This window comes from Malus domestica, chromosome 11 (assembly GCF_042453785.1).
Source record: "Malus domestica chromosome 11, GDT2T_hap1".
NCBI lineage: Eukaryota > Viridiplantae > Streptophyta > Magnoliopsida > Rosales > Rosaceae > Malus > Malus domestica.
This window is the reverse complement of record NC_091671.1, coordinates 17,060,314-17,180,253: the sequence shown is the minus strand read 5'-3', so window position 1 is coordinate 17,180,253 and position 119,940 is coordinate 17,060,314. Positions and strand designations below refer to the sequence as shown.

At 37.6% G+C, this 119,940-nt stretch overlaps 6 protein-coding genes and 1 long non-coding RNA gene across 10 annotated transcripts; 4 read left to right on the top strand and 3 right to left on the bottom strand.

The window, feature by feature from the left end:
* Positions 1-4,919: 4,919 nt before the first annotated feature.
* LOC139189458 (uncharacterized) lies at positions 4,920-7,987 on the bottom strand. The gene is made up of 4 exons (XM_070808414.1): positions 7,403-7,987; positions 7,115-7,321; positions 6,233-6,445; positions 4,920-5,486 (listed from the first exon to the last, which is right to left on the bottom strand). Exons 1-4 carry the CDS (start codon positions 7,985-7,987, stop codon positions 4,920-4,922), a joined length of 1,572 nt encoding a protein of 523 aa, XP_070664515.1.
* Positions 7,988-13,878: 5,891 nt separating this feature from the next.
* On the top strand, positions 13,879-19,981 carry LOC103414701 (rho GTPase-activating protein 5-like). The gene is made up of 5 exons (XM_008353068.4): positions 13,879-14,633; positions 15,311-15,431; positions 15,599-15,718; positions 18,413-18,643; positions 19,170-19,981. Exons 1-5 carry the CDS (start codon positions 14,209-14,211, stop codon positions 19,752-19,754), a joined length of 1,482 nt encoding a protein of 493 aa, XP_008351290.1. The 5' UTR covers positions 13,879-14,208; the 3' UTR covers positions 19,755-19,981.
* A 7,812-nt stretch (positions 19,982-27,793) lies between these two features.
* On the top strand, positions 27,794-28,768 carry LOC103414702 (protein FAF-like, chloroplastic). Its single transcript, XM_008353069.4, has one exon. It carries the CDS (start codon positions 27,794-27,796, stop codon positions 28,766-28,768), a length of 975 nt encoding a protein of 324 aa, XP_008351291.1.
* Positions 28,769-57,961: 29,193 nt separating this feature from the next.
* LOC103453363 (N-carbamoylputrescine amidase) lies at positions 57,962-62,070 on the bottom strand. Its single transcript, XM_029088658.2, has 11 exons — positions 61,922-62,070; positions 61,768-61,802; positions 61,514-61,595; positions 60,438-60,486; positions 59,814-59,905; positions 59,512-59,537; positions 59,386-59,433; positions 59,263-59,296; positions 58,866-59,032; positions 58,445-58,541; positions 57,962-58,331 (listed from the first exon to the last, which is right to left on the bottom strand). Exons 3-11 carry the CDS (start codon positions 61,548-61,550, stop codon positions 58,156-58,158), a joined length of 726 nt encoding a protein of 241 aa, XP_028944491.2. The 5' UTR covers positions 61,551-61,595; positions 61,768-61,802; positions 61,922-62,070; the 3' UTR covers positions 57,962-58,155.
* A 1,427-nt stretch (positions 62,071-63,497) lies between these two features.
* On the top strand, positions 63,498-71,044 carry LOC139189697 (uncharacterized). The gene is made up of 4 exons (XR_011573551.1): positions 63,498-63,961; positions 64,581-64,639; positions 66,240-66,309; positions 70,755-71,044. It is a non-coding gene; the product is annotated as an uncharacterized lncRNA (long non-coding RNA).
* A 103-nt stretch (positions 71,045-71,147) lies between these two features.
* Positions 71,148-75,650, bottom strand: LOC103453364 (uncharacterized protein At2g27730, mitochondrial-like). Of its 4 annotated transcripts, none has more exons than XM_070808826.1 (5): positions 75,421-75,591; positions 75,257-75,329; positions 74,347-74,466; positions 72,203-72,266; positions 71,148-71,771 (listed from the first exon to the last, which is right to left on the bottom strand). In XM_070808826.1, exons 3-5 carry the CDS (start codon positions 74,358-74,360, stop codon positions 71,562-71,564), a joined length of 288 nt encoding a protein of 95 aa, XP_070664927.1. In that variant the 5' UTR covers positions 74,361-74,466; positions 75,257-75,329; positions 75,421-75,591; the 3' UTR covers positions 71,148-71,561. The 4 variants fall into 4 exon arrangements, with proteins under 4 accessions (XP_070664927.1, XP_008391132.1, XP_008391131.1 ...); XM_008392910.4 differs by having other exon boundaries at positions 72,203-72,241; XM_008392909.4 differs by lacking the exon at positions 75,257-75,329 and having other exon boundaries at positions 72,203-72,241; positions 75,421-75,650.
* Positions 75,651-78,921: 3,271 nt separating this feature from the next.
* Positions 78,922-81,557, top strand: LOC103453368 (small ribosomal subunit protein eS25-like). The gene is made up of 4 exons (XM_008392912.4): positions 78,922-79,153; positions 79,289-79,363; positions 79,528-79,662; positions 81,197-81,557. The coding sequence occupies exons 1-4, from the start codon at positions 79,151-79,153 to the stop codon at positions 81,308-81,310; spliced, it is 327 nt and encodes a 108-aa protein (XP_008391134.1). The 5' UTR covers positions 78,922-79,150; the 3' UTR covers positions 81,311-81,557.
* The last annotated feature ends 38,383 nt before the right edge of the window (positions 81,558-119,940 follow it).

The window sequence follows — 119,940 nt, the reverse complement described above, 5'->3', positions numbered from 1 at the left end:
AACTTTTTTCTTATTTTTCTAGGGGAGAGGATCCTCTCCGAATCCAAACCCTCTGTATCCTCCGGATCCTTCTTCTTAAAAGGCCGAGTCGATGTCGTGGCTTTCCTGGAGTCGATGTCGTGCTTCCTCAACGTTGGCATTATGCCTCCTCAGCGCTAGTTACTGGCAACGTCGACGTAATAGTTGTCGACGATTGTGGTTCTATAAAATTGAGCGTGTAGAAGCTTATCTATAAACAAACAAAAAAAAAGTGAAGAAGAAGATGCAAAATTGAAGAAGAAGGATTGTTGAAGAAGAAAGATTGATGAAGAAAAAGAAGCATGAGCAAAATTGCAGAAAAGAAAGAGAAGGAGGATCCGGAGGGTTTGGGTCCGGAGAGGATCCTCTCCCTTTTTCTAGAATCATCTTCCTCTATAATCTCTTCTTTCATTTTTTTTTGCTCCGCCTCTCCCTCCCCATTCCCCCTTTCTCCCATTTTTGTCCCTCATTTTCTTTATACCAGTCTTCCTCCTCTCCATTTTTTTCTTCAATTTTACTTCTGTACTAGTGTCCCTTCTCCCATCCCTCCCTTTGTATTTATTTTTCCATTTTCTTTAGATTTGGTACTTTTATTTTGTAGGCAAATCATAGTTGTGCAAGAAAAATTACTCAACTTCACTGCACCCGATGCTAAAGTTTTCAATCTTGCACCAATCTTTTGCACGAAATTTCCTTATACTATGTTTCCAACCTAACCTTTTGCACCCAAAACTTTTTAATTTCAAAATCCCAGGTCACCATCTTGAGCAACGATGATGTCGGCAGAAGAATCTGGGTCATCGCCTCTGATCAACGATAGTGCAGCCACCATGAACATCTGAAGCTTCAAGTAGAGATAGGAAATACAGAAAGAAAGAGAGAAGCAAGGACTGGGTAGGGGCGAAGCGAAGGAGAAGAGGGTCTTAGCAGTCCCCTCTTTCTCAAGGGGTCTCGCTAAGACCACCTAGCGAGTGTTTTAGTCGAAGCGAATTCCATCTAGTCTCATTAAACTTAATCCCTTTTGCAAACAAACATTGGACTACACTAGCTTTTAGTCCAATCCAGTCCAGTGAGGTCTAGTGAAGCTAAACAAACACGCCCATAGAATACTTCACTTAATTCTTTGACACGTAATTTGTGTCCACGTCATACTATTTTTTGTTCATTTTGTCCGGTTTTCATCTATGACGTCAAAGATGTTTTTGTAAAACAATAACATATTAATAATAAAAGATGTTACAATCGGAAGAGAGAAAACAACGTAAATAAGGATTAGGTGAGACATACTACATACCTATAGAGCCTTTTTTTTTTCTTTTCGCAAATCTTTTCAAGTTTGATTATATAATTACAAAACAATGGTAATTTTAACAAACTACATACCTATATACCTATGGCAGCCAATTTTAATATGTTAGCTTTGGCGATGGTGATTTTTACAAACCGAAACTCTAATTAATTTATGACACACCTCGACCCAAATCAAGGCATACTGGCCGTCACGTGAGGGTGACGTAGCCATGTGCACAGTGCAGAAACAATAATGATAATAGAGAATACGAATAATTAAAAACCAATTCATAAGAGTACTAGCTAAGGTAAGTGCTAGGAAATGTGTGAATACACAATCAGAGTATAAGTAGCCTAAGTTCAGTCCAGAAAATAAGTACTAATTAAACGACACCCAAAGATGCCCTACATTTGTGATAGTCTGTCAGAACCTCCAATCAATCCTCGTGAGCCACCAACAAACAAGCTTATCTAAAATCTGGAGGGGCGCAAAAACAGAAAGTGTGAGTGGGTAAAAACAAAGCTTTTCAAAACCATTTCATTATCAAATGCTCTAACCCCTCGCCGTAAAACATGTATAAATTTCCTAGAAGTGGAATATAAATACATAAGTATATATATATATATATATGCATATATTTCAATTCCTGCTTCACATATCCATTTTCATAAGTATGCCATGCCAAAATATAAAACAAAATGACTAACTCAAGTGAAAATAAATTCATGGAAAATAACATATTAGCCGGAACCCCTGCAGAGGTTTGTACGGCTGAATTCATAGCTCATTAGTCAATCTAGCTGGAGTCACTGCAAGTAACCTATACGGCATTACACTGCACACGAATCGAAACCACTGAAATGGTCTGTACGACAGGACTGGGTGTAATATAACTATGCTCCTTACTACATTCTCATTATAATTGTGCGATAAATCGCTAGTCACCTACGAGTTGAAACCACATATAATGGTTTGTACGACAAGACCGTGCACCTAAATTGGATCCAATGTGAGCATATGGTGTGGGAGGTGACATTATATACAGGCATGTGCCATATCTTTGGCTAACTTACTAACACCAAGGTGCAGGTTTATGAGCCCTATGTTCCTTAATTAATTACAACCGTTATTCACATTCACAATTCATAACTCACCTGGGGCTTACCTGAGTAGGGGTGGGTTCGGTTCAAATTGGTTCGGTTTTTTGTCAAAACCGAAACCAAACCGAAATTTCAGTTCGGTTCAGTTCATTTTTTTTTTCGGTTTTTTTCAGTTCAGTTTTTTTTCGGTTCGGTTTCGATTTTTTGTTTTTTTTTATTTCAAAAAATGAAAAACATTGAAATTTTAAATTTTAACATCTCCAACACAATCATAATATAAGCATTCTAACTAGAATCGAAGACAATGAAAATAAACATTTAAAGTTGAACTAAAATCATCAAGCAAGTCTTCCAAAGTCCAAACTAACAACCTCACAACACAAAAATCGTACAAATGACTTAGAAAAGTTAAATTGTATGATGTTGTTCAAAGATTTAGGTTGTTTGCTTGTAATTGCATGTTGACAACTTGGTTAGTAAAAGTAATGCGTGGGTGGATTTATTTAGTGTGTGTTGGATTCTTTTCCATCACAAATTACGCAAGTAATCTACCTGAAATAAATGTTTATGGATTATGTTACATGTTATATAAGAGTAGATTTGGAAAAGAAAGCTGGGGCAGAAGTAGACAATGCTATGGAGATGGATGTAGGTACTTCAGGAGGAGGTTTGGTTCCGGAACCTTATATGGGGGAGAAATAATAGGTTAGGATTTACAGTTTTTATAGGCCTTTTTTTTAATATTTTGAGCTTAAAGTTTGGCAACACATTGGGTTTGGCACATTTTCACTTACAAATTGGGTTTAGAAAATAATACCCAAAACAAATAATTAAATAAAAAAATTAATTTAATTAATTCGGTTCGGTTTGGTTTGGTTCGGTTTCTAGATCACTAAAACCGAACCGAACCAAAAGAATTCGGTTCGGTTCAGTTTTTTCAATTTGGTTCGATTTTTTTGGTTCGATTCGGTTTTTTTGGTTTCGGTTCGGTTCAGTTTTCGGTTTTTTGAACCCATCCCTATACCTGAGCGTCCACAGCACCACAATTATATATACATGCAAACATCATATGCATATTCTAAATGTAAAACATTTGGCATGGCAATTTAAGTCATAACTCATTTAAATGCATTTTCTAGGAAATATACCAAGCATATACATATATATTCAAAACCAAAAGCCCACTCACTAGTATGTCGAAGGGTCGTAGCCCCCGAGTCGTCCTTGACTGCGCTCGTCCTCGGGATAAGTCTCCCCTATATGCGAAACAATTATAAAAACGTTAATTTAAAGAACATAACCAATACTGGCTAATAATTTCTCATACATTGCTCAAATGAGGTATATAAATATACCATCGTGACCTACACAACTCGATGAACACGCCCAAAATTTTAAAATAATTTTTGGAGCCCTCACGTGCCGTCACGTGCCAACAAGGGCACGGCCCTACGCATGGCCACGTGCAGAGAACCCTAACGAAATCCCCTAACCTCATTAGGAATATTCCATTAAAAAGCAACAGAAACCGTTAACTCTACCTGACAGCGTCAGAATATTCCGTCAAACTTTGACGGAATATTCGCTCGTCTTCTTCCTTCGACTCCAGTGACCATTGTTGTCGCCGAAAAACTGCGAATTCGAAAAACCTTGATATCTCAGTCAATACTCGACCAAATTACCTCAAAATTTGTCCTAAACTAAAGCTTGTAACTAGAGGAACAAAATCTTACCAATTTCAAGGCTTGAAATCCACGGAATTTTGACGGAGAAGGCTCGATAATCCGGCCAAAACTTACAACTCATCAAACTCAACTTTCCGACGTCCAAATTATTTGGTTTTTCTTCTCTGAGATTCGTAAGGACGTTCTAAAGCTTCTTACAAGCTTGAAATCCTCTAAAAATCATGCATTTACGACTACATGAACAGTGCTCAAATCGGAAGGTGATGGTTTCTCGGGTTTTACAAGCTTTCAAGTCCTAAAAATGGTACGAATAGACTCAGGAGCTTGTAGGGAACAAGAACATCACCTTTTTAATGTCGATCCACGACTAGTTGAAGGGTTTTGAGGTTGACCGTACGTTTTGTACGGAAATGGAAGGAAATCCAATAGTGAAGAAAGAGAGAGTCAACGGGAGAGAGAGAAAAAAAGGTATGGGTGTTTGTGTGTATGGTCCTAGTTGGTCACAACCAAACAAAACTAAGTCCTAAGTATTCAAAAACTTATGAAAATTTTAGAATAAACCTCAACCAACATATCACACACCATAGGTTCAATGGTATAATTGTAATTTCATGCCGTCGAAAAATAATACTCCAGAAAGGGTTGTGACAATCTACCCACCTTAATAAAATTTCGTCCGCGAAATTTATACAATCATTACAATCCACTAATAACCAGAAAACAATCATGGATACATCTCTCTCATCCGATCTTCTTTCTCCCATGTAGCCTCTTCCACTGAATGGTTTCTCCACAGAACTTTTACCAGGTGCATTGTCTTATTCCTCAGCTCCTTATCTTCCAATCCAAAATAGTCACTGGCTTCTCAATGTAAGTCAAGTCTGAATTAATTTCCAAAGGTTGAGGAGGTATTACATGCAAAGGATCTGAGACATAATTACGAAGCATAGATACATGAAAAACATCGTGCACTTTGGATAACTCTGGAGGCAACTCAAGTCTATAAGCAACTTCACCGACTCGCTCGATGATCATATATGATCCAATGTATCTACGGCTTAGCTTACCCTTTTTCCCAAACCGTACCATACCTTTCCATGGTGATAGCTTCAGAAATACCCAATCACCTACATTATACATCCGGTCAGTAGCATGCTTGTCTGCTAAGCTCTTTTGTCGATCCTGTCCCGCTTTCAGGATAGACTTAATTAACTGAATATTCTGAGTAGTTTCATCCACAATCTCCGAGCCCATTAAAACTCTTTCACCAACTTCTGGCCAGCAAAATGGCGTTTGACAAGACTTGTCATAGAGTGCCTCAAATGGTGCTATACCAATACTCGAATGGTAATTGTTGTTGTAGGCGTTGTCTATCAAATCCAAGCAATCATGCTAACCATCGCCAAACTGCAGCACTAAAGATCTCAGCATATCCTCTAATGTCTGAATAGTCCTCTCAGATTGTCCATTTGTTTGAGGGTGATATGCGGTACTATAAAGTAATCTCGTACCAAGAGCTTCCTGGAACGCTACCCAGAACTTAGAAGTGAATCTAGGATCCTGATCCAAAATAATATCAATTAGAACACCATGGTACTTCATAATCTTCGATATGAATAAATTAGCTAATCAGCTTATAGGGTATTTTTCCCTCACTGGAATAAAGTGTGCTAACTTAGTGAGTCAATCAACTATCACCCAAATGTCGTCATATCCATTTTGTGTACGAGGAAGTTTATACACAAAATCCATGGTAATATTTTCCCATTTCCAATGTGGAACGGGAAGTGGTTGCATCAATCTAAAAGGTTTCTTTCTTTCCACTTTAACTTGCTAACAAATGACACATCTATTCACATACTTAGCAATTTCTCTTTTCATACCCGGCCAATAATAAAATGGTCGAATGGTATGATACATCTTAGTACCTCCTGGCAAATATGCACTTCATCAAGGATTTCTTTCTTTAACTCTACATTATTCAGCACATACATTTTGTTTTCTTGCATAAGCATGCCATCAGTTTCTCGAATCTTGAAATCTTTCTTCTTTCCCCGATTCCTTGCTTGAATTATTTCCTGGGTCTCTTCATCATTCATCTGGGCTTCGAGCACACGATCAATTAAAATTGGCCTAACTTGAAAATTTGCAAGTAAGGCTTCCTCTCGATCTTCCACTCCTAACTCCACTCCAATGGACCTCAAATCCGCAAGAAAAGGAACATGACAATCATAGATGGCATTAAGTCTAGCTGGAGTTTTCCTACTAAGTGCATCCGCCACTACATTTGCACGACCAGGGTGATACTCAATCGTGGAATCATAATCGCTAAGTAACTCAATCCACCTCCACTGCCGAAGATTTAGATCCCTTTAAGTAAAAAGATACTGAAGACTCTTATGATCTGTGAAGATCTTACATTTCTCACCATAAAGATAATGTCTCCAAATCTTCAGAGCAAAGATGATAACCGCTAACTCTAGATCATGAGTAGGGTAATTCTTCTCGTGAGGTTTCAACTGTCTCGAAGCGTAAGCAATCACTTTACTATGTTGCATCAATACACAACACAAACCATTCAAAGAAGCATCACTGTAGACCTCAAAATTACCACTATCATCTGGGAATGCTAAAACAGGTACATGAGTGAGATAATACTTCAACTGCTAAAAACTTTGCTCACAATTATCATCCCACTCAAACTTAACTTCCTTTCTAGTCAACCTCGTCAATGGTAAAGCAATAATTGAAAAATCCTTAACAAACTGTCTATAATAGCCTGCTAGGCCAAGAAAACTCCGTACCTCAGTGACGGTTCGAAGTTGCTCCCAATTCTTCACAGCTGCCACTTTTTGAGGATTCATTCAAATACATTGAGCTGATATAACATGTCCCAAAAATGCCACTTGATCTAACAAGAATTGGCATTTGCTAAACTTAGCATATAACTGGTGTTCCTTCAAACTTTTCAACACCAATTTAAGATGTCTAGCATGCTCTGCTCTAGTCTTAGAGTATACCAAAGTATTGTCAATGAAGACAATGACAAACCTATTCAAATATGGCTGGAATACTCGATTCATTAAATCCATGAAAGCTGCTGGTGCATTAGTCAACTCGAATGGCATCACAAGAAACTCATAATGACCATATCGAGTCATGAATGCTGTTTTCGGGACATCTTCACTTTTAATCTTCAACTGGTAGTAACCAGACTTCAAGTCAATCTTAGGGAACACACAGGCACCTCAGAGTTGATCAAACAAATCATCTATACGTGGCATTGGATAACGGTTCTTAATTGTTACCCGATTTAATTGCCTGTAATCAATGCATAGCCTCAAAGTTCCGTCTTTCTTCCTCACAAATAAGACTGGAGCTTCCCAGGGTGAAGTACTAGGCTGAATAAAACCTTTATCCACTAATTTTTGCAACTGAACTTTCAATTCCCTTAATTCAGTAGGAGCCATTCTATAAGGAGTCCAAGATATAGGATCCGTACCTGGAAGCAGATCAATAGCGAACTCTAGATCTTTATCTGGTGGCAATCCAGGCAAATCATCAGGGAACACATCCGGAAAATGCCTGACCGCACGTACATCTTCCACACTACTAGGAGCATTATCATGCAACACCACATGAGCCAAATATCCCTGACAAGCCTTCGACAACAATCTTTTGGCTTTCATGGCGGAAATAACACCATGCCTCACCCCGCTAGGCTCTCCTACAAATGTAACTTCGGGCAATCCAAGACGATGAAAAGTAACTGTCTTTCCATAGCAATCTATCTTGGCACGATTGTAGTGTAACCAATCAGTGCCCAAAATCACATCAAAATCAACAATGTCTAACGGAATAAGGTTAGCTGGTATAACAGCATCCTCCACCATCACTGGACATCCTGGATATACCCAATCAACATAACATCTCTCCCCTCTAGGCATAGAAAACTATAAATCATATCTTAGAGGTGTAGGATGAGGTTGCTTCATTTGAGCAAATGTATGAGAAACAATAGAATGCCTAGCACCACAATCAATCAATACTCTAGCAAAATGACCAAGAATATTTAACGTACCTATGATTAAATTAGGATTGTTCTGAGCATCTTGCAGTGTCAGGTTATGGATACGTCCATGATTCTGTTGTTGTCCACCACGACCTCTGTTAACATGAATACCACATCATTGTCTTGGCTGGCCAGACTGCCTCGAAGATCCTGCACTGCTAGCAGCAATCTTTACCTGCTAGGGCTGTCCCCCATGGTACCACTGGATCCACCTGCTGAATGTGGCTGATATGGCATAGAACATCCTTGATACTGAGGGTAACCACCCTGATAATGAGGGTCTTGCGAGTACTGATACTGCCTTGTAGTATAAGGAGCGGTGTCGCCCTGATAATGATAAGCACCACCACGACCAATCTGGCCATAACCACTAAGTCCTAAAGCTTGCTGAATCGGCGCAGGTGGTGGTAAGAAAGGTTGTTAGGGCCTCTACTGATTCTGAGGGCAATGTGCAGCCTTATGCCCCATATGTCCATAAGTATAGCATCCATTGCTGCCTCTCCTACACTCCCCAAAATGCCTATTATTACATATGCGGCATAAAGGAGCACCTGAACCACCAAAATCTCTCTGTTTCTGAAATCTAGGGCCTTCAGAAAATCTGCCGCCTCTCCTCTGAACATTAAAGCTCAAACCTCCACTAGAAGAGCTGGAACTGACACCACTTCTCTTAAAACTCTGAGTCTTACAAGGTCCCTGAGATGATTGACCCTTACCTTTATCATCTCGCCTCTGGTTCCTATTCTTTTCTTCTTCATCTTCACTTTCACTGGGCATGTTCTCTAAGTCCTCAATCCGCAGTAAAACCTCATAAAACTCCTCGTAAGTGGCATAGGGAGTCGATGTCGCTATAGAACGCCATTTCTTCTTAGTACTCAACCTGAAATGACGGAGCATCTCAACCATATTAGCAGCAACCTTAGGATGATAGTGAGACAAGTCAGTGAATCTTCTATAATACTCATTTGCCATCATCTTCCCCTGTTTTAATTGAGTAAACTCTTGCTTTTGCAATCAATATACTCAGGGGGAATAAACCTTTTATGAAACAACTATTTAAACACTTCCCAGTCCGCAATTTCCTCTAGGGTCAACTGATAGGACTCTTGTCTCCACCAAGATGCAGGTTCCAGACCCAAAAACTAGGTAGTCGTCTCGACCCACCTATTAGGAGGAAGATTCCCCTAACTCTGCATCACACGGAAAGTCTTCTCGATATGATTGATCCATTTCTCCGCTCCTTCATGCCCTTCATTACCCATAAAATGATTCAGCTTCAAATTATACACAGTCTCAAGAGGTGTCATTTGAGGAGGACGGAGCGAAGACTGAATGGCATTAGCTCTAGCTTCCCCTATTTGAGCAATATCAGGGAAACTAGGCTCAGCTGGGTAACGTGGCTCTCCACGAGGCGGCATGGTTCTGACATAAGACATCACAATGATTAGAATATTCACGAACTATATAGGACTGCTAAACCTAGGCTCTGATACCAAACTAACACACCCTGACCCGAATCAGGGCATGCTGGCCATCATGTGAGAGTGATGTAGCCATGTGCACAGTACGGAAGCAATAATGATAATAGAGAATACGAATAATTAAAAACCAATTCATAAGAGTACTAGCTAAGGTAAGTGCTAGGAAATGTGTGAATACACAATCAGAGCATAAGTAGCCTAAGTTCAGTTCAAAAAATAAGTACTAATTAAACGACACCCAAAGATGCCCTACATTTGTGATAGTCTGTCAGAACCTCCAATCAATCCTCGTGAGCCACCAACGAACAAGCTTATCTAAAACCTGGAGGGGCGCAAAAATAGAAAGTGTGAGTGGGCAAAAACAAAGCTTTTCAAAACCATTTCATTATCAAATTCTCTAACCCCTCGTCGTAAAACATGTATAAATTTCCCAGAAGTGGAATATAAATATATAAGTATATATATGCATATATTTCAATTCATGCTTCACATATCCATTCTCATAAGTATGCCATGCCAAAATATAAAACAGAATGAGTAACTCAGGTGAAAATAAATTCATGGAAAATAACATATTAGCCGGAACCCCTATAGAGGTCTGTACGGATGAATTCATAGCTCATTAGTCAATCTAGCCGGAGTCACTACAAATGACCTATACGACACTACACTGCACACGAGTCGAAACCACTGAAATGGTTTGTATGACAGGACTGGGTGTAATATAACTATGCTCCTTACTACATTCTCATTATAACTATGCAATAAATCGCTAGTCACCTACGAGTCGGAACCACATATAATGGTCTGTACGACAAGACTGTGCACTTAAATTAGATCCAATTTGAGCATATGGTGCGGGAGGTGACATTATATACAGGCATGTGCCATATCTTTGGCTAACTCACTAACATCGGGGTGCAGGTTTATGAGCCCTATGTTCCTCAATTAATTATAACCGTTATTCACATTCACAATTCATAACTCACCTGGGGTTTACCTGAGCGTCCACAGCACCACAATTATATATATATATATATATGCAAACATCATACGCATATTCTAAATGTAAAACATTTGGCATGGCAATTTAAGTCATAACTCATTTAAATGCATTTTCTGGGAAATATATCAAGCATATATTCAAAACCAAAAGCCCACTCACTGGTATGTCGAAGGGTCGTAGCCCCCGAGTCGCCCTTGATTGCACTCATCCTCGGGATAAGTCTCCCCTATATACGAAACAACTATAAAAATGTTAATTTAAAGCACATAACCAATACTGGTTAATAACTTCTCATATATTGCTCAAATGAGGTATATAAATATACCATCGTGACCTACACAACTCCATGAACACGCCCAAAATTTTAAAATAATTTTTGGAGCCCTCACGCGCCGACAAGGGCATGGCCCTACATGCGGCCACCCACAGGGAACCCTAACGGAATCCCCTAACCCCGTTAGGAATATTCCATTAAAAAGTAACAAAAATCGTTAATTCTACCTAACGGCGTCAGAATATTCCGTCAAACTTTGACGGAATATTCTCTCGTCTTCTTCCTTTGACTCCGGTGACCGTTGTCGTTGCCAGAAAACTGCAAATTCGAAAAACCTTGATATCTCAGTCAATACTCGATCAAATTACCTCAAATTTGTCTTAAAATGAAGCTTGTAACTAGACGAACAAAATCTTACCAATTTCAAGGCTTGAAATCCACGTAATCTTGACGGAGAAGACTCGATAATCCGGCCAAAACTTACAGCTCGTCAAACTCGACTTTCCGACGTCCAAATTACTTGGTTTTTCTTCTCTGAGCTTCGTAAGGACATTCTAAAGCTTCCTACAAGCTTGAAATCCTCTAAAAATTATGCATTTATGACTGCATGAACATTGCTCAAATCGTAGGGTGATGGTTTCTCAAGTTTTACAAGCTTTCAAGTCCTAGAAATGGTACGAATGAACTCAGGAGCTTGTAGGCAACAAGAACATCACCTTTTTAACGTCGATCCGCGACTAGTTGAAGGGTTTCGAGGTTGACCGTACGGTTTGTACAGAAATGGAAGGAAATCCAATAGGGAAGAGAGAGAGAGTCAACGGGAGAGAGAGAGAAAAAGGTATGGGTGTTTGTGTGTGTGGTCCTAGTTGGTCACAACCAAACAAAACTAAGTCCTAAGTATTCAAAAACTTAGGAAAATTTTAAAATAAACCTCAACCAACATATCACACACCATAGGTTCAAGGGTATAATTATAATTTCATGCTGTCGAAAAATAATACTCCGGGAAGGGCTGTGACAATTTACCGTACAGTTCGGTTTATGCTGGTTTACTATTCTAACCAAAATTACATATATATATATATATATATATATCTACTTCCAATATCCAACACATTTCAACCACAAATTCAAGCAAATTTGAGTTCTCACTGCTAGATCTATAAGATTTGTGACCGAAAGATAGAAAGTTTACATATAAATATAAATCAAAAGATAGAAAGCTTCAGATCAAGGTCGAAGTGTACATCCTAATATAAAATTAAAGTGCACATAATGCATAAAGATAAATGAGAAAAAGAAGAGAAGACGGAGGGATGAAAATTGAAATGTGAACTAAGGACTATAGTTGAATGGATGAGGTGAGGTAATTACCAACGCTTTGACTTTTGTACTCGAGAATTTTTTTCTATAGATTTTTAGTTTGGGTTTGGTATTTATATATAGGGTATTGCTAGGCACATTAAATTTGAAGATAAAATATGCAAACAAATAATGTGTTACCAACAGAAATGAACATGTTTATCAACGCTTAAGTAATAAACTAATTATCAACTTTGATGTCTTTTAGTTTCCAAAATTTTGTCTATAACTTAGGTCTCCTTAGCATTGCCCTTATGTAAAACAAGGGCTAAAGAATTAGATTGAAAAAAAAAAAAGAAATTAATGAACTGGTACCGCTTTAATGGTCAACCCGATTTTTGGTCGAAATTTGAACGGTTTTGGTCAACCCGATTTTTTATGATTTTTTTATTCGATTAGGTTTGGTTTCATGGTTTTTTGGTTTTTTGCCCACTCAAGAGTGAGAGGCCAGCAAAAATATTCCCAGTTTACAAACTTCTCTAATGCCGGGTGTCCATCGCAAAAACCCAAATACCTGCCGCCAATGGCGAAGCTACAGAGGGACAAGGAGGGGCGATCGCCCCTCCCCTCGCCGGAAATTAAGCCCAGTAGCTGTGGTTCCGCCCCTCTGGTCCGATCGGAAGTGATGGTTGTTCATGGAGTTGTCTGGTTTTCTGGGTCTCTGCTGCTGCTGGGCAGCAGGGTATTTTTCTTCTTTCTGAAAAACCCTTAACAGGGACGACGCCGTTTCATTTAGTTGGTTAAAAAAAAATAACTAACGGAGGGACCGGTCAGCCTTCACACCATTCAAGTATTTTTTTTTATTTTTTTAGTTTTTGGTTCAAAACCATTGTATTATACAAATCACCTACAGCAGTAGGCTGCAGAACCTTTGTTTTGCCATTGGAGAGGGTGACAATCAACAGCAAGGGCTTCAAGAGTCTTCCCGCGCCACCGCTGTCCAGCCATTTGAGCACCATGCGCCGTTGAATACTTCTTTTATACTAAAAATGCATTATAGTAGTCAAAACATTTATAGCTCGCTTCCCGAATGCTATGAATTCGAAGGTTACATAAATTGCAGATTTAAGATTAGGATGTCATATTCATTAATATCCTCTGTTTATGTTTAAGAGCCACATATATGTTAGAAACCTAGCGTAATTACAGTGTTATCTGAGTCAATTATTGGAGGTGGATAAATATAAGATTACTCTACAATATGATCAGTTAATGAAAGATGCACAATGTTACTTACAAAAGAGGGCCAGTAGTTTCTATTTTACAGTTTGATAATGAATTTTAGTGGATTTTAGTTTGTCAATGAATTTGTAAGCAATTACGCGTAGTGTGTAATACGATTGGCATGATAAATTATGAACGACATTAGTATTGTCTACTATCTAAAGGATTTGAATGTTTAAAATTTTTTGAACCTTTTACCCTTTTAAATTTCGCCCCTCCTCCCGACAATTCCTGGCTTCGCCACTGCCTGCCGCCAGCCAATCTCACTCTCCAACTCTATCTAGAGTCTACAGTGAGCTGCCAAACTAAACCGCGACGTGGATTGTGGACGCTTAAATAAAACCTACGCGTAGAAAATTAAAGCCGTCCAAAACCTACCGTATTTTACTTCCTCTCTCTCATGACTTCCCACCAAATCCTCAACACCCTCTCTCTCTCTCTCTCTCCCTCTGTAAACAAAAAAAAACCATATTTATTTCAGTTAATGATAGTCACGTCCCACATTGCATTCCCCAAATGAGACACCCCTTCCTTTCCTTTCAATCCAATTATCATCCAACTCTCTCTCTCTCTCTCTCTCTCTCTCTCTCCTCTGTAAAACCTTGAGCAAGACCAAGCCAAAGAAACAATCTTGAAAACGCTTTCTTTTGTTTTTTAATCAAGAAAAAGAAAAGGGGTTGCTTTCGTTGCCAGCCATGACAGAGGTTCTCCATTCCCCTTCCCATTTTTGTTCCTCCCCAAGACCCAGCTCCTCTTCCCCGCTTCCTCCTTCCAATTCTTCATCTGTCTCCTTGTCCTGCGCACCCCCGTCTTCTTTGTCCGGGGCACCCCCGCGCAGCAAAGACGACGACGATTGCGAGTCTGCGGTGACTGACTGTGAGGCGAAGGACCGTGACAAGCGCAGAAGGGAGCAGCTTTCTCTGTTGGCGTTGCTGGTCACCTTTTTCAGGAAATCTTTGATTCCGTGCAGGAGTGACAGGAGGGAGCTTTGCGCTATGGAGATCGGATTGCCAACCAATGTGCGGCACGTTGCCCATGTCACCTTTGATAGGTTCAATGGGTTCTTGGGTTTGCCCGTGGAGTTTGAACCTGAAGTGCCCAGTAGGCCTCCCAGTGCAAGGTAACTTTTTTTTTTTTTTTTGACCTTTCTGGGTGAAAAGTCAATGTGGGTTTAACCCAGTTGTTGCAGTTAATTAATTATTGGTTTTGGTCGATGGGTTTTGCTTGCATTTGTTTTTAGTTGATGGGCTTTGCTTGCATTTGGTTTTGGTTGATGGGTTTTTCTTGATATTGAAATTTTGTGAATTTCTTGAATTTAAATAGTGCATGTTGTTTATATAGTATTGTTTGTGTATTGCTATGGAATTATTGAGATTGTGAGGGTACACTACAATCGATTTCTGATTTTTTTGGTTTGGCTGGATTTGATTAAACCTCGACATTCTGAGGTACATGCATTGCCTGATTATGTTCTATTAACCTCCTTGATTTCGGCATAGTTGTGGATTGGTTAAAGGTGTTACCTTCCCGATGGGTTGGTCGAGTGGTGTCTTTGATTGAGTAAGGGCGATGACATTGACAATTGCGGATTCAATCTCATTCAGCATCATCGCAGATGAATGAGATGAAACTTTGCAATTGTACAATGTGTAAACTCTTTACAACATTACATCAGCTCAACTATTGGTTCCTGAATCAAAGCTTGGTAGTGTTTGTTTTGTTTAGAAAGATAATCATTCAAGTATTATCATTTCTGTCGCTTTGTTAATCCCTTGACTTTAAGTTTTTACTATGTAGTACAACTGTTTTTGGAGTTTCCACGGAGTCCATGCAGCTGTCATACGACTCTAGAGGTAATAGTGTGCCAACAATTCTCTTGCTTATGCAAGGACGGTTATATGCTGAAGGAGGCCTTCAGGTATTCACTTCCCTCCATGCTTTCCATGTTCTTATCATGAATTCTTATTTAAGAATTGGTAAAACTATAGGTGTTTCATCTTTTGTATTTCCTGTGTGATATGGGGTAATTTTGCTTCTATATTGTTGCCCCTGAAGTTTTCTCAAATTGTTCGATTATACATGTAGGCAGAAGGTATTTTCAGAATTAATGCTGAAAACAGTCAAGAGGAGCATGTAAGGGACCAATTAAATAGGGGAGATGTACCAGAAGGCATCGATATACACTGTTTGGCAGGACTGATCAAGGTACAGCATTATGATTGATAGTTAATGTATTGCATCATATTTGCCATATGCTTGTTTCCATGAAATATGTGAAGCCGTGAAAGTGAGATGATCTGAGTGATGAATTAGGATAGTGATACAGGGATTTAATTAATAGCTTCTTTTGGACTAATTATTTCCTTTTCAAGTTTTCAGAAATTTATGTGCCAAAAAAGTCCCAAATGAAGTTCAATGTGTATATGAATTTAATGTGTCTTAAACAAATGTGACGTGTTTTAAGACTTAAACAATGAACTTCAAGTGTATGTTTCTTGTCAGTTCGTTTTACAAACTTTTAATTTCAGTGTCAATCTTACACTCTATTTTATACAACCATTGCAGTTATACATCTGAACAAAATAAAACATATAGAACTTTTGTTAATTGTTGTATCTTTGGTCAGGAATTACATCAAAGCTAGAGTCCTTTTGCTACTTTACTCATTTGCAAAAGACATGTTTTCTAGATGACCCTTTCACCCTTGTTGGCAAAGTGGGTTTTAAGTACGTCCAACTAATCAGCTTTCTGTGGTATGCCCCCCAACTATATGGATTGCTTTTGCTACATTAAGGACATATGGATAGATGTCTACACACAGGCAGCTGCATTGTATGTTATTGTGTTGCAATGTAGAGCAAGGAGTTCAAAAGCTTCCTATATTTAACACAGGGTGTCGTGCCTGAAACTCATCTCAATAAAGGAAAAGTTAAAAGGAAATCCTACTCTATTATGATTTCTAAGCGTTGCATCAGGTTAACACCACCACTGACTGCTTTTGTGATCCACCTCCACCCTTACCATCTTGGTATTTATACCACCATCTTTTGAATAGTGTGATCAAAAGGTTCTTGACTATTCTAAGCCATTGCATTAATATTGTGCTGACTTTTGTTATGCTGTGACTGTTTCTACTAGTACATTAGCCCTTTGATTATCATGATAGTTGGCTTGATGAATCTTGATAGAGAAAAAAAAAAAAAACTCTTCTATAGCATGACAATCATAACAGGAAAATTAAGTTTGATGATGTCCTGGTATGTAACTTTTCTGGGTAGTTCTCAGGTCCTTTGTAATCTGCTTCAACATATCTTCAAGATACAACATCATATGGTGTTGTAATGTGGGAAAACAGTTGTAGGCTACAATGGGAGTAGGGAGCCATCCCTGATACCAAGGAGTATTGTCATCCACAGTGTAGATGTCACCTTTTGCCAGATTAGCTCTTAGGAAAGGACCAAGGATGATCAGAAGGAAGCCTATGAATACCACATTGCTGTTGAAGAGTAGTGTATGCTCGCTCTAGTCTTTTGCTAAGCCAAAACTATGCATCTATGCTTCCTCACATTTGTTTGACTGATTTGATTGTCGAGGTCATTGGCTGACTTTACAGTTTCCCCCCTAATGATCCCACTTTTCCATTGATTTGATTGGTTGATCTGATTTTGGCATCAACATTTGTAAGTCTAAATGTAGACCTCTAGTTAGTCTGCAAAAAAAGAAATTTTCAAATTGCCATATTTGATATTGCTTAGAACTAGACCTGGCATTTTGGACCCAACCCATTAATATTAGTATTTGGGTCAATAAACCCGACCCGTTTACCGGTCTACTTAGAACATACTTTCTAAAATAAAGTTCCAGGTAAAGAGAGTCTTGAGGATAATTACTTAACTATATTCAGATATTTAGTAGTACTTAATTAGTGATTTAATTTTCAAGGGAGTTGATTATGGGATTTGATTTAGTGGGATTCAGACTGGCTCTTTAAAGTTAGGGACAAAGAATTAAAATAAAGAGAAAAAAAGGTGAGATTCCAATTGGAGAGGCCCTTGTAGGAACATTTCACCGGGAATTAATTCTCTCTCAAATCCTTCTTATTTTGCAGATTGGGTTTATGGAATGTTTTTCTGTGTTCATTGTTTATCTGCCTCTATGAATTGTCTTCTACTCAGATGTGTTGAACTTTATTGTGAATTCTATTTAAAAAGCCACAAAGGCTCATGCTAAAAGCACAGTTTAATACACGACAAGTACACAAATGTGAGCATGATCATTGTTTTGTTGAGGAACCCTTGAGCCTACTTGGTCAGTTGTCACTATCTTGTGTACCCTTTCCTCAATAATGAATGGAAGTGCTGGAGAATGATTTTGAATTTTGTATACTTCTGGCATCACATGCTCATTTTTTGTTCTCGACCAGAAATTAACTCGCAGGTGACAAGTTCGTCTAGCAGGGGTCCAGGGAGAGTGGTGAAGAGTATAAAAAGAATAATTACTATTTTGAGACTTCTATCCTATTTTAGGGATTTCATTAGAAAGTAAATTAAGGATTTGTTTACTGATTTGATTTTGTTAAGAGTTTTTTCACCAAGGAATTTGATTTTGAAGGCTTCTCAAATTGGCCTCATAAATAGGTCATGGTGCAACTCTTTTTGGACAGCATGAATTACGAAATAATGAAACCATTTGGGTTCCCTATTGATCTTCGCGTCCTTTCTTCTGTTTACCTGGTCTCTCTCCTCTATTTATTACTCTCCTTATACTAAGATACATAATTTGGTTTGTGAAGTCAACACTTAGATTTGCAATGTTCTTCATTGCTGTACCTTCTGTTTATCTCATCTTGCATTATCTTGATTCCTTATACATTCGCCTGATGTTTACTTGGATATTTAGGCTTGGTTTAGGGAACTCCCGGCTGGGGTTCTGGACTCTCTATCGCCTGAGCAGGTAATGCAATGCCAGACTGAAGTTGACTGTTCACAACTTGTGAGGCTTCTGCCGCCGACTGAAGCTTCTCTACTGGATTGGGCCATCAACCTTATGGCTGATGTTGTTCAACAGGAACATCTAAACAAGATGAATGCACGCAACATAGCCATGGTTTTTGCACCAAACATGACTCAGGTGTGTATGGTTTCCTGTTCATTGTTTTTTCCATCTTCCCTGAAGAGTGCATTTGATATAACAGCACTAGTCTGAAAGCATAATTAATATCTTCCCAAGAGATTGCATGTAGACTTTCTTAGAATCAAATCACTAATTTGGATACACACTTTCGCTGCATGAATGAGTTCTTTATTCTTATTGTTTATTTAGTTTAGGACATGTATAACTTTTTTAAATTTCCAGTTAGTTCTCATCTTCTTTTTGTTTAAGGGTTGAGGATATTACTATGTCATATGTTGTATGCTAAGCTTTGTCCTATATGACATACAAAGATATAAAGCATCACCGAGACACCTCTCACTGCCCAGGTTTTGGATCATTGTAGTTTTGCATAGAAGGTCATTAAATGATTTCAGACTACGTTCATGATCATGTTAATTTTAATCCCTTATTAAAAAAAAGGAATAAAATATAACAGTATAATTTTAATCCCTTACTGAATGGTTGGAGCGTTGACAGATTTTACTGAGTTATTTGGTTTCAGATGGCAGATCCATTGACTGCATTGATGTATGCAGTCCAAGTGATGAACTTCCTCAAAACACTTATTTTGAAGACATTGCGAGAAAGAAAGGATTCTGTGGTAGAGCCTCCCGTGTGCAATGTAGAGCCCTCTGACGATAATGGACACCAGAGCCCTTCCCAGTCCTTCGAGGAAGATATTGGCAAATGTAACCAAGAGAAAGAGCAGTCAGTGATTACTGAAGGACCTCAATCTGAAAGTTCCTCCATCTCTAACCGAGTCAGTAACCTAACCAATAGAGAGGCTAGCAGTTCGGTGAGCCTGGTTAAGAAGCTAAATCCTGACGGCAGTGGGTGTTGCGAGAATGCAGTGCAAGATGACTACTTGGTTAATGAAATGGAAGCTGGCAGAGTCAACAACATGACATCTGAAGTTCAAGCGGACACACCTGGTCAGTCGAGTAATTTAACTATCAAAACGGGGCCTAAACAACTAAGTGATCAGAAGTCTGTAATACGGGGAACAGGGCTTATTGAGAAGGCTAGGGGAATCAGCACTCTGAGTCGCATAGATTCAACGATGGAGCGGATTGAAGCCTGGAGGTAAAGAAAAGCTCGGCCCAACGATTGGAGCTTTAACTGATTCTATGACATTGTGTGAATATATAGTTTGGATTGATTTGCAAGATTGTGGGAGTGTGTGTGATATGTTCATGTATGCGTTTTCTGTCTTGCTCGGTGGTGGTTTACTTAACCTGTTTCTTATTTCATGGATGACACTGTTTACTATCAACTAACATTGTTAATCGGAGTTTCCATTGGTGTGGTTCCTGATGTATTTGTGATCAAACATTTCTTTTACTTTCTAAATTGGCCTGTGAAAACTGAGTTCTGGAACCATTTTTCTCGCTTTCGGAAACTATACTAGCATTAGTCGTTTACGTGCACGTGTGAGTGCATTGCCGGAGACCCTTTTTAACATTATCATTCACAACGAATGAGAACTTGGTCATGAGTAATGCGCAAATCTACCAGAAAAGTTCAGTGAAATTTAAAAACTTTAGCGTCCGTTTGATAATTATTTTGTTTTTAATTTAGTTTTTAGTTTTCATTTTTGTGTCATGTTATGGAAAAAGTCGTGGTAGAAATGGGGGAACTAGAAGGGTGGAGGAAGGAAGGTTGGAGATAGAGGGATGTAAGAGCAAGTCTAGTGGAAAGGGCAAGGGCTAGGGGCTAAAGGCTTTATTTGGCCTGTCAAAATGTCATTATTCATAAAATTTAGCACTCTCAAAATTTGTTACTAATGGTGTGAGAGGTTGGGGGCTAAAAATTGTTAGGTAACTTTGTTTTCACTGACCGCCGATATTGTCCTAAAATACACTCTTGAAGATTCTTGGGCTCACATGTCACATCCCGACCTGGGTCCCCACAACAACTCGGGCTCAACTCTACTGTAGTACGATATTATTCGCTTTGGGCCCCGACCACGCCCTTACGATTTTGTTTCTGGGAACTCACACGAGAACTTCCCAATGGGTCACCCATTCTAGGAATGCTCTCGCCCGAACTCGCTTAACTTTGGAGTTCTGATAGAACCCGAAGCCAGTGAGCTCCCAAAAGGCCTCGTGCTAGGTAGAGATAGGAATATACATACAAGGCTTACATGATCCACTCCCCTAAGCGATGTGGGATGTTACATCACATTTCTTGTATGTATCTTTCTCATATCTCAAAACATACAAAAGTGAAAACTAAAAAAAAAAAACGAAATGATTATCAAACGAGTTTTTAATGTAGTGTTAAATTTAAATTGCCATTGCAGTGATATCTTAAATTAGTAACACAATATCACGTGAATAAAGATATAGACATAGCATAACATTGTGCTATTCGTCTAAAACATTATAAAATGCTACTGTGACGTCCGAACACATGCATGTAAGGCCATCTCCAACCGATCCGGCCAAATGGTCATATGGCTAAAAATAGCTCGAAATAACACGAAAATCATCTCCAACCAAGGGCTTGTGAGGCTCACTAGGCCAAAAAACTGAAATCAGGCCAGATGGGTGGCCTATTCCAGCTAGCCCTCCAGCCTGGCCCATTTCAAATGCAACGGCTAGTCGACGTCATGATGGCATCATATTACTGTTGGAATTTTTTTTTTTGGATAAATTTTTTTTTAAAAAAAAAAAGTTCTAATTTTTTTTCCGTATAAATACCTAAGTCATTCCTACATCATTTCTCACATACTTTTCACCATTCCATACACCTCATTTTATTTCAATTCTTCAAATTCTCTTACCTCTTCCAATAATCTTTCTTTTAATTTTTTCAATAATTTTCAAATGGCCACATCTTTCCTTTAATTTCTCACATACGTGTCACTCGAAATTTTATCTGAAAAATTATTGAAATTACATAAAGATAAGAAATCAGGGGAATTACTCATGTTAGCTACACGTGTCACTTGAAATCCTATGCGAAAAATTATTGAGATTATATAAAGATAAGAAATCCGGAGACTTAATCATTTAGCGACAAGTGGCACTCAAAATATATCTGAAAACCTGTTTTTTAATATAGTAGTTTAATTTAATTACCATATTAATTCAATTAAAATAATATATATATATTAATTATGTTTGGCCTATGACCGTTTGTAGACCTGCAATTTCTTACATGATCAGTTAACGTGACACATAAACGACACGAAAATAATGGGTTTCGGGTCAACACGATAACTAATCGGGTCATTATTGGGTCACACGATAATAACTTATTAATAACGGGTCCTTAACAGGTTTACAGGAGAGTGACACGCGGGTATCATGTTTCGACACGATAAGAAAAATGTTATTTTGATGATTTTAATTTTTTAAACTACTTAAAAAACATACTATAAAATACAATAGATATAATGAATATGTATATATTGTTTATTAATTATTATTCTATATAAATTTTAAAATTGAAGTTTTATTTATTTATTTATTTATTTTTATAGTATATTATAGGCAAAGATTGAGATTAAAAATAAAAATATCAAGTAGTTTAAAAATACCAAACACATTAAAAAAATTATAATAATTAATTTACATGTGCGAAAAATATAAAAAAAATGCAAACACTCGTAGTCGCATCCTGTACGCTTTGAGAATGGGTATATGATCATGTGAGTTTTTAAAACCATACAAACTCTCATGAATAGTATTTTAAGAGAGTTCAAAATAAACAAAATGCATAATCATTTATGTATAAGTCTGAAAGATGTGAAAGCATAATAAATGTTCATAATTGCATCCTCAAAGCATAAAAATGTTCATAATTGCATCCTCAACGCTTAGACGATGGTTACATGGTTGTTTAGATTTTTTAAACCCTCCAAATCTCATGAACAATGTTTTTTATTTGAGTGCAAAATTAATAATAATTATTGTAGAAGTGTGAAAAACGTAATCGCTCGTAAGGAAAAGCTTTATAACTTTCATGAAGTGGTCAACTCCGAAATTTAGTATGTATATACTAATTTAGTATTATGTTTTACATTTTTTTGGGTCAAATTATGTTTTTCATTTTCATTTTTATTGATTTAAAATATATTTTTCTTAACGGGTAACGGGTCAGGTCATATTACCTGATAATATTAACGGGTTGATTTCGGGTTGGGTCATATTACCCGTTTACTTTAACTTACACGGCACGATCCGTTAAGCTATCGGCCTATAGTCTTTTGGCTTCCTCGGTTGGAGATGGTATAAAATATAGTCTAACACTGTTTATTAAAATATAATTTCTTACAGAACTATAGAACTAAACATGACCTTTTAGCCCTACTTTGATTGGAGATGACCTAAGTACTTTCGCATCATATAAGCGGTGGACTACAAATTCATGGCCCGTGAGCTATAAACGTCACGCGGAAAGAATATCATACGTCATACCAGCAGGACACAAAATCTATCGGATTATGGAACTCTCCACAAACACTAGGAGTTGATATACTCAGTTGAGTAGTGTATCTGTATACATCAAATATCTGCATCCATCAAATATCAGTGGCTTGTTTGTATATAATAATTGTATATTTAGATGAGGAATCACCATTGCGTGATAGGAGCCAACCATTGTCTTAAAAAAGAAGTGGCAACTGTAACTGAACCACTCGAATATACCTCATCGTGACATTGAAATTACAGGAGGAAATGTAAGACGATGGTTGGATGTGGCACAGCCACCTAGGTTAATTTTTAGGACAGATTGTTCAATCTTACTGGATTGAGTTATATTTAGCCTTCTTTCTATGAACAAAAAGAAAATTGGAACATACAAATTGTTTAGAATCAAATTCAGACACATAACATATAATTTGAGTAATGTATTAAAAGACGACGGCGTAGGTGAGGCGTTCTACGGATTGCCCCACCTAGGCGAAAGCCTTGAGGCGTGATGTGAAGCCTCACTAGACTTAAGAGTTATAGTATAATTATATATTATGTAATATTTTGGTGGAACACTTAAAGAGTCTTAAAAGAAAAAAACAAGAATAAACATTTTAAGAAGAAAAAAATATAACATTACACAAAAATAATACAAAGTTACTTTTTAAGGAATATAAAGTTATAAGATACTTGTATAGAAATGAATGAGTGTCTTCAAATCTATAAAATAATATTAAATTTTATAAATATGTTGGAAGAATATGCTGGAAGTTAGGATGCTGAAATTTGGGATGCTAGACAGCTGGAAGTCACTTTAAAGAAAAAAGAATCAGCCAAAAAAATAATATATATAAAAAAAAAAAACAAAAAGTAAGCAAATGAAAGCACAGCAAACAACACCATGCTATTCATCTTCTTCAAGCAGCTTTACTGTGCTTGCAATTTCCATATTCAATCGAAAATTTTCCAGATTCTAGCAGCTCTTACACAAAAACAACGCCTAATTGACCGCCTTAGGCACGCCTCAACCGCCTTAGGCGCGCCTTGACCACATATAGGCGAGTTTTCACCTACTCCCACTGCGCAGAGGCGATTTCATAGAAGCCCCGCCTCTGAAGCCGCCTAGGCGCGCCTCGGGCGCATTTTTTAAAACATTGGATTTGAGTTTGGTTTTATGAAATAAATAAATTAAACACTAGTAATACTCATAAGTGCATAAAACTAACAATATTACAACAACGGAAAAACAAGGCCATTTCCACGAAAATTGACCAATTAATCATGCAGAACTTAATTGAAAAAAACAAACGAATCATTGATTAATAATTAAATTAACAAGAAATTTAAGAAGAAAATCATATAAACACAAAACGAAAAACTTTTGAAAACCAAGTTTTGCGAACACTAGAAGAGATTTTAAAATCATGTAAACACATGACAAGAAGAGTTTTGAAAATCAAGTCCAATCTAGCTTCATATTTACCTATCCGTTTGTTAATCCGATTGATGTTATATTGGTTAGTTTTCTTTTTGTATAGATTACCTATGGTATTTAGACTAACCCATATAATACAACTTTTTCATGGTATTTTGTACAAGCACGAACACCTAGTAAATGAGTATGATATTTATCTAGAAGAATTACATCTCTTACCCGCAAGAAACAACCCTCAAATTTAGGATTGTATTTACTCTAATTTGCATCAAGTAACCAATTAAAGACATAGAGTAATCAACAGAGAGAGAAAAAAATAAGAAAACTAGATCATCATATTAGTGCTTCATCATGCCTTAGACAGGATATTTTGTTACACAGTCATAAATATAAAAGAAATGATAAAAATAATGACTTTTCCTTTGCTAAAATAATACTAAAGAGAATGATTAGTTTTGATTTGCTTTGGTTATGCTCCTAGTTTAAACTAAATTGTACCATGATATTAACATTGCTCTGGTTCATGCACGTGCCCTACATTGAAGAGTCACATTATGCAATAGAAAATCAGATTTTAGATTGGAGGTAACAAATAACAACTCCTCAATGTCATGAACGTAGCATACACATCAATACTCTTATAATTTGTTAGGAAGTTTTCTTTTCCTCATGTACGAAATTACAACATTCGTTGCATTGTGTGATCAAATTTGATGAAAACAAATCCTATTGATACATAATTGATGTCTGTGGCAGACATTTGAAAGCAGCATACTATTCATCTTGTTGATTTAATATCAAATTTCTGACATATTTCATTAAAAAGAAAAACTCCATCCTTTAAAATGATCAAAATGATGGATTAAGATTTGGAATTAGTAGAAACTGTTAATTCAATTTCATAAATATTAAACTTTTATGTAAACAAAATTCATGATATTGCCACTTAGTGTTTTAGGTTCAAATTTCATGGCTGATGAGATCACAAAATTTTTTTCTCCCAACTCCTTAGTGTAAGTTTATATATTGTCGTATAAAAAAATGTTGGTATTTGAATGTAGGGGCGAAGCCAAAAAGTTACTTCACTGAGAGCACAACTGTAGTGGAAAATACATAACTCTATCCTTGTTGCATCACAACAATAGCGTGCAAAGAGCCAAAATTTTGTTTTCCAATTTTTACAGTGAGACATTTTGTCGAGCACTTGGCCGACTCATACCATTTTGTGCTTAGGCATACATTCATGCACCTGTAATGCTCTTTTAGTTATGCCTTTAGGAATAAAACAAAGAGTTAAATTATATATTTATAGGGTTGGGAGCTCAAATTTATAACACGATTGGAAGGAGGGAGGGTTAATGGACCTTTAATTCAATTGGATAATCACCTCCCGATACCTTGGATGAGGATCGAGTGATAGAGTTATATTGGAGAGATGACGATGTTGCTTAGCTTTTGTTGAACTCGTCTATTTCATGGAGAACGATTGAAGAAGAGAGATATTTTGAAAGTAATTTTATCAACTAAGTATATTTTTTACAATCTAAACAAAGTCTCATATAGATGCACTAAAGGTGGAATGGAAACAAAATATCAGGTGCAATTATAACTCATGAACACCATTGTAAGAAAGAATTGGATTTCAAGTACTAAAAGAATGTTTTGTTCTCTTCGCTTGACCAAGGTTTAGATTTGAGTTCCATTGTCAGCAATTTCTTTTGGTGGAGATCTTTAGAGAGAGACTAAGACTCCCCCTATAAGTCCTCAACGAGACTTGTGGTATGTCTTAGCCCTAGGATGGGGTAGCCTCTCCTTCCCCTAAACTTTTTTGTTACAAAAAAAAAAAGTTATTTGAAATTTAATTTCTAACATAAAAATAGGGTTTTTTTTTTTTTTTTTTTTAATTTGTGATGCAATCATTTAAAATGAGTAATATTTTAATCATGCATTTTATATCCACATATCCAAAAAAAAATCAAGGACAATTCCTAATTCCATTATTTATTGTGTTTCTACCAAGTCACTTTCGTTTCTGTTATTGGGAGGCATCGACAAGAAATGTAGAGATGATGTAAAAACTGATCCATGCAAAAGGCTATGGGTTCATATTCTCCAGCAAATCACATCAGCACCGCCCATATCACAATATAACAATGATGTGGCACCATGTGGTTGGATGATGGAAATTGTTGGAGCCAATACGATTTAAGTCTCGATCATGAGAGGCATCAAGATGACATTTTCTGGAGCCACTCGCAATATGGTCTGATTATTGGAATCGTCTAATTTTTATATTTATATTATAAAACCATCGCTTGAAACTCAGAACTCATATTTCCATATCATTATAAACATTTTGATTGGTCTTATTCATTGTGTTTGTCAGTATATTACAGTATTAGAAACTTAGAATAGTCTTTGAAATAGGGTCTTGAAAATTGATGGTTTGGATTGCTAGATAGCATTGTTAGAAGAAAATAATTTCGAACGTACAGAAATGATGGATACATATATCTATCTGAGAAAAAAAAAAGAAAAAAAAAGAAGCTGGGGATTTACTTTGTTAAACTAATTCAATTAATTTGAACTATAAGAAATGGAATTTGGAACCTGGATGCATGCCAATTCATATTTAGGTACATATTCATAAGAATCACATATTGAAACACGATTTTCTTGAAACACAATTTATCAGCGTAAGGCAAGTGAAATATAACATTACTAAAACGTAAAAGTGGAGAATTATTGCGGAGAAAGTATTGCGTAGTAAGATATTAGCTGAAACGTAGATACTAAAAGTCTAGAAAAGTGGGAGTTTGGTGTATAAGCTAAAACGAAGCTAGGCCTTGTGAAATGTAACAACATCGAGTAGTTGAAGAAATGAAGTAACAATAAAAACCCAAATAAACTAACTAAATTATTTGTAGAAAGCAACAGAAAATGCCATAGGCCCTATTCAAAAGCTTAAAAAAACCCTGGTACAAGAATAACCACCAAAATTTAGGCGTAGAAGAACCAACACGTACCACCAATCTTTATTAAGAGCAACAACACACCCTTTGATTTTTTCAACTCACACCACACGTCTGATCCCGTGCCTCCTCCTCTCCACCATCAAAATCTCATCGTCTTACATTTCTTTCTGGAAAGGCATAATACTCTTTTTAATTCTTTCTTTCTTTTGTCCCAAGCATCATCTTGGAGAGAGAGAGAGAGAGAGAGAGAGAGTAGTAGTAGTAGTAGTACTGCAGTTGAGAACAAATCAAGGCCATGGCCGCCTGTGGAAGCCTTCATCACATTTTTGAAACCCCATTATCCGATAGCCCAACAACACTTCTTGAATCATTCTCCTCCTCATGGAATCAAATCCAGCCTCTCAAATCATCCAACATTGACAATAATCCATCGTCGACCCTCACTGAGATGTTTGGGGAGCTTCATTTCAAAGAGAATAACAATGTTAATTCTCCAATATTTTCATCACCTTCTATGTCATCCTCCTCGTCCTCATTGACATCTCCGGACGTAGAATTTGACCCTAAAACCAAGATTGAGAAAAATGAGGAGGAGATGAAGAAGATGAATGGCCAGAAGAGCCCCTCACAGGAGTCTTTTTCGAGCAATTACAGTAGGTCTCAGTCCCACAAAAGCTGTGATAGCTTTTCATCAATGAATTCGGAGAGCTTGCAGTTGTGCACGGAGGGACTTGGATTCGAAAGCTCGGACGAGGTTGAGGAACTATTCAAGGAAAGTCCTCCTAGTGATCATGGATACCATGAGGATGAAGAAAACATTACTGTTCAAGAGGAGAAGATTAGTTTTACAAAGCAATATTTTCCAGTATCAGAAATTAGTTATAATAATAATTGTTGTGGTGGTGAATTAGGGTTTAGGAGGTCAAGGAGTACTAGTGTTGGGGGATTCCCTCCGCCGATATCCTGCATAAGCAACAGCGGGAAGCCTTGGGTTTGCTTCAAGTCTTACAGGCATAATGGCAGGTTTGTCCTCAAAGAAATCAGAATCCCCACCCAAGAGTTCTTGCATGCTCACAGGGAAGATGGGCGCCTCAAGCTGCACTTCGTCATGCCCAACGACGAAATTCTAGGTGAGGAAGACAATGACGATGATGATGATCTATCCAACAAGATCGAAGAACAAGAAGAAGAAGAAGATCATCTAGATGCAGATGCTGCTCGTGATTCAATAAATAAAGAAGGAAATGATGAGGCAAAGACAAATAATTAATGAGTTACAAACATGAGGTTGCTTGGTTTAGGTAGGAAAAGTTTCAGTGTTGAATTTGTAGCATGTGATGCCAATAAGGCTTCATTTCAACTTCTGTGATTAATTCCTCCCAATAGGTAAGGAATTGCAAATAATGTTAGATAAAAGAAAGCAAACAAAAATGTATAGGTATCGCTTTGCCTTAGCCTTTGCCATTGTTAGATAATCATGATCTCTCTGTCTGTTCATCTCTTAGCAGTAAATTATATTCTTCTTTTTCTTATTACTGTATATCTTTATTTTGTTTTTCTTTATTTATATATTTTCAACACACGTAGGCCCAAACCCATTTTTATTCAAATTTTACTGTTTCACTCAATTTGGAGAACATTTTATTCAATCAGAGAACATTGTATATTTGATGGCTCAAGCACCCTTCCCTCCTGTTGGCGTTTCAATTAGATTGGGTTAAATTGCCTCTGTAAATAATTAACGTGTGTGAGTGTGTCACTACTAAATTCCACCAGCATACATGTTCGTGGCAGGAATTTCCGTCAGGGATGTTCCCTGGCCGACGAGCACACAGCTCCCCGAGAGGTTGGCGCCGGTTGATGCTTTCTGTCCAGCTTCTGCTTCACTGGTGGGCTTATCGGCAAAGCTTGTCGGGCAAAGCTGAAAGAGAAGGACAGAGTTAACTTTGAAAGGTGCCTTCGTGGGGCCTTAGGTGTAGGCCTTGAGGCTCACAATCAAGATTAACTTTTAAGTGCTCAGGCGTGCCACTGCCATCTTCAACATGGCAGATGTAAAACGGATGTTGAGTTTTAGTTGTATATATATCCGAGAGACCATGTTAGTTATGACAGGTGCCTTTATGGGGCCTTAGGTGTAGGCCTTAAGGCTTCCAGTCAATAACTAACTAAGTACTCGAACATATAATGTCTTCTTCATTGATTGTATGAGTCTTATAACCATTATACTTCTGATTACCTGAGCTCGAAGAGCAGAATGAATCCAAATAGGTGCCTTTGTAGGGCCCTAGATATAAGCCTTGAGGCTTCCCATCAGAACTCCTTCTATACTCAAAACGTTCTAGCCCGAGGAATAGAATGAATCCAAATAGGTGCCTTTGTAGGGCCTTAGATATAGGCCTTGAGGCTTCCCATCAGAATTCATTCCATACTCAAACGTTCTATGGTAATCATAATATAATAGAAATAAAACTAAGGGATAGTTCGATTACTTGCGCCCCAAGTAACTTCGGACTTCTTGTTATCAAAGCTTGTCGTGGATGGGTTAAGTCCACATAAGGTTCTTTTTTATGCCTTGAGGCCAAGGACTTTTAAATGATCAAATCTTACATGCCCGAGGGCTTCGAACTTAAATCTGGTTTGAACTGTGAAGACATATTCAAATCGGATTCAAGCACTGAGAGAGTCTTTTAATAGCCATCTTACTAGAAATAACTTGAATACAACTTGAAGTATACAACATATTGCTAGGTTAATAAATGAAAAGACAGAAACAGAGAGGGTCGAGCAAGGTTGATCGTCTTGCAACTTCCTATCTTTGTGGTTTATCAAGGGGGTTGAGAGCTTTAGAAGAGGGGTAGGGAGATGAGTTTACAGAAAGAAATCGATACTACAGCAAAAGTTGAACAGGGTAGCAGAGCTATTACAAAGGCTTGAGTGAGGGTTTATCCCGAAAGGGATGAAGGCTTGGGCTGACTACAACTTCGTTTGAAAGCAAATCTGGCTTTTGAGCAGAATTTGTGCTTGTATTTGTTTGTTTGTTTGAGTGTCCTCAACTCTGATTTCTCTTTCTTCTTTTATAGACACTTTGGCTTGGCTTCCTGTAGCAGCCATCTTGCCCGAATGCAGTTTGAAGGATAGTGACTCATCAACTATTTACTTGTACTGCCACTGTAAAGTACTTTTGGGCTGATTAACTGGCTGGTCTATACCACTTGGTCTTTGGGTAGGTGAGCAAGTGGTGCCAATGATCTGCACCTAGTCGAAAAAAACCTCTTCTGTCTTCTGGGCTTTAGGCTGGACTTCGGGTTTCTCTCTTCTTTTTGGGCCAACTCCCTTTTAAGCCCAAAGTTTAAGTTTTAACCCAAACAGTGCCCCATTCAATCAATATTCAGATTAGAATTCCAGGCGCCAATATTGATTGAATAGCTCTTCATTAATACCCACGTCTTTCTCTCTCGGGATTTGCATATTTTCCAAAGGTAATCATCACTTTCCCCCGGCCATTCCACTTACTCATGCATCTTCTGCATTCTTAGCATGAAATTCTTCTGTGATAAGTTCCTAACTTCCCAGACGTTTTTCTTTTCTAAATTTTCTAAACCCTCCGCCGCTCTTCGCCCGGCATCTTCTACCCTTATCGTCTTCCTTGCCGTTCCTCTTCTAAACTACATCAAATGGCTTCAGGATCCAGCCAAATCCAACTATCCTACGAATCTGGCAAAGGCATCGCCACTCTGTGTCGTTTACTTAATGGACTACATCGTCCTCGGGCAGGTTTTTATTCTGAGCTTTTCTTTGACGTACATGGGGTACAATCGTTGGGTCTCGCATGGATTTCTCGGGTCCATGCAGTGATAGAGGATAATATGCCCAAGGATAACTGGTTTTCCCCAAATCCCTTTTTGGCTAAGTCGGGCATTTCTTCATCCAAGTGGTCGTCATTCCGCCGAGGCTTTCCTTTGATGAATGATCCGGCTTAGGTTCAATGGATTGATGAACTAGAGCCAACCTTTAAGAAGAAATGGATGAACAATGGTATTTATGAATTGATAATGCTTTCCTACTTTCACAAAAGCCTGAGCATGGTTTACTTGAATCAGGCTGCAAGAGAGGAAAAGCTCCGTCCGCCCGAGGTCTCTTCGCCACTTGCCCGAGAAACAAGCCTCTCTCCTCCCCGGGTTACTCCTTCAGAGGTACACTCCCTTCCTTTTTGAACCTTGGGTAACCTTATAATCTTCGGGGCTAATGCCTGAACCTTTCTCTTCTTCTGACTTCATCTAGGTCGGGGTATCTGCCCCCTTGCCTAGCCAAGGTTCTTCTTTGATTTCTCCTTCTGTCCTGGAGGCAACTCCATCTTCTCAATTTGATCCATCCACATGAGTCATGTTGCATTTTGTGGATGAGGACAGTAATTTGGTGAGTAACTGTCCTTGCATTGACTTTTTGTGCATTGCTTCCATATTAATTTCTATTCATTTTTCTTGCAGCCTTCTTTATTACATGAAGCACCCCAAACATCAGTGGCACGTGATGAACCCATAGTCCCTGAGATTCCTGTAACTTCAGAGGCCACTACTTTGCAGGTGTTTGCTTGCCCAATAGTTACCCTCGATGATCCTCCTTCATCTCCTCAGGGTCGAACTCAGGTATAGAGGTATTTTCTTCCTGTTTTCCTCTTACCATCTGTTTACTAACAATTGATGCTATCCCTGGGCATTTTTAGGGCATTGGCGAAGGTTCAAGCGTAGCTTTTTCTTCCCCTGTTAGTGGTAGAGAGTCTTCTCCTCAACCAAGAATTGGTACCCTTCCTTGTGAAGCTCCAGGGCTTAGTCAGGTATATGTCTTCTTCCCAAAACTTCCCTTTGCTTCAAACTGTATTTTTGTCTTAATCTGGCTTTCTTTGGTCTTAGCAACAAGTTCTGGAAGAAGCTTCCCCTCCCCGTTTGGTTCGTAAGTCAAAGCTTCCCCGGCCTCATTTAACTATTGGAAGTGTCGGGATTTCCCATCCTGGAATTGAGAAGGCCGGGGAGGCACAAACTACCCCATCAGTAGGCACTACCTCATTAGAGGAGCCTAAAGTACAAAATCCTCCTCCTGCTTCTCCATTTTCAAAAACTGCTAAGTTGCCCGAACTGTTTGAAAAATTCGGGCAGCTTGAGACAAGGCTGAGATCTTCAAAGAACTCTTCACCTTTCGGCTTTCCAGAGCAGCAACGAGTTTTCCAAGAATGGGCAAGGAAGGACTTCTCAGCTTCGTTTAGCCTTAAGGCTCTTTGTGACCTGAAAAAGGTTACGAGTGAGCTTTTCAAAGCCGGTCAACTGTCAAAAACCCAGCATGACTCATTTCTCTCTTTCTTTGAGAATTTGAGGGCTCTCCGGGATCAACATAAGAGAGCCGAAAGACAAGCCAATCGCGTAAGATGTTTCCAGGAGAAGGAATCACATACTTCTGCTCAGGTAGAAAGATTGATGAATGACAGTTCACTGACAAAAGCAATGATCGGAGTGGTAACTTCTGAAATCCAGAAGCTAGAGGAACAACTGGTTGTTCTCAAAGCTGAGCAAGCAAGTCTTCTTAACACCCTCGAAAATCAAATCGAAGAAGTGAAGAAGTCAAACTCGGAGTTAGAGCATTCTAGGTCTCAACTTGCGAATAGCCGCACTATTTTGGCCGAACCTAGTAGGATTTTCGCCATCATGCAGACATATCATTCTCGAATAATCACCCTGAGTGAAGATGTAAGATTATTAGACTAGGATTACTTGTAACCCCTCCTTAAGCAGAATGAACATGTCTTTTGTCTTTTGTTTGCTTTGCTTCTGGCTCTTGTTTGAACTTATTTCGGGCAACTCTTTGCCCCCTTGTTTATTTCTTCTTTCTTCTTCTTCCCTCATCAATACCAATTTTGGGACATGATCATGATTCTCTGGTCCCCCTTATGACACTTTTACTTGAGCGAGGGTGTTGTGACAACCTGGGATTCATCTTTCTCTTCTGTCGTAACAACTAATGACACGGGTCTTTCCATCCAAATTAGATTGATCGCGTTGATAGGGGCTTCCGGGAAAGGATTTGTATCAACCATCATACTAGCTTGAGGCTTATCAAGTAACAAATTTCCCTTCACTATAAGGTCTTGTATCCAGTCTCTGAACTGGACACAATTGGTTATAGAATGGTTGAAGGTATAATGTAACTTACAATACTTCTTTCCCCTTAGCTCTTCTGGCTTAGGCATCTTTTTGGTACTGTCCAGCACAATTACTCTTGCCCGCACCAACTCTTCATAAATTTCAGGTGCTTTGGCCAGATCGAATGAATAGCTCTGGTACTTAGGAGGTTTCATAGGGACGAAGCCTCCATCGTTCATCACAATTTTCTGATCTTTGATGGGTTGAACTAATCCTTTCACCATCAATGGTTTGAAAGGCGTAGTCATCTCAGCAGCACACACCTCAACTTCCTCTCGGTCATGGCCATCCTCCTGCTCTGGCCCGATTTCTCCTACCTCCACACGATGAATTGCAGCTTTGTTTTTGTAGAAGGGATGAGTTTTGGAAGTATGCTTCACCTGCTGTTCTTCTAGCAATAGCCTCTCATACTTTGTGGTAGCAATTACCAATTCCTGTAACTCATTAAATTGTGTATCATAAAATCTTTTCCTCAAAGGTAATCTCAGAGCCCTTTGAGCAATTGATATGAGCTGAGCTTGGTTGACAGGGAATTGGCATCTCATCCTTGTCTTCCTGAACCTCATCATGAAGTCCTCTGTGGACTCATGTTCATATTGTTTGACTTCAACCAGATCATTAATAGTCATTTCTGGTTCTACTTTGTAAAATTGTTCATGGAAGGCCATCTTCATCTACCCCCAGTTGGTAATAGAGTTAGGGGTTAATAGAGAATACCACTGAGATGCTAGTCCCGCCAATGAATTCCAAAATAACCTTAACTTGTAGTTTGGGTTGTCTTCATATGCCACACAATGATTAGAGAATTTGAAGATGTGATCTCTGAATGACACCCTGGTATCTTCACCTGTGAACGTTGGGAATGCGGGCATCTTGAAGTTGAGAGGAAATGGATTTTGCTCATCAATGTATTCAGGATAAGGCTTTTGATAAGTAAGCCTAAACACTGGGCGAGCCCGCGGTTGAGCATTTTGAACCACTGCCCTCCTTAATTCGGCCAACTCATCCCTTAGTTGTTGAGTAGCCAGGCTTTCTCTAGTTGGCTCCCCCTCCCTTATGAGCCAATGGGGGTGGCCTATAAGGAAGAGGTTTATCCGAAGTTGCGGAACTTTCTTTTTGGCTGGACTCTCCTGTTGTTATGGGCATCCCATACTTCATCATTTCTTGCTCGCTTTGCTTCCTATTATTAAATGATAATAATGGGAAGCTAGGAAATTCCTTCTTCAGAACTGGTTCTATCACGAGTTGACTTCCTTCAGGAACTACTTTCTTCTTTCCCCTATCCTTTTCTTCTTCTAACAACAGAAATAGGGGAATAACTGGTTCGCTTCTGATGGTAACCTGGCCCATCCCACTTCCCTGAGAGCCTTTTGGGGTGGAAAACTCCAGATCTAGCCTTCTCTGTAAATTCCCTGTTAAGGTACACAGTCTACTGACTTCCCCCTTGGTTTCCAAATAGATTTTTTCCATACTTCTTAATACTTGTATCATAGTAGCCTGTAATTCCTCATTAGTTCCTCTCCATTCCGCCGACTTTCCAGATGAAGATGGGCTTTCTAGGACCACCTGTACTAATGGGGAAGGAGGATTTCCTGGTTGATCTGCCATTTGCAGCAAAGGTTGAGAAGAACCGTCCTTCGTAGTAATCTTTCTGCAAAGTTTATGGCTTTTCTTCTTGGACATGCAAGAGCAACACAAATGAGGTCCCACTGGGCGTGCCAAAACTATGTTCGTGGCAGGAATTTCCGTCGGGGATGTTCCTTGGCCGACGAGCACACAGCTCCCCGAGAGGTTGGCACCGGTTGATGCTTTATGTCGGGCTTCTGCTTCACTGGTGGGCTTATCGGGCAAAGCTTGTCGGGCAAAGCTTGTCGGGCAAAGCTGAAAGAGAAGGACAGAGTTAACTTTGAAAGGTTCCTTCGTGGGGCCTTAGGTGTAGGCCTTGAGGCTCACAATCAAGATTAACTTTTAAGTGCTCAGGCGTGCCACTGCCATCTTCAGCATGGCAGATGTAAAACGGATGTTGAGTTTTAGTTGTATATATATCCGAGAGACCATGTTAGTTATGACAGGTGCCTTTATGGGGCCTTAGGTGTAGGCCTTAAGGCTTCCAGTCAATAACTAAGTACTCGAACATATAATGTCCTCTTCATTGATTGTATGAGTCTTATAACCATTATACTTCTGATTACCTGAGCCCGAAGAGCAGAATGAATCCAAATAGGTGCCTTTGTAGGGCCTTAGATATAGACATTGAGGCTTCCCATCAGAACTCCTTCTATACTCAAAACGTTCTAGCTCGAGGAATAGAATGAATCCAAATAGGTGCCTTTGTAGGGCCTTAGATATAGGCCTTGAGGCTTCCCATCAGAATTCATTCCATACTCAAACGTTCTATGGTAATCATAATATAATAGAAATAAAACTAAGGGATAGTTCGATTACTTGCGCCCCAAGTAACTTCGGACTTCTTGTTATCAAAGCTTGTCGTGGATGGGTTAAGTCCACATAAGGTTCTTTTTTATGCCTTGAGGCCAAGGACTTTTAAATGATCAAATCTTACATACCCGAGGGTTTCGAACTTAAATTTGGTTTGAACTGTGAAGACATATTCAAATCGGATTCAAGCACTGAAAGAGTCTTTTAATAGCCATCTTACTAGAAATAACTTGAATACAACTTGAAGTATACAACATATTGCTAGGTTAATAAATGAAAAGACAGAAACAGAGAGGGTCGGGCAAGGCTGATCGTCTTGCAACTTCCTATCTTTGTGGTTTATCAAGGGGGTTGAGAGCTTTAGAAGAGAGGTAGGGAGATGAGTTTACAGAAAGAAATCGATACTACAGCAAAAGTTGAACAGGGTAGCAGAGCTATTACAAAGGCTTGAGTGAGGGTTTATCCCGAAAGGGATGAAGGCTTGGGCTGACTACAGCTTCGTTTGAAAGCAAATCTGGCTTTTGAGCAAAGTTTGTGCTTGTATTTGTTTGTTTGTTTGAGTGTCCTCAACTCTGATTTCTCTTTCTTCTTTTATAGACACTTTGGCTTGGCTTCCTGTAGCAGCCATCTTGCCCGAATGCAGTTTGAAGGATAGTGACTCATCAGCTATTTACTTGTACTGCCACTGTAAAGTACTTTTGGGCTGATTAGCTGGCTGATCTATACCACTTGGTCTTTGGGTAGGTGAGCAAGTGGTGCCAATGATCTGCACCTAGTCGAAAAAGGCATCTTCTGTCTTCTAGGCTTTGGGCTGGACTTCGGGCTTCTCTCTTCTTTTTGGGCCAACTCCCTTTTGAGCCCAAAGTTTAAGTTTTAACCCAAACAATACAGATAATGAGTGCTAGTGTGTGTGAGAGAGGACTGCCATTACTTAACATTTTAATCAAACAACTGTGTTGTGAGTCTGTGAGATGCTGGCTTAGTAAAGATTCTTTTCTGTGCCTTGAGTGCTAAGGACTTTACATCTTTGATTGTTGTATGCTCGAATTTAAAGAGAATAGAGATGAATAAAAACTAATTTTAATAATTCCATTGGTAAAGAGTAAGCGTACAATTCTTTAAATAAAACGTAAAGGACTAGAATCTAATAATAATTCTGATAAAAAAATATAAAAAAGAAACGTACACCTGAAATGAAAGGGAAACAATGACAAAGGCAAGATCAAACCATGTACGGCCAGATAATATCAAAGAAATCAGTTTGTGGATATGGGTATCGGGCAAGACTTGAAATTAATTAGCATGCATGATTGAGAAGGATAATCAGTCAGGAAGAACGTCAATTGATAATCATACTACAAGGTAGCAGCGGTAATTCAAAAAGATTTTGGCTTAGTCTTTGATCCTGGGAAGCTTTTGGGTCGAGAGTATTGGATGCCTTGATGATTAAAAAATCACTCGTCATGAAGTGAGTTGAGGCTCATTTTCTCTTAAAGCATGAATCCTTGAGAAGGATAATCAGTCAGGAAGAACGTGCACTGAAAATCATACTGCAACGTAGCGGTAATTCAAAAAGAAGGTCGCCTAGTCTTGGATTCTAGGAAGTTTTTAGGTTGAGAATATTAAATTGGTTGAAAAATCTCTTGTCAATTTGTTGGGTCTTGATGAGTGAATTTTATATTATATTTAACCCTATTCTTAGTTTATTTTGGTTAATATTTTGGAAGAATTTTGATACTTTCAATTGTATTTCCAATATAGGACTTTCGACTTCTCTGGAGCAAAACATGGTCAAATGGATGAATTTTGGAGTAATTCCAATTGGAAGATGTTTGTGAGTCACTTAGCTTGATCGTGGCAAAATATCAGACTTTTCCACTGGGTGGTTATTTTCTGGCAATAGAATAAAGGAGCAGTGCGCGGTGCTGGAATAGTGACGTTTTGAGCTTGAATTGCGTTTTTTGAGCCCAAGATGAACTCGGCTAAGTTCGTGGCCTTCTGGAGATGTGTTGAGAATGTCCCGATCTTCAAAACAAACTATTATGGGCCAGATTTGGAGGAGATTTGAGTCTAAAACATGGCTGGACAGTTTCTGTGCAGATTGTCCTAGTTTAATTAAAACTCTATTTTCTAAGTTATATTATTATTATTTAGTTTCCTAGTTGGAAGAAGAGACCTATGTCTTAGGGTTTGTGCGATGGCTTAGCAAATATATGGCTTTGCCTTTCTTAGTTTTTGGCTACTCTTTCTTTTATGCAACTTTAGAGAGACAAAGAATAATTGCTAGGGTTTTTGGAGATTTTCTACTTTAAGGTGTTTTCATTCCTTTTCTTCTTAATAATATTTTCTTTGATTTTAATTATGAGGATGCGTACCTAATTCCTTTTGTTAGGGTTAGGCCATAAGCCTTAGCATGAATATGTAATTTTATTAATTTGCTTATGAATGGATGCATGCTTGTTTTGAATAATTAATCACTGGGATTAAAACTATCTATATATCTTAATGATTGATCACCATTAGGATATTTAGACAAGTAATTTGATGCAATTTCTATTGGAACATCACCCTGAAATTGAGAAGGGTTTCTTGTGATTAGTAATTGTAAGTTCACTTAAGGTGAACATCACGCTCTTAAGGGTTGCATGGTTTTTCAGAGGGTTTTCACGAAACTTAATGAGTCTTGCATGTTTGTATTTGATCTGAACATCACAGACGGATTGCATGTTAGATATATGTTTTCGCTTGAACATCACAAGGAAAATACGCATTAGGAAAACCTAACCTTCAAAGCATGTATGTGGAAATTCATAAGTAGTTGATAGAATTGAATAGGACTGTGACGGTGACAGCTAAACCCTAGATTTCTCTAAATTGTTAATCATAAATCTCAAATCTTTGATAAAATCTATTTTAATAATTAAGTAAGAGTTAGTTTAATTACAAATTAGTCAAACAATCTTTTGGGACAACGACCTTGCATGGGCATCTATACTACAATTACCTTGTATTCTTGCAAGTATTTTCAGTGATTTTAACCCTATTTGCGCATGTACTAAAAATCCTGTCAAGAAATTGGCACCGTTGCCAGGGATTGTTTTAATTAATTTGTTTTATCATATTCTTAGTTAATTATTTTCGTTTTAAAAAAAATTATTTCGTTTTAATTTAATTTTTTTTTTTTTCAAATTGCTGAAATCTGTGCATGGTCAGCACCAGATCACAACCTGTACAATTTGTTCCGTTTGACCCCAAGCCTGAATGGATATTACGAAAACAGCGCAGAGAACAATTTTTAGCATCTGACCCTTCACTGCAGGACACATTTCTGCACGATTTGTTTGCTGAATTTGTGAAGGTTAAAATGGCGTTAGTAATACTTGCAGCAGGCAAACCACTCTGAGAGTCATTGGTTGCCCGTGCAAATGATGTTCCTAATTGTATAGTCTATCCTGCCCAGGAAGAGGGAGACACATTTGAAATCAAGCACCACATGCTTAAAATTTTACCAACGTTTCGTGGGCTGCCTACCGAGGATGCGAACATACATATTGCAAAATTTCTTGTGGATTGCAAAAATATTTTGATTAGGGATTTTTCTGCCGAAGCTATTAAGTTACGTCTTTTCCCTTTCATTTTGAAGGATAAGACGGAAACTTGGTTGTTCACTCTACCGGTTAATAGCATTACTACTTGGCAACAATTACATACAAAATTCCTGAATAAATACTATCTAGCATCCAAGACATTGAATTATAAGCGGGAGATTATGACATTCACACAAAAGCCAAACGAAGAGTTTCATGAAGCGTGGGAGAGATATACAAAGATGTACATAAAGTGTCCACATGCAAATATTGATTCAAATACACAAATAAATATTTTCTTTGATGGGCTTAATCCTATATCTAAAAGCCATGTTAATGCCTCAGCTGGAGGATCGTTGTCAAATAAATCTGCAAGGGAGGCATTTGAATTATTTGATATGATGGCTACAGAATCTCAATATTGGGCAGCAGAACATTCACAGAAAATGGGTATTTTTGAGTTATCAGCAGGTTCTCCTAACATGTCTGCACAAATAGAAAAAATGGAGAAGAAAATGGATGCAAAGTTTGAAATTATTCTACAACAAATTGAAAATTCTACACTACAACCACCTACACCAACAGTTTGCAGTATTTGCAGCATGGCTACGCACGATATAATGGGTTGCCCACATAAAGAATCCTACCCGGAGCTTGTTGAGAAACATGTTAATATGATGAATAGCTATCAAAGGCCTAAGAATAATGCATGTGCAACTCATTACAATCCAGGATGGAGGGATCACCCTAATTTCAAATGGGATGATAATCAGAATAATGTAAAATCATTCCAGAATACACAAAAACCATTTATTCCATCCAAACCATCTTTGGAAGATCAACTTGCCAACTCAATCATTCATAGATGTTAGCAATCAATGAATTCAAAATGTTGAAGCATCAATTAAAAGTTTGGAGCAACAATTTGGACAGCTAGCTGCACAGATCACAGAAAGAGAAAAAAGGAAATTTCCAAGCCAAACAGTTCCAAATCCAAGAGGTACAGAAGATTGTTGTGCAATAAGGACTTTGAGATCCGGGAAGAGTTATGACAACCGGACAAATGAAGAAATTAGCGTTGTGTAGCCAACAACAAAAACATAAAAAACAGTTACTAAAATTGCAGCAGAACACAACCTGGCAGAATCTAACATTCCCTCAGTGCAAACTCCTGAACGTGTTTGTGAGCCTCCAACACCAGACCCAGAAAGATTGATTCCAAGAGCTAAGGATCAGCAGTTAAAAGAATTTATGCAAACTTTGGCTAAAGTTCATATTAATTTGCCATTGTTGAAAGCCATTAGAAAGATTCCTTCCTATGCCAAATTTTTGAAGGATGTTTGCAGTAAGAAAAGAAAGCTTGTTGAGTCAGAAAAAATTGTGCTAACAGAACAGTTTAGCACTATCTTATTGCATAAATTGCCTTCAAAGAAGAAAGATCTAGGGGGTTTTACTATCTCTTGCACCATTGGAAATTGTGATTTTAGTAGTGCTTTAATTGATTTAGGTGCTAGTGTAAACTTAATGCCTTATTCTGTTTTTAAACATTTAGGTTAAGGTGAGCTAAAGCCAACCTCCAGCATTATTCAATGGGCAAATCGTTCAATTACGTATCCCAAAGGGGTCCATGAAGATTGTAAAGGTGGACAATTTATTTTTGCCAGCTGATTTTATGGTTCTAGACATGGATAAGGATTTGAAAACACCCATCATTTTAGGCCGCCTTTTCACAGTAACAGCCCATACTCTTGACGTTGAAGCCGGAACACTAACATTTCGAGTTGAAGATCAAACAGTTGTTTTTAGGTTGTTTGAAGCGACCACACATCTAGGTGAAAAGCTAGAATGCATGCGTGTTGATACATTAGATGGTTTACCTAATGTCGAGTTTATGACCAGATCATCAACTGACCATCTGCCCATAAAGCCTCCAAATTTGATTCGTGATTGCATAAGTCCTAAAATGCAACAGCAAAGTGTGGAGCATGATGTCCAGCCGATTAACATTAAGAAAAAACATAAAAAGTTGCAAGGCAGCCCTAATTTTTAGAAATTACAGCATGGTAAAAAGGTGTGGTTGTTGAATTCCAATTTTAAATTAATTCCAGGGAGACAAGAGTCTCGGTGGAAAGGCCCTTATATGGTTAAGTAGGTTTTTCAAAATGGTAACATGGACATTGAAACAGAAGGCAAAGGTTGTGTGCTCAAGGTCAAAAAGTATTTGCTAAAGCCATTTATAAGGAAGTTTAGTGCAAGCGGGTGATCAACTCTGCAGGAACAAGTAACTTGATCATTAGCCTTTGGCAACGTTTAGCTATGGACGTTAACTAAAGCGCTTGTTGGGAGACAACCCAATTTTCTATCCCAACTCTTTTTAGTTTCTTTTAAATTCGGTCAAGTATTTTATGGTTGTTAATTTCGTTATTATTTGTTTCACTTACTATGCAGTTAAAAAAAACATATAAAAAATTGAAAATTACAAAAATATTTTGTTTTTAATTTATCTTTTTCTAGCAGTGTCTATGTGAATATGCAGGTTGATTTCAAAGCATTCAAGGAACAAACAAGACATTGATTGGATTAGACTAGATCATGCGCCTAGCGGCAAATCTAATTTACCATCACCCACAACAATTATCATTTGGCAGAGTAAAAGGCAGAAAATTAAAAGCATAAATTAGTAAAGGAAATATGGAGCAAGTTCGAGGTTATACCTATGCAAATGTGCATCTGGGATTTCCTTTTGGCTTCCTAGTAGCTCCAGTTAATTTTGTGCCTTGCTGGAATATTTGAATCTGCAAACACACAAACTTTGAACATGAGATATAAACTCAGCAGATCACTATTATAACATTCAAGTTTGGGGGTAGTCAAGACTGAACATTTCAATAAATTGAAGGAGGATGAGTTATACCGAATCTGTGTTCGCAGATCTGTATGTTTCGAGTTCATAGATTCATGATGTCTGAATAGTCTTCCCATTTCTTTTCATTTTCCTTGCGGATCGAGTTGTAGATCCGTGAGGTTGGTGACTCTTCGGGTATATATCTTCATTTTCCTAGCGGATCTCTAGCCCCTACTACAAAAAAACATCAGTGTAAGCTTCTACAGAGACTCATCACGAAACGTAGCTCTCAGAGATTTTTCACAAGCTGAGAAAGATGTATATTGAACCAAGTGGGAGATGATCACCGTTGCATATTCGAAATGTTCCCAATCTGCATGATTGGATTTTGAATCTTTGGGTTTGAGCATCTTAAGCACTATCGGTGATGATGATCTGAGCCCCATGATGGTTTGAGGCATAAGAGACGGAATGTTTGGTTGAGAAGAACGGCTAAGGGTGATTATTAGGGTGTTATTTCAAAAACGAAGAAGAGAAAGAGAGAGGGCTGAAAGGGATGGGTTTGAAATGAAAGCAATATGAGATGCTATTCTGATTTTCTAGGCACAGAGAGAGGCCTCGAATTCTAAAAACAATGTTATTATTCTTCTGCAAAGGATATGGGAATGGACAGCAGAGAGCCGTTTGGCTCTGGGCTCGAGGCTAGTGGAAAGGGATCCAATGTGTGTTCAAGAGTAGCTTCGGTTTTTCAAATGACAAATGCAGCTGCTACACCTGGTTATATTGTAGCTATTGCTAAGATTTGACACACGTGTGGACTTGTACGTGTTGGTCAGCGCATCTTCGCAAGTTCCCAGCTACCAGGTCTTGCTTTCGAATCCCCCAAGTGACCAGTAGTGTTTTATTTCTCCACATTTTTTTCAGCGCACCTTAGCAAATTCACAGTTCCCCCTTTTGAATCTTTGGTGTGTTAGTTTCTTTTTCCTTTTCTTTTATTTTCAGTTTTCAGTTTTATTTTATTTTATTTTATTGTTTTTCTATTTTTCTTTCCTAAATTATTTTCTTAGGGTATTTTCTTTATCTTTGATATTCATTCTCCATTTTTTAGGATTTAATCGTTTTGTTTCCTTTTTTGTTTTTTCTATTTCTTTTCCACACCTTGAGGACAATGTGTGATTTAAGTTTTGGGGTGGGAAAGTAAATTTTAGATTTTTAATTTTTGAGTCTTGTCTAAAATTTTCATTTTTAAGTTAATATCCATAGTTTGTTTTAAACATTAGAACAAATGGACATGATGGAGGTTAATCCCACAGTAGGGTCTTTTCTATTTATCGTTGCTTAGATACTAATTCGTGAATTATACTTTGAAATTTGCACATCACACCAACATGGTTGTGGGGAGTGAGATTGAAACACTTACTTTTTGTCTAAGTGTATTTTAACTTTGGTTCTATATAAAATAAAGTTAGTATGTGTTACAAAGTAATAATTGTTCCACCCGAGGCTTTGCCTAGTAACTGGGCCAGTCATGCCTAATCAACAGTGATTCTCGTGTCAAACGATAGAGTTTTGGCATAGGGCAGGGTGGTTAGTTGGTTTCGTAGCCTTTTCAGCTTGGGTTAATAAGTCCTTAGGGGTGTTTTACACCAAGTGCCCTAAAGCCTTAGGATTTGGGAGTCATTGACCTAAAGCTCGTTACATGGGTTGGATCGAAAGCTTAAGGGGACTAACATTGCACAACCACTACTATTACTTAAAAAAATTATATGAAGAAAAAAGGGAGAAAAAATTTTGAAAAGAAAAACAAAGAATGATTATATAAGTGTGTGAATGATTAAATAAAAGGGATGAGAGGCAAAGGTTTTAGTCGAGTCTCCTTAACTATGATGGTTCACTTTACACTAAAGGAAGTTTGTGAATTCTTTTCTAATTGATTCTAAATGGCTTAGACTCTGTGGTGGGATTGGTTGGAACTTTTGAAAAGATGTTCTGATTTTTAACATTTTCTATGGATTCCAACTTGAAACTAAAAATTTTGTTTTAGCTAGGTTTTATTTAAGTTTTTTAGTTCATTAGATTTTATTCTTGTTTTCTAGATTTGTTTTGCTTGAGGACAAGCAAAAAGCTAAGTTTGGGGGTATTTTGATGAGTGAATTTTATATTATATATTTAACCATATTCTTAGTATATTTTGGTTAATATTTTGGAAGAATTTTGATACTTTCAATTGTATTTCCAATATAGGACTTTCGACTTCCTCTAGAGCAAAATATGGTCAAATGGATGAATTTTGGAGTAATTCCAATTAAAGGATGTTCGTGAGTCAGACTTTTCCACCAGGCAGTTATTTTCTTGCAATAGAATAAAGGAGAAGTGCAGATTGTCCTAATTTAATTAAAACTCTATTTTCTAAGTTATATTATTATTATTATTATTTAGTTTCCTAGTTGGAAGAAGAGACCTATGTCTTAGGGTTTGTGCGATGGCTTCGCAAATATATGGCTTTGCCGTTCTTAGTTTTTGGCTACACTTTCTTTTATGCAACTTTGGAAAGGCCTAATTGCTAGGGTTCTTGGAGATTTTCTACTTTAAGGTGTTTTCATTCCTTTTCTTCTTAATAATATTTTCTTTGATTTTAATTATGTGTATGCGTAACTAATTGCTTTTGCTAGGGTTAGGTCATAAGCGTTAGCATGAATATGTGATTTTATTAAGGGAAAATTAGGTTCACATCCTTCTTTTTGTTACTCTATTGATTAAAATCCTATTCATTTTCAATTTTTAATCAAGGTCCTTGGGTATTAATAACATCATTAATTATTTGAATAATAAAATATTTTTATTTTTAAATATATTCCTTTAATGTTAAAAATGTTACAATTAGTATATTTATATTTATAGCTAAATTTTTTATCATATATTTTTATTTTTACTTTGTACCTATTTTTAATTTGCAAATATTTTTTAATTTGTACCAATTTTTTTTTTCATTTTTAATTTGTACCCATAAATTAGTTTCTTTTTGTGCCCATATTTTTTAAAGTTTTATTTGTGTTTGTACCCATGTGTATACCGTCACGTGACATTGTATATTTAATCAATGATAGAAAAATTACATATGGTATATTTATGTTTTATGCCTAAACTTTGTATCATATATTTATATTTTTAGTTTGTACCCACTTTTAATTTGCAACATTTTTTTTTATTTGTAGTATTTTCTTTTTAGTTTTATTTTATACTCATGTATTAATTTCTTTTAGTGCCTATATTTTTAAAAATTCATTTGTATTCATAATTTTTAAACTTTTATCTGTACCCTAATTTATTTCTAATGTATCCATTCTTCTTTATTAATGTACCACTTTGTTATATGTGAAATGTACCAATTGTTTTGTAAAATATACCACTTTTTTTCTAACACTATGGATACATTCTTTTGCCATTTATTATTTCTTATTCTTACATAGTTTTTAACCATTTATTCAATCAAAATGTTTGAATTTTTTTATTATAACCGTTTCTAATAGTATTATAATGAGGAATTTTAAATTTATAGGATTATAAATCTCATAAAATATCAAACAATTAATGTCAAAACTATAAAAATATTAATATTAATAGTAATATAATGAGGTGTACAAAGTCAATGGACTTTGATCAAACTTTGAATACTATTAAGGTTTTAATCAAAGAATGTTAAGGATTAGGAACCGCATCCAAAATATCCCTTTTATTAATTTGCTTATGAACGAATGCATGCTTGCTTTGAATTATTAATCACTAGAATTAAAACTATCTATATATTTTAATGATTGATCACCATTAGGATATTTAGACAAGTAAGTTGATGCAATTTCTGTTGGAACATTACCTTGAAATTGAAGAGGGCTTCTTGTGATTAGTAATTGTAAGTTCACTTAAGGCGAACATCACGCTCTTAAGGGTTGTATGGTTTTTTAGAGGGTTTTCACGAAACTTAATGAGTCTTGCATGTTTATATTTGATCTGAACATCACAAACGGATTGCATGTTAGACATACGTATTCTCTTGAACATCACAAGGAAAATACGCATTAGGAAACCTAACCTTCAAAGCATGTATGTGGATATTCATAAGTAGTTGATAGAATTGCATAGGATTGTGACGGTGACGGCTAAATTGTTACGCCTCGATTCCCACATACGTCCAGGATCGACATGTTACATCATCAGATAACCATATATTTAACATACCCGCCTCCGGAATAAGTACAAAGCACATCCCATGCCTCGAATTGCGTAGTAATTTGTCGTACACTTTATGGCTGCATCTAACATCTTGTTAGACTGCCTACGTACCCTTAATAGGGATCAAGCCATTTGTAGTTCGTCTTTTTAATTTAATTTTGTCTTTCCAAGAAGAACCCACAATTACCAATATCCACTAACCAAATCTATTCAATCACAGCCAAAATTCCATAACCTTTAATTAGCAACCTAAAAGATTTGTACTAATATTACTGAAAACGGGACTTGAATTTCCAAATTCGATGTCCGAAACCCACATTCTGTGCCTCACATATATTTTTATTTTATACACTAGGTTGGAGTGCAAAATACATTTTCGAAGAGCTAAACACACTACTTATAATCAAACTACTAATCTTTTCCCTTTCCTTTGGTGGTTTTCTTCGAGTTACCAAAGGTCATGCTGCCAAGCTGTAATAACAGCAATTCTAACTTTAATAAACTCGTGCTCATCATGGAGGTATTATGTTTATTAATTAATTATTAATGAACCATGCGAAAACTAAATGCACTTCACCATATTTTTCTTGACATTACATTATTTTGTCAGAGAAATCGATCAATTATTGGGCTTACACAGGATGATCAAATATGATAGATGATCAAATATGATATATATCTCCTTCATGTAAATGGTAAAAGACTCTCGAACTTACTGAGCATAATTGGAACAAACAATTGAAAAATTGAACAATTAATTTCTAGACCCTCACATCCAAGAAAGAAAACAACGAAAGGAAAAAAATAGAATGATCACCTACCCAGATAGTTGAAATTATCATTATCAAGTGAATTATGCAACAAATGATCATCATACTAAAAATCTAAACAGATTAATTTGAGAGAAAAGTAAGGGGGAATGGAAGAATTGCCTACCTCCTGATTTTGGAGGGAAAGAAACGCAACAGGGGGAGAGAGAGAGAGTAGCAGATTAGATTAAGGAACCCAAGACACTGATATGGAGATATTTGTGGGAAGTTCTCCCCTCCTTCCTCCCAGAAAAAGAGAGCGATCCCAGATATCCTCCCCCCCCCCCCCAATTCTTTTCCTTCTCCCCTTTTTTCTTTTCCTTCTTTTCCCGATGGTTCTCCAACCCTTCTCTCTTTCTTCTTTTATTATTAATATATATTCTATCATTAATATTTTATATCTAATGATATTATCTTTTCCCTCTACTTTGAATAAAATAATTGATACTTGTTTTGTAAAATCTTTCTAGTTCCAAGTTCCAATTTTCACTATGCATGTACCTAGTCGTTTGTAATAACGAGATATGTAATGAATAATGAAATTCCGGGGATGGGATTTCACATCCTTCGCCCCTTAAAAAAAATTTCATCCTTGAAATTTTCAAAACTCTCTGCACTTCCAAATTGTTCTCAAATTTAGTTAGCATCGGGTTTGACACATTTCAACTTCAATTCACAAGAATAACATAACATCATCATTCTAGCCCAGCACATCACTAATCTATATACGAGAGCAATGTGACTTCTAACAATAATTTAACCATACAAGTACTAATCAATTCACAATCATCTAATTAATCAGTCCATGAATCACAGATGCACAATATTAACATTTAACTACGTTAATCAATCATCAAGATCACATAACACTTCTCGAAATTTAATAAGGGAATTCAACATAATTCCCCCGCATGAATTCCAAATAATAATAAGGTAAATATCAAATTTATAAACACAATGTCTACTGTGAGCAATTCCTACTCACTCGAATCTAGGGTCGAACTAACTTTATGAAAATGAGCAAGAGCGAAGAATCCGGACCACTCAACGGAACCAAAATATCACGCAATTTCTCGAAATCTACCCAGACTTATCACATGTATAATCAGTACCAACATCATGGGAATGGTGAACTGGCCAACCAAAATTCGGATAAGCTGCGAAACTCGGGTGAGTGATAATAATACAAAGTATATGATAACAATAATAAAACCAAACATCAATCACAGTTTATATACCTTGAATATAAAACATTCATAAGAAATCAATACCAATCCTTTGAAATCTCCGAATGAGTCACCCAGACATCCAACTGCTTTTCTAATTCAACCACAAGATTCTCAAAAATCATCGTTCATATGTACATTAAAACTAGGGCTAGAGTGACGCAGTTCAGCCGAAGCCTACATAAGCAACCAAACAGGAAGTGGCCCCCCAAAGTGGATTAACCAAGCAGAGCCACTCCTACAGTTGTTAGGAAGTGATCACCCAATGCGGATTAACCAAGCATGATCACTCCTAAGCATACATGGCCATAAGGTTCACCCAACGCGAATTAACTAAGCACGACCCATATATAATATGGTCCCCCAACGCGGATTAACAAGGTAGGACCACTAGTGACCCCCCAACATGGATTAACCAAGCAGGGTCAAGATAACCAAGTACGTAGTGACTCCCCAATACGGATTAACCAAGCAGAGTCACACCTACAGAGCTGTTAGGCAGTGATCACCCAATGCAGATTAACCAAGCATGATCACCCCTAAGTATAAATGGCCATAAGGATCGCCCAACGTGGATTAACCAATTGAGATCCATAAATATTATGGTCCCCCAATGCGGATTAACCAAGCAGGACCATCCATGTACCACTACTACATGGTGTAGACTCAGTATCACCTAACTCCGTGGCACTAGGGTAACGGTCCTCTACTAGTCCTTATGTTTATCAACAATCAAATATATTTTTTTAAACACAATCCATCAACAGTTCAAATATCCAAGTCACATAATGCTTCATATGGTAGATCGATGACAAACTTTACAAAAACAATTATTTAGCATAAACATATTTTAGAAATCCATGTTGTATCCACAAAGTATACTAGTATGGGAGTTTTCAGGGTATTAACTACATCACATATATTAAAGTCACTCACCGAGACAAGTCCACAAAGCTTCACTAAGTTTCTAGTAATACTAATTTTAGTTTTATAAACGATTCGAGACATGGTAACCAAAAGTCAACTCTCAATCGACAGTGGGGCCCACAACTCTACGTAATTTGATCCAATAGATTCACACATCACATGGCGTGGTCCCCTGATGTGGATTAACCAGGCAGGACCACCCATGAGCCACACTGATACATGGTGCCTTCTTATCACCACATATCATAAATCAACCCCCATGATGTGCATAGTAAACATATATGTTTCTTCCCATGTATCAACTAGCTTTGCTAACACACACCCTCCAAAGTTTCTAAGAACTCCCGAGCCTAATCCAATTTATAAAAGCATGAACAAATGATAACGGACACCAATGATGGATATTACTAAGCAACAAAGCAACTAATTACAAATTATAAACATGCCTAGCATAGACATAATCTTAGTACAACTTATAATGCCAATAACAACACTGATACAAGGCAATGGTAATTTAAAAGAAACTGGGAGATGAATTGAGTAAGTTAAAAACAACACTCATATCTCCACATAAGCTACAAAAAAAGCTGCTTTCATCAACCAAGTTAATGCTCACTTTTGAATGCTCAAAACTGAACCAAAGGGTACAAAATTAAGAGAGTTTTGAAGCTCGTTTTGCTAAGAATCACAAGCTTCCATTTGGAGTGTCGTCTTCATCAACAACTCAAAGTCTTCAACTTCTACACTGTGACTTATGGGGACTTGCCTCTGTTACATCTAGTAGTGGTTTCAAGTATTATCTACTACTTGTTGATGACTTTAGCAAATATAGTTGGTTCTTTCCATTGAAATCCAAGTCCGATATTTTTTCTACATTTGTTGTCTTCAAAACCTATGTAGAAAACTTACTTGGCAATAAAATCAAAGTTCTGCATTCAGATTCAGGGGGTGAATTTACTGCTCATTCTTTTGCAACATTTCTTCGTACACATGGTATATTACATCAATATAGCGGTCCACACACGCCTGAGCAAAATGGTTATGCTGAGAGAAAGCACAAGCATCTTGTTGAGACAGCTCGAACTTTACTTGTTGCTTCTCATGTGCCTCATACGTTTTGGGTTGAAGCCTTTTCCACTGCCATGTATCTTATCAATAGACTTCACATCTTTGGTTGTTCAAAGTCACCTTGGGAACTTCTGTTTCATCAACATCCCCAATTACTCTAAACTCAAGGTGTTTGGTTGTCAATTTTTTCCATGGCTTAAACCTTATGTCAACAGCAAATTAGATACTAAGAGCAAAAGCTGTGTGTTCTTGGGATATAGCCTTCAACATAAAGGCTATAGATGTCTTGATCCCATCACCAACAGAATTTACATATCAAGACATGTAGTGTTCAATGAAGGTCTCTGCAACTCCAGAATCCAAGTTCGGATAATTCAACTCCAGTGTGTTCTTCATCACTTGATCTTCATTTTAACACATATCCTCATCATTCTCCCCCTAGTAATACATCTTCAACGCCATGTCATTTTGTACATGTTCTTACTACTCCGAGTTCCTCTTACCCTGGAACCATTTCAATGGATACTTCTACAACTTCAATCCCTTCTTCAGAATCTTCAATCTTGCCACCAATTTAGCCAAGTCATCCCATCATTTCTAGCAATACACATCCTATGATTACACGATCTAAGGCTAGGATCTACAAACCTTGGATTTATGCAGCAACAAAACATCCACTTCCAATTGACCTTGAATTTGTTCCCAGTACTTACTTACAAGCATCCAAGCATGCTCACTGGCGAGCTGCAATGCAGGATGAATATAATGCTTTACTGTCCATAGGATCTTGGTCCCTTGTTCCCTCACATCCTTCCCAAAATGTTGTTGGATGTAAATGGGTATTTCGAGTCAAGAAAAAGCCAGATGGCACTGTTGATAAATACAAAGCACGCCTTGTGGCAAAGGGCTTTCATCAATAAGAAAGTATTGATTTTCAAGAAACCTTCAATCCAGTTGCTAAACCGGTCACAATTCGGATTCTTCTTACACTTGATGTTCAATATAATTGGTTTTTAAACCAATTAGACATCAGCAATGCATTCCTTCATGTAGATTTAAAGGAAGATGTTTACATGCAACAACCTCCAGGCTTCATTGATCCTCTTTCTCCCAGTTATGTTCGCAAATTAAGGAAATCTCTGTATGGTCTCAAACAAGCTCATCAGGCTTGGTTTGATAAATTCTTTCAAGTTCTTCAACAACTTGGGTTCAAACAATCTTCATCTGATGCTTCTTTGTTTGTTCTCAACGGTCCTGAATTGGTAATTGTTCTTGTTTATGTTGATGATATTCTTGTTACTGGCCCCAACTCTCAACTCTATCAACAATTCATTCAACAACTCAGTGCTAGATTTCCAGTAAAGGATCTTGGTCCTTTACATTATTTCTTGGGCTTAGAAGTGCACAGATCATCCAAAGGGATTTTCCTTCATCAAACTAAGTATTTGCTTGATCTTCTTAAGAAAACCAATGTGGAAGGTGTAAAACCTTGTTGCACACCTCTTGGCTCCAAGAAACTGGATCACAGTGGGCCACTCTTGTCAAATCCCACTGAATATCGTTCTATAGTTGGTGGATTACAATATTACTTGGACTCGACCGGACCTTGCATTTGCTGTCAACCAGATAATTTATGCATGCTCCAAGGGACCAACATCTTCAAGCAGCCAAACGAGTTCTCAGATTCCTTAAGGGTTCTCTTTCACATGGTTTATGGTTCACCAAGGGCTCTGTTCATCTCTCGGCATACTCTAATGCTGATTGGGTCGACTGCACCTTTGATAGACATTCCACTAATGGATACTGTGTGTTCCTTGGACCTAATCTCATCAGCTGGAGTGCCAAGAAACAAAGCACTATTGCCCGTTCATCTACCGAAGCTGAATATCGGTCCTTAGCCCACACTGCTGCAGAAATCACTTGGGTGAGCAAAATCCTTCGTGATCTTCATTTTCCATTGCCTACACAGCCTACACTATGGTGTGACAACATCTCAGCAATCTCCTTAGCATCTAATCCTATCTTTCATGCTCGAACTAAGCATGTGGAGATTAACTATCACTACATTCGAGAATTGGTCCTGGCAAAACTCATTAAAGTGCAATTTGTTTGTAGTGAAGATCAATTGGCTGACCTTCACACCAAGTCTCTATCTAAAAGCAGATTTGCTTATCTGTGTTCCAAGCTTCCCATTGGAATCAACTCTGATTCCCCTTGTAGCTTGAGGGGGGTGTATTAGGGAGAATGACAAGTCATCCACTATAGCTACTAAAAAATAGTTTGTTATAACTAAAATGTAATTAGTTTGTTAATAGCTGTGGTTAGTCAAGGTAGTTAAGTGATTAGTTAAAGCAGTTAAAGGGTATTAATGTAAATGGCCAAAGGCTATATATATCCTTACATGTGTAATTGATTATTCTGTGAAATACAATCGAAAACTTACTGAGGAAGTTTCTGTTTCTATACATGTGACATCATCAGATAACCATATATTTAACATACCCGCCTCCAGAATAAGTACCAAGCACATCCCATGCCTTGAATTACGTAGTAATTTGTCGTACACTTTATGGTTGCAGCTAACCTCTTGTTAGACTGCCTACGTACTCTTAATAGGGATCAAGTCATTCGTAGTTCGTCCTTTTAATTTAATTTTGTCTTTCCAAGAAGAACCCACAATTACCAATATCCACTAACCAAATCTATTCAATCACAGTCAAAATTCCATAACCTTTAATTAGCAAACTAAACGATTTGTACTAATATTACTGAAAACGGGGACTTGAATTTCTAAATTCGATGTCTGAAACCCACATTCTCTGCCGCACATATATTTTTATTTTATACACTAGGTTGGAGTGCAAAATACATTTTCGAAGAGCTAAACACACTACTTATAATCAAACTACTAATCTTTTCCCTTTCCTTTGGTGGTTTTCTTCGAGTTACCAAAAGTCATGCTGCCAAGCTGTAATAACAACAATTCTAACTTTAATAAACTCGTGCTCGTCATGGAGGTATTATGTTTATTAATTAATTATTAATGAACCATGCGAAAATTAAATACACTTCACCATATTTTTCTTGACATTATATTATTTTGTCAGAGAAATCGATCAATTATTAGGCTTACACAGGATGATCAAATATGATATATATCTCCTTCATGTAAATGGTAAAAGACTCTCGAACTTACTGAGCATAATTGGAACGAACAACTGAAAAATCGAACAATTAATTTCCAGACCCTCACATCCAAGAAAGAAAACAACGAAAGGAAAAAAAAAATAGAATGATCACTAACCTAGATAGTTGAAATTATCATTATCAAGTGAATTATGCAACAAATGATCATCATACTAAAAATCTAAACGAATTAATTTGAGAGAAAAGTAAGGGGGAATGGAAGAATTGCCTACCTCCTGATTTTGGAGGGAAAGACACACAACATGGGGAGAGAGAGAGAGAGAGTAGCAGATTAGATTAAGGAACCCAGGACCCTGATATGGAAATATTTGTGGGAAGTTCTCCCCTCTTTCCTCCCAGAAAAAAAAAAAAAAGAGCGATCCCATAGATCCTCCCCCCCCCCTTCTTTTCCTTCTCCCCTTTTTTCTTTTCCTTCTTTTCCCAATGGTTCTCCAACCCTTCTCTCTTTCTTCTTTTATTATTAATATATATTCTATCATTAATATTTTATATCTAATGATATTATCTTTTCCCTCTACTTTGAATAAAATAATTGATACTTGTTTTGTAAAATCTTTCTAGTTCCAAGTTCCAATTTTCACTATGCATGTACCTAGTCATTTGAAATAACGAGATACGTAATGAATAGTGAAATTCCGGGGATGGGATTTCACATAAACCCTAGATTTCTCTAAATCGTTAATTTAAAAAAAAAAAAAACGTTTTTCTTCTTTGCTGTTATTATTTCCAGACTTTCAGATTTCTTTTATTGTTAATTTAATCTATTTAAATTCATAAATCTCAAATCTTTGATAAAATCTGTTTTAATAATTAAGTAAGTATTAGTTTAATTACAAATTAGTCAAACAACAACGACCTTGCATGAGCATCTATACTACAATTACCTTGTATTCTTGCAAGTATTTTCAGTGATTTTAACCCTATTTGCGTAGGTACTAAAAATCCTAGTAGGTCTAAAATGTGAAGCTCTACTTTGCCAGAAAGAGAATGAGAGCCCCTATTGACACTGAGACGAATGTACGGTTGGCGAAGCTAACAAAGCCACCGCCATAATTTTCATTAGAAGACACATGCACAACGCACTGCAAACCAACTACCTCGCTGAAGAGGATCTAGCACTGAGCTTTATGGCTCGCCCTGAAAGAGCACTTTGATCATCAGAAGATGATGTTCTTGCCTAAAACAAGATAAGACTGGTAGCATTTACGCTTACAAGACTTCAAGTTTGTGAATGAATACAACTCTAAATTATGTAGACTTCGATCACTCCTCAAATTCCGCAAAGATGACTAGACTAAACATGATTTCCTAGAAAAGACCTATTCTACTTTTCATGCCACCAATATTGTCATGCAAAAACAAAATAGGGCTCATAACTTTACGAAGTTATCGAATTTAATATTTGTCTTGCCAGTAGCTGAGAAGAATAGTCATCTCTTGATGAAGAATCATCAAGAAAGGCCCACTAGCTCGAGCGTTGTACTTGAAGCACATGTCAACAAATATCGAGGCCAAAACCGACTCAACAAGCATGGTAGGAACAACAAGGGCTCTATCTCTAAGCTAGCGCCCCAGGGTCGAAAGGGCAGAGACCCATCCAAGGGAGGAAATACAACCCCGAAACATGATTTCCTAGCTCCCAAAGCCTCAAACTTCAAGAATAAAAGCAAAGACTAAACCACCCAAGCTTCTACGGAACTTGATATGTGTTACCGATGTGGTTCAAAGGAACATTGGTCCCTAGCTTGCCGGTCTTCTACTCAAGCTCTTGCCAAGTATCATTTCACGTCATTAAGGTTTGCTCGACAAATTTTGCTTAAGTGGATAATCCCGAAGATACCACCGTGGAGATCTTTGATTTTCAAGAAGTATCTGCATCGATGAAAGATTATATATATATATATATATATATTTAGACATGGCCCTATGATTTCCTTAACTAGTTTGGTTTTTTTTTTTGAACAATTTTGTATGTTTGGATAATTTGTTGGTGTTTGTTTTTATTGACATGATTTTGGATAATTCGTGAGCTTCGATTTCCGGTCACTTCACCCACATTTCTGTTTTGTGATAATCTCAGTACTACTTACATGATGGCTGCCAATCCTGTCTTTCATGTTTGGACAAAGCATATAGAGCTTGATTACCATTTTGTTCATGGACGGGTTAAGTTGGGCACTCACAAAGTCTAATTTATTCCTTCCATTGATCAACCTACTGATGTTCTCACTAAGGGACTCTCTAAGCCTCATTTTGATTTTCTACGTTCCAACTTGTTACTCCAAGACCACCAAGTTGGAAGGGGACTGTTAGTGTAGGAGAATCCAATTATTAGGATTCTTATGGGCTATGTTTCGTAAATCCATTTGGGCTTTAGATTACTTGTACCTCAAGTCAATTGACTTGTATATATTTGTATGTTTGTGAGATCAATTAAATCAATACAATATATTTCTACACTAACTCAAACAATTACTTAGATCTCCTTCCTATGTGCATCACACGAGAACTCTCATTTACCTTCCATTCATCCGCCTACAAATCCTCCAATTGTATGTTGGATGCTTGCTTTCAATTGAGAAGCCTCTATTTGCTACTATGTTTGCTACCCACCTTGAGAGTGAGTTGTCGCTCACTCGGATGGAGGTGTGTGAAACCGCTTAACAATTGGTTTGGGTCATTGCGCCACCTCCTTCTACGGTTCTGATGGTGTTCTGTCTTCTTACTTTGTTGGCATCGGAAGTATTCCCTTGTTGCGCCACCTCCTTCTATGGTTGCTGGCTTTGGCTGCTTTTATCTTTTGATGAGCTTTTTAGAGGCAATTTTATGTCTTCATTGTGCATCTTTGTAGTTGTTAAGTTAGGGATTAGATTTGTTCATTTGGGACTTGTTTGCATCTGTAGTTTTGTATTTTGGCACTTGTGTTTTGTTGGTGCTGATCGCATATCGATTCACTACTATAAAATAGGCTTCTTTTGTTGGTTAGTGGTGGCGGTTTTATACTATTACTATAGGATAAAATGTTTTCTGACAACATGTTTAAAAAGTGTCAGCAAATAAAGTATTACTATCGGTTATATCCGACAAGAATAATGAAGTGGGCCCTTAACTCTATTAGATATATTTTTTAAATAATTTTAACCAATTTTGGCAGATATATCCGACATGAGTAAATGTGTCAAATCTGTCAATTATTTTCGAATTTTTTATGCTAACTCTGACGGTTACAACCGACACAAATATTTTCAAATTTTTTATACTAATTCTAGCGATTATATCCAACACAAATTGTGTCAAAATATCATATTATTGAGTGAGTTTATTTGAGATGAAGCTGCAAGTAAGCTCTCTCTCTCTCTCTCTCTCTCTCTCTCATGTGACAATTCTGCTAAAGAAAGAAACCTAATACGCAATAAAAGCTGGTGAGGATGTGCCAAATATGTCATACGAGATATGAATGAGAGGTCAAAATATTATATTATTTTCAATTTTTTTTTTAAACCATTACTTTTGATTAAACTTTCTTAAAAAATATTATATTATATTAAACAAATAGGATTTGAAATTAATGGTTCAACATGAGTCGATGAATGAGTTGAAAGATTATTAAAATGTCGAATAAAAAGTTCAATTAATGCAAAGAACTACGTAAGGACTGAAGAAAGTTTAATATAACCATGTGTAATAAGAAACACAATGCATAATCTTTCATTAAATCCAAATTTGAGTGAGCAGAGATATACAAGTTCCCAATTTATTATTCTGTCATAAGCTTTGTTCACACCTACTTTAATTTTTATCCGTTCATTTAGTATTACGGTTTAATAGTATTCATCTTTATTTGTGAGAGGTATTAGGTTCGAATGTCCCTGTATCATTAAACAGCACAAATGAAATTAACTAGAAGCGATATAATAGCATACTAAATAAGAAATATGATAATCTCATTCTTAATAAATACCGGATACCTTCAAGATTTAGACAAGCAAATAGAGATGATCATCCAATAATACTTCACTTGAGAAAATTTCTTCCTCGAAAGTAAATCCTAAATCCTCCAATCGTACGAGGCACCGTACCTTGGAAGTACTTTATTAATTCTACAACAAGCACTGTCAAAACGCATGATCACAAAGGGGAATTGCTGCCATCTGATGTCAGTAGCACCTTGTATAAATCTGGGCGGCGGTCGCGGAATACTCCCCAGCTATGTCTCTTCCATTTGATTTTGTCTAGGTCAAACTGGGCTACAAGCACAGCTTCCTCTTTATCATTAGCAGTTGCAACAATTTCACCAGTGGGTCCTGGACAATGAATTATGCAAATCCAACTACTTCTTAATAATTCATATCCAACATTAACATAAGATAGACTATATAGATGTAGTTTCAACTTCCATAAAACCAGAGAAATATACCTGCTATAAAAGAGTTACCGTAGAAAGTGATCTCACTCTTTCCATGCTCGGTCTCAATTATCTCCTTTCCTATGCGATTTGAAGTTACTACAGGGACCTGAAGTTCATCAAAACTAGATTACTTTCCTTGAAAAGAATTCAGTACAAAACAGATCTCGAATTGTCACCCTTTTATGTTGCATCTTATGACTGGCCATTGTTGATCCAAGGACGTCGCGAGTTTAGAGAATAAATAATAAAGAAAATAAACTTTTAACTCCAGATATAGCCACTGAAATGGACAAGGAAATACAAGCTAACCTAGACTAATAAAAATGCTTTCTAAGTCAAAACAGTAGTCTGGTCCTCCGCCCTACTTAGTGCCAAAATGAGGGAGAAAAAAGAAAGAAGCCAGTAGCCAAACTACTCTGAATAAACTTACCACATTAGCCCCAGCATGCCCTTGCATCACTCGCCTCCAGTGATCACGAGAATCAAGACCTCCATCTTGAGGTTCGGAACCAATAGCAGTGGGGTAAAACAATATCTCAGCACCTTGAAGAACCAAAGCCCGGGCAGCCTCGGGAAACCATTGATCCCAGCAAATTGCTGATACAAAATGAAGTACTAGCAGATTTAGATTCTAGTCTTCACATTAAGTATACCATTGGTCAAACACACAAAGCTCCGGATGATTTTTACTATCGAGTACAGAAAGATTGCAGAGTTCAAATAAAGCCCACAGAATATTATAGATATGGCCAGCCTTTGAATTGGGCAACTGGTGCCCCTTTAAAAATCATCAAATTAGAGAAGCATCTACTTTAAAATTTTCTCACCAACTGCAATAGTTGCAAACTTGGTCTTGAAAACCTGCTTAACAACAACACTACATCATTAATCACCATCAAAAGCAGGCTAAATAGCATTACGTATAGATTGTAATTGTCTGAAGCACCGACCTTGAATCCAGTATCACCTTGGATTGAAGTAGAACTTTTCCTGGTAGCCTGCAGCAGAAAACTAGTGGCTGTTATTAAAGGTAACGGGTGAATTTAAACAACAGGAACATTATCCTACTCGAATACCTGGTCCGTCTGGGATGTGGGACTTCCTATAAAGTCCAAGATCTGCCCCATCAGCATCAATAATGGCAATTGAATTGTAATGGGCATTATTTGCCTCTTCGAAAAAGCTAACTGGTATTACCACACCCAACTCTTTGGCAAGTTTCTGCATCCTACAGAGCTTGCAATTAAAATTCTTAACAAGTATTACTGCCCGAAAAATGTGCACAAATTAAATTAAGAAGCTTTTCTTCTCTTCTTTTTTCATTTATTCTTTTTTAAGAGTATCCTGGTATGTTGTAAAGCTATTTTCCAATACTCACCTAAGAATGGTTGGATGACCCTTGTAAGGCTTTGCTCACTGAAAGAAGTCCTCCCTTTGTGCCTGACAGAAGTAATGTCCCTCAAAGAGTTCCTGCAACAATCAATCAGAAAGGACTTAAACTATCAAAATGTACATTCAATCATACGTTTATGGAAAATTTGCTCCTCAAGCCATATTTATCTGGGTTATTTTTCCCCTTCATATGCCTAGGTTTACCATAATTATGTATTCTTTTATCCTTTCCCAAAACAAGGTGCTAAAAGGCCACAAAAATTACATGCACGTAATAGTTGCAAGCACTAAGTGCAGCACTGTTCAGAACTTCAATGTGTCAATGAACTGAAGCAACATCCATTATTGGATAGGAGCATGAAAGCTTGACTGTTGTCCAAAAGTTGTGTCAAAGAATTTATCAAAGTTCTTCGTATCTTAGGTTGAATGCATTTTCTTACTCTACCTTTTGTACGCTTAGGTTAAGCTCTGCAGATATACTTCTAATTTGAATTATCTCTTAATAACTTTGAGGATGTACCACTACAAGCATGGAAAAGAAAAGAAAGGGAAAATAAAAGAGTTCAAAACTTAGGAAAAAAAAAAATCTTCCAGATTTGAAGTGTCATACCTGTATAAGAATGATATTTGCACCCTTCGCATGAGCAGCTCTAACCAACCTGAATGGAAAAGGATAATAAATTCAACTCACAAGATATTGCTTTAGAGAAAAAGCAGGAGCATGGGGAAGGGCAAACATAACTTTAGGTCAAGGCTGACCCAGAGAGGACTCAGCTGAGGCAAGACCCTCAAGACCCCTCAAGATCTCAACTCTTTAGTTTAAATTAACCACCCCAACCCCAAAACAAAAACTAGATCCAAATCCATATAGTGTAGGTGGGAAAAAAAATTTATCCTCATTTACTCTCAAATAAAGTGTAATAGCCTAATTCTAAAATAGTTCAATTTTCTGAAATAACATCATCCACTAATATGCTTCACATCAACAACAACAACAACAAAGCCTTTTCCCACTGAATGGGGTCGGCTATATGAATCCTAGAACGCCATTGTGCTCGGTTCTGTGTCATGTCCTCCGTTAGATCCAAGTACTCTAAGTCTTTTCTTAAAGTCTCTTCCAAAGTTTTCCTAGGTCTTCCTCTACCCCTTAAGCCCTGGACCTCTACCCCTTCCATTAATATGCTTCAACAACAAAGCCTTTTCCCACTAGGTCATGTGAACTCTTGTCACAAACTTGTGTGCGTGGGTGTCCAAATGCAAATTAAATGGCTAAAAAAATCATTAAGTTAATTTTTTGAAGAGATGATCCTTGAAGAGGACCTAAAAGATAGATGGTTTCAATATCGATGATGGGACCGCACACTGTAGTTCTTTCTTTTCATAAAAAGAGGGCTTCCTCTTTCGAAGCACTACACACCCGCACTAGAATGCTCAAATGCATACTCTTTAAGTAATCTAATGAGACACAAACCACGCTCTCAGTCATTTGATCGAAATCCGACCAACAATAGAACAAAAGCTTGGAACACGTAAGCAAATGACTTTCTTCATGTTAACCAATAAATTTTGATTCAATACGCATAACAAACTTCAAAAGCATACTCTTTAAGTAATTGATGAGAGGCGTCATGAGATCAAAGTTGAAAGGTTAATACGAGCCTATTAATCAGAGCAAGCAAACTGTACCTGAGTAAAGCAGTGTCAAGTTGAAATCAAGAGACATCCGCCTTAAAGCGAATAGAATCCACAGCAACCACTTACTTTTACTCTAACAAAAGGGTTTTCAGTATTGGCCACATTGCGAGGAATGGGAAAACAAACACGAACATATAATTATACAATTGGAGCAATGTTCTGGGTAAAAAACCAGTAAAATGGAGTAATATTGGCAAAAGAAGAACAACCCAGAAATTAAACCAGTACAAGAATTGTTCACATACGGAAAACAAGCTGATACCCTTTGGTTCTATGGTTGCTGAAATACACATAAAAAATTTCAAATTGCAAACTTTAATAAATTGTGGAGAAACAAAACTCAGCAAATTTATTGATCAAATAAGATTAAAGGGGTGAAGAGGAAGAGGGAAGAGAGACCTTTCGGCGGTGGCGACGTTGGTGGCGACGTCGTCGGTGCAAGCGAATTGCAGAGCTGAAACCACCACCTCCCGTTTATCCTTTTCCATTTTCTTCTCTCTGAGCGGATTATGTTCTGATCCTGTCCTCCCCTGAAAATCTTCTGTTTACTTTAGCGTGATAAGTCTTGTTAATTGGTTGAGTGGCGCTTTTAACTCCGCCGCCTTTAGCAAAGTGGAGTAGACCTGCCATTTGATTCTCCACTACGGGTGGAGAAATTTTTCTGGGTTCCGGTGCTCCAGAGATTTTTCAATGTGATCGGGTACACGAGGTTATACAAATAGTGACACGTAGCTTTATTTACCACGCGGCCATCTTTTTGACAGGTTGCAAACAATCTACCCGTTTAATCCTAAATTTTCAGAAAATAAATTAAATAAAAAATAATAATTAAGGAAATTGACCCAGATTCTCATCCCAGAGTTCCAGATCTCCGCCCCAGCCGCACTCATCTTTCCCTTCCCCTCTCCTTTTTTATTTCTATCTCTTCTACTTTCCTATTTTTCGTTCTATTCCTCCCTTACGTCGGAGAAGGACACTACAAATTGTCGTCGGCCATCCTTACAAAGTTGGCGACAACAGATATGAAGGTTGAAGTTGTCGCAAAGCATCGGGCTTCATGACGAGTTAATAATGGAAGAGGAGAAAATGAAGATTAGGAAGTGAGAGAATGTCGCTGGTGTAATTATCGCCTATCAATGGAGGTGGGTCGTTGTCTTGCCATGATTTCATGGCGGCGATGGGTTATTGGTCGGTGTGAGTTCTTGGCGTGAGGAGATTGGTTTTTTCGAAATTCTATTTCATTTTAGCGGTAAATTAGGAATGTACTGACAAAAATAGTGACATTTTTTTTAGAGCTACTACCATTCTATTGTCTTATTTCCTCGTCCACATCATATTTACATTCACTGTAAAAAGTTACAAAATTAAAATATTATTTTTCCATCCATTATTATTCCTAAAATAACCCTTAATATATATATATAGACACACACGCGCACACACACAAGCCTCTTGCCACATGCATTATTGATATTTTTATATTAGATTATGTCTTTTAATTTTCTTTTAAATAACTATTTTATATTTTTATTAAAAAACTATTCAAAAAAATGAAGCAAAACCATGAAACCACCCACTAATGTGACAATTCATCCCAGATTTTATTAATTTATGAATTTTAAAATGTGAAATTACGAAAACGCCCTAGAGACGAAGGTTTTGACTCTCATTGACTAGCTTGTGGTGAGATGTACTAAATATTCTTTTAGCGTATTCTTGAGGTAATCGACGATACAAACGAGTATGCGCAAGCGGAAGTGAATTTGGAGTGACGAACTGAAAATATTTTGAAGAAATAACCTTTCTAATTATATTATATTATGGCATACTAATTAAGAGGACAAGTGTATTTGTGTGAGTGGGTGTGTGTGTGTATGTGACGGGAAAGAGGGAAGAAAAAAGGAAGAAGAAGAAGAAGATGAGAGAAAGAGAAGGGTTGCTGCCCAACCAGAAAGAAGAGAGAATGGAGGGACCAATCAGAGGGGGGAAGAAAGGAGGGAAAGGAGGGAAAGTGAGGAATGGGGGAAAAGGGGGGGAAACGGGTACCCAACCCGTGACATGTGCAAAACCCGTCCACTCCTCGATTCCGGTGGTTTTCCACCAGATTTCTCACGAATTGGACCAAGTCATCACTCCCAATCATCATCTAACCCTTCCTTTTCCCATTATCACCCAAAATTGAAAGGAATTTGAGGGTAATTGAAGGGTTTTTCAAGGTAGTGCCCCGGAGGTGGGGTGGCGGCAATCCACTATTTATGAAGCAAATCCCATCAACCACCACCACCATTAGACCCCCCTTGAACCCAGGAACAAAGCCCAAGCAGTGGTGGAGGCGTTGGAACACGTTTGGAGGTCGAATTGAAGCACACCCAATTTTAGGGTTCCGACGGCTTTTGATAAAATTGGAGCCTTTCCAGGCCAAATTGGCCTTGGTCACAGGTATGAAAGTTGTTCTACTCATTGAGATCTTCAAATATACAAATTTTGGTAATTTTTAGAAATAGTTGATTTTTCCGGCCAATCGGGACGCCCAACCGCCACCTACGGCGGCGAGTGCGGCGGCGCGTGGCCCGAGGGCCGCCAATGCTAGTTTTATGCTATATAAGATGCCTTGAATTCAGTTTTGAGAGTTGAATGACATAGATTGATCGTTAGAACAAAAATTCTCTAAGATACGTTAATAGGTCATTGTATGAATCGACGATCCGACCGTTGGATCGTCATCAAAATTTAATATGTTATTATTCATAATATTTGAGGAACATAGGAACTTATGGATTTGAAATCTAACGTATAGATCTCCTTGAATTGGATTTGTAAGTTCGTAAAATAAAATGTTAACCGCCACTTGGTTTTGGCAATTGGCGGAGATCCGACCGTTGGCTCGTTCCGAAACTTTAGTATGTTATTTTAGAAGCATAATGTGGATCCTTGGAAGTTATGGATCAGAGATCTGATTTGTAGATCTTCTAGACCGAATTGGGTAGACTTATGTGCGATGTAAGTTATGTATTGTATCAATGAGAATTCTGAGATATGGTTTGATAATTGGTCACAGGCGCCGATCGTTTGTGACGCCTAGATGTTCGTGCTAGGAAGTTATAGCGCGGACTCCATGTGAGTGGATCTTTCCTTGCTCATCTTATGTTTCATGATTTATAATTCTATAAATGCTTTTAAATAAAACTGAGAAATTTATGCCATGACATATATATATATATATATGTTATAAAATACTATGAGATGGTTGGGTTTAGATTTCATCGTGATATATCCATGTGCGTATTACTATAAATGATTATTGTGAACTATGAATGGCTTGATCCCTATTTAGGGTACGTAGGCAGTCTAACAAGACGTTAGATGCAGCCATATAAGAAATGAGATTAAATAATCGAGATCATAGCCTTGTTTAAGGAATTGAGCAATGTGTGGACTTTTGGTTTTAAGGATATATATATATACACACACACTTGATGTTTTTCCCAGAAAATGCAATTAAATGATTTATACTTTAAAAATGCCATGCCTATTGAATAATGCTTAAATGATGAGTTGAATTGTTTGCATATATGTATATATATAATTGTGGTACTGTGAACGCTCTGAAATGCAAAGGTGAACACAGGACACATAGGTAAGTTCAGGTAAGTTTACGTAAATTCAAGTAAGTATACGATATTAGTGGAACTGATGAGATATGTGATGAGAGATCAATATTTCGTATAGGTCATTAGAGGTGACTCCGACTTATATGCTATCCATGATTGATGAGATATGTAAAGAGATATGAATATGTCGTATAGGTCACTAGAGATGACTCTGACTTATATGCTAGCCATGATTGATGAGATATGTGAAGAGATATGAATATGTCATATAGGTCACTAGAGATGACTCCGACTTATGTGCTAGCCATGATTGATGAGATATGTGATGAGATATCAATATGTCGTATAGGTCACTAGAGGTGACTTCGACTTATATGCTAGTCATGATTGATGAGATATGTGATGAGATATGAATATGTTGTATAGATCACTAGAGGTGACTCCGACTTATATGATAGTCATGATTGATGAGATATGTGATGAGATATGAATATGTCGTATAGGTCACTAGAGGTGACTCCGACTTATGTGCTAGCCATGATTGATGAGACATGTTATGAGATATCAATATGTCGTATAGGTCATTAGAGGTGACTCCGACTTATATGCTAGTCATGATTGATGAGATATGTGATAAGATATAAATATGTCGTATAGGTCATTAGAAGTGACTCCGACTTATATGCTAGCCATGATTGATGAGATATGTTATGAGATACCAATATGTCGTATAGGTCACTGAAGGTGACTCTGACTTGCATGCTAGTCATGATTGATAAGATATGAATATGTCGTATAGGTCACTAGAGGTGATTCTGACTTAGATGCTAGCCTATTTATGGTGAAATGCTAGCATATATATAATGAATATACGTGATGAGCTAGCATATGTGGTGAATACGTTATAAACTAGTAGACGTCATGAATATGCGATAAGTTAGCATGTGATTATAAATATGTGAAGCATGACTTGAACTGATATATATATATATATATGGATATTTTTATATTCTAATTCTGGAAATTTTACAGGCGTTGTAGCGAGGGGTTTCTATTAAAATTTTATCTACTGAGCCATTCACCTTTGTCTTGTCTTCACCCTTCAGGTCTTCTTAGCTGAGCCTTTTTATCGTCGAGGAATCGTGGCGATTCTTAGTATTGGAGATTATTTCGAGGGTACGATTCTTAATTCACTCTTCTATACTTGTTTATGCTCTAACGTCACGTGTGAAGTGGGTTCATTCCCGCTCACCAGTGCACTCTAGTATTTAGGCACTCTTAGGTTTAAATTTATTCATAATATTTCCACATCATCAGACTTTATGGCTTCGTCACATTCTAGGTGTCGGCCAGCACAGCTCGATTCGGAGTCCTAGTGGACCTTCCGGGTCGGGGTGTGTCAACTAACATGGTAGTTTTTTTGAAAAAAAAATAGCAAAATTTGGTTGTGTGAAATTACATTTCTGCCCCATATTTCTTATTCATGTTCAGTTTTAATTAGATGGTCAAACTAGTAATTTCACAAAGTTTTGGTTGACAAGTAGTGTTTTATTAATTAGTAGATATATATATATATATAGAGAGAGAGAGAGAGAGAGAGAGAGAGAGAGAGAGAGATAAACTTTTCTCTTAAAAAAAGAATATAAACAAATGATATTACTCTCTTCTAAAAGCTAGGAAAAAAAACTAAGGTCTTCTAATCTTCAGCCTGATATACATGTTTGATAGGGATTGAAAAGGGAGAAGCTTACTCAAGTAAACCATCACTCAAGTCCGAACCCCTGGGGTTTTTTTTTTTTTTGCATGGAACGCATGTATGTGAGGTTATGCTAGATGATGATGGAGAATGCTTTCTAAAATTTCATTAAGGGAAGGCAGATAAGAGTTGCAGAGAGGTGGGTTCTGATTTGGGCAACCAAAATCCTAGGGATAAAAACATTTTATAATTATTCCAGAAAATAAAAACACTAAATCGTAGACATGGATTTAAAAGAAGAGCATGAATTCTAAAGCAAAACAAGACTGAAAAAATCCCAATTCATATTCCCTGAGGAACAAACCAAGAGCAATTTAGTTAGAAAAATACAGAAAAACATCGAAACACGAGAGTTTATTGAAAAAAAAATACTATGAACAGAATCTGGAATTGTCCGAACAAGTCGGGTGTGTCCATAACAAGTCCAAAATAGTATTAGTCTTTGGGAAACTCCTATGCCACTCAGTGTACCTATGCTCAAATAGCTTACTCTTCAATTATTGCATTTGGGACCTCCCACTTTTCTCCAAAAGCCTCAAATGTTGACGTGCATTATAAATTGTCCTCAATGTAGATACATTTCGTTTGTCTCTTCATTTTAGTGTAGTCAAAATCTCCTTTGGTTGCACCAAACTTTTAGACAAATCAGTCAACAACAAAGTCTCTTCAGACAATAATCTACCAGCAAATGAATGACCCTCCAAATGGCATGCTGCTGTGTGATTATGCACTCCAATAACTACTGTCAATATCCAATCATCATCAATTGCTAGCTTTTTACCTTTTAATTGAAACGGGCATCCACATTTTTTTTTCTAGAATTCCTACTATCCTCATCCTTTGTGTCCTTTTTGTGAATTCGACTTACATATTGTCCATTCCTTTCACAACCCAATGTAAGTCTAGGGCTCCTGTTATCTTTTCCACCTTGATCAGATTGTAACGTCACAATAACAAAACCATTGAACTTCCCAACTTCTCGAACCTATTGTATTCATTCTTCTCTACTCTTGAATAACTACGTACCAAAATTGCACATTATGAATAAACATACAAGAGTATAAGTAAATCAATTGTGTAGTCAAGCAAATATTACCTTATTTGTGGTAAATTCACTAGTGTAGTTCACCATATGTGTAGATGTTGAATTATTACCAGATTCATCTACCTGCTGCAAACGAATTCCACCATACGTAAATAAATGGGCATTACATCAAGTTGAAAATAGTGCTGAAAGGGATTTGTGTGTAGGTTTTAGAGACAACACATCAAGTTGGACGATTATCAGTGTCAGTTGTGACAAACATGCCTTACTTGAATTATTACCCAAACCTAATGAAAACGAATTATAGGCATTCTCATAGGAAAACGTGAAACAAATTGCACCATAACCTAATGCAAATTCAAATAAAAAGTCACAGAGCTATGCTTCAATTGTACGATGTCGACAAATCAAAATGACCCACATAAAATTATCTTTTACCTCTTCAACGGAAACATAATCATCTACTTCTTCTATAGAAACGTCATCTTTTAAGTTCATTCTTTTTGCTTTCTCTGAATGAAAGGAGATGGGAATGATGCGTTAGGGTTTAAGAGAGATAAATTGTCTAAACATAGCATGAGAGTTATCACGTCCAAACTTTTCTTTTTTTCTTTTTTTTTATAAAAAAAAAAGTAATGCAAAAAGGGGTAACTAAGGTCCTTATTAGTCATTTTACAAATTGACAAATTTGTAATTAAAAAAAATCATAAAAAGGTGGATGGAAAGATAAGACATTAAGATGGGAATAACAGCTCTCTTAATTCAAAACTAAATAAATATGTGTCACGCCTCTATTTGCTGGGAACACCATCTCAGATGGAGAACCGGGTACCCTGAAAAATTTGTCCCACCGGTGAGCATACGGGTATTTGGACTCGTGCATTCGGACCATATTATTCAGTGCGATATAAAACTATCCAATTTCTATATTTAATTTTTAAAACGGTCAGAGTTGGACTTCTGAACTGAACCGAAATGGGTGGTCCCAAAAAAAAATCGAACGGTTCAGAAGAGGAAAAAAAACGAAACGGAACCGATTGTTTTGATTTTATACCAGAATTGGGGTAGTACAAAAATAGTTTTGGTTTTTTCGATTCAGTAATTGTAAAGGCGTAATTAAACCCTTATTAAAATTCAAAAATCCCAACTTGAAATTGTTCGTGGCTCGAATTTCCGTCGGGGATGTCTCCTAGCCGATGAGCACACAGCTCCCCGAGAGGTTGGCGCCGGTTGATGTTTTTATGTCGGGCTTCTGCTTCATTGGCGGGCTTATCGGGCAAGGCTTGTCGAGCAAAGCTGAAAGAGAAAGACATAGTTAACTTTGAAAGGTGGCTTCGTGGGGCCTTAGGTGTAGGCCTTGAGGCTCACAATCAAGATTAACTTTAAGTGCTCAGGCGTGCCACTGCCATCTTCAGCATGACAGATGTAAAACGGATGTTGAGTTTTAATTGTATATATACCCGAGAGACTATGTTAGTTATGACAGATGTCTTTGTGGGGCCTTAGGTGTAAGCCTTGAGGCTTCCAGTCAATAACTAACTCAGCACTCGAACATATAATGATCGTTTCATTGATTGTATGCGTCTTATAACTATTATACTTCTGATTACTTGAGCCCGAAGAGCAGAATGAATCCAAATAGGTGCCTTTGTAGGGCCTTAGATATAGGCCTTAAGGCTTCCCATCAGAATTCCTTCTATACTCAAACGTTCTAGCCCGAGGAATAGAATGAATCCAAATAGGTGCCTTTGTAGGGCCTTAAGTGTAGGCCTTGAGGCTTCCTATCAGAATTCATTCCATACTCAAACGTTCTATGGTAATCATAATATAATAGAAATAAAACTAAGGGATAAGTCGATTACTTGCGCCCCAAGTAACTTCAAACTTCTTGTTATCAAAGCTTGTCGTGGATGAGTTAAGTCCACATAAGGTTCTTTTTTATGCCTTGAGGCCAAGGACTTTTAAGTGATCAAATCTTACATGCCCGAGGGCTTAAAACTTAGATCTGGTTTGAATTGTGAAGACATATTCAAATCGAATTCAAGCACTGAAAGAGTCTTTTTAATAGTCATCTGACTAGAAATAACTTGAATACAACTTGAAGTATACAACATATTGCTAGGTTAATGAATGAAAAGACAGAAACAAAGAAGGTCGGGTAAGGCTGATCGTCTTGCAACTTCCTATCTTTGTGGTTTATCAAGGGGGTTGAGAGATTTAGAAAAGGGGTAGGGAGATGAGTTTACAGAAAGAAATCGATACTACAGCAGGTTCTTGACAAGGTAGCAGAGCTATTACAAAGGGTTTATCCCGAGAGGGATGAAGGCTTGGGCTGACTACAGCTTCGTTTTGAAGGCAAATCTGGCTTTGAGCAAAGTTTGTGATTGTATTTGTTTGTTTGATTGAGTATCCTCAACTCTGATTTTTCTTTCTTCTTTTATAGACACTTTGGCTTGGTCTCCTGTAGCAATAATCTTGCCCGAATGCAGTTTGAAGGATAGTGACTCATCAGCTATTTACTTGTATTGCCACTGTAAAGTATTTTTTGGGCTGATTAGCTGGCTGGTTTATACCACTTGATCTTTGGGTAGGTGAGCAAGTGGTACAAATGATTTGCACCTAGTCGAAAAAGGCCTTTTCTGCCTTCTGGGCTTGGGCTGGACTTCTCTTTTTGGGCCAACTACCTTTTGAGCCCAAAGTTTAAGTTTAACCCAAACAGAAACCCTAATTCTATTTCAAAATTTCCATTTTAGAATCCCAAATCGACGCCCTAATTAAATTTGATGAATTAGGATGAAATTTCTTCTTTCTGCATTGCAGCCATCGGAGGTGAAAGAGAGAGAAAGCGTCATGTCGGAGTCGTCGAAGGTGATATAGAGAGAGAGAGAGAGTCACGTCGGTGGTGTGGCTAGCGTATGGTGTGGTGCGGTGTGGCCGAAGAAGGAAATAGAGAGATACTACTTAATTCGATTTCGGTCTTACAGAACTAACAGATGTGAGATACTAATATTCGTACCGAATTTTCAGTTTTGGTTACCGAAAAAGTCTTACGTATGTATTATTAACACAGAACACCATAATGGTGGTGAAGTAATTCACAAATTAACGAACCTGCGCTGCGTTTACAACCACTCCTTGAGCCCCAGTGACATTCCCATCTGGTAACTAGACCAGGCAGTTTCTGACACGACACAAAAACATGAAAATAACATATTTCGAATCAACACGATAACTTATCGGATCATTATCTGGTGACCCGATAACGGGTTCTTTAACGAGTATACAAGCAAGTAACACGTGGGTATGACACGAAAACGACACGAACACAGAAAACACAACACGAATGCCAAGTCTATTGGTAACACAATTCAACACCATTTTCCACCCACTTGTTAACTTGTTAACATGATGGAAAAACAATCGCACTGGAAAACCAAGTGCTAAGCTCCTATCATTTACGCATGTATTTCCCGAAACAGAAAAGGTCATGAGAATATTGCGGAACTCAAAACAGTATACATCCGGAACACAAACAGAGAAGGTTCACAGCTTGTATGATTCCTGTGCTCTACCAGAACTAGTTATAACAACTGAAGCTTCGATAGTCCACATCAAATCACGTCAATCTCAGTCCTGCACTTCTTCCTTCTTCCGACTAGCTTTGAGATACCAACCGACAGAAGCAGCAGCAGTCATAACACCAGCTACAACAGCATAATTCCGGTACTTGTCAGTCGATACCTTGGCTGTTGATGCTCCAGAGGAAGAGGCACTTGGTTTGGCATCAGAGACTGAGCCCCCTGAGCTTCCAGCTGGCTTCTCTTCTGGTTTAGGGCCCTGAAAATGTTCAAATTGAGCATATTATTTGTGGCAGCGGCATGCCAATCCCAACCAGTGTATAAATCAACCCGAACGTATAAATCGAATTGATTTTGTTATAACCATAATAAATATGTGATCAGCTACGCAAAAATAAAAATTGACACCAACAAATCGCACTATAAAGCGCAAGTGATGTCGTTCCAGTTTTATCGGGCTGTCCCCACCAGAGGGACAGGAGATGAATAAAATATGTGCACATCAATGCATGGTCCCCACTTGTATTATTTTGTTTTTCAATTTAAACGAGCTGCTTTCATTGAACACTACAAAAACCTTCATAAGTGATCTGCTAAAATAAATAAAGAATGCTTTACATTCTAACGTGATGAGCATCTAAGATTGCTTAATTCTTAAAGGACATAAAAAGTAAAACATTCTTATCATACTTTACGTGCAAGCTTCTCCAGCTTCTCTTGCTCGATTTTCTGCAAAATAACAAACAAACAAGAACTGTGACAAGATGTATCAGAATAGCATTGCAAATATGATAAAGAAACAGACAAAATCAAAGCAATCATTCACGCATCATATAGCATATCAACATATTTATGAGTATCTATACACACAGGTTTTTCCACAAATAGAGTACCACAAACTTCCAAATGTGTGGGACTGACACAACAGTGATGAGATCCTACAAATCTAAATATCTGAAACAATAAAAATGCATGGATCATATTGTAATCCACTACAGAAACCAGGTGTTCTAATAGAAACCCCATCTGAGCGTCTGGCAACAAAAGAAAAACGGAGAAACCATCTGCGAATCTGAGTAATCATTTGAGCGACATTTCTATCACCAAATCATCTTAACACTAATCTTCATGAAGATATATTCTTTTCTTTTTTTTCCCTTTCAATGTTTGGATCTTCAAAACTCCAGCATAAAGCCAAAGGAGAATTAGAAGCAAATCAAGATCTTAAACTGTTGATGCAGTTGACTTTCAATCCCAAAAGGAATGAAAATAAAATTAAGAAACAGCCAAAAGATTGGAGATAAATAGAAATAATGGGAATTGGTCTCAAGGGAAAAGCAGGCATTATTCTATCCTCGATTGTCATCACAACTGAAAGAATCAAATTCGAGCAGACTGACACATTTTTAATCATTACGGAGAAACCCCCCCCACGCCCACTTGATAATCAACATTTTAGAATAAAAAAGAAAACAAAGAAAGAAATAAAGGTATATCGAGAACAACAGAACAATATTTTATGGAAACCAAATCCAAAATGATTAGCATATGAACAGTGATTTGACATCCATCGCATGTCGCCACTACCCAGTTCATATGTTGCTTTTATTTGGGCCTATGAAGTTCACATGCATATGTACAAGTTCAAGATATAAGTACAAGATTAAAGGTCGTACCCAGTGCACAAGGCTCCTGCTTTACGCAGGGTCTGGGAGAGGTGAATGTCGGCTAGCCTTACCCCCATTTATGGAGAGGCTACTCCCAAGTCTCGAACCCGAGACCTACCGCTCATGGGCGAAGGCACTTGCCATCACACCAAGTGCGACCCTTTATAAGTACAAGATTGATGAAACAAAATTCAAATAATTTGGTAGTAGTAAAAGAAAAGTTCAGGATTTAAGTTCAGGGTGGGCTGAACTCATCAGGTTTTGCACCTAGCCGAGGCAAAGAACAACTTTTTTTTTTTCATTACAACAACAACAACAAAGCCTTTTCCCACTAAGTGGGGTCGGCTATATGAATCCTAGAACGCCATTGCGCTCGGTTCTGTGTCATGTCCTCCGTTAGATCCAAGTACTCTAAGTCTTTTCTTAGGTTCATTGCTTAAGAAAGAAAAAAGGAAAACTAATTAAAAGGGCTTGAAAACTTTAAGTTTTAATGATAAGGACAAAATAAAGGGTAAAGTGAATAGTACCAAGATTGACTTTTTAGTGTAAAAATGTGGTTTTTCGTTAAAGTGAACAGTACCAGGTGCTTTTCGTTAAAGTTCCCTAAGAAAAATCCCCTTTCATAGGATCATTGGTATATGAATCTCAAAAGACCCCACAATACGCTTGAGAAGTTCTAAAATCAAATTATGACGTCTAATACAATAATCATGTGCCATAGAAAGATTAAAACACAATGAACCATCAAATACATGTCTAAATTGCATTTTATTACATTAAAAAAAAAAGCCTCTTCACCGTATGTGCTTGTACATGGATCGACTTATTTAGCATTCCTTTAACTTAGTTCTTGCATCATTTACACCCAACTCTAAAAGGTGTTTACCAGCTATAAGATTAATACTTAGGTCCATAATATACAGACCTGATACATTTCTACAAGTTTATCTTCAGATTTTTAATCAGTTTCTTAGTTCATATTCCCAAGACAGACAAGTGATTTACATAAGTTCAGCTCCTAAATAAAGATGGTTCCATCATCCGGCAATGTTCCTCAGCACCTAACCTACGTCCAAGAGGATATTAATACAAATGCATGACAAATAAGCAGCCAAACAATTCAAAGGAAAAGCATAAGAGAAAATATCCAGGGAATTTAGAAATGACCTTGATGTAAACATTCTCTGCAGCTTTTTCCTCCTCACTGAGAACTTTTCCACTGCTTGAAAACCTCCGAGGCACAAACCTTGCAGCCATCCTTGATGCCATTGTAGTTGATTATCCTTCCTGAAAATGATATTATGGATCAAGAAAAACATACTCTTATCTTTTATTCCATAAGCGATGTTTTCAGTTCTAAAAAAAAACTTCTAAAATACAAAAAATCAAAAATTGTAAACTGTTGATAATCAAAATAAATTATCTGATAAACCCAACTGTCTTATTGTTTAACTTGATAATATAACCTTTTCCACCATAACCTTTATCAAGTCATATTCAAATTGCATACGCACGATAGGATGTTCTCTATTGTACCCCAACCCTGGAACAACAAAACCATTAAGGACCTAATAGCACATAAGCCCTCTTCTGAGTCCAATATTAACTAGGCAAGTATGAGAATTCAGTAAGATACATTAAAGATCACCTCCAATTACAAACCCCGCCCTCATCCCCTCGCCCAAAAGAAAACCCAGAAGAAAAATAACACAAATAAAGAAAGAAGCAAAATGCCTCGGTCTGTTTGAATGCATATCACGGAGATTTCATTCTTCAAAATAAACATGGTATATTTAACACAAACTAAGGACCAACGGCAGCTTGTAACACACTCCCTTACTATCTTTTTTCTTTCAAACGATGCGAAAATTATATTTCACTATTTATAGCCTATAACTAAACAGAACCTTAATTCCCCTTGCCTTGACTTGCAAACAATTTCCTCCATTCCAATAAACCCAAATTACAGAATCATACGAAATGAAATGTGATAAAATAATTTTCAAAAAATTATTAACAAATCGAGCTTCAATTTTTATAGAAATTAAGGAACTGGTGCAGCATAAATAAATTATACCTTAAATCAGCCCTGAAAAAATTTAGGAAAATTGATTCCACGAATTATATCGGAGTCACACTCGCAGTGGTGACTGACATCAAACAGTTAGGCAACTCGATTACAAACCCTAAAATTGCAAGAAACAAACAGGCGATGAGAAATGTTGCAGAGAAATGGCTTACCACGCTTGCAGGGATTGAGACGAGAGAGACGATAGAAGAAGAATCTAGTTGCTTGAAATGGGCTTCCTCAGGGTTTATAAAGGATGGACTCAGATGGAGAAATGGAAGCTCTTCACCGTCTGATTTAAGAAAAGGTGTATTTTTTTTTTTTTTTTTTTTTTTTGGTTCGGTTCAATCATTCAATTACATAGTTGATTAGTCGACCCACCATAAACCAAATTGCATGGAGGAATTTAAAATTTGGGTACTTTAATTATTCGTTTTGTACTGTTTGGTTACATGGGATGAGATAGAACATAGTGGGATGGAACGCACTCATCCCACGTTTGGTGCGTCAAATTGTCTAAGATGCGCTGTCCCGTTGAACGAATATTAGTCATTTTTTTGTTCCACCTTCCCCATGGAACAACTTGTTTCAGCCCAAGAAACACAAAATTATAATTTTTTTGGACAACAATAACCCTTTTCTTTTTCATTAATTTCACTTCTACCCTCCCTCTTTCTCCTGTAGCCTCCTTCTCCTCTACCCTCCATCTTTCCTATAGCCTCCTCATCCTCCACCACAAACCCAGCAACCTAACTATGGCTAACCCAATCCCAGCAAACTCATCGAAACCCAAACCCAGCTTCTTCCCGTCACCTCCCTCCTCCCTGTTAGTCCCACTACGAGACTGTCACCAGCGACGCCCAGGACTCGCATAGCAAGCACCATCGAGCCTCTTCAGATGATGACAAAAAGCGCAAAGAGGAGATCAAGGTTGTCGTTGACGATGTTGAAGCTCTTCCACCGCCACCTATTCGGTCCCTCTGTGCTCCACCTTCTTCTTTAGCGCCGTCACCATAGCTAGGCCGTCGCCATAAGCTTAGAGAGGATGACGACAACGCTACAGGGAGGACGATGATGGCGCTGAAGAAATTGATTGAAATGAATTTGCGGATCCGACGATCCGACGAAGCCTCTGTAAATTGAAAAAAGAAAAATTTCGGATTTTCCTATGTTTGATTTGAAGAGAAAAAAATTAAAAGAAGAGAAATATGAGTTTGAATTGAATAGAAAGAAAATGAAATGAAAAGAAAGTATGGGTTTGATTTACTGAGTTTGATTTTGACTGGGAGCAATCTGGGCACGCGAAGAACAAAACGCATATGGAAGAAGAGAAGTAGAGAGACATGGGGTAGAGATAGTAAAAAAAAAGTGTGTATAAAATAATAATAAGGGATAGTTTAGTTGTAGTCCCTAATCCCTAACTATTATAAACTCAAACCTTATGCATTTTAGATATTGGATTGAAGCCCTTCTACTACATAAATGACATAATAGAGATGCACTTGGATAATTACTATTCTTTAAGTCTATTGGCCAATTTCTTGGACAATTTTGCCCTATGACACACTCCAATCCTTGAGTAAAACTCAAATTTTAGGTTCTAAACCCATCCCAACTTGCTCCAACGCTTGGGCCAAATATGAGTTTAACCCACCAATCATTTTAGGGCAAATTCCGTCTAGGATTTGACACTGGGTTAGTGTGTTAACTCATTTGTGCGCGTGGACCCTCCTAGTAGAAGCCCAGACACACAAGCTTCACGCAAGGCACACATCAACGTGCTAGGCTCTTCAAGTCTTCGGCAACCAAGGACCCACCTCCTTGGACTTGTCGGGCACTTGTTAGCTAGAATATTGAGGCTAATGGCTCTCTGCTTTAATCCAACCATGTTAGAGCACTGGATCGTTGGTTGATCCAACAGTCCATATTCAAATGTATATATTTTTTTAAATTCTAACAGTTAAAAAAAGAAAGATCTAATGACTTAAAATTAAATCCAATGGCTAAAATAATTAAAAAAAAAATTATATTAGTGTCGATTTAGTGATTTTAACATAAGATATTAGAAACTTGAAAAACAAAGGTTGTGTTGTGCCATACATATGAAAGAGTATACAATAATGATGTATTTGGCGAATCAAATACCACAGTCTAATAACGAACCATTATGATTAGTTGATAATATTAGTTGATAGTTTTGTGAAAGATTCATGTGAAAGGTTTTATTAACTTCATAATTATGTCGAGTAGACCTTGTTCTTGTGAGAATTATTAGTTGATTAGTTGTAGGGAGGGACTTATGTCACCATAAACAGAGACAAAAGCAAGTTTTGGATTCTAAGCTGGTGTTAAAGATTATAAATTGACTTATTATACTCCTGACTATGAAACCAAAGATAATCTCGAATGTTATCATTTCCAGTACGTAGACCAAGTGATACAATGCAAGCAATAGTTCCTAGATTCATGGAGATATAGAACAACATATAAGTTTTCCTTTTATTGATTTTTAGTTCTTGCTGTCAATTACTGATTCTTTAGTGATGTGAAGCCATCAGGTAGTAGACCGGCAATGGAATGGTTGTCTCGATAAAAGGTTACTTAAAAAAAAATAGCCGAAATTCAATCTTTAATAATATCGGGCTAAAAATTTAACCCAGAAGGGTTAGAGTAGAAAGTTTGTTTATGGGTTAAAACCTAAATTTTCAGGATTCATTTTTTTTTGGTTTTAACCTAAGAGTTGGAGATGATCTAAAGATGAAAGTACTCTTATGATTTTTTTTTTTCAAAATTAAGAAAAAAAATTTGATATTACAATTTTTTTTTTTGAGAAAAATGTTCTTAAAGCCACCCAGTACTACGGTCTGGTGGTATTCCTCTTTGCTTAGAAGTGAGGAGGTCTTAGGTTCGAATCTCTTGGATGGCGAATTCAATACCAAACTAGGCTGTCTATTATGTAGCTTAACCGAACTCCCCCTCTCCTCCTCCTAGTGTAAATATATCGATGTACTAAAAAAAAAAAAAAACAAAGATGCATACGGTGCACGTTAGTGCTTCTCTTAGAGCAATTCCACCCCTAAAAAATGAGCTAGCCCAAAGTCCCTTTAATCCACCCAAATGAATAGTAATTGACTACAATAAACAGTATTTGGCCAATTGCATCTCCACCTTTAAAAACATGAGCTGGGCAAGAGTCTAGTCAATTCGTATTAAAATATTATTAATTTTTTTTATAAAATAATAAAAAAATTTATTTTTAATTTTGGATAAATTTTTAATCAATCTTGTTACTCCACGTGTCATTTCCTAAAAGTGATGTGCTATCCACACATTCTATTTTACTTTTCACACACCATTGTTAATTTCTGTTCGTTGATCTTCTTCAATTCATCCTATCCAATGGCCGAAAATTAGAGGGGTGTGTGAGAAGAAAAAAAGGGTGGGTGGATATCACATCCCTTCCTAAAAGTACAACTTTTGTGAAAGATGGTTAGGTATTTATATAAAAAAAAAGTTGTTTAGTTTTTTTTGTATTTTTAAACAATTTTTACAATTTTTTTTTCATTGCGGGAATGCGCTTCCACGCTTGCGTATATCCAATGCGTCAACCACAAAAAAGGACTTAGCCTGTGGTTGACGTCAGTATGACGTCAGATGGGCCGATTTCTCCCCCTGTCCATTCTGTGCTGGCCTGGAAGCTGGGGTGGACTTTGGGCCGGCCTATTTTAGGGGTGAAGTGGGTTTTGGGACTATTTGCTCTTAAAAACCCTACCAAGCCCGAACTCTATTTCTTTGCGATTCTTATCAAAACCCTAACTCTACGTCTCCGTCCGACGGCTGTCTCTTGCTCCACATCGACTCCAGAGCCCTGCAACCCCTGCGAATCCTGCGACCCTCATCGCCATGGTAATTTTATCTCTTCCGAGCCCCAAAGTCTCTTCATTTCCCTTCTAATGCTTACAAAAAACCTGAATGCAACATTTTTGGTCTTCGAATTTTGTAGACTCGTCGCTTAATTTCTTGTACTTGTTGTTCTTACAGGCTCCCAAGAAGGATAAGGCTCCCCCACCGTCCTCAAAGCCTGCCAAGTCTGGCGGAGGCAAGCAGAAGAAGAAGGTCTCTTTGTATTTCCTACCCAGAATCCGTTTCTCTAATATTTGGGGCTTTTGTTTGATTGTTTGGGAAACATTACATGAGTTGTTTTTCTCTCATTGATTTTTGTGTGTGAAAATGTGTGAGGAATTTCTCATTTTTTTTTTTAAACTTTGATGGATTGACAGAAGTGGAGCAAGGGAAAGCAAAAGGAGAAGGTGAACAACATGGTTTTGTTTGATCAGGGGACTTACGACAAGCTGCTTTCCGAAGTTCCGAAGTACAAGCTCATTACTCCTTCTATCTTGTCTGACAGACTAAGGGTATGATTCCAAGTCCGACTTCATTTTTCTTCTGTATGGTTGTTTACATAGGGAGTTGTTAGTCTGTATAAATGTCCCTTATTTTGGAAGTCTAAGTATATGTTTGAGTTACATAATGGTTATCTAATCTTAATTGTCATAATGGATTTATAGTTTTTTGGTAAACCTATTGACGAAAAGGTACTGCAGGCATTGATGAAGTGATTAAAGTGATCTATGATCTTTACAAGTTCATTCTTTTATCTCTTTGGCACAATGTATCTATCTATCTACTTACATTGTATTGCATATTTGGTATACTCTTTGTTAGTTCTGTTTCTTTAAACGATTGTAGGTTTTCAATGTAAATAAATTTTCAACTTTGTAAAAGGCTTTGTTCCAAATTGTTGGTTTCACCCTGTTCTATTTAAGGGCATGATTGATTTCTCACTAAATACACATAATGGATGTAAATTTGTTTCAATTGTTGCTGTGCTTCGCTTCTATTCACAATCATGATTCACATTTTTACATGTCAAACAATACCTGCGCAATTACTCAATATAATTGGATAGTTATGTTGTGTTTGTTATGTAGCTTAAAGTCTGTCTTAGGCAAGCTGTAATTTGTGCTGCATATTGAGGTTATTTATCCCCTCAGTCTTATGACTTCTGTTACTTTGTTCTTTCGTGCATACTTGCTCTCTGCTAGAATCAATTAGGAAAGTTTTCTAACTGATTGTTTCTTAAAATACCCGACACCAGTGAATTATAAGCTTTAAACTATCAGGCTTGATTTGGGCTGTCATGATTTAACTTAATGTCCTTCGTTTTAATAGAATATCAGGGGACCTTGTATTATGTTGCAGTATATCAGTTTTCCTTTTCAGCGCTTAAGCAGCTCCTCATCCTTTTCCATACCTCATACTCTCCTCCAATTTTCTATTCTTCCTGTGCTAGGTTTTTCTTTTTGTTTTTCAACATCTCTCGACTTTTGGACTGTTTATTTCACACTTTGGTTGGTAGGGTTCTGTTTTCTTTCAAATCCGGGGACTGATGGAAAGCATTATAATTCAGTTCATTGCATCTATGATTCTTTTCTTCTCACTTTTCATCACATCACATCACATCACATCTGTTGTTATTACTGATTGTCAACTGAGAAACTTGTATACAGATATTCTCCCATGTTATACTCAAATTGTAGTTGAGGATCATCATGGGGGGCATAAACGTTTATGGTGATTAAAATTCAAATTCTTCATATGCATGCAGCATACATAGGCACTTGTTAAAGTAAAAAAATTATTTTTTTGTACTGTCCCAACGATTGTTCCTGAGAACTAGCCCATTATGCTTAAACTCCACGTGTAGCTTTTATAATGATATTGGATTACAAATGAAGGTTTAGTTTCTCTACATATATTGCATTGTGTTTTCAGTTGCTGATTGTATAACAATTTGCACGTCTTTAACCTATTGGTCGATGAAGTGGTCGTTAACTTTAGCTGATGCTAAAGTAACTAAAGTTTATTTCTTTTTTCTTGTTTTTTCAGATAAATGGATCCTTGGCTCGCCGTGCAATTAAGGATTTGATGGCAAGGGGTTCCATTAGGCTGATAGCTGCTCATGCTAGCCAGCAGATTTACACCAGAGCCACCAATACTTAAACGGGAAAGATGTTAGTTTTCGGTCATGGAGGCACAAGTATTCACCTTTTTTGTGATGTTAGGGAAAACTATTGTCTTTTTCATTTTGTATGGTGACCATATCCGTCGTTTTATTTTTCCCTTGAGGGCCATACATTTGTCTCCGTTATTTTCGACAGTTTATTTTATGCAACTGATAATGTTTTGTGCTGTAACTTTGCCCAATTTTGGTCGTGGATTTTATTCTAACAAAGGTTTTGCCCTGTTATATGTCGACTCTGTCTGTCTTTGCATCCTTTGTTTTGCCCTGTCCATGGCTCGAAACCTATTCTCTGACCAGGAGAAAAGCTTGGGCGTGTAGCCGCAGGGTGTTATTAAGTTGTAAGTATAAATTGTAAGCTAACATGGTTGCGCATTATGGTACGAGTACGCCACCACTGCGACGCCTCGTGCTCAATGACGAAAATCATGGGTTGAGAAGGTTAGATGTAAGATTTCTGTGGGGCTTACATTTATTAGGAGCCCTATTGATTAAGGATACAAGATAGGAAGTAATAATTATTATCCCGAATTACATGACGGTGTGGTAAAAGCTATAATTAATGGGAATATCTATCCTATTAGGTCATGGATTTTATAGGTGTTAAATATACGTATTGCTCTTTCTTTATGGGCCATAAATCGAGTACTCTCACCTATAAATGTCACTCTTAGGTCCACATTCTCATACACAACATTCTAGCACACCACTCTACCCGATATAGGAGTGTATAAGGTATGTAGAGAGAGTGGAAGATCTTTTCTTGTTGTTACTGTTTGCGGTTCACCATTTGCTTCGTTTCAATGGCTTCTCAAGGTTAGTACTATTAGTGTGCATATATGTTGTATATATTGCTATCTCCTAGACATGATTTCGGAGATTCATTAAATCGATGAATGCATCCAGCTACAAACAAAGCAATTTTGATCACACGTTCTTGAAGCCTAAATATAAGGTTGCCTTGGTTGTGTACTTTAATGATATGTTAGTAACCGGGAAACGATCTCGTTGAGAAAAGGAAGTGTAGAGGTATTTGCTTAGAGAATTTGAGATAAAAGGATTGTGGCACTTGGAAGTACATTCCTGGAATTGAGCAAATGAAATACCAACCAATAAGGACAATATTAGCGACTTGTTGGGTGATCTAATTAGCTAACACGAGGTTCAACTAAATTTAACCAGCCGTAAAGATTAACACTCACGAGGACTAAATTTTGTGAGTTGGAGAACTACTGCAAAGGCATCAAAAGGAAAAGACTGCACCATCCTTTAATGATCTTGTAATCGCTGACAAAGAAGTAATGTTATGAGTCACCTCCAACAAATGTTGAGCTTCCTCCTTATAGCCTGTTTTGCCTCAGATTTAAACAAAGTCGTTGCTCTGAAATTCAAATTTGAGCAATAAGGCATAAATATAGTAAAGGTACTAATCAATAAAGCGAGAGAGCGACCACAACTACAAAAACTTTCATTTCAAAGAGAAAGAGTGACCACAACCAAGAGAAATCTCCTTGATAGAGCAAGAGAGCGACCACTAGTAGAAATTAGGAGGAACAAAGGAAGAAATAAACCAAGAAGAATTGTCGTTGACCCTAACACCAAAGATGAGTTGTCAATGATAAGGATTTTTTTTTCTTTTTTGGATTGGTAGAGATGAGATTTTATCTATGTGGTACGTATAAATAGAAAAGAAATTTAACCAATTATATCCTATTGTTGTAGGCACAATTTACTAAACAAATATGGAGGCCAGAGAGAGAGGGAAGGTGCGGCAATAGTAGAGAGAAAGAGAGATATGTAATTGTGAGGTGTGTTCTATTTCACCACATTGTGCCTTTATTTATAGTAGTAGGGAAGGTTAATTCCTTACCCTTTTAGGATTACAACTCTTAATAGGTAATCAACTCCTAATAAGAATATAAGAGATATTCCTAGATCTACTAGGATTTACACAATCACATTCCTAATCTAATAGGACTGCAACACTTCTCCTTTAGTGTGTAAATACTCAAGTAAATGGCGCATCAGGTCTTCAGCAATGAAATAAGTAAAGTTGATGAAGTCGTCGGCATAAGGAGCGAATGAGAGTCTCAAATCAAAGGAAGAATGTATAAAAAGGTAAAACTCACAAAACCTCACTATGGTAAAACCCAAGGTGGGAGAAAAACCTATAGACTAAGGAGAAAAGTGAGAATACATTAAGTCAAAACTATACGTCTTTTGGACGCAAGTAGAAGAGCTCACAAGGGTATGATCATCCCAGAATGGGTGCCTCATTAAAACCTAGTTTGGTACCAAAAACCCAGTGGGAAAAATGCTCCTAATTGTAGGGAAAAATAGTACATTAAGATCAAGTGAGTATACTTCTGGATACTCCCCCTAAGTTTGACATAACTTCCAAATGAGAACTACAAGCATTGCATATGATAGTTAGGCATACCAATTCCTCAGACAAGCTTTTGGAAGGTTGACTTCGGTAGTGACGTTGCGTAGAGGTCAACAAGGTTGTCTGGGATCGGCTTGCATGACTTCAATCTCCTGATGCTTTGCTGATGTAGATGTAGACGCAATATATATTGGTGTTGACTTCGTTGATGTATCATGGCTTGGTTAGGTTGGTACATGCGGCATAGTCTTCATGGATCATCGTTGGGACTCAACGATGGATGAAAAACACAGCAAGGACTTCGAATATGCTCAACAAGAACTCCTATCCATGTCTCACTTGTGGCGTAGTGAAGTGTGGTGAGTTTTAGAACGATTCGAAGATTTCGCAACTAAGGTCATATCGTGGACCTCTAAGATATTGCAATATCCTTAACGGTAAAGACATAACCATTCAGGGATTTTGCCTTATGCGAGTTTGATAAGTAACCTACATCAGCTTAACAAATAAGGCAAACATCATTATGAGGATCGGGGGGTTGGATCCACTCGAGGTGCGATGGGATTTTCCCTCATAGTACCTTCAGGGTATGTCTTTAATACCAATTCAGTGGTTGCGTGTAGGCGTGGGGTTGAATCTTTACCAAGATTAACAGTGAATGAGATGTCCTGTCTTAATACAATGAGCTAAGTACAACAAAGCGCAAAGTTGAACTTTAGATATGGAATTTCAGATTCCATAACCTCTTCAAGGGTCTTATTTGCATATAACGTATGGACGATCAAAGGTATACTCAAACGTAACACCTTCGGGGTGTAGTTCGACTAGTAGACCAAAATCGACTAGTAGACCAAAATACCGTCAGAACAACACTTGAACTTCATGTCAAGGCATAAACGAGTTTTCCTAAGATCCTTCATCTCAAATTCCATCTTCAGGTGCGAGGCAGTTTTCTCAACCTCTTCCAGAGTCTTAGTGAGATTTGTGTTAACGACATAAACTGTAACTCTAGCAATTCGGAATAAGACTTCATAGTTTAACATGTAAGGGCATAATTCATCCCTGACAGATTAAATAATCACTTAGACGGGTATACCACATCCATCGGATTGTAAGTGAACGCCTCAAACAAGTTAAGATGGTGTTCCATGGTTTGGAACTATTTGAACTAGTCCATGTAATTCTTCAGGAACTTACATGTAAATCTCTGTATCTATATCCCCATGGAGAAAACGCTAACCACATTTCATAATGCTGCTATCAATCACAGGACGTTTGAGAGAAACCTTGCACCGTAGGGCGTGCATAATATCGCAATATTTCATTCATCTCATAACGCTTCCTTTCCCACTTGTAACACAACAGGGTTACCTTGGGCAGTGTAAGAACGACAGGTCTAAACACAATTTGGTAAGGAATTTGACTTGGATTGTAATTTCAGTTGTCCAATCAGTTCTACGTTGTCACTTAATCAATGGAACACGGTCCGATATCGTCACTTTTCGTTTATGTCGGTAGCTACCATATGAGTGAAAACATCATCGATGGTAATCTCATTTCAATTCCATTTAGCTCATCCAAACTAGTATACTGTAATCTCATTTCAATTCCATTTAGCTCATCCAAACTAGTATAGTGGACCAAGAACTTCAAGTCTCGGGAGTAATCCCGATTAATCTCATGATATGGAAATGATTTGAGATAGTGATCAAGTATGGATTCATTGTTGTGCTGTGTCTTCCTCTTCTAGGGAAGTGAATCCTACGAACTAAGTAATCTGTCGTGCTCCAGGCCAAGACAGATTGATTGGCTATCTGCGGGTGTACCGGGCCATCCAACAAAGAAGTCCAAATTGTCCAACAAGGGTGGCACACCCTATAGGGATGTTGACCTGACGTCCGTTAAATATGTCTATCCTTATAGGCATGTTTACAGCTGGTATATGATCTCGTCACTTTAGCTAGATCAGAAGAATGTGTCTGGGGCAACATTTTGAAAGCAGCAATTCATCGCACTTGCTTATCATACTTGTGTGATATGGGGATCAAGATGAGACATAGTGGGCATCGTACACGCAACTTCGCACATTTCTATAAGAACGTTGACGTTCTTATCTCCCCCTTGTGGCGGGAAGACTGTCTCATTAAAATGACAACCTGTAAATGAGCGGTAAATAGATCATATGCAAGGGCTCTAAGAGAGCAAAGGTAAAGGAGAATCATAATAGACAAAGATTCACATCCTTCTTTGAGGACCCATGTTGGTACATTGCGGTGACGTAAATTGGCACATGGAATGCACACCCAAATGCGTAAATATGAAAATCGTCAGGTTCGTACCCAGTAACCAACTGTAACGTCAAATAGGTTGGGTGGCAATGGGCCTCAAGGTAGACCAACATAGTTGCGTACAAGATTGCATAGCCTTAGGCAGAAATCGAAAACTTGGTATGTTCACCAAAATTCGAGCAATCATTTAAATTGCACTTTATGATCACTAGGCGAGGCCATTTGAGGTGAACATGGGAATTTGATGTTCAATTATAAACCCAAAATACATGTAATACTTTATCGAAAACCATCGATATAAACTCTTCGACATTATTCAGTCTCCTGGACTTTATGGGACAAGTAGGTGGTGAACCCTTAATCAACAAGGAGGTTTAGCAGCAATGTGTGTGGACAAACATGTGGCCAGTTTGTCGATTCATCAACTAAAACCATAAGTATTTATATGGTTCACATTTTGGTTGGATTAGTCCACATATATTCCTTTGAATCCACTGTGAAATGAGAGTCGTTTCGTATCTTTGCTAGGGATGATTTAGAAATCAAGTTTCACAAAACGAGCGGGTTTTGGCAAAGTGTGCTTGTAGGCACAAGATCCTTACTTCGGTTAAGGAGATGCTTTAGACCTAAATGTCCCAAAAGGTCGTGCCAAAACAAGTAAACTGTTCGAATCACCCGGCTCCAGGCTGGCCACATGTGGTGTGTTTCCAGTTAGGAGACAACCCATTGTCCCCAAATCAAATCTTTAGGCTCATTTTTTGGAGGTGGAGCAAAGATATTTCACTCTTATTTTCTTCAGTGGTTTCATTGATGATCATTGTTATCTTGAATATCCTTAAAAACTCAACGACAGGGAGAATTTAAAGTCCCTTAAATGGTAATTCAGTACCATTCATACAACGAGGAGCGTGCCAATGCTTTTAATTAGGTTGGATATACCTGAAGTCATTGTTAGAGATGTGATTTAGGTGTAAAGTTAGTGTGCATAGTATCGCATTCATCTGGACAACTAACTTTCCCACATTCCTACCTAATCACGTGTTTAATTGAATCAGTCACACGTATTAAGAAACATGATTGAATTAACTCATATTCGAGGACAATATCAATAAGATTATCCATAAGTAAAACGTACACCAAAGTTGAATCCAAGAACATGGAAAAAATGTTCACAAAGTAAATGGTTTACTAAGGGGATTTGGCTAACAATGTCATCCATGTCAAAATTCTGCTATTCTAACAGTGTTTAGTGGAGCAAAATTAGTCTCACATATTGACTATGAGAATGGTACTCCTCAATGACATTGGTAGGGGCACAAACAAGTGCATAACCAATGATATATTCCATCAAGACGGAAGTAGATTTTGCAGGGTTGGGGTTTGGAAATATTATCCCTTATTCTTGAAATTTTAGGTCTTAGGTACCAAGGATCACGCTTCGGGCATGATGCCACACCTTGGCAGGCCCTGATTCTATCATAGGTTGTAAAAACAAACTCAAAATTGGATCGTGAAAGAAACAGACTTAAACATGGGTTCGGCAGGTTCTAGCTGAAGCTGGAGGTGTCTGTTTGATAGGTCTCTACTAAAGTAGAGTAGTACCATTCGGTGCACCTTTGTCGAAGCAAAGCATACCCTTCGGTGCATCCTTGCCGAAGCAAGGCATCACCATTCGGTAGGCTTTGACCGAACTAGGTTAAGCCATTCGATTTCTCCAGTCGAACTGGGTCTATACCTTTATCTCATGTTTGTGGTAGTAATCAGATCCAAGAATTTGTTAACTTCCGCTTTCTACACTGTTGCTTCAGGATCGAGTTAGAAACAAGGAATGATGAGAAAAGTATTCTCCAGTCAAAGCTCGATCGGATTTATAAACTTCAGAATTGTACTCATTCATGGACGTAATCATGGTTTGCTTAGGCAATGTCTTCTACCCCACATAAAGTGGTTTATATTAGAAATGTCCAAATAAGAGAAATCGAACTTGTTATGGTTTGATAATCCACTGAATTGGAGGGAACAAGATTGTGACTAGTGCTATGGGAATGAATCATCCATAAGCATCAATGTTAGAACATTCGAGTTCTAAGACATGTTTTTCATGAAAAACATCGGGTTTTCATGGGTGTATTGTTTTATGAAAACTTCGGGTTTCAAAGGCACTAAATTTGAAATTACAGGTTCAATTTAGTTTATGAATGTTTAGTTCATAAAAGAGAGGTTCATGCAAGAACACAGAATGCAATATGCTGATTTAAGTGTAGTGGATTTGAGGTTCTTCGGGAACTCAGGTGTGAGAGCTTCATTACTACGAAAGTATGTCAACGGTTTAAAGAAAAAAAAAAATAAAATATTGAATCGTTAATGTTCAAAAGTCATATTCAGGTCAATAATTTTGGATTAATTATTAGATTAATGGACTGCAGGTCACTTTTAATTAATTCAATAGATCGAGACCATTCGGGGTCGATCATAGAAGCAAAAATAATTATAACATTTAGGTTAAAATTATTTAGAATGTCAAAAATTAGCATTGGGTTTGAAAACGTATGGCCCAAAAATGTTTGCTGTGTACAGGGCAAGCCTTAAAAAGGGTTTAGTGGGCCTCGGGTTAGCTGCCAAGCAATCCAACCATGGCTGCAGGCCACGAGGGTAAGAGAAAAAATGCCCAACAGTGAGGGCTGCTGGTAATTGAGCCACAAAAGGGCGTGGGTGCAAGGCCTAGCATGAAGCTGGCCTGGGGTGGGAGCGCACGGAGCCTAGCCGAGGGCTGGCTACGTTTATGGGCTGTGGGAAATAAGCCCAGCCATCTGGGCTAGCATCAGTGCAGGTCAGGACAAGCGATGGGTAGAGCAAGGAAGGCTAGTTGCGGGCCTGGGCGCATTTGGGGCAAAAACCCAGCAAGCCGAAGGTAGGCCAAGCGAAAAAATGCTGGTATGCTGCTTAGGGGGATGTAGGCCCAGCAGTTCAAACCCAGGCCAAAGGCTTGGTCCATGTATGCAGTAAAGCCCAAAGGGCTGCTGCCTCAGAGTTCTAGTGCCCAAGCCTTGAGATGTAGGCTTGGTTTGGTTGGTGTGGCTACGGGCCACGGCTCAACTGAAATTTTTTCCCAAAATTAATTTTTTTTTCGTTTTCGAAATTCCTAGGGTTTGAAAAACCCTAATTGCTTCTAATTTCTTTCGATTCTTTGACTCACAAATTCCACATATCATAATTGCGTATTGCATGAAACAAATATATATGTTGACAAATATATGAACATATACAATATATATATATATATCGGCAGTAAAATATAAACATAGGGGGTTCATGCATCATGGGGAGTGTTTTCATGCTTCTTGGTCGTTTCAAATATTTTACTTTATTTTAAGCATACTTGATTGGTAGAAAACAACAAAAAACCTTTGAGTTTGTAGAAGTTCCTTCTCAGAAAGCCGGAATTGCATCTCCAATGCATTGTATCACGTTCAACACAGAAAAATTAAATTGAATCAATAGCATGTAGATCAATTCAATTAAATAATAAATTAATCATAAAAAGATGATTAAAACGTAATACTTCCCTGATTGAAAAATAAACTCTCTTTAGCGTAGCATTAAGAGTGTGCTCATAACGTGTTATAGGCATAATTTACTGAACAAATATGGAGGTCAGAGAGAGAGGGAAGGTGCAACAATAGTAGAGAGAAAGAGAGATATGTAATTGTGAGGTGTTTTCTATTCCACCCCATTGTGCCTTTATTTATAGTAGTAGGGAAGGTTCATTCCTTACCATGTTAGGATTACAACTCTTAATAGGTAATCAACTCCAAATAGGAATTTAAGAGATATTCCTAGATCTACTAGGATTTACACAATCACATTCCTAATCTAATAGGATTGCAACACTTATACCTATATTTTATTATTCATTAACTGTTTTCTTATATTGAGGATTTGAGGGATAAATGCATTTCTGTTGCAGTCCCATTAGATTAGGAATATGATCGTGTAAATCCTATCATATTTGGGATATCTTTATGAGATTCTACCATATCTCTTAGACTAAATATTATCCTATTAGAGTTGCTATCATATTGGGTTAATGAATTTACCTTCCCTACTACTATAAATAAAGGCACAATGAGGTGAGATAACACATACCTCACAATTACACATCTCTTTTTCTCTCTAATGTTGCCGCACCCCCTCTCTTTGTCCTTTATACGATTAAGTAAATTAGGCCTACAACACGTTATCAGCACGCTCTTGACGCTGCACTAAAGAGAGTTTGATCTTCAATCAAGAGATTTTTATGTTTTAATCATTCTTTTTATGATTAATTTATTATTTTATTGAATTAATCTACATGCTATTGATTCAATTTATTTTTTCTTTGTTGAACGTGATACAATGCATTGGAAATGCAATTCTGGCTTTTCGAGAAGGATCTTCTACAAATTCAAAGGCTCAGTTGTTTTCTACCAATAAGGTTCTTTTAAAATAAATTAAGATTTGAAACGACCATGAAGCATGAAAACATTCTCCGTGATGCATGAACCCCCTACATTTATAGTTTCCTTCCAATCTATATATTGTATATGTTCATATATTTGTCACAATATATATACGTTGATGCATTATGCAATTATAAATCGCTATATGGAATTTGTGAGTCAAGGAATCAAAAGAAATAGAAGCATTTTTAGGTTTTCCAAACCCTAGAATTTGAAAAAAAAGAGAAAGAAAGTTATTTTTGGGGAAAATTACGATTGAGCATCGGCTTCCAGCTGCGCTAAGCCTTGTAGCTTGAGTCAGTGACATGGACGACTTCAGTCATGCATCAGCAGCCTCTGTTTGGGCTTGCTGCTCTTGTATTGAACCAAGCCTGATTGCTTGAGTCTTTCATGCTGGGCTTCACGTCAACATCTCATCTTAAAAAGCCAGCGCGTCTCTGGGTTTCTCGCGCAAAACCAAAGCTAGCATATGTTGGTCTTATCCTGAATCTCGGCCTACCAAATAGCAACCTCTGAGCTTTTGGGTTCTGCACCCACGTTTTGGCCCGCCTCCAAAAGCCTTCTGTGTTGCTGGGCCCGTCTTTTCCCATTAGCCCACTTCCTTGCTGCAATTGTAGCTTGCCTACTTGCATGGGTTGTCTTGTGTATCCTGGCCTGAGCCCAAGTCTGCAGCCTTTGCTGCAGGGCCATATTTTGGATAGCAGCTAGCAATATTTTGCTGGGGTGCCTTTTGTTCTTTGCCCAAAGTCATTTTTGGCTTGTTTTTTTTTCAACCTGCACCCATATTATTTTGATGCTCGATTTCACGGCCTTAACTAATTTTTAGGGGTTTTCTTTTGCATGCCTGCAACCATCTAGCCTAAAATATTGCTTGAAATTTTATATTACTTTGCTTCTATGATTAACCCCGTATTGTCTGATCTATTAAATTAAATAAAGATGACTAGCAGTCCATTAATCTGACATGACATCCAAGATTATTGGCCTGAAGCCCACTTTTGGACAATAACAATTCAATATTTTATTTCTTTCTTTGAACCGCTGACTTTCTTTCGTAGTCTTGAAGCACTTACACTTGAATTCTTGAAGCAACCCAAATCCACTACAGTTAGTTGTATATTGTATTATGTGTTCTTACATGTACCTCATTTTATGAATTGGAAGATTCATAACTAAACTCAAACCTGTAGTTTCAAATTTAGTGCTTTGAAACCTGAAGTTTCATAAGACAATACACCCACAGATACCGGAAGTTTTTTCATGTAAACCATGTCTTAGAACTCAAATGTTGTAACTTTGATGCTTATGGATATTTTATTTCCATAGCACCAATCACAATCTTTTTCCCTCAATTCAGTGGATTGTCGAATTGTAACAAGTTCGATTGCACTGATTTGGACGTTTCTTGATATAAACCACTTTATGTGGGTATAAGACGTGAATCTCCACTTAACTATCAAGAAGCTGAGATACCATTGAAGCCAACAATGGCATGGAAAAGTTGAATAAGTCTCTGCCATGATTTTCATATGAATACTTATGCTCGAAGCATAATAAACGGAAATACCTCCTGAACGAAGATTCCATGGCTCTTTGGCTCGCTCCTACGGACCGTCTAATCATGAAAGATATTGCCTGAAGCATATGATTACGTCCATGAGAGTACGATTATGAAGTTTATAATTTCAATGGAATTTCGACTCGAGAATACTTTTTCTCTTCATTTTGTGCTTTTAACTCGCTCTTGATGCAGCAGTGTAGAGAGCGAAAGTTTACCAAATTCTCAGATTTGATTGTGACCACAAATGTGAGAGAATGGTATAGATCTAGTTTGGCTAGAGTCTACTAAATGGCTCGACCTCGTTCGGTCATACCTACCTATTGGCATATGCCTTGCTTCGATAAGGGTGTACCAAACAGACTCGCATGGTTTGACTAAAACCTTTTGAACCCGTCTGTCTTTCTCACCCACTTTAGGGGTTTGTTTTTACAACGTGTGGTATAATCCAGGCCTACCAAGGTGTGGCATCATGCCCGAAGCATGATCCTTGGCACTTATAACCTAAAACTTCAAGAATAAAGGATATTGTTCGCGAACCTTAACCCTGCAAAATCTAGTTCCATCTTGATAGAATAGATAATTGGTTATACATTGGTTTATGCCTCTACCAATGTCGTTCAGGTGTACCATTCTAGTAGTCAATCTGGTTACGAGGTCTCCTTTGTGATTTAGGCATCTTCAATTTTCAGCCCATGTCTCTTTATTGTGACAATCAGGCAGCCATGCATATTGCCTCAAATCTAGTGTTTCACGAAAAAACCAAGCACATCGAAGTGGATTGTCATTATGTGCATGAATAAGTGCAAACACATGTTATTCAAACTCACTATGTTCGAAGTACTGATCAACTTGTTGACCTTTTCACTAAATCCTTGCCCATGCATCAGTTTCAATGTCTCTTGGGCAAGCTTGGTTTCCATCAATTTGTTGGATCCAGCTTGAGGGGGAGTATTGGAAGAATGGTGATGGTGGTTATTAGGGCTGCATGGTATTGGCTCTAGGGACTGACTAGGTGCTGCTTTATATGTTACCTTGTCAACTTGTATGTAGTCTTTTTCTTGTTAGCTACTCCTTAATTTAAGGAGATTTGGTGTAAGTCTTTTCTCTAGTTGTCAACTCCTTGATTTAAGGAGATTTGGTGTAAGTCTCCTAGACTAGCTTTTGTGTAGTGGTTAATGGGGTTTTCCTGATGATTGAGTGGATGACATGTGAACTGATTTCTACCCCTTAAATATCTCCTCTTCCTTTTGTAAATTTATGACAATTGTAATAGAGAAAAGAAATCTATACTTGAAATTCAAGATGGTGACCATAAGGAGACTAAAATGCCTCTGTGATTATTTCTGACCTCCAGAATAGTGGACTACAGTGATGAAGTCACCAACTAGTCTCTTTTTGTTAAAAAAGAAAAAAAATCATATTTCAAAGACCAACGTCCAGAAAGTTTATCAGGACCATTGTTACAATTTTGATAATTAACAAAAAATAAAGATAAGATATTTTAAAGGAACGCAACAAGCAGTCATGACTCATGACACAACTGATGCCACAAAAAATAAAGGTAGCTTGAAGACTAGACTTTTCGTTGTTAACATCTTATATATAAACGTTATACTAATACTGTTGCAGACAAAACTATACATGATAATGATATCACTTATAAAGAATTGATGTAGCATAGGCACCTAATCCACATTTTTATTTGACCTTGTAGACATGTAAATTTCGTTGCATACAAATGATGCATCACAAAGCTCCACGTGGCATATGACTCATCACAAATGGACAAGTCATCAATGACATATGGCACAACTAAAGCAAAGGAAGCTCAAAACTTCCCCAAAATTCAGTAGAAAGGGGGAAATATCCCTTAAAATCAGCAAGGGGTCCCTTAAAGTATCGTCACAAAACAAGCAAGAATTGACGATTGCTCACAAAATAGGCAACAAGCCCTATAGATTTCGGCCAAGCAAGGGAAAGTGGCTGAAATTAAGACACAAAACATGCCTAAATTCTCCCATGGACGAACCAAGACACAAATCAAGGCCAAATCCATCCAAAGGCATGGCTTTGGAAGTCTATAAATACAAGGTCCCAGGACAAACAAAAGGTGGACAATTTCTACATTAAAGGGACGAAATTCTCACAAAAGGAGAAGACCATCCAAGTGTTGTTTCAAGCTCGAAACTTGAAGCAATCGTTTAATCATTCATCCAAAATCAAGTCATCGCGACCATTGGATCAATAACCAACACATCTACATCAAATTTGAAGATTGACTCAAAGGAAAATTGTAAACAGAGATTGTAACCCTACAAATTCATCAATGCAAATCTACTTTGTACACGTGTTCTTGTTTCTTCGTTACAGAATTTTCATGTTTACAAATTTGGCACGCCCAGTGGGACCTATTTGCCTCTTATCTATGTCTTTAAATTCACAAGAAGCACAAATGGCATCAAGAAAAGGTCAAGCTATTCCTGCAACCAATGCGAAGAACAAAAACATCATTGTCGCAAGTGGTGGCACTTTAGGCATCACAACCCGAAGAAGGGAAAGAGCTCTATCTGCGGTGCCTTCCACCTCTACATCAACCATGTCGAAGGAGCAAGAGCACCCAAGGCATGAACCCGTGATCACCTTGGCCTCACTAAGGGTGCTAAGGGAGGAAAGCCCGATGAGGTACTCCGAGTCGTTGACTTTCGATGCTGACTCAAGCAGTAGTTTGTATCCCGTAACCATGCAAGTCATGACTACTGGTGCGACTTTCATCGAGGAACATCTGGCATAAATGAGCGAAGTAATCGCAAGGTTGACAAGGACCGTGGAGGAAAAGAACTTGTAGATTGCTACATTTGTCGACCATCTGGAGGTGTAACATGGTAAGAAAGCTGACCCTAAGGTTGATTTACCAAAGAAAGAAACCGATGAAGAAGATGAGCCTTTGGTAGAGAAAGCTAAAGAAAAGATGGAGGCGGACCGAGCTACGATGCTCATGAGATCTCTCTCTATCCAACAGTTACAAGAGATGATCATAAGCACGATTAAGGCGCAGTATGACGGAAGCTCGCATGACGCCGTGATGTACTTAAAGCCTTACTCCAAGAAGATTGATGCCTAAAGGATGCCAATAGGTTATCAACCGTCCAAATTTATGCAATTTGATGGAAAAGGCAATCCTAAGCAACATATTGCCCATTTCATTGAAACCTGCAACAATGCTGGAACGGAGGGTGACTACCTCATCAAGCAGATCGTACGCTCACTAAAAGGTAACGCCTTTGACTGGTACACCGACCTCGAGCCCAAGTCTATCAACAGCTAGGATCAGCTTGAAAGGGAATTCCTCAACTGCTTCTACAGTACCCGTCGCACTGTAAGCATGCTGGAGCTGACAAGTACGAAAGAATGGAAGGATGAACTTATCATCGACTATATCAATAGATGGCATTCATTAAGTCTGGATTACAAAGATCGGTTTTCTGAAACCTCTGCCATTGAAATATGTGTTTAAGCCGAGAACATTTGAGGAGTTGGCAACTCATTCCCATGACATGGAGCTGAGTATCGCCAATTATGGGAAGAATGAACTGATCACCGACTTCAAGAAGGACAAAGTGTTTGCTCCGAAGATGGACAAGACTTGGAAGAAGCCCGTCAATGAAGCTTTTACTGTCAACACTACCCCTATCAAGACCTCTTCTGCGCCCATCAAGATCTCTTTCAAAACAAAACGAAGGAGATGAAGAAAGGCAAGCTTTCTCGCACCTAAGACAGGTACAAAAACACCTTGATGGAACTGGAGCAGAAAACGTACCCTTTTCCTGACTCTGACATGGCTGCAATGCTAGACGACTTGCTAGAAAAAAAGGTGATCGAGCTACCTGAATGCAAGCACCCTGAAGGGATGAATCGCGTTAACGATCCTATGTACTGCAAGTACCATCGTATCGTGAGTCATCCTATTAGCAAATGCTTCATCCTGAAAGAACTCATCATGAAGCTAGCACAACAAGGGCAAATTGAGTTTGATCTTGAACACACGACCGTAACACACACTACTACGATTGTGTTTGGATCCTGCGATCTTGTGCCTCTCTAAGTGACCATGATCATTCCCGACCATGCTCAAGCCACATGACACCTTTTGAACAATCATCACTGGTGGTAAGTGACCAAAATGCACCTACCGATTATGAAGAAGGGTGGACATTGGTGACCTACAAAAGGACAGGGAAGCTAAGACCATAAGCCACAAAGCCAAATGTGGAACAAGGGAGAAATCATTGTCGCCGTAATAATAGGAAGCCCAAAAGAAATGTAAGAGCTGCTAAGCCAACGTACGTTAGGGAACATATGAAGTAAGAGCCACGCATTCCCGTCTCCTTGCATGAGTACTTCCCGAAGGACTTTTTTCAATAGTGTACTACCATTGCTGTCATATGGTTGAAGTAGAGATATAAGAGCCCTCAAAAGGCAAAGCTATCGCTATCAAGGAAGAGAAGACCCTTACACGTAAAGAAAGCCTGTCGACATATTATAGCATCGAGGAAGCACTACGATTACCTAAAGAGATGCAAAAAGCACTAGTAGCGGTCTTGGCGACTCTCGACGACCACGAAGTACAAGAAAGCAAGGACGGATGTTTGAAGCTTCGACCATCATCTCTTCATCTCTGGGTACGTAAGGGAACACAAAGTCAACTGCTTGCTAGTGGATGGTGGATTGGCCATAAACATCATGCCAAAGTTAATAATGACCACGATCGACATTAAGGTGGATGAACTATCCCGAAACTGCCTCCTAATCCAAGGTTTTAACCAATGAGGAAAAAGAGCGATGGGTATGATTTGAGTGGAGATGACCATTGGTGAACTCAAATCAAGCATGCTATTCCACGTGATTGATGCAAGAACTTCCTACAGCTTGCCCTTAGGAAGGCCTTGGATCCACGAGAATGGAGTAGTGCCGTCCACTATTCATAAATGCTTAAAGTTCTACCGAGAAGGAGTAAAGATGATACAAGGTGACACCAAGCCATTCACCGAAGCTGAATCACACTTCGCGGATGCCAAGTTCTACATGGATGAAGACATGGTACCTGAAGCTCTTCCAAAAGAAATCAAATCCACAGGCAAAGCTAAACCTAAGAAACAAGAGTGGCAAGCCGTGCCTAAGAAACAAGTAGGGGAAGCCGTGCCATCTTCAAGCAAAAACGACGATGAGCCTGCTAAGCCCGCAACAACCAAAGGGAGTGTGACACCCTCAAAAGGATCAAACACACTCATCTTCTGATACATCCCCGTGTCGAGAAGAAAGAATAGGCAATCCCTATTTTAAACTGGAATAAGCAAAGTTGACACACAGCTGCACAATGACGATGTAAAGCTGCTCAAGACAAATGCAGTTTTACCTCTGACATAGCTAGGCTATGCTAAAGTTTCAAAACCACCGCAAGGTTTCGTGAAACTCCTGCCAAAGGGGGCGGAACTGAGCACTCTTCCAACCAAGAGGACTGAAGAAGGTTTCGACCCAAAGGCTGGGTATGATTTCGCCTCCCCTTCAAATCTTGGAAATAAGGTTTCAAACATTGTCAAGAATAAAGAACGTGACCTCACCGAGACTTAAAAGAAGTTAAAGAAGCATGGCTATGAAGTTGACAACAACAAAGCTGGACTTGGCTTCACACCAAATACGTCCATTAAGATTTCAAGAAAAGCGAAAAACATTAGTGCTTTACACATCAGCGTGAGCGTTGAACAAAATCAAGAGGAGCCTAAACTTGCCCCTCAAATGCTAGTCTTTGATAGGTTGAATCATTCAAAACCCAGAATTTCAGCACTTGATCACATTGGTGGTCAAGACCAAACTTCCGTCTTCAAGCGGCTTAACATGCCAACACCCTAAAGCTCTATTTTTGAAAGGTTGTCAAAACCTAAGAAACAAAGCAACACGGCTAGCTCTCATCCATAATGGTTGGCCTTGGAAAGACTTGAAGAAACCAAGTAGCTTTCTAGAAAGAAGAAGACAACACCAAAAGAAGAAAAGCTCGACGGTCTAGCAGCAAAGGACGACGTTCGAAGCTCGATTCTTTCAAGGATGAAGCACCAAGCAACCTTGGAAGTCAACATAAATGGACAACTAAAGGTAAATAGGCGTACCATTGTACACACTGACCAATCTTCATGCCAATAAGCCCAAAGGGACGGCATTGAATAGGAGGTCCAAGACGTATTCCACATCAAGATCTAAGAAGACAAAGAGAACGAAACCCCCGAGGAAGACATCACTGCTGCACCACCACAAATTGAGGATGGGGGGCAAGCCACAGTTGATGATCTCAAGGAGCTCAACTTAGGCACAAACGAGGAGCTGAAGCCTATCTTCGTAAGTGCATTGCTAAGTGCGGACGAGATTGAGGAGTACTACCAACTGTTATTAGAGTACAAAGATGTCTTTGCTTGGACCTACAAGGAAATGCCCGACCTTAACCTTACCGTCGCTGTGCATCATTTTGCAATCAAACCTAGGATGCGACCAATAAATCAAACTCAAAGACGCTATCGATCTGAGCTTATTCCATAAATTAAGGCAGAGATTGACAAGCTAATTGAAGCAGGCTTCATTCGAGAGGTGCAATACCCTAAATAGATCTCTAACATCGTTATTGTCCTTAAGAAATCTGGACAAATACATGTTTGCGTAGACTTTCGAGGCCTCAATGATGCTTGCCCGAAGGTTGACTTTACCTTGTCAATCATCGAAATCATGGTGGACGTCGTATGACTAGTCACACCAAAATCATCTGCAGGAGAAGCCTACATCATAGCCGCAACATATTACTTTTCCAAGTGGGCTGAAGCCGTACCCCTAAGGGAAGTCAAGAAGGAAACTATCGTCCATTTCATCAAAGAGCATATCATTCATTGATATAGTGTGCCTTGCTACATCATCACCGATAACGGAAAACAGTTTTCCAACTGACTCATGGACGAGCTCTGCGAGAAATACAAGTTCAAGCAGCATAAGTCTTCCATGTATCATGCTTCGGCCAATGGTCTTGCGAAAACATTCAAAAAAACGTTGTGCAACCTCATAAAGAAGGTAATCGGTCGAACAAAGAGAGACTGGCACGAAAGAATAAGCGATGCACTTTAGGCATATAGTACAACACATAGGATTCCTACCTAAGCTACGCTTTATTCTCTCGTATATAGTGTGGAAACTATTTTACCGTTCGAAAGTCAAATCCCCTCACTAAGGATGGCTATACAAGAAGGCTTGATTGAAAAGGAAAATGCAAAGTTATGACTTTAAGAGTTAGAAGCACTCGACGAAAGGAGGCTCGAAGCTCAACAACACTTAGAATGATACCAAGCACGGCTATCCAAGGCATTCAATAAGAAGGTTCGCCCAAGGTTTTCCAAACTGGAGATCTTGTATTAGCATTACGAAGGCCCATCATCACAACTCACAAAACAAAAAGCAAGTTCACATCAAAATGGGATGGACCTTACGTAATACAAGAGGTCTACACCAACGGCGCCTACCTAATCATGACAGAAGACGGCTTAAAGATTGGCCCCATCAACGTCAAATTTCTGAAGCTCTATTACCCTTAAACCAAACAAACAAAGCTCCTCGCCCGTATGAGCCTAAACTACACACGGCATAATACTCTTTGTTCGCACGAGCTTGAAAGGCGACACTCAAAGCTCCTCGTCTGCATGAGCCTAAACTGCACACAGCACAATGCTCATTGCTCGCACGAGCTTAAAAGGTGACACTCAATGCTCTTCGCCTGCATAGGCTTAAACTGCACATGGCACAAAGCTCATCGCTTGCATGAGCCTAAATTGCACACAGCATAATGCTCCTTGTTAACACGAGCTTAAAAGGTGACACTCAATGCTCCTCGCCTGCATGAGCCTAAATTGCTCACGACACAAAACTCCTCGCATGCACGAGCCTAAACTACACATGGCAACAATGCTCCTTGTTTGCACGAGCCTAAACTAATGCTCCTTGTTCACATGAGCTTAAACGAAGACACTCAACGCTCTTGGCCTGTAAGAACATAAACTGTGTATGACAAAATCACCATCAAAACCTTCAAAACCATCAAAGAAATCCATCATTCATTTGAACTACGTCATGACTTGATCCTTCCTCAACCGAGGGTTCGTAGGCTACTTGAAACTTCAAAACTTCAAGTACAATCACATCACCAACAAAAAAAAAAAATGCAAACACCTCAAAGAATAAGGAGTAAATTCAATATGTAAATACTTTTTTCTTTAAAGGAGAAGTCGGCTCCAAAGCCTTATTACAAAAAAGAGAGGTTAAAGTACAAAGAACGGAAGACATTACTTGAAAGCTATGTCCCTAAAACTGTGGTGACTATCTTCAAGCAAGCCTTCCAAAGTCTTCAAAGTCTCCATATCGGTGAGAGACAAGAACTCTATAGCTATGCTTTTTGCTCTGGCGTAAAATCTCATCGTGATGTTGAGAAAGTGTAGCTTCTTGCTCCAAGAGAACACCATGAAGTCGTGATGCTTCGACTTCCAACTATTCTCATTCTCACGCCAACGCTTCTAGACGCGCCTAGATAGAAGCCAAAAAAGTCCCTGTGACTTGATAACTTTCTGAAGTGGCTTACTATGAAGACCGAACTTGGGCAATTGATAAGTCTATTGCCGCAAGTTGCTGGGCTCTAACCTCTAGATTCAACTTCTTCGAGGAAACATCATGCAAAGAAGAATACTCAGTTGAGGTAGCCATAAGCTCGGTAATCTTGACTCTCAAGAGTGAGGAATTAACGTTAAGGTTGTCAATCGCATAAACAAGCTTCAGCAAGTCTTCCGTGAGCAATGCAAGGTCCTCTAATGGGCACTTTGAAATCTTCTTCTTAATGTGGCTTTTGATATCTACAGCTGCGCGAAGGTTAATGCAATGGATAAGCTGCTCAGTGCCACTAAGGTTTGACCCTCTAAGAGAGATCTCAGAACTAGCTGGCAAAGGTATTGGATGTATGACAAGCTCTAGCATACCTATATTTACATTCAACAACCTTGGGTTACTCGGCAGATTCGAAATAAGCTTTGCGCCATGCGGATCTCCAATCTCCTCATCTGTATGTAGATTGCCTCTAAATAGCATCTCCATAAAGGAATGAACACATATGTTCACCAAATCAAAAAAATAAGAGGGCCCAACTTAAAGAAGACAAAGAAAGATGTTAGAAACAAAAGCTAAACCAATGATAGCAAAAGAAATCATAAGAAAGAAGGAAATACATACATCTTTCTCAAGTGACACACGACCATCAAATTGAGGAGGCCTAAACACTTTCTTCTTCTTCTGATGAAAATTAACATCGCTGTCATCTTGAGCACCTTCAAGCGGTTGCTTGTTCAAAACTTGTTGACGCTGTCGCAAAACAAGTTCATCTTCTTACGAGTCAACTTCGTCACCCACCTTTTTAGAAGCATCCGAATGATGAGAAGACAAACACAAGTGTTGAGAAGCTAAAGCCACAGGTCCATCTTGCAAAGGAGCTGCACTTTCATAATCAAAAGATGCCATCTGCGTATGAACCGTAGAACAACCCTTTCTCGGCGAGTCATGGCGTGAATGAGAAGAATTGGTGCCACTTGCCATCCCTAGGTCTTCATGATGTACCTTTGACCACCAACCTATGTAGGCACGGATCACTAGGTTACTCTTGAACTCGTCTTTGACTGGCAGGGTGATGAAAGCATTTATGCATGCATGGGTACAAGACTTCTAATGCTTATACATGACTTGCAAGGATTCTGGCTGTGTGTTTTCCTTTAGCTTGCCTGGAACATATTGGATAAAACCAAATTGCCTGCTGAAACGGTGAAGGCTATACGGCTGAACAATACATTGGTCTCCTTGCCGCAAAGAAATTTACCCCGACAAAGACTTGTAAGATAAGACAAGTCTGAGAAACGAAGGTGCGAATCTTTCGAGCCAACCCTTGCTAGATGGTCCGTTCTTAAACCTTCACAGCTTCTAAACAATGTCTACGCCTGCAAATCATCAAGGCTCTTTGCAGAAAGCACACAAGAGTACTTTGTCATCAAAGGCCCTAGTTTGACCGAAATTGACGAAGAAGGCCCCAACTTGTCTAAAGTCGACGAAGAAAAATGAGTTCCAAAGTACTCACCTAACCAATTGTACACATAGTGGTAGGGAAGTACTACAACACAATCTTCGATGCTTGCCAAGTTCGAAACAACACTTAAGCCATCATAAATATTTGCTAAAACCGGAATAGCACGGCTGAAAGATTCACTTACAGCCATCTTGCTAGCCACTTTGAAGACTGGGGTGGATAAAGTTGACATCGTTTTTGGGAAAAACAAACTTACAAAGCCAACAAGCTAAGAAAGCGGCTAGGTAAGATTCTTCCATGTTCTCTGACGCTACGCTAAGATCCTTAAACGCTTTCAACTCGGCAGGGGCATGGCGCCTAGCTGAACTAATGGCACCCGACGGGTCTGAATCTTCCTTTGGCTTAGTGGTCTTTTTGCTACCATTTTTCTTCGAAGGCTTCTTGTACTTCATGGCATCCCAATACCAAAATCGGATCCATGAAGAAATCTTCACGCCTGACTTACCCTGAGCCTCTTGGGAAAACTTGTGATACGCCCAAAACAAATAGTGGTAACTCGCAGGCAATCCCTGAGTATTGTGATGAGAAAATTCCTCCATGCTAGGCACAACCTCGTCATAAAACTTACCTTGGATCGGTAAGCCTTCTATCTTGTGGATACAAATTATGCATCGCAAACCTCCATGTGGCATATGACTTATAGATAAGTCATCAATGGCATGTGGCACAAATCAAGCAAAGGAAGCTCAAAATTTCCCCAAAATTCGGCAAAAATGGGGAAATATTACTTAAAATAGGCAAGGGGTCCAAATTGCTCCAAAAACCGAAAAGAAAGCTAAAGCATCTTCACAAAACAAGCAAGAATTAAAGATTGCTGACAATGACACACCTCGACCTAGATCAAGGCATGCTGGCTGTCACGTGAGCGTGATATAACCATGTGCACAATGCGGAAGCAATAAGGATTTAGAGAAATACGAGTAAATAAAAACCAAACTACTAGCATTACTAGCTAAGATAAAGTGCTAGTGTGAGATTAAGTGTGAAGTACATAACCAGAGCATAAATATCCTAGATGCAGTCAAGCAGGACAAGTACTAATAGTACGACACCCAAAGGTGATCCTGCATTTATGATGTTCTGTTAGAACCACCATCAAAATCTCTGTGAGCCACCAAAGCACTTCTACCTAAAACCTGGATGGGCTCAAAACAGAAAGTGTGAGTGGGAAAAAAACAAAGCTTTTCAAAATCATTTCATTTCTCAAAAGTTCTAACCCTTTTCTGTAAAACCTATATAATTTTCCCAGAAATATATAATATATGCTATATTAGAATCCATGCTCTGGATGAAAATCCATAAAACATATCATGCCAAAGTATCTCAATGAAATGCCAAAGTAATCCAATTAAATATATAAGTACCAGATATCATAACAGCCGGATCCACCTAAAGTGACCTGCATGGTTGAATTTATAGCTCATAACCAATCTCAATCATATCAAATCAAATCAAATCCTGCACACGAGTCAGAACCACCTAAAGTGGTATGCACGACAAGACTAGGTGTAAAATAAATATGCTCTAGTGCTACAATTACGTGAAGACTGTGCGAATAATCACGGGTCACTTACGAGTCGGAACCATTTATAATGGTCTGTACGACAAGCCTGTGCACCTAACTTGGATCCAAGGTGAGCATATGGTGCGGGAGGTAAACATCACGTGAAGGACTATGCCCTAACTCTGGGCGGGAGCACTAACACCGGGGTGCAGGTTTATGAGCTCTCAATACATCACATCATACATTGCATAACTGAAACAATCTCATACCTTTAATTATGAACTTACCTGGCACTTACCTGTGCGTCCACAGCATCAATCATAATTATATGCAACTACTAATGCATAATGAAATAGACAGATCCTTCATGGCATTTCAAAAATGTATAATCATTCAAATTTATTTTCTGGGAAAAATCTCAAGTATATAAGTATACACGGAAAACCAAAAGCCCATTCATTGATATGTCGAAGGGTCGTAGCCCTCGAGCCTCGATTGATGGGTCTCGTCCTCAGGATAGGTCTCACCTATATGTGAAATAACTGAATAAACGTTACTTAAGGCACATACACAAAACTAGGAAATAACTTCTCATACAATGTTCAAATGGGGTATTTGAATATACCATCATGACCTACTCAACCTCAGGAGCATCCCCATATTTTTTGAAATTTTTTCCAAGCACCCAGGCACCCTCACGCCAGGCACGTGCCTGGCACACCAAACGGATTCCCTAATGGCATTAGGGAATATTCCGTTAAATATAAGCATATGCCATTAAAGTTACCTGACGACGTCAGAATATTCCGTCAACTTTGACGGAATATTATCCTCCTTCTTCCTTGGGTCGCTGGAGCCCTGCGCCGGTCGTTGCTACACTCGTCGGAAACTGGGAAATTTTAAAACTTCAATATCTTCTTCATTTCTCAACCAAAATTCATGAAATTTAAACCAAATTGAAGCTTAGGATGAGAGGAACAAAACCTTATCAATTTCATGCCTTGAAATCCATGGGATTTCACCGGAGAAACCTTGATAATCCGGCTAGAATTGAAACTTGCCAAAATCAACTTCCCGACGTCCAAAACATTTCATTTTTCTTCTTCGAGCTTCGCGAAGACGTTCTAAAGCCTCCTATGATCTTAAAACTCCTTGAAAACTTCAAAATCACAAGTGCATGAACAATACACAAAATCTGGGATTTTGGGTTCTCGGGTTTTACGGGTTCTTACCTCGAACTAAAGGTATGGGTGTGTTCCTGAGCTCACAAAGAACACAAAAGCAACCTCCTTGACGTCGATATGTGGTTTGAGAGTTGAGTTCAAAGAGTGACCGTACAACTTGTGCGGACAATGTATGGAAGTCGAGAGAAGGAGTGAGAGAGAGAGAGAGAGTCAACGGGATGGGTATGGGTGTGTGAGTGTGTGTGTGGTCTAGTTTGCAGCCAACCAAAACAAAGAGAATAAAACCTAAATCCTAATTAGTTCCAAAAGTCTAGGAAAATTAGGAATTGGACCACAACCAAAAACATATCACACATAACACATCACAACGCCAAGGGTAATTTAGACATTTCACACCATTAGAGAAAATGTTTCGGGACAGGTTGTGACAGACAAAATAGGCAACAAGCCCTATAAGTACAAGACACAAATTAATATCAATTAATTAGCTAATTAATATAATTTAGGAGAAATAATTTGGGAGTTACGTTGTAAAGGAGATTTGATGAGGATAGATGAAATAGGTTTTGAATAAATACTTATTTTGATCACTTTTGACCTTGATTGAGTCATGATTGTTCGCTGCTTGTGCGTAGAAGCTTATGTGTCCCGCGAGGGTAATTTTATATTTTTAACCCTATAATCCATGTGTTGCCTCCATATTTTTCTCAATTATTTTTGGTTCCACAATACCTATCTTTTATTCTATTATCACCCGTTTCTTATATTGAGGATTTGAGAGACAGATGCATTTCATAACTTTTTCAATGATTCGATGAGTTTATATTTCAATTCGTTATTCATATATTATCTTAGTAAAAATAGACAAATTCAAAACTATTATGACACTCAATTGCAGTGAATAAAACAATGTTTCAAAAATAAAAATTACCATTTAGTCCAACAGTCATACAATTCAAATTTGGGTGGTCTTTGCTATAGAGAAGACGTAAAAAATAGACGGTTGGATCGTTGAAAGGCAATTTAGAATGAGCCATTTGAAGATATTTGAGAGACTCCTCAATCAGCTCACTAAATTTATTAACATTGAGTTTTGGTTGTGGGTGAATAATAATTGTGTGTGGGGTTGGGTTGAGTTGGGTGCGTTAAATACTTAAATCTTTTTGCTAACATATGATTGGTTTCTACTGCAATGAAATGGTTGTAATATTTTTTTTGTGAGTGAAATAGGAGGGAGCTTTGTCAAGGACGATTTTAGAAATTTGACCTTGCTTCTCATTTTGATCCATCAATTCTAAAATTGATTATTATTTTCTTTGGATTTTACCACAACACATTAACCCACACCGTCTATTTCATCAATCCATATCGTCTATTTCTCTAAATATTTCTATTAATTTACAAATGTAGCACACTATGAACCTATACATTCAATTAAATAACACCACGTGAATTATATAGTTAAGGGATATGAAGTCTCATTTGAAGCTTTAAACAAAGGTGCTATTGAGATATTGCACCCTTTTGGCATCTTGTACACATTCTCAAATTTTGTTCTTTGGTTCTTCTTCTACTTCTTATTTGATGCATTTTAATATGGTATATTCGGCCCTAGAAACTTTATTTAATTTCATTCACTGGCACATAATGGCAGTGCCAACATGACGCGCAAGGGACCACTTGTCAAAATATTCATTCCACCTGCCTTCTGACAACAATAAGTTTCTGGTTGAAGACTATTAAGTGTGTCACGGGCTATACTATTTTAAATAGTCTATCTTTTTTAAGCGGATGAGAGGTATGGCAGATGATGTAGAAATTCAAATTAAATCATGCAATAAAAGATTTTCACAACAAAGTGACGGGGTATCCAAATTAATTATAAATCGCACCAGAATTCAAGAAGACAAATACAATATGAATGTAAAGAATGACCTAAACTTGCTAAACTATCAGCGAAAAAATTCGCTTTTCGGAAGACATGGAAAAAATTTATGGGCTTAAAGTTATGAGCAAGGTTTAGAACACTATTGATGCGATCAATAAGAATTTTTAAGTCACTCTCAACAACAATTTATGCCGCGCCCTGATAGCTTGCATAAGTCCACGACGCAGCGTTATAGCTTCGTCAAGAGCACATTAAAAGGACCAAGAGGCAGCTTTAACAATCAAAGCTCACCATTTTGAGATCGAATAATGAAACCTGCAGCTGCAGAATCATTCAGAAAAGAACCATGAAAATTAAGTTTCACATGATTATGTGCAGGGGGATAAGATTCCAACAGATAAAAGTGGAAAAATTAGAACAAACAGTGTTTACAGAAGTATTTAAGAAATTGAAGGTGACGAGCTTAAACTCTTTCCAGAATTTGGTGACAATCAAAATAATTTTAACAAGATGGAGGGGTAAATTTTTGAACAACTATTGTCTTTTTATTGTTTTTCAGTAAGTGATAATTAAAATGAACATAACAAGAATAAGATCATGTTAATGTTTTTTTTTCTTTTTTTAAGTACATCGATATTTTTACACTAGGAAGAGGGAAAGTTCGGTTAAGCCACACAATGGGCAGCCTAATTTGGTATCGAATTCGTCATCCACGAGATTTGAACCTAAGACCTCTCACTTCTAAGCGAATAGGAATATCACCAGATGTAGTACTGAGTGGCAAGATAATGTTAATGTTAAATAAGTATCAATCTTTGAGTGATCAATTTTTTATCTTTTACAGGTACAAAAGGTGTCGACTTTATTCCAACCCCGATGGTTTTAAACACATCCTATGTATTCTAAAGGGTAATGTTAAGGAGACTAAATTTGTAGATAAAATTTGCAAACTAAATGATGTGTCGCCAATAGAAATTGGCACATTATTGTATTTTGTGAATTGTATATTCATCATGAAAGAACAAAGTACAAGAGACAACCAATATATATGTGCTAGAGCGAAGAATTAAGACCTCCTACCCTTCCTTGATTTATGCCTAAAGCTAACAAAACAAGTAAGATACACATCCCTTGAATTAAGGGAATTGACAACAAGGGAGAATTGGTGATACTCATGCCCAAGATGGCAGAAACCAACCACTCTGCACGGTACATCACACTATCACCCTAAAACTAGGTTAACAACTTTGTACAATGGACATACAACCTAGCCCTAGTTGACATACTTCTTCCAAAACTCCCCCTCAAGCTGGATCAAAGGGATTAATTGATCCAAGCTTGAACAAAAAATGCTGAAAATCAGCAGATGTCAATCCTTTTGTGAAAATATCGCAAGTTGATCATGACTGCATGTGTAGTGAGTATCGATCACCTTGGACTGAACTTGATTTTGAACGTAATGACAATCAACTTCAATATGTTTAGTTTGCTCATGGAATACAGGATTCGATGCAATGTGCATCGTAGCCTGATTATCACACTGTAGGGACATGGGTTGTTGATGAGAAAAACCTAAGTCCAACAGAAGGCTTTTGAGCCAAATAAGTTCACAAGCAGTCGACACCATTGCAGGATACTTTGCCTCTGCGCTAAAGCATGCAACAACACTTTGTTTCTTGCTTTTCCAAGTAACTAGGTTGCCTCCCACAAATGTACAAAACCCAGTGGTAGACTTGCAATCGAGAGAATGTCCTGCCCAATTAGCATCGCAACCTGAGATACGAGTATGACTATTGTTGAGCATAATAATTCCTCTACCAATGGAACCCTTGAGATAACAAAGCACACAATGAACAATCTTCAAATGATCCATGCTTAGAGAGTGCATAAACTAGCTAACAAGGCTGACATCATATGATATATCAGGATGTGTGATAGTCAGATAAATAAGTTTACCAACCATTCTTTGATAGTAGCTTAAATTGGGAATAGGATCACCGTGAGTTTTCAGCTTCAAGTTGCTATCTAAGGGGATGCGAGCAGGCTTGCAATCTATAATTTTTGCTTCAAGAAGAAGATCCATAACATATTTCCATTGGTTGAGGAAGAAACCCTTGTGAGAGTGTGCCATCTCGATGCCCAGAAAGTATTTGAGAGTGCCAAGATCCTTGATAGCAAACTTGTTGTTGAGATACTGTTTAAGAGCATTAATCTCTGACATATTATCACCTGTCACAATTAGATCGTCAACATAAATGAGCACAACGAGTTTGCCCACTGAGCTAGAGTGAACAAATAGGGGAATCTGCATTACTTCGACAAAAACCAACCCTTTCTAGAACATGACTGAGCTTGGCATACCATGCACATGGACTTTGCTTGAGACCATAAATGGATTTATGAAGTTTGCACACCATTTATGGGTTGTTTGATTGAGGATGACTTGGGGGAAGCTTCATGTAAACTTCTTCTACAAGTTCACATGCAGAAAAGCATTTTTAACATTCATTTGAAAAAGAGGCCATGCATTGTTAATTGCAACTGACAACAACACCCTAACAATGTTCATTTTTTCCAAGGGAGCAAATGTTTCCTTATAATTCTAGATGCAAATTTCCACCGTCTTCAGTCTTGATGAAAATGCACTTGCAAAACAATCAACACCTTTGATCAGAAACCTAAGCCTTACGCACCCATAAGGTTGGGGGGGGGGGTTAGCTCAACGGATCTCCGATGCCTAAGTTAGTTTCTATAAGAGAGTAAAGTGTTTAGGGCTTTTATAGGGTTACAAAAGCTCTCAAAATTTGGTAGAATGTGGGGTATTTATAGGGCTAGGGCTGGCCATATAGTGTTTAATGGAGAGATATTCTCTAAATATTCCCAAGATATTTAATAGGAGATAATATCTTGAGATAATAGGGTAATTATCCCTAATTGATTTAAATTACGATTACTTACTTGATTGGAGTCAATCTTCAATTAGGAATATATTAAAGATAGGATTTGGGTAATTAATCCTTATCTTTAATTCTTTGCCAATGGCAGGTGAGCTGTGGCCAGTTATGTTCAGCTGCTGAGACCTCCAGGGGTGTGAGCTGCGTGTGGGAGCATCTAAGAAGCCTGCCATTTATTGAAGGCAATCTTGTCTTTCTTGAACAAAAGTTCACGTGTTGCCTCTAGAATTTTTTGGATTATTTTAGGCTCCACAATAATCAACCCCATAGGTTTATGTAAAACCTCAAGCAACCAAGTGAGCCTTATTCCTTTCGATCGTGCCATCCAAATGAAACTTTGTTTTGTACACCCAACGGCTCCCCCATTGCCTTTTTTCCTTTTGGAAGTTTCACTTTGGTCCATGTGTTATTTTCATGGAGAGCTTGAAGCTCTTCTGCCATAGCAATTCTCCACTCACTATGAAGATTGGCTTTTTGAAAAACTTTGTGGTTCCCGATCCTCATTAATGGCACTTAGGAATGTAGAAAAAGAAGATGAGACTTTGCTATAATCAATAACATCAGTCACAGAATACCTGGCAGTGTAGGTCACATAATCATGCAACTTGGATGGAAGTTTCCTCTCACGTGCAGGATTGCGACGAATTGGAGGAGATTGAGCTACAGGTAACTAAACAATATCATGGTTGGAAGGATCACTGGAGGGTGCAGGTTGAGTCTCTGATGAAAAAGAGGCTTCATCTTTAAGATTTGACACCGAGTGAAGATTGATCACTAGGAATGCATGTTGTATCTTCTCCATTTGGATATCAAATTGGAATAAATCCAGCAAATGCTCCCCCTGTCTAGAATAATCCAATGATTGTGAGAAGTAAGGAACATGTTCTTCAAATTTAACATCCCTTGAAACAACTATTTTTCTAGTCGTTGGATTATAGCACTTGTAACCTTTTTGGGTAGATGAATAATCTAGAAAGACACATTTGGCAGCCTTTAGGTCTAGCTTGTCACAATTTTGTGCTTGAATGTGAACAAAGCATGTACACCCAAGGACTCTCAAATGGGATAAGTTCATCTTTCTATTTTTTAAGACCTCATAAGGTGATTTAAAATTCAATACTTTACTAGGCAATTTATTGATGAGATATGCAGCAGTAAGGACTCATTGGGACCAAAATTTCTTAGGCACATTCATGTGAAACATAAAAGCTCTAGTCTTCTCAAGTAGATCTCTATTCTTCCTCTCGGCCACCCTATTTTGTTAGGGTGTTCCAACACAACTTGTTTGGTGTAATATACCATGTGTGCACAAGTAGTGTGACATGTTATGGGACATATATTCGGTCCATTATATGATCGTAAAACATGAATTTTTGAAGCAAATTGTGTGGTTACAAGTCTATGAAAATCTTGAAAAACTTCCATCACTTCACTTTTAAATTTCAAAAGGTACAACCAAGTGATCCTTCTGAAATCATCCATAAAAGTTACAAAATATTTGTATCCATCAAAAGACCCTAGGATTGGTCCCTAAACATCGGAATGCATGATTTCAAAAGAATTACTAGCCCTAGACAAAGAGGGAGTAAATGGTAATCTATTAAACTTAGAGAAGTGACAAACATCACAAGGACTTGTAACTTTGCATAGGTTTGGAAACAAGGTGGATAGGACTTTTTCAGAAGGATGTTTTAGTCGTTGGTGCCAAAGTTGTTGTTCTTGAGCTAAGCTTGAAGCGACTTGAAAAACCTTGGGAACTTGAATATGCTTGGAAAGATGGTAAAGACTATTTAAGAAAAGTCCTTCACCAATCGTCTTCTTGGTGACTACATCCTGAAAAATCACATTTTTTGGAGAGAAAATAGCAAGACAATTTAATGAGGTTGTGATCTTGCTAACAGATAAAACTTGAAAAGGGAATGAAAGAGCATAAAAAGCCTCAAACTCAACATCACTTGAGATCAAATGCGTTTTTCCTTTTCCTACAACCGTTGCATTTTTGCCATTGGCAACTTACACTTGAGATGGAATTGAAAGTTTTTCAAAATTATGCAAGTTTGTAGACTTGTTAGTCATATGATCAGTGGCTCTTGAATCTATAATCCAATAATTATGCACATTACCAATGTTGAGAGCAGTTGAGAAGGAGTGTAAGATACCTGGGATGTCCGATTGTACCACACCTTTATTTCTAGCCAGAAAGCCAATAAACTGTCCTAGTAATGCAGTTTGATTGTTGTCACACTAATTTGGTGGTATTTCACTATCTCCAAGACCTTGTTTCTTGTGAAGAAATGCAGCAAACTTGTTGATCAGTGCGGCTGGATTAGTGGTGAACTTCAATGCTTCCTCGGAAGAAGTTATGGCAACATGATTTGCCTTGTAAGAAGGGTTGTACGAGCCTTTAGAGTCACATTTGTTATCCCTAGGAAACTTTGGTTTTAGGTCTGGATGAAGAATCCAGCATTGGTCTTTTGAGTGCCCACCATCATCACAATGGCTACATTTTAAGCCAGTTTTCTTTCCTTTGTAACCCCTATCCTCAACAAGTTTGTGTTTAGAGAAGCCCTAACTTCTGGTATATTTTCCTTTACTTCCAAGGTGACCTTTTTTCCAACCTCTTCTCTTTGAATTGTGGCACACACACTTGAAAAGGAAGGCAGGTCGGGATTCATGAGGATATGGCTTCTAAGATCTTCGAATTTAGGGCTCGGGCTTGCTAGGAGTTCGAATATTTTGTCTTCCTCGGCTCTCTTAGTTAGCACAGCAGCGTCGATGGTGTGTGGTCGATACACATTCAACTCGTTACACATAGTGGTTAGCTTTCCAAGATGTTGCACAAATGGCCTCATTTCCTATTGCAAGCCAACAATATCCTTTTTCAACTGAAACACACGAGCCGCATTGTTTTAATTTCCATACATTTCCTTGAGATTTTTCCAAAAAGTCATGAAGGATTTAGCATAGCTGAAAATTTCTGCAATCTTACGATCTATGGAATTGAGTATCCATGACATGACAAACTAGTCTTTGCATAGCCAAGCATCATAATCCAGTAAGGTAATCTCAGGCATTGGGATAACACCGTTGACATAACCAATCTTTGATCATCCTCTCAGAGCAAGAGAAACTGCTCTCTCCTATGGAAGGTGGTTAAACTCATGTAGCAAGACAGAACTAAGACATTGATTTGGGTTGATATCAACATCTGAACGTGGTGATGATGGAGCAATATGGGAGCTGTCTCCTTCCAAATTCATTGAGCTCTCTTCAGCCATGTTTGAAGGACAAGAAGAAGCACACAAATCTCAAGAAAAACCAAAGAGACATGCTGGTTTGGGTCACTGCTCTGATACTATATTGTATTTTGTGAATTGTATATTCATTATGAAAGAACAAAGTACAAGAGACAACCAATATATATGTGCTAGAGGGAAGAAACAAGACCACATACCACTCATTGATTTACGCCTAAAGCTTACAAAACAAGTAAGATACACATCCCATGAATTAAGGGAATTGACAACAAGGGACAATTGGTGATACCCATGCTCAAGATGGAAAAAACCAGCCACTCTACACGGTACATCACACTATCACCCTAAAACTAGGTTAACAACTTTGTGCAATGGACATACAACCTAGCCCTAGTTGACATACTTCTTCCAATACACATTTATCAACCCTTAATTAATAATCCAATCATGAACTTCCATGTTATTTAGTATATAAAGTTGTCTTCAAATTGATCTCCCTAGCATTACCCATATTCCAAAACATCTTCCACCTTAATTAATTCTTCATATAATTCAAGACACTACAAGAAAAATATACCACTTCTAAAATCATCTTGTAGACCCGTATTCCACACGACACGTCTTGAGTTTGATTTCTAGTACTGGTGAATCACACGATGGTAACCAAGGGGAGGCTAAAATGCCTTTGTAAGTCTTCCTAGCCCATCGAAGATTGAACTGCCATGATAAGCTTCTAACTAATCCCTTTTTTTATTTAAAAAACAAAATCATCTTGCAAAGACCAACGTTTAGAAAGATTATAAGGACCATTGTTACAATTTTGATAATAAAAAAAAAAAAAATTCAAGACAAGATATTTTAGAGGAACGCAACAAGCAGTCATGACTCATGACGCAATTGATGCAACAAAAAATAAAGGTCACTCGTGTTAACTACATTGCAAAAGATGAAGAATTGGTACAGAGGAAGAGAAAGAATTGGTAGAGAGAAACAAATGAGATTGTATTGATTGATTAGAGAAAATGTATACAAATGAACTTAAGAAAATGATAGCTATACAATCCCTTATATAGCCATATATCCTAATTACAATAATACCCTTCTAACTATATTAACAAATTCAATCACTAGATTAACACTCTTGATAGTTTACTAAATCTGTTATAAGCTTCTGAACAATTCAAACCCAATAAAGAGATAGTAGAATTTCAATGAGGCAGAGAGACAAAATTGGGCACCATAAAAATTGCACAGTTCATGGTTCGCAAATCCAGCAAACCAAATGAAGTCCATGACAAACACTGATCTTGAAGCAATGAAGAATCTTGAACCCAAATATCCCAAATATCACACTAATATCCTAGAAAAGACTCACAAAAAAGATGAAAAAGCGGAGTGTAAATTCAATATACCACTCTTTGGCTATCGGCCTTGTTAATTGACAAAATAGCGAACATTTTCTTACTGAAACATTTAATCAAACAGATTATGTGCACTGTGAAAACCAGAAATCAAGAATCTGATAAGAACTTCAATCTTGAGCCAAAGCACGCAGAGGAAGCAAACCAGAAACCTTGGTGAATCAATCTACCAACTAGCAGCAACCATGGCTTTCCTTTCTTGCTTTTCAGTATTTGGAAAAGAAATTCAATAAAACTCCCGCCTCCAAGCTTTCTAGGTTTTCTTAGTTCCTCCAAAATCCTAGTATCTCAGTAAAAAGAGAGGTTAAAGGACGGCACCGTCGCTGTCCGCCTTGACAGAGCCGCCACTTCATCTTGGCTCTCGGTTTTGCTCTTGCTTGCTTTTCTAAACTTCCAATTTCCACTAATCTCACAAGCCCTAATCCCCCTAAATTGCAATGGCCCCTAAACCCTCCAAGGCCGACAACCCAATTCTCAGAGGAATTCGTTTGTATAGATATCATAGGATGAACACCACAGTACATAGAACTCCCAAATCTGGTAGGCAGTCATTGTTTTTCCAAGATTTAGCTTCACCCGTATCGTCCCGAAGAGGAAAATTTTCAACTTTAGGCTAGGCAGCTGCATTCTCTACTCTATGGCGCGAGAGTGGTGGGGGATCGGATCAAATCAAGCAATTTCTCTACTTCCCTTGAAAAAGATGAACCCATATCAAATCGAGATCAGAGACCAGTGGTGAAATCTTAATTCATATCCCAGAAAAATCAACCCAAGAACAATTGCGGAAGCATCGAAAATCTAATGAAAATTTGAAGAGAAACTAAACTAGAGAAGGAAGAAAAAAAAATGTGAACTACTAAGAAGTGGAACCACCAGAATCCATGGCATGAGCCTGATGACTCTGATACCATGTTAACTACATTGCCAAAGATGAAGAATTGGTACAGAGGAAGAGAAAGAATTGGTAAAGAGAAACAAAAGAGATTGTATTGATTGATTAGAGAAAATGTATACAAATGAACTTAAGAAAATGATAGCTATACAATGCCTTATATAGTCATATATCCTAATTACAATAATACCCTTCTAACTATATTAACAAATTCAATCACTAGAATAATGCCATGTGGCATTTCTGTTATATCAGTTATTAACTCGAAGACTTGACTTTTCGTTGTTAACTTCATATATATATAAACATGATACTAATACTGTCGCAGACAAAACTATACATGATAATGATACCATTTATTAAGATAAAGAATTGATTTAGCATAGACACCTAATCCACATTCTTATTTGACTAGCCTTCATGCACACACGCGACTTATATGTTTTAAATGTATTTATATGTGTAAATTGACAAAATGAAAGTCAAATATTTCAAGTAAATGAATAATCTTAGATCATGCTAGAAGAAACCCCTCATAAACCAATTAAAGCAGTTGAATTCACATAATAAAATTGGTCTCTATAGAATTCACATTATTGCTAGCCCATTGTGTGGCTAAGCCGACCCCCTTCCCCTTAGTGTAGATAATATCGTTTGTTAAAAAAAAAAAACAATCGTTTGACAACTAATTTAATCACATTGTTATCTGCGTGCGAAAGACCTTTTTTATAACTGGCATTACACGCCTCTTAAGATGTTTGAACGTATTTAAAAATAGAGAAAATAATATTTAATAAACAACTAATTGAATCACATTTTTACTAGCACATTGTGAGGCTAAGCCCACCCCCTCCCCCGTAGTGTAGATAATATCGTTTGTTAAAAAAAAATCATTTGACAACTAATTTAATTACATTATTATCCGCGTGCGAAATACCTTTTTATAACCTGCATTACACGCCTCTTAAGATGTTTTGAATGTGTTTTAAAATAGAGAAATTGAATCATATTATTGCTAGCCTATTGTGAGGTACTAAATAAAATAAATAAATAAAATAAAAAAAGCACAAAAAAACTAATTAAAATGACGAAGGCATTTTTTAAATCATGGCGTGGTATGAACAACTTACACGTTTTAATTGTATTTATATGCGTAAATTGACAAAAGGAAAGTCATTTATTTGAAGTAAATGAAAAATCTTAGATCATGTTAGAAGAAACCCTTCATAAACCAATTAAAGCAACTGAATTCACATAATAAAATTGGTCTTTATAGAATTTACATTAAGAATAGAGAAAATAATATTTAATAAACAATTGATTGAATCACATTATTGCTAACCCATTTTGAGGCTAAGCTCACCCCCCTCCCCCTTAGTGTAGATGATATCATTTGTTAAAAAAAAACAATCATTTGACAACTAATTTAATCACATTATTACCTGCGTGCAAAAGACTTTTTTTTATAACCGACATTACACGCCTCTTAAGATGTTTTGAACATGTTTAAAAATAGAGAAAATAATTTTTAATAAACAACTAATTGAATCACATTATTGCTAGCCTATTGTGAGGCTAAGCTCACCCACTTCTCTTTAGTGTAGATAATATCGTTTGTTAAAAAAAAAACAATCATTTGACAACTAATTTAATGTAATTTAATCACATTATTAGCCGCGTGCGAAATACCTTTTTTATAACATGCATTGCACACCTCTTAAGATGCTTTGAACGTGTTTAAAACTAGAGAAAATAATATTTAATAAACAACTAATTGAATCACATTATTACTAGCCCATTATGAGGCTAAGCTCACCCCCTTCTCTTTAGTGTAGATAATATCATTTGTTAAAATAAAATAAAAACAATCATTTGACAACTAATTTAATAACATTATTATCTGCATGCGAAAGACTTTTTTCATAACCGACATTACACGCCTCTTAAGATGTTTTGAACGTGTTTAAAAATAGAGAAATTGAATCACATTATTGCTAGCCTATTGTGAGGTATTAATTAAAAAAAAACACAAAAATTTTCATTATTAAAAAAATACGGTTAAAATAACGAAAATGCCCCTACCTTATTTGATGCATTATTTTGAGATGCCTTTGAAGTTTTTTGTCTTGGGAGCATTGTTGTCCAAATAATTTTGTTGAAGCTTGGTGACCCCAAAATCACTATTCACCTTTTCCATTGGCTTTATACATAGAAGATATCCATAATTTTCATTGACTATAAAGATATCAAATCAACTCCACATCTGTGTTTAGATGTGGGTTTTAAGAGTTTCAAGGAATATATTGATGTCAAATTTTTAAGTAATGAATCACAAAATGTCATATAGAAGAGATTAGAAAAACTCTCAATAAGCATTACATAGGCATATAAGAAAGATTTGGTAATTCCTCTTTTGGGAGGTATTATTTACAAATCCCTCTCACATGCCTTTACAATATTCAGTGAGAACTTCTATTAGCCCTCTATATAACATTTTATGATTCATTACTCCATAACTTTGCATCAATCTCTTAAGACGCGTAATATCCCCATCCAAACATGGCCTATAAGTTTTCTCGAACCTATTGCCGTTTGTTGTTCGAGTCCATGCACTCTTAATATGTAAGTTCTTTATGGAAACCAATTTCTACATTACATATTTTAGCCTCTTACACACCCATTTTTATTTTTAACAATTAAATTGATTAAATCAGATGGAAATAAACATGATCAAATAAGAGTGTGTGAGAGACTAAAAAATATGTGTGTAAATCATCTCCCTTCTTTAATCATTACCAGTTTCAAGAACGTCAAAAGATAAGAGTATAATTAAGATTTACGTTATGAATGACCAACACTCTAAACATAATTGAGATCTTTTCCAGCTATCTGTGTCTGCAGCAAATGGACCCGGATCTCTCTCGCTTCAACGGCTCAAATCTCCAGATCCTTGAATTCCAAACAAAGATATCTGAAAAGGTTCTCGATTCCAATAGACACGGACAATGCTAAACAGTAAACAATATGTCTAATTGTCTGTATTTAGTTGAGGCTAATTCCAAATACTGTAGCTTCGTAGTTCTTCATGTATATGTCCATAGCCAAACATTCTTTGTTGAGGATTTTCTCTGAAAAGAGTTTGCTAAGTGTAATTTCCTTCTTATTGTATTGTCTGCCTATTTGTATATAAGGAAAAATGATATGGCACTCTTTGATCGATATGCTTTTCAGCTAGGGAGCGACATATTCAACATTTTTGAGTGATCAATCTTAATTTATTTGACAATCAAATAGTAATTGTATTACATATATATATTGACATGAATCATATATGACCGTTAAATAATAATTATATTAAATATATGCAAGTATTATAGCTAATATTTGACTTTTAATAATAAACACTACATGTAAAACAATGTAACAATCCAAAGTTAAGAGTACGTTTGAACGAGAGAGACTTTCAATATTTCTACTCATTTTACCTCTAGCTAATATTTCACATTTGAGTACCAGGTATATTATAATTTAGATACACTTTTAATAATAAATCCTGTCTTAGCCATTTTTTATGCCACCATGCATATATATAAATTATTCTTTGACTATTTATTACAATTATTGTATTGCTAATTATTATTAGAGTAATACTTGCATCATATGGAGAATATGCGTATTTGATTCTTATGAATAGCATATTATTATTATATAAATCGCATAATTAGAATTATTTAACTTTTTAATCTTTATTGAAGAACATTTAAAAAAAATCATTCCAAAAGGGTCGTCTATCACCAAAATGTGTCATGTAAATAAACCGTAATTAATGAATATGCTAGTGGTATTAACATTGCCGACTTGTTCTGTACATTTGGATGCATGCATGATCTTCAATTCGAATAATTTTTCATAAGAATTATGAGTTAAATGATGATTATTGTAAACATTTATACAGTGAAAATATATAATACGCAATGAGTGGGATATGTGCATTCTCCTTACTAGGAATGTGAGTATTACGCACTTTAATAGAAGGGATCCCTTTTTTTTGGAAAATTTTATTTGAACACATGTAATCTCTTTCTACACCCAACTTACTCTCTAACCTCATATTACTTTTAATCAAACTATTAATATCACTTTAAACCCAAATTTACTACCTAAATTACCCTCATAAACCCACTTCAAATATAAATTTATCTTTACACCCATTTAGAAAACAAAAACACGAAATCAATATTCTAGAACTCGGTCAAGGCGTAAAGAGAGTAATATATCTTACCTATTTGTCTCATACTTAATCTTTGCTGCATATTTGCCACTGTAGTATACAAAGGCAAGGTCCTAGTGGATACTGGAAATGGTGCAGTACTCGTCAATTTGATATACAATTAAGTCGGGTTTAAATAATTGTGTCATCTCGGTGCTAATGTTTGATCCTTGCTCCTACATTTGTCAAGTTCAAGCTTAATTAATTAGAGCTAGGTATAAATTATATTCAATTGTTAAGTTATATAAAATAGACAACGTGTAGTTTAGAAATCATAAAAATAGTTTGTTGTGTGTCAATGTTTTA

What these genes read in the sequence shown, in the direction of transcription:
- LOC103453363 (XM_029088658.2), bottom strand. Translation starts at nt 61,550, where the DNA reads ATGTCTCTTGATTTCAACTTGACACTGCTTTACTCAG. An exon ending in AAGGTGATACTGGATTCAAG is followed by an intron (nt 59,297 to 59,385) that starts GTCGGTGCTTCA and finishes GTTGTTAAGCAG; the next exon opens with GTTTTCAAGACCAAGTTTGC. An exon ending in CGGTAACTCTTTTATAGCAG is followed by an intron (nt 58,332 to 58,444) that starts GTATATTTCTCT and finishes TTCATTGTCCAG; the next exon opens with GACCCACTGGTGAAATTGTT.
- LOC103453364 (XM_008392909.4), bottom strand. Translation starts at nt 74,448, where the DNA reads ATGGCATCAAGGATGGCTGCAAGGTTTGTGCCTCGGAGGTTTTCAAGC. An exon ending in CAGAGAATGTTTACATCAAG is followed by an intron (nt 72,242 to 74,346) that starts GTCATTTCTAAA and finishes GTTATTTTGCAG; the next exon opens with AAAATCGAGCAAGAGAAGCT. An exon ending in TGGAGAAGCTTGCACGTAAA is followed by an intron (nt 71,772 to 72,202) that starts GTATGATAAGAA and finishes GAACATTTTCAG; the next exon opens with GGCCCTAAACCAGAAGAGAA.
- LOC103414702 (XM_008353069.4), top strand. Translation starts at nt 27,794, where the DNA reads ATGGCCGCCTGTGGAAGCCTTCATCACATTTTTGAAACCCCATTATCC.
- LOC103414701 (XM_008353068.4), top strand. Translation starts at nt 14,209, where the DNA reads ATGACAGAGGTTCTCCATTCCCCTTCCCATTTTTGTTCCTCCCCAAGA. An exon ending in ATGCTGAAGGAGGCCTTCAG is followed by an intron (nt 15,432 to 15,598) that starts GTATTCACTTCC and finishes TTATACATGTAG; the next exon opens with GCAGAAGGTATTTTCAGAAT. An exon ending in TTGCACCAAACATGACTCAG is followed by an intron (nt 18,644 to 19,169) that starts GTGTGTATGGTT and finishes ATTTGGTTTCAG; the next exon opens with ATGGCAGATCCATTGACTGC.
- LOC103453368 (XM_008392912.4), top strand. An exon ending in GAGGCAAGCAGAAGAAGAAG is followed by an intron (nt 79,364 to 79,527) that starts GTCTCTTTGTAT and finishes ATGGATTGACAG; the next exon opens with AAGTGGAGCAAGGGAAAGCA. An exon ending in TCTTGTCTGACAGACTAAGG is followed by an intron (nt 79,663 to 81,196) that starts GTATGATTCCAA and finishes TTGTTTTTTCAG; the next exon opens with ATAAATGGATCCTTGGCTCG.
- LOC139189458 (XM_070808414.1), bottom strand. Translation starts at nt 7,987, where the DNA reads ATGGTGGAGGATGCTGTTATACCAGCTAACCTTATTCCGTTAGACATT. An exon ending in ATTACAGGCAATTAAATCGG is followed by an intron (nt 7,322 to 7,402) that starts GTAACAATTAAG and finishes GTGTTCCCTAAG; the next exon opens with ATTGACTTGAAGTCTGGTTA. An exon ending in TCTTCATTGACAATACTTTG is followed by an intron (nt 6,446 to 7,114) that starts GTATACTCTAAG and finishes AATCTTCGGCAG; the next exon opens with TGGAGGTGGATTGAGTTACT.